Source organism: Dendrobates tinctorius, unplaced genomic scaffold (genome assembly GCF_039654945.1).
Source record: "Dendrobates tinctorius isolate UK_male_01 unplaced genomic scaffold, ASM3965494v1 ptg000011l, whole genome shotgun sequence".
NCBI lineage: Eukaryota > Metazoa > Chordata > Amphibia > Anura > Dendrobatidae > Dendrobates > Dendrobates tinctorius.
The window spans coordinates 81,251,312-81,395,490 of NW_027361679.1; the positions used below are offsets into that span (position 1 = coordinate 81,251,312).

Consider the following 144,179-nt stretch of genomic DNA (forward strand, 5'->3'; position numbering starts at 1 on the left):
GGATCACTTGAAGTTATGCCCTGACCAGTTGAAAGAAAAAGAGGGAGGATCGGATAACATCCCACCTACAGAGGAAGAAAAGACAGTCAGTACCGTGCTGGGAGAGTTCCCTGCGAATTGGACTAGAGTTAATGATGCAATTGTGGTGCCGGTGTTGTTATTTCCCCAAGTAGAAGCACAGGAGAATAGGACTCAAGAAGACCTTGAAGATCGATAAAATCAGGCAACGGAGGCCACACCAGCAGTGGAGCCAGAGAACCCTCGCCCTGCCAGTGGTGAACCTGTTATGGCCATGGTGAGTCCAAGAGTTACTAGACAATCTAGAATTCCTGTGCCATGTGAAACACCCAGTAGTGTATCCAGTACATAACCCACTGCACCAGTCTTACGCAGATCTACCCGCACCACACAAGGCATACTACCAGTTAGATATCGTATATAAAGTAATGTTATTGTTGAAATTGTGTAAATATGTAACTGTTTTTCAAGTTTTGTACCTACAGGTGACCTGTAAGAGTTCTCTTTGGTTTGTTTTATGGACACTGAACCACAGGACTTGTGTGTGGTCAAAAACTTTTACCATTGGCCCAGGGATGGACCATGGACATTGATGCTGGACTTATCATCATAGGACCATTTTTGAGCTCTTGGTTTTTGTACATTTTTCTCTTTTTCAAATCTTGTACAATTATTGTTGTTTAAATGTTTATATGTTGTTTTTCATGTTTTTGTTCAGCCCAGGAGTGCTGACTTTCACTAGGGGGATATGTGGCGCCCCCAGGGGTATGGTCGCCACACTGGCTTTGCCTTCTTCCAGGGGAGGGTAATGCCAGGCTTGGAAGCAGTGATGGGTCTCTCCAGCAGTTAACCTAATGCATGCAACACAGTTCCACTCCGGGCCAGCAGGGGGAACTCTGAACCAGGATTCTGGAGAGGGGTGTCCTCTGTGGGCCAGGAGGAAGAAGGGTCAGATAGTCTGCGGAGGGTGAAGTGTGCAGACGGGAGGTGACACATCCCCCTGACACCGGCCCGGTACCGAGTACCCCACAGCCCTGGGAGGGCGACCCAATAGATATCATACTATGTGTGGGGGGGATGTTCTGTGTTGACATCATACTGTGTGTGGATGGGGAATGTACTGTAGGGGATATCATACTTTGTGTAGGGAATGTGGTGGAATTATACTGTGTGTGGGAGGAATGTACTGTGGATGGGGCACTGTACTATCAGGGATATCATACTATGTGTGGGAAGATGTACAGTGGGGACATCATACTGTGTGGGGCGAATGTACTGTGGGGACATTATACTGTGTGTAGGGGGATGTACTGTAGGGGATATCATACAGTGGTTGGAGGGAATGTACTCTGAGGACATTATTCTGTGTGTAAGGGAATGTACTGTGGGGGTATTATAGTGTGTGAGAGAATTATACTTTGTGTGGGAGGAATGTACTGTGGGAGGGGGTAATGTACTATGATAGATATCATACTATGTGTGGGGGGATGTTCTGTGTTGACATCATACTATGTGTGGATGGGGAATGTACTGTAGGGGATATCATACTTTGTGTAGGGAATGTGGTGGAATTATACTGTGTGTGGGAGGAATGTACTGTGGATGGGGCACTGTACTATCAGGGATATCATACTATGTGTGGGAAGATGTACTGTGGGGACATCATACTGTGTGGGGGGAATGTACTATTGGGGCACCCTGCTGTGTGTAAGGGGGTGTACTGTATGGGATATTATACTGTGTGTGGGAAATGTACTGTGGGGACATCATACTGTGTGTAGCGGGAGGTACTGTAGAGGATATCATACTGTGAGTAGGGGGAATAATGACCGAATAATATCACATACAAGGAACGAATACCACCACACCATGACCAGACCACATATTACTACCATAGTGACCGAATAATATCACATACAAGGAACAAATAGCGCCACTCCATGACCAGACCACATATTACCACCACAAAGTGACCAAATAATAGCACATACAAGGAACAAATACCACCGCACCATGCCCAGACCACATATTACCACCACATGGTGACTGAATACTACAATACTGATCATTAATAAAAAAAACAATACTATCACCATAAGTGCCATTATACACAGGAGATCTGTACTTAGTATGCAGTGTCTGTGTACAGGTAACACAATGATCACTGGTAACATTATACACAGGACCTCTGTATATATAGTATACAGTGCATAGTGTCAGTGTATAGATAACATATTAACTCACCAGTGACATCTCTAGGTGAAGTCCTTCATCCTTGCTTTTCATCTTTCATCCAGCACAGATCGCCATCACGTCTTCCTGCCAGGGCTCGTCTCTGCAGGAAATAACACAATTATCTGGAGCTCCGCTTGCAGAACACATTACTTGTTTTTTCCCAACTTCTACATTACATCACATGAAGTAAAAAAGGTGACATAGTGTTGCTCTGCACAGTAACAGGACCGCCCCCCCATTTAAAACAGTATACTCAAAAAATAAATACATCACTGCAGTAATAATATCCCTTAATTAGCCCCTATGGTAATAATATCCGCCATCCTGACCCCCGTGTGTCTCATTCCTGGCTTCAGCCATATGTTCTCCCATCCCACCCTCATGAGTATTCATTCTGCCCCATATGATCTCCCCATTCTGCCCCATATGATCTCCCTATCCTGCCCCATAATCCTGTGTGATCTGTCTCCAATCATGCCCGTATCTCCATTCTGCCCCGTGTCTCACATTCTCCCCCTCCTGTTTCTAACTGTCACACTCTGCCCCCATGTCCTGCATTCAGCCCCCCGCGTCCAGCATTCTGCCCCAGCGTCCAGCATTCTGCCCCTGTCTCCCAGTCTGCCCCAGCATCCAGCATTCCGCCCCAGTCTCCAGCAATCTGCCCCAGTGTTCAGCATTCTGCCCCAGTGTTCAGCATTCTGCCCCAGCATTCAGCATTCTGCCCCATGTCCAGCATTCTGCCCCAGCATTCAGCAATCTGCCCCATGTCCAGAAATCTGCCCCAGCTTCCAGCATTCTGCCCCAGTCTCCAGCATTCTGCCCCAGCGTCCAGCATTCTGCCCCATGTCCAGCATTCTGCCCCAGTCTCCAGCATTCTGCCCCAGCGTTCAGCATTCTGCCCCATGTCCAGCAATCTGCCCCAGCATTCAGCAATCTGCCCCATGTCCAGCATTCTGCCCCATGTCCAGCATTCTGTCCCAGCATTCAGCATTCTGCCCCAGTCTCCAGCATTTTGCCCCAGCATTCAGCATTCTGCCCCATGTTCAGCATTCTGCCCCAGTCTCCAGCATTCTGCCCCAGTGTTCAGAATTCTGCCCCATGTCCAGCAATCTGCCCCAGCATTCAGCAATCTGCCCCATGTCCAGAAAACTGCCCCAGCGGTCAGCAATCTGCCCCATGTTCAGCATTCTGCCCCAGTCTCCAGCATTCTGCCCCAGCGTTCAGAATTCTGCCCCATGTCCAGCAATCTGCCCCAGCGTTCAGCAATCTGCCCCATGTCCAGAAAACTGCCTCAGCATTCAGCAATCTGCCCCATGTCCAGCATTCAGCATTCTGCCCGTCTCCAGCATTCTGCCCCAGTCTCCAGCATTCTGCCCCATGTCCAGCATCCTGCCCCAGTCTCCAGCATTCTGCCCTAGTCTCCAGCATTCTGCCCCAGTCTCCAGCAATCTGCCCCAGCGTTCAGCAATCTGCCCCATGTCCAGCATTCTGCTCCAGTGTTCATCATTCTGCCCCATGTCCAGCACTCTGCCCTAGTGTTCATTATTCTGCCCCATGTCCAGCATTCTGCCCCAGTGTTCATCATTCTGCCCCATGTCCAGCACTCTGCCACAGTGTTCATCATTCTGCCCCATGTCCAGCATTCTGCCCCAGTGTTCATCATTCTGCCCCATGTCCAGCATTCTGCCCCAGTGTTCATCATTCTGCCCCATGTCCAGCATTCTGCCCCAGAGTTCAGCATTCTGCGCCATGTCCAGCACTCTGCCACAGTGTTCATCATTCTGCCCCATGTCCAGCATTCTGCCCCAGTGTTCATCATTCTGCCACATGTCCAGCACTCTGCCACAGTGTTCATCATTCTGCCCCATGTCCAGCACTCTGCCCCAGAGTTCAGCATTCTGCCCCATGTCCAGCATTCTGCTCCAGTGTTCATCATTCTGCCCCATGTCCAGTAATCTGCCCCAGTGTTCATCATTCTGCCCCTGCGTTCAGCATTCTGCCCCCATGTCTCAGTCTCCCCCAGGCCCCCCGGATCGCTGCTCTCAAAAATTAAAAAAAAAAAAAGCCACTGAGCCACTCCTAGTATACTACGCATATAAGCCCCGCGTTGGGGCTGCTATATACGTGGTATACTAGGACTTTTTTGGGTAAGAATCTCCCCATCTTTCTTTGCACTTTAGCACTTTTTGTTTTTGGTTTTGAGGAGTGGCTCAGACTCTTGTGAGCTGATTATAGACATTAATTTTTTCCACTCCCCTGCTTTTTAGTCTGCTCATTTTGAGTAATTGCATATATTAAGACACTCTAGGAGTCTATATGTGATATATTGGGGTAACGATTGACCTGGTCCTCTAAACTGATACTATGTACCACTTATTGTATCACTGTTCATGTCCTTTGCAATATTGAGTTAACTATTGTCCATTAAATATTTTAATGAGTATTTTTTATAGTTTTTATGTAATGATAATAAAAATATATTTTTCTAGCATTTTGTAAGCAGCCTTGTGTACTCTTTTCTCTGTGGTTTGGTATACTGATTTTGAGTATTGCTGTTGCCTTGTGTAGGGCTGAGGAGAACCAGAAGTGAACCCGCAGAACCGCGACGACGAACCTCCTCGGGGCGAGCTGGCCAAGTGGGCCACCCCCTATACAGGGAGCGTCTGGGGCAAGCCCAGGGGAGACTATCGCCGTGGAAGCTGATACCCGGGGACAGATAGCAGGAGAAAGACAACCGGAGACCACAGGGGCAGCGGCAGGTCCAGCAGGAGAAGGCTTGAGGACAGGAACGGACAAGACTGGTAGCAGCAGGTACTGCAGGAGAAGGCTTGAGGACAGGAACGTATGAGGCTGGCATTAGGAAGAAACACAGGGAGGTTACAAGGAGGTAAAGAAACCTCAGAATAAATATGTATAGGGACCAAAAAAATTATTATGAGAACCAAGAGAGCACAAAATAGAAAAAGACCCCTAAAAATAAACCTTTAATTAAATAATCATAAAAAATAATAGAAAACCTAAATGCTGGGTGATAATGGGTTTAGATTAGTGACTAGATAAAAGACACACAAAAAAGATTATTATCAAAGGAAGGGGGGAACCTCTCCCTAATGAACCCTAATGTGTCCCTTCCTGGCCGCGGAGGTTGGCACCCTAGTTGTTGACGATGGGGCGCCCCCCGCTCAACGTCGGTAGCCCTAAAAGCCCTGTATCACCCTAGCAAAACAAAAAAAGGGATACACAGAAGAACACACACAAACAAATATACCCGAAAAAAACCCTAATGGGTAGACATGTCCTTATGGAAGGAAAGTGCTGAAGTGCTGTAAACTTATCTCGTAGTCAAAAAAGGCTCAGAAAAATAGAATAATGCAGCTATAGATAGCTTATCTCGTAGTTAAAAATACATATACTGCAGAAAAAACTATAGTCCATGCAGTTCATAAATCTTATCTCGTAATAAAAAATAGGTTACAAGGAGGTACAGAAGCACAGGACAGAGTGCAAGGCTGGGAGGACGCAGGGAAGCGTGGCCCTGAATCAGAGGGGTTAAACACAAATGATAGTCAGGCACCGGGTAGGAGGCGAGGCTACCTGATATAGGGCAGCTGGCAGGACTTTCGGGTCAGGGTCTGCCAGGGGGTGGAGCGGCTGCAGCACAAGCAGGGAATATGTGTGGCAGGGTCACTGGTGCGCAGTGCGCAGGCGCACCCGACGAGCACCGAAGGCCGGCCGCAGGAGCGGAAGTGAAGGAGCTGGGTGATGCGCGCCCACCTTGGGAGCGTGCCGGGAGAGGTGAGTGCGCCGGGATTCGGGAGGAGGAGCAGTGGGAGCAGACGGCGCGGCAGCGGGAGCGGACGGCGGGGCAGCAGGCGGCGTGACAGTACCCCCCTCCTTATGCCTCCTCTTCTTGAGACTGGCAAGGAACCTAGCTAGAATTCGAGGGGCCTGGATGTTCTGCCAGGGTTCCCAAGATCTTTCTTCGGGACCAAAACCCTTCCAATCAATTAAGAAGAGGGTCTTTCCTCTAGACTTTTTCATGGCAAGAATGTCTTTAACTTCAAAGACATCCCGGGCAGAAATTGGCTGAGGGGAGCGACCCACAGACGTGCGGAACTGGTTGAGTATGACAGGTTTCAGGAGGGAAATGTGAAAAGAATTGGGAATTCGTAGCGAGGCGGGGAGTTTTAACCTATAGGCAACATCGTTGATGCGAGCTAAGACCTCAAAAGGACCGATATACCGAGGACCTAGCTTATACGAGGGAACTTTAAGACGAACAAACTTGGAGGACAGCCACACTTTATCCCCCGGATGGTACAATGGGGAATCCAGGCGCCTTTTGTCAGCGTCTTTCTTTATCCTGTCTCGTGCTCGTACAAACGCGGATTTGGTCTCCTGCCAGACCCTGGAGAACTCCTCAGTCAGAAGGTCGGCCGCCGACACACCCGAGACAGGGGGTACTGGCAGAGGTAAACTAGTATGTTGCCCATAGACGATGAAAAAAGGTGACTTAGATGAGGACTCGCTGGTGTGGTTGTTGTAGGCAAATTTGGCCCACGGGAGCAGGTGGGACCAGGCGTTTTGGTGAACGTTGGAGAAATGACGGAGATAGGTTACCAAAATTTGTTTCGTGCGATCAGCCTGACCGTTAGTTTGGGGATGGTAGGCAGAGGAGAAGTCCAAAGTCACGTCCATCAGTTTGCACAGAGCCCGCCAAAACCGTGAAATAAACTGGACTCCTCTATCCGAAACGATATGCTGAGGAATGCCGTGAATCCGGAAAACATAGGTAATGAAAATTCTTGCCAATTCGGGAGCAGAGGGTACTCCAGGCAGGGAAATGCAATGGGCCATCTTGGAAAATTGATCAATGACCACGAGGATGACTGTGTGACCCGAAGACCGAGGCAAATCGGTAATAAAGTCCATAGCAATGTGATGCCAGGGGGCTGAAGGAACTGGAAGCGGGTGAAGAAGGCCAGCGGGTAGGTGTCGGGGAACTTTATTTTTGGCACAAGATGGACAAGAGGCGACAAAACTTCGGACATCTTGAGCAAGAGAGGGCCACCAATAGTAACGAGAGATGAAGGAGAGGGTTTTCTTGAGACCGACATGACCTGCTAGTTTGGAGGCATGGCCCCAATGTAAGACTCGCTTCCTATTGTTCTCTCGAACAAACGTCTTACCCGGGGGCAAGGAAGTCAGGTTTACAGGAGCAACCACAATGACCTTGTTAGGATCCACGATGTGTGAAGGCTCCTCCTCATGGTCAGTGACCAAAAAGGATCTGGATAGAGCATCCGCTTTGAGGTTCTTATCGCCGGGACGGAAATGGAGTTCGAAATCGAAACTGGCAAAGAACAGTGACCACCTGGCTTGTCGAGGATTAAGTCTTTGTGCTATCCGGATGTACGCCAGGTTCTTGTGGTCTGTGTAGATCCTGACGGGATGCACCGCTCCCTCCAGGAGGTACTGCCATTCCTCCAAAGCCAACTTGATAGCGAGCAGCTCTCTGTCACCAATGGCATAGTTCCTCTCCGAGGTGGAGAATGTCTTCGAGAAGAAGCCGCAGGTGACCAGTCGTCCAGAGGGAGACCTCTGAGAAAGTACCGCACCGGCTACGGTGGCAGAGGCGTCTACCTCCAGAATGAAGGGTTTATTGATCTCGGGGCGATGGAGTACGGGAGCCGCAGCAAAGGCTTGTCTCAAGGAGCGGAATGCGCTTTCGGCCTCAGGTGACCAGAGGTGAGGATTGGCCCCCTTACAGATCAGAGCAGAGATAGGACCGGTCAGGGTGGAAAATTGTGGGATAAACTGCCGGTAGTAATTAGCGAACCCCAGGAATCGTTGGATAGCTTTCACTCCCTGGGGGAGTGGCAAGTTGAGTATGGCGGACAGCTTTCCCGGGTCCATACGTAGACCAGTGTCAGAAATGATGTAGCCCAAAAACGGTAGAGAAGACTGTTCAAAGGCGCATTTCTCGAGTTTGGCAGAGAGACGATGTTCTCTCAGGTGCAACAACACTTTACGGACATCTTTTCTGTGGGTAGACAGGTCCGGGAAAAACACCAGAATATCGTCCAGATACACCACCACACAAGAATAGAGATCTCGGAATACATCATTGACAAATTCCTGGAACACGGCGGGTGCGTTGCACAAGCTGAAGGGCATGACCAGATATTCATAGTGGCCATCGCGGGTGTTGAAAGCAGTCTTCCACTCATCTCCGGGGCGAATGCGGATTAGATTGTAGGCTCCACGCAGATCCAATTTGGTAAAGATTCGCGCCCCTCGGAGACGGTCGAATAACTCCGGGATGAGAGGAAGCGGATATTTGTTTTTAATTGTAATATCGTTGAGGCCTTGATAGTCAATGCAGGGACGAAGGGACCCATCCTTCTTCTTGACGAAAAAGAAACCCGCACCTGCGGGTGAGGAAGACTTGCGGATAAAGCCTTAGGCCAAGTTTTCTTGAATACATACGGTCATGGCTTGGGTTTCGGATGGCGACAGCGGATAAATCCGGCCTCGGGGTGGAGTGGAGCCAGGAACGAGATCGATTGGGCAATCATATGGGCGGTGCGGAGGCAGACACTCTGCTTCTTTCTTGCTGAAGACATCCGCATAGGCCCAATAGGCCAAAGGTAAATCTGGAGACACCGACGTTGGTCGGGGAGAGTTTCTTGGCTGGACGGAAAGCAAACACTTACTCTGACAGGACTGTCCCCACCGCAGGATGTCACCAGACCGCCAGTCTAAAGTCGGTTCGTGTGTTCTTAACCAAGGAAGACCCAACAGGATGGTGTGTGATAACGAAGGCAGCACATAGAAGGCTATCCTCTCCCGATGCAAGACTCCAATCTGAAGTTCCAACTCTTCGGTGACCTGAGTAATGGACACCCGCAGGGGTTGGCTGTCGACCGACGCAATCTGCCGAGGAGTCTCCAGGGACCTGACAGGAGTACGAAGCCTCCTGACTTCCTCAAGCTGAATGAAGTTTCCAGCCGCACCAGAATCTATGTACGCCCACTCAGAGGATCGCTTGGGACCCAGGTGCAAAAGAACAGAAAGGGTCAAGGGTAGAGAGGAGTCATGGGTACCTAGGGAGGCCTCTCTTACCTGTCCTAGGCGGAGGCGTTTCCCGGACGCTCAGGGCAGGAACGCAAGAAGTGTGATGCACTCCCACAATAGAGGCAAAGACCCTGAGTGAGCCTCTCTTTTCGGCGTTGCTCCACCGGCTTGAGACGGTCTACTTGCATGGGCTCAGGTGCGGAAGGTGCCGAAGCCAGGGCAGGGCGCGGGCGAGGTGGGCTGCGGGTAGCTGGTGTGAAGCGAGGAAATCTTCGATCCCTGGCGGCTTCTCGAGAATGCTCCTGGAAGCGCAAGTCGATGCGGGTAGGGAAATTAGATCTGTGGCGCCCCCAGGAGTATGGCCGCCACAGTGGCTTTGCCTTCCTCCAGGGGAGGGTAATGCCAGGCTTGGAGGCAATGATGGGTCTCTCTTGCAGTCAATCTATGCATGCAACACAGTTCCACTCCAGGCCAGCAGGGGGAACTCTGAACCAGGATTAAGGGGAGGAGTGCTCTCTGAGGGCCAAGAAGAAGGGGTGTTAGTTAGTCTGCGGAGGGTGAAGTGTGCAGACGTGTGGAAGGAGCGCTGAGATAGAGCTAAGAGGAAGAGCTCATCTCTGGAGAGAGCGCATGAACTGGAGCCTGGTCTCCATGGTTGTACGGATACTAACGGTCCTGCAACAGACACCAGAGGAGTAGGAGGCTGTAAATGCCCTACTCCCATCTAAGACTTGAGGGCACAATAGCAGCTTGGATAGTGAGCCAGGACTCAGGAGAGAGGAGTCCCTGAGAGAGGCAACAGCTGTCTGCCGTGCAAGTGAGGTTCTTGAGAACATCTGACAGGAGGAACTTCAGTGTAACTCGGTACTGGAGATCCCGCAACTAAGCGCTAGTAAGGAGACTGCACAGCCCATCTGCTGAGAGAGAATCCCTGAATTGCTTCCAGGCTAGCCTGCTCCAATACCATCTGTAATCAGGACCCTGGACTGCAGTTACCAAGTAAAGGTACAGAAATTGCACCCCGCTGTGTCTTGTCTGCTTCCTACCTTTCCGGCACCGCTACATCCCCGTGCCGACCACATCTACACTGCCCTGGGACTATAGCTTCACCTGTGGGGAGCTTTTACATCTTTGCTGCACCATACCATCAGTCCCAGCGGATCTGCATGCAGCGTCGGCTTAACACCTCCCTTGCCGAGCACCACAGGTGGCGTCACGAACTATTCATCTAACTACATTCCACCATTCACATCTTCCTATTACTTGGGCGCCCAGGGCCACGGTCCAGGTCACCGCTGCTGTGACACATCCCACTGATACCAGCCCGGTACCGACTACCCCACAGCCCTTGGAGGGCGACCCAATTTGGCGTCACTAACAGGATTACGGAGCCCGGTATCCCCGGGTCCTGTATGCCATAGACTGTGTTTGTGTAAAAGACTGTGTGTGAAATTGGCGCTAATTGCCGCCATTGCCGCGCTGCTTGGCGCGCGCGGGAAGAAAAAGGGGCAGGCCTTCGTGGGCGGAGCCTGCCGCTGATCGCGAAGAAGTGAAGTGCCGCGCGGGAAGAGGGGACAGCGCGCGAGAAGAGGAGGAGCTGAGGCCTACAGCCCGGAGCATCGGGCCTGCGAAGCGGTCGCCGGTGAGCTCACACAACCCCCGGCTCTGGCTAACATTAACTAGGGGGGAGGAAGAGAATGTCCGCGCTACAAAGCAATGCAGCGCCGCAAGGAGGAGCTCCCGCCGCAGCGGTCCCCATAATGCCGCTGTCTATGCCCTACATACCGGGAGCGGCCTGGCTACCGCTGTACTCGGGTGAGTCACATACCCTGAGTGAATTTAAAGAGAGACTGTGCAGTTTGTTTAAAGTCTACCCTCTGTCTGAGAGCCAGAAAGTGAACATCCTGATTGGACAGCTAACGGGTGCAGCGCAGAGAGAAGTGAAAGCCTGGCAGGACACTGATAAAGAGACTGCTGCAAAGATCCTGGCCAAGCTGAGAAGCACCTTTGACACCAGCACTGCAGCTGAAATCAAGATGAGGTTCTTTGGCTGTAAACAGAAGGCGCAGGACAGGATAAGGGACTATGCTCTCAACCTGCAGGAGGTGCTGTGAGCAGTTAAGCAAGTTGATCCTGACAGTGTGAAGGAGGAAGATAAACTGTTAAAGGAGCAGTTCATTGAAGGACTCTTGTCCAGTACCCACAGAGGACAGTTGCGTATCATAACCCTACAAAACCATGATCTGGACTTGGCTGATTTTAAGGACAGGGCTATTCGGGTACTGCAGGAATCAACTGACAGCCGTCCAGCGCCCCCTAGGTGCCCAGCGATCACTTACCACCAGGATGCAACATCTTTCCCTTCCATCCCTGTGGAGGCTGATGCACAGAATCTGGATAAACATCCAACTGAGGAGCTGCGTCTTCAGGTCCAGGAGTTGACCAAAGGGATGGCTGCACTTACCAAAACCGTGCAGTCCCTGCAGGTGTCCTCCAAGGAAAAGATCCAGCTTGCTTCCAGTCCAGAGGATGTCCCGTGGCTCCGGAGGAGGAGAACCCCGCCACTTCGAGGGAGGAACAATGATCGCTATGACCAGGACGGACGTCCCATCTGTCGTCGCTGCTACAAGGCCGGTCATCTTGCAAGATTTTGTCCTTTAAACGAGCAACCCCTGGGGCAGAGGGCCAACCCCCAAGAGTAGGACCACAAGGCTTAAAGAACTGGAGTGCCAAGTATGTGGGAGGGAGACCGATCCTTCCTGTGGTGATTGACGGCATCCCCATGAACGCTTTGCTGGACACTGGCTCCCAGGTGACCACTATGCCGTACATACTTTACAAGAGGTATTGGGCTGATTCAGAACTTACCCGTGGCCCAACTGATGAACAGACAGTTGTTGCCAGTAATGGTCAGTCTTTGCCGCAAATAGGATGTAAAGAAATTACTGTTAAAGTGGGTCGGGTAGAGCTAACATCTCAAGGTCTGATAGTTGTTGATATTGATCGACATGAATGTAATCCCATGATGACTCTTGGTACAAATGTAATTGAAAACTGTCTGTCCGAGGTTATTGTCTTGTTGCAACAGGTGGCTGAGACTGCTGGTTCCAGTGAACAATGAGTCCTGCAGAAGGAGATCAGAGCCCTGATGCAAAGACAACAGGTAGAACTCTCTGGCGGAGAAATTGGTAGTGTCAGAGTGAGTGATCCTTTCCCCATTGCAATACCCCCCAGATGTGAAATGTTGGTTTGGTGTCGGGCAGCTATAGGTCTTAAAGGGAGAGATTATCAGGCATTGGTAGAACCAGTATACTCCGATAGCAGGCCCACTGTCCTGACATCCAGAGGGGTGGTTGATGTACGAAAGGGGAGAGTGCCTGTACGCCTTTTGAATTGTGGGGAAGAGGAGGCCACGATACCTTGGTATGCCACAGTTGCTAAGCTGCTCACTGTCAATAACAACTGTTTGCAGGCACCAGAGCCCTTGGTCTCATCCGATCAGGTGGAGGACAATGGCTCTGTGAAGCAGATGGAGGAGTGGTGCCAGCAACTGCAGGTGGGAACTGACTCTACGCCCTCCTACCAGAAAAATGGGATTTACAGAGTGACACAAGAGTATGAGCGGGTATTCAGCAAACACCCACTGGATTTTGGGCAGGCAAAAGGGATTCAACATCATATCCCCACTGGGAACCATCCACCTATAAAGGAGAGGTACAGACCTATACCCCCAACACAATACCAATGTGCTAAGAGTATGTTGAGGGAGATGAAGGAAGCAGGGGTTATCAGAGACAGTTGTAGCCCCTGGGCAGCTCCTATTGTTTTTGTAAAGAAAAAGGGTGGTACCATGAGAATGTGTGTTGATTACAGGAAAATTAACAGCATTACACATAAAGATGCCTACCCACTACCTAGAATTGAGGAATACTTAGCTGCTAACTACTTTTCCACCTTAGATCTCACTAGTGGGTATTGGCAGGTTCCTGTGGCAGAGGCAGACAAGGAGAAAACAGCATTCACCACTCCAATGGGTCTCTGTGAGTTCAATTATATGCCATTCGGGCTCTGCACCGCCCCAGGAACATTTCAACGGCTGATGGAGTGCCGCCTGGGACACATGAACTTTGAGATGTTCCTGTTGTACCTGGATGATGTCATTGTTTTCTCAAAAACCTATGAAGATCATCTGGAACACCTGGCTGAACTTTTTGAAGCTTTGTCCAATTTTGGCTTGAAGGTGAAGCCCTCCAAGTGCCATATCCTGAAGCCCAAGGTGCAGTACCTCGGTCACGAAGTCAGTGCAGAAGGCGTGGCACCAGATCCTGATAAGGTCACAGTCATCCGGGACTGGCCGAAGCCCATCAGCCTTCATGAAGTACGCTAATTCCTTGGACTGGTAGGCTACTACTGAAGATTCATCAAAGGCGTTACTGAAATAGCCACCCCTATGCAAAATCTTCTGGTGGGGCAGTCCAAGAAGACCAAACAGAAAAATTCCACCTTTGAATGGACTGAAGAGTTGGAAAGGTCCTTCACCAGATTGAAGATGGCGCTCACAGGAGAAGAAGTTCTGGCCTACCCAGATTATGACAAACCCTTTGTGCTGTACAATGATGCCAGCAACGTGGGACTAGGAGCAGTCCTGTCGCGGGTACAGAATGGGAAAGAAATAGTGATCTCCTATACCAGCAGGAAGCTGTGCCCCACTGAAAGGAACCCTGACAACTACAGTTCTTTCAAGCTGGAGTTCCTTGCCATAGTCTGGGCTGTCACCGAAAGGTTCAAACATTACCTAGCCTTCGCCAATTTCACTATCTTCACGGACAACAACCTGTTGACGCACTTGGACACTGCAAAACTAGGTGCACTGGAACAGCGATGGATGGCCCGGCTATCTAACTATGAGTTTACCATCAAGTACCGGACAGGGCACAAGAATGCCAATGCTGATGCGCTGTCCAGAATGCCTAACCTACCAGATGCAGGAGAAGACCCTGAGGCTCTTGAAGAAATAGAGCTACCTCACTTCCACCGGCCAATTGCGGCCCAGCGTGCTCAAGGAGTGAGAAACAGACTGTCTGGCTTGAAGGAGGTCACCCTGAATCCATTGCCCCATCATGACTGGGCAGAAACGCAAGATAGTGACCCTGCAGTCCGCCTGGTGAAGGAGCTACTGTCCCAAGCTGACTCACGCCCAGAGTCGGATGCTCCTGAAGAAACTCAGCAGTTGTGGAAGGAAAGAGGTCGGCTGTTCATTTATGAAGGAAAGCTGTGTCGGAGGAGTATCAATGCCCGCACTCAAGAGCTGGTTTGGCAGGTGATAGTCCCAAAGAGAGAGGCATCAATGGTCCTGGAAGCATACCACAATGGAGCTGGACACTTCGGATGGAAGAAGTTGGAAGCCTTGCTCCGGGAGAGGTTCTACTGGGCTGGTATGAGGAAAGCCATTGAGAGGTGGTGCCTGGAGTGTGGACAATGTAACCTGCGCAGAAAGGATTGAAACAGCCAGAGAGCTCCTCTACAGCTAATCATCACCAAACAGCCCATTGACTTGGTAGCCCTGGACCATGTGAAGCTGGTTCCAAGCCGGTCAGGCTACCTCTATGCCCTTACCATTGTGGACCACTATTCAAGATTCCTGGTGGTTGTGCCCGTCAAAGATCTAACGGCCAGGACAGCGGCCAGAGCCTTCCAACAGCACTTCTGTAGGCCACATGGGTATCCTGAAAGAGTACTCACAGAGCAAGGTCCAGCTTTCGAGGCAGAAGTGTTCCATGAGTTCTGCACCTTGTATGGTTGTAAGAAGATCCGGACAACACCTTATCACCCACAGACCAACAGCATGTGCGAAAAGATGAACCAGGTAGTGATATTTACTGAAGACATTGCCCTTGGAGGAGAGGAATCTGTGGCCAGAGAAGTTGCCAGATCTGGTGGACCTCTAGAACCATATTCCAGTGAATTCCACCAACTGTACCCCAGCCTACTTAATGAGAGCAAGACCTGGTAAACTACCTATTGATTTGGACATGGGAGTCCTTACGCCCGAAATAACGTCACCAGATGCTGACTGGGATACAGAAAGACAACAACAGTACAGAAGAGTTCAAGAATGCGTGGAAAGGAGTCTAGCCCAGGCAAGACAAAAGCAGGAAAAGCTTTACAATCAAAATGCACCTGCCGTTCCTTTGTCGCCGGGAGAACATGTCTTAAAAAGGAAGAGAAGATTGCACAAATTGGATGATCAATGGGAAGCTGAACCTTATACCATTCTGACCTACAACTTTGATACCAAAGTATGCCTTATTAGCAAAGATGGAGGAGAAACCTCAGCAGCAATATCAAGAGATCACCTGAAACTATGTCCTGACCTGCTGAAGGAAAGAGTGGAAGAACCAGATAACATCCAACTCATAGAGGAATCAGAGAAGGTCAGCACAATACTGGGGGAATTCCCTGCGAATTGGCCCAAAGTAAATGATGCTATAGTGGTGCCAGTGTTGACATTTCCCCAATTGGTAGCACAGGAAGACGTGACTCAAGGAAATCAGGAGAATCAGGCAGCAGATGCCACACCAGCAGTGGAGCCAGGGAACCCTCGCCCTGCCAGTGGTGAACCTGTTATGCCCCTGGTGAGTCTAAGAGTTCACAGTCAATCTGGGATCCCTGTGCCATGCAGAACCCCCAGTAGTGTATCCAGTACATTACCCACTACACCAGTATTACGCAGGTCTACCCGCATTACACAAGAGATACCACCCATCAGATATCGTCTATAGATAAATGTAAATGTTGCAATTATATGTGTATATATGTAACTGTTTTTCAAGTTTTGTGCCTACAGGTAACCTGTAAGAGTTTCCTTTGAATTTGCCAGTTTTGTTTATGGACATTGTACCACAGGACTTGTGTGGTCACCAATCTGTATATATTTCACCATTTGCCCAGGAATGGACCATGGACATTGATGCTGGACTTATCATCATAGGACCATTTTTGAAGCACTTGGTTTTTGTAACTTTTTCATTTTTTTAACTCTTGTACACTTATTATTTTTTAACTGTTTATATTTTTCATGTTTTTGTTCAGCCCTGGAGTGCTGGCTTGCACTAGGGGGGAATGTGGCACCCCCAGGAGTATGGCCGCCACAGTGGCTTTGCCTTCCTCAAGGGGAGGGTAATGCCAGGCTTGGAGGAAATGATGGGTCTCTCTCGCAGTCAATCTATGCATGCAACACAGTTCCACTCCAGGCCAGCAGGGGGAACTCTGAACCGGGATTAAGGGAAGGAGTGCTCTCTGAGGGCCAAGAGGAAGGGGTGAGTTAGTTAGTCTGCGGAGGGTAAAGTGCCCAGACGTGTGGAAGGAGCACTGAGATAGAGCTGAGAGGAAGAGCTCATCTCTGGAGAGAGCGCATGAACTGGAGCCTGGTCTCCACGGTTGTACAGATACTAACGGTCCTGCAACAGACACCAGAGGAGTAGGAGGCTGTAAATGCCCTACTCCCATCTAAGACTTGAGGGCACAAGAGCAGCTTGGATAGTGAGCCAGGACTCAGGAGAGAGGAGTCCCCGAGAGAGGCTACAGCTGTCTGCCGTGCAAGTGAGGTTCTTGAGAACATCTGACAGGAGGAACTTCAGTGTAACTCGGTACTGGAGATCCCGCAACTAAGCGCTAGTAAGGAGACTGCACAGCCCATCTGCTGAGAGAGAATCCCTGAATTGCTTCCAGGCTAGCCTGCTCTAATACAATCTGTAATCAGGACCCTGGACTGCAGTTACCAAGTAAAGGTACAGAAATTGCACCCCGCTGTGTCTTGTCTGCTTCCTACCCTTCCGGCACCGCTACATCCCCGTGCCGACCACATCTACACTGCCCTGGGACTATAGCTTCACCTGTGGGGAGCTTTACATCTTTGCTGCACCATACCATCAGTCCCAGCGGATTTGCATGCAGCATCAGCTTAACACCTCCCTTGCCGAGCACCACAGGTGGCGTCACGAACTATTCATCTAACTACATACCACCATTCACATCTTCCTTTTACTTGGGCACCCAGGGCCACGGTCCGGGTCACCGCTGCTGTGACACATCCCACTGATACCGGCCCGGTACCGAGTACCCCACAGCCCTGGGAGGGTGACCCAGATCCTCCAATGAAGTTGGAGTATCCCGTCCCGCCAGTTCGTCCTTAATTCGGCCCGAGAGTCCCCGCCAAAAAGCTCCTACCAAGGCCTCATTGTTCCATCCTAGCTCGGAGGCCAGGGTACGGAAGTGAATGGCGTACTGGCCTACGAAGAGCGCTCCCTGATGCAGGTTAAAAAGTGATTCGGTGGCAGAGGCTAGGCGGCCCAACTCGTCAAACACTTTACGGAAAGAGTCAAGAAAGATGGAGAGTTGGGAGACCAAGGGGTCATCACGCTCCCAGAGAGGTCTCACCTTCCAAATGAGAAACGACAAAGGCCACCTTGGTTCGGTCGGTGGGGTACTGTTGCGGCAACAGCTCAAAATGGAGCTGGCATTGATTTAAAAAACCCCTGCATGACTTGGGATCGCCACTATAATGCGGGGGGTTTGCCAAACAGGGCGGCGGGTGAGGGACCACAGCCTGGGCCAAGGTCGAGGCTGTGGATTGCAGAGCAAGAAGACGGTTATCTATGGATGCCATGTAGTTCAGTATATGGGCCTGAGTGTTACGCTGCTGAGCTAGCTCCTGTTGGAGGCTGCCCAGCTGGGAGGCAGTCCCAGGATCAGAGGCCAGTAGGGTCGACAAGCGGGACTCCATGGACTTGAGGAAGGACATTATCCTTGCGTGATTCTCCCGTAGGAATAGGAGCTCCTTTTGGGTTGGGGTTGGGGTACTAGCGGGGTCCATGGCCTGACTATACTGTAGGGCTGAGGGGAACCGGAAGTGAACCCGCAGAACCGCGACAATGAACCTCCTCGGGGCGAGCTGGCCAAGTGGGCCACCCCCTATACAGGGAGCGTCTGGGGCAAGCCCAGGGGAGACTATCGCCACAGAAGCTGATACCCAGGGACAGATAGCAGGAGAAAGACAACCGAAGACCACAGGGGCAGCGGCAGGTCTAGCAGGAGAAGGCTTGAGGACAGGAACGGACAAGACTGGTAGCGGCAGGTACTGCAGGAGAAGGCTTGAGGACAGGAACGGACGAGGCTGGCACTAGGAAGGAACACAGGGAGGTTACAAGGAGGGGACATTATACTTTGTGTAGGGGGATGTGCTGTAGGGGAGATCATACTTTTGAGTAGCGAGAATGTTCTGTGCAGACATCATACTGTGTGTAGGGGAGATGTGCTGTAGGGGATATTATACTGTGTGTAGGCAGATGTGCTGTAGGGGAGATCATACTGTGTGTAGGGGGATGTGCTGTAAGGGAGATCATACTGCGTGTAGGGGGATGTGCTGTAGGGGAGATCATACTGTGAGTAGGGAGAATGTTCTGTGCAGACATCATACTGTGAGTAGGGGAGATGTGCTGTAGGGGATATTATACTGTGTGTAGGGGAGATGTGCTGTAGGGGATATTATACTGTGTGTAGGGGAGATGTGCTGTAGGGGATATTATACTGTGTGTAGGGGAGATGTGCTGTAGGGGATATTATACTGTGTGTAGGGGAGATGTGCTGTAGGGGATTTTATACTGTGTGTAGGGGGATGTGCTGTAGGGGAGATCATACTGTGAGTAGGGGAGATGTGCTGTAGGGGATATTATACTGTGTGTAGGGGAGATGTGCTGTAGGGGATATTATACTGTGTGTAGGGGAGATGTGCTGTAGGGGATATTATACTGTGTGTAGGGGAGATGTGCTGTAGGGGATATTATACTGTGTGTAGGGGAGATGTGCTGTAGGGGATATTATACTGTGTGTAGGGGAGATGTGCTGTAGGGGATATTATACTGTGTGTAGGGGAGATGTGCTGTAGGGGATATTATACTGTGTGTAGGGGAGATGTGCTGTAGGGGATATTATACTGTGTGTAGGGGAGATGTGCTGTAGGGGATATTATACTGTGTGTAGGGGGATGTGCTGTAGGGGATATTATACTGTGTGTAGGGGAGATGTGCTGTAGGAGATATTATACTGTGTGTAGGGGAGATGTGCTGTAGGGGATATTATACTGTGTGTAGGGGAGATGTGCTGTAGGGGATATTATACTGTGAGTAGGGGAGATGTGCTGTAGGGGATATTATACTGTGTGTAGGGGGATGTGCTGTAGGGGATATTATACTGTGTGTAGGGGAGATGTGCTGTAGGGGATATTATACTGTGTGTAGGGGAGATGTGCTGTAGGGGATATTATACTGTGTGTAGGGGGATGTGCTGTAGGGGATATTATACTGTGTGTAGGGGAGATGTGCTGTAGGGGATATTATACTGTGTGTAGGGGAGATGTGCTGTAGGGGATATTATACTGTGTGTAGGGGAGATGTGCTGTAGGGGATATTATACTGTGTGTAGGGGAGATGTGCTGTAGGGGATATTATACTGTGTGTAGGGAGAATGTACTGTGAGGATATCATAATCTGAGTAGGGTGAAGTACTGTAGAGGAGACTGTGAATAGGGAGAATGTACTGTGAGGACATCATACTGTGTGGGGTGATGCAGTGGATTCACACTATTTGTGGGGTACTTTGTGAGGACCTTGACAGTAGTACCGTACTGTGTGAGAACACTAATGGGCTTCACTAGGAGCAGTTTTTCTGTGTGGGCACATATATAGGTGTGGGTGAGGTTAGGGAAGTGGTTTAGCACAAAATAGAAAGTCCACTGTGCACTCCACAGCATGTGTCCCTCATTCCCGTCTTTCAGAGATGTGCCATATGTATCTGTTGTGTGAGACCATGGCAATACACTGGATTAATAATTAGTGCTGGGGTCCTGGGTTCAAATCCCACCAAGGATAACATCTGCAAGAACTTTTGTACGTTCTCCCTGTGTTTGGGTGGGTTTCCTCCCTTACTCCATTGACTTACAGATAGGGGGAAAATGGGGGCCGGTGATGATCATGTATAAGGCTGCACATTGTGATGGTGGCGGTGCTGTGTAAGGAAATAAACCACGTGCCTACTAAACAAGGGCTGCATCTCTGTAACCCTGCAGCAGGTGGGGGGAGGCTGATATAACACTGTCACCATAGCAGGGGAGCAATCAGGGAACAAATCCACAAGTGAGTACCGGCTCTGACCACTAGGGCGCACTACAGCTATCCCTGTGTGGGCTCACTCCTTCTTGCAGACTAAAACCATAGAGTCAGATTGTGTCGTCGTTTCCCGTGAAATTGACCCGGAAGCGGAAGTGCTTCTGTTTCCTCCGCTTTGCCACTGTGTTGTTGGCGGCTGTGCTGGTTCTAGTGTTAAGAGACTGAGCGCTGTGTGGGGAGTTTTTTCGGTGGTGCGGTCCCCGCTGAGCTACCATTATGTACGACGCGGAAGAGGGTAAGAGGCTGCAAGGGGCCAAGTGTATGCGCCATCATGGCTGACGTGTGTGTTAATAGTGACTGCTCTCCATTGTAGATATGCAGTATGATGAGGAGGATGATGAGATCACTCCAGATCTGTGGCAGGAGGCTTGTTGGATTGTCATCAGGTAAGCCAGGCGGCCAGCCCTCCACTGAGGGTGATGTGTACAGGTCCCAGGAGATCGCATTCACAAGCTGTGCTAGTTCCAAGCTCCCTGCTTGCTTCCAGTAAATGGCGGCCTGTACATTTAGACCAGAGGTTCCAAATCATCCACTGACACCCCAGAAGCAAAGGTTGGGGGTCTTGGACAAGCCCTGCAGAATATGCTTTTAATGACCAGATGACCACGGTTTTTGCTCACTGACCACAAGCGGAGATCTTGCAAATGGCGACAGATTGGTGTTAATATCTTTGTGTATTTTTCACTTTGGTGAAGCCTTCATGACTAACTAAAGAAAGGCAAGGGTGGCATTTTGCTAGAAGATACCACTAGTGCTCATTCAGTGAGGGTTATATGGTTAGGATGATATGGCAGCGGTGGCAGGAAAGTATTGTTACCCAGCTGATGGATTTGTTTGACTTTTTTCAAATAACCGCATTGCACAGCAGTACAATCTCCACTGATGGAAAGCTGGTCATACATTCTAGCAGTGGTGTAACTAGAGTCTCTTGGCCCCCCACCTCTATGTTGGTCAGATGTAAGGGCATTTGTACCGTTCTACATCCTATAGACATACATGTAATAATTTATCCCGCCCTGGGCCAGTTTCCGGTATGACGTCTGCCATCCTGGGCCTTCTCCAAGACGGCGCCTCCCGCACATGTGCAATAGCAGCTGTTGGCAATCTCCGAGACCTGCTACTGCACAGGTGCCCTGGGCGCCATTTTCAAAATGACTTTTTTCTCCCTCGCTCAAGTAAATCTGCAAAAGGGATTAAGTGCACATTAACCATTCGATTATGCTGCAGCACAGGTACCACGGCCGGCACCTGCCTGCAGAAGTGTTTTTTTTTTTTTTCTTCTCCAGTATGTGATGGTATTCATTATGCAAACTGGCAGATCAGTGAGAGATCAGTGACCCGTCAGCAATATGAATAGCTAATCGGAGCACACATACACCAGCCCCATCTTAAGGTACTGTCACACTTAGCGATGCACCAGCGATATGACGCGGTCAGGATCGCTAGTACATCGCTAAGTGGTCGCTAGTGAACAGGCAGATCTCACCAGCGACAACGCAGGGGTCGGGGGTCGCTACTTACCTGTCAGACGAGGCGATCCTGACGTCCACGCGTCGCTCGTCGGCGCCACAGGAAGCCCAGCAGGAAGCTGACGACGAGAAACGGTCCAGGACGTTCTCGCGCGATCAGCAATAACCAGCGGGGGAGCGGTCGGAGGTAAGTATCAGACACAGCGATGTCTCTAGCAATATCGCTATAACATCACAAAAACCAGTGACGTTATAGCGATATTGCTAGCAATATCGCTTAGTGTGACAGGCCCTTTAGAGCACGAGGATATCATTAACTAAAAGCTAAAAATAAAGATTAGGAAACAGCCACAAGATGGATTTCATCAACCAAGGTATCATTGTAATCAGTATTACAGCGCCAACCTGACAGTGTCTGTAGGTTACTGTGCACAATCCTGCTGACAGGTTCCCTTTAGCTTGAACCTGTCAGCAGATGAAAAGTAATCAGTATTTGCTTTTAGTTTATTAGCAAGAACTGGTCTCTTTAGATCTGGTGACAGGTCATCTTTAAGTCCGTTCCTGCAAGAAAGGTATGGAAGTAGAGACAAGACAACCCTGTATGTGTTATGCTAACTCATCTTGGTATTTTCTGTCATTCTTGCTTCTCCTCAGCTCCTATTTTGATGAGAAGGGTTTGGTACGTCAACAACTTGATTCATTTGATGAGTTCATTCAGATGTCCGTGCAGAGGATTGTGGAGGATGCCCCACCGATAGATCTACAAGCTGAAGCTCAGCACACCACAGGAGAAGTAGAAGAACCGGTAGGTCTCAGTCATGTGAAGCAGATGATAAATATATGACTGGTATAATAGATTCAGTTCTTAACTCCAGCCCTGTGCAATAGCAAATAGCAGGCTTTAGTATATGTGTAGATTGTAATGTAGGGCAGTTCTTTTATTTTTTGTTCTTTGGAAGGCACGATTATTTACTTAGTTTGTTTTTGGTTTGTGTTTTTTTTAAATTACTTAAAGGGAATCTGTCTTAAGGTTTTTGCTACCCCATCTGAGAGCAACAAGATGTAGGGACTGAGATCCTGATTTCAGCAATGTATCTCTTATTGGGCTGCTTGTTGTAGTTTTGATAAAAATCACTGTTTCATCTGTTGTACACCAACCACCTCTGAATGCTGAGCTCTGTATAATCCCACCTACACCACTGATTGGTAGATTTTTGTATACACTGTGCATAGGTAGAAAGCTGACAATCTGTGACATTCCATTTATCCCCTTCCTGCTGCTCCACTACCAATTTCTGCACTTTTTTTGTTTTTCCTCCCCCTCTAAGAGTCATAACTTTTTTTTTTTTTTTTTAACTTTCCATCAACATAGCCGTAAAAAAAAAATCCAAGTACAGTGAAAAGTGTACGGGGTAAAACGTGATCCTTTTTTTTTTTTTTTTTTTTTTTTGTGTAGAGAGGGCAGTAAGGGTGTTACTAGTTCTTACGACGTTAATTGTGTGGTAAAAATTACCTGGAAACTTGATTCTCGAGATGAGTATGATTATAGTGATGCTAAACTTAAAATTTGTGGGGGGGTTTAATGTAAATGAAAAATAAAAAAACTAATTTTCATAAAGAAATTGTCCTTGCTTTAAGAATTGTAATATTTTTGTCTTGCCTTAGATGGGCTTGTTTGAAGACTTATTTTTGCAGACTTTTTTTGTATTTGTACCATTTTGGGGTACATATAATGTTTTTATCGCCTTTTTTTTTCTCCTGCTATGTTTTTACCATATAGGTTAAATAACTTTATAATTTGACAGACCTGATGACTTTCACCAGCGCAGCAAAACCAATTCGTCAATGTACACACGTTCAGTAATTTACCTCAGTATTTGTAAGCCAAGACCAGGAATGGGTGATAAATACAGAAGTGGTGACGTGTCTCTATTAGATATAAGCAAACCTTTCAAGGTTCGATTCTGCCCGGCAAATATCCCGATGTTCGCTGAACATGCCCGTACCCCATTGAATTCAATGGGAACAAAAATGAAAGCTGCCAAAACAGCTCAAATTATGGGCAGACACCAGGAAAAGTGGCATCAATTAATCCACATTACAATTCATACAATTATTTATTATTATAGCACCATTTGTTCCATGGTGCTTTACATGTAAAAAGGGGTATACATAGCAAACAACAAGTAAAATAATCTTGAACAAATCAGTCACCTACCGGTACAGGAGGAGAGAGGACCCTGCCTGTAAGCGCTCACAATCTACAAGGGATGGGTGAAGATACAGTAGGTGAGGGTAGAGCTGGTCGTGCAGCGGTATGGTGGGCAGTTTGTACTCTTGTCGGAAGAGGTGGGTCTTCAGTTTCCTCTTGAAGGTTTCCATGGTAGGCGAGAGTCTATGTTGGGGAAGAGAGTTCGAGAGTAGGGGGGATACACAGGACAAATCTTGTATGTGATTTTGGGAAGAGGAGATAAGAGGGGAGTAGAGAAGGAGATCTTGTGAGGATCGGCAGTTGCATGCAGGAAAGTACCAGGAGACTAGGTCACAGATGTATGGAGGAGACGGGTTTTGAATAGCGATGTATGTCAAATTTGGGGTTTTGAGCTGGAGTGTATGGGCAATGGGGAGCCAATGCAGGGATTGACGGAGGGGAAAAGCCAGGGAATAGTGGGGTGACAGGTGGATTAGTCGGCCAGAGCAGAGTTTAAGATAGATTGGAGGGGTGGTGCAGATTAGAAGGGAGGCCACAGAGCAGGAGGTTGCAGTAGTCGAGGCGGGAGATGAGGGCATGCCCTAGCGGTTTTGCAGATTCATGGATGAGGAATGTGCAGATACAAGAGTTATTTTGTAGTTTGAGTCGGCAGGAAGTGGAAAGGGTTTCGATTACCGGTTTGAATGAGAGATCAGAGTCAAGTTTGCGGGACTGGAGAGAGTGGGCAGCCATTGAATTTGATGGATGGATCAGTTGGAGGGGGTTGAATGAGATGGTGGACAGATGATGAATTTGGTTTTATCCATGTTACGTTTTAGAAATCTAGCAGAGAAGAAAGATGAAATAGTGGTCCAGACAGATATAGTGGAATTCTGGTTAGTAAGGAGGTGATATCAGGTCCAGATAGGTAGATCTCACAGGTGGTGAGATGTGATTTGGAAAGTTGATCTTCCGTGATGGTGGAGAAGTTGGTTTTAGAGGAGGAGAGTTGAGTAGTTATGAGGAGGGGCTGTGGGGACTTTAGGCAAAAGCTTTGCCTTGTGCTGTCACTCTTCTGCTCGAAGAATGAGGCAGTCTTCATCTGAGATGATTAGAAGGGGAGCTGGGGGACGAGGACAGAATTGAAAATACCGAATAGCTGTTTAGGCTTGTGTGACAGGGACGATATGAGTGATGAGAAGTAGGTTTGTTTTTTTACTGCAGTGAGAAATTCCCCAGCATTTTGACAACTTCTGTTACTGGACTGACTATTTGACACCCTTCCTTTGGCAGCTGCACAGCGGAATGCCTTGTAGATGAGGGCCAGAAAGAGCATGTGGTCTAGTGGATGGCAAGCTCTGCATCAAGTGGCCTCTCTTCTTCCTCCACCGTAACCTCAAACACAACACTCCTCAGAAGTGGCACCCCAATTACACTTGTTTGCCCAGTGTTACAACTCTTCAAGCACCAACTGACTGTGGGGAACCACAGATGGGCGAGTCTGCAGAGTTGTTTGCACATTCTATTCCATGGGCATCAGAGAGGCCTGCTCCAAAGATTCACAGACTCAAGAGGAGGAAAGCAGCTGCACCAGTTGGCAACAAATTTGTCAGTTGGATCCGGGGCTTAACGAAGTAGGGTCCTAGCAGAATCGAGAGCCTCATCACCAGACATTAACCCCCCCAGGGGGGTGAAGGTGATCCTGATGAGACTCAGATACCTGAGATGCACACGGACGCTATAGTGCTGTCGGGGAAGGAAGAGGAGGAGGGTGACTCTTGGGGTGAGAAGGGGAAGATGAGAGGATGACGATGAGGTTGTAGATCCCACTTGGTGTAAACCCAGAGGCACACAGCTCTGTAGCTCATCAGAGTAGGAGATGGAGACGGAAGATGAGTAGAATTGCGCAAATTTGTTCGGATTCGGTTCCAAATACGATCGGGAGCGAATATTGTTTTTGCAATATTTGTCGAACACATCCGAACATCGTCAGTCAATGAGAGTAGAAATTACTGAATATGTTCAGAACCGATCATCAAACATACATTCGGCACGAATAGGGTACCCATATGGCACGAATATGGCAAATTCAGATTCAGCAACCGAATCCGGACAAATTCGCTCAACTCTAAAGACGAGTAGGTTACGTTGTGGCTTGCTGCACAGACACTGACTGATGCAACGACGACAAGCACTGCATCCTCACCCGCGATTCTAGCTTTGTCAAGCAGCGGTCGTTGGTCTGCAGTTCCCAGGGGCTGTAAGGGTTGGCTAGCCTGGCCCTTTTTTGACACTGCAAAAGATGACCCAACTGGCGTTATCTGCCAATTTTGTAAAAAAAAAAAAAACTGAGTAGAGGAAAAAAATCCATCAATTTGACTATTGCATGCATGAACCGGCACAAGCGTGATCAAAATCCATTAGTCTGGGAATCTCACTGCCCTAAAATACGGACAAGCGGGCCTCGCCAACCACTGTCTGCCCCATCAACCACATCTGCTGCTTCCTTTTACTCAGTCAACGTGGCAAGTGTTCTCGCACAGGTCTCTGTCCGCTGAACCTCGACTTGTTTACCCGCTACAGTCGTGGGGAGTGACAGCCCGCCTGCTGTTTTTGACCGGTCTCGGACACCGAGCACATCGCATCTTTCTCAATCCACCATAACATCGCTGCCTGCACTTACTCCACCCTTTGTCAGCACAGCAGTCAGCCTTTTGTTCGTGCAGTTGTGGTCCCGTAAAAGATTGTTTCCTCCTACACATGGCAAAGCTAAGAGCTTGAACTTCACCATCTCCAATCTACTACTAATAGTAGTCTTTATTTACATAGTTCAAATGTATTCCACAGTGCTTTACAAGTCAGCAATACATCTAAAGCAGTCACAAGTTACAAAGTTAATGATAGTCCAATAATTAAAGCAAAAATAATTATCCTACTTGTAAGAGCTCACAATTTACAATGAGGTAGGAGTGATATAAAGTACAGGTGCTTATTTACATTGATTGTTCAGCCATGTTGAGGAAATGGGGGGAGGGGTAGATAAAGGCTGCATGAGGTAGTCAGCAGCCAATACCACGAGAAGTGGTGAGTTCTCCTTCAATGGAAGTCTTCAAACAGAGGCTGGACAGACATCTGACTGGGATGATTTAGCAAATCCTGCTTTGAGCAGGGGGTTGGACCAGATGGCCCAGGAGGTCCCTTCCAACTCTACGATTCTATTTGTAGTGCTTTTGGGCACAGTGGAGTTTGATGGTGAATTATGTTCAGAGAAGTAGAGAATGGGCTTCATATGTTAAAAGGACTTTGATTAGGGAACGCGATAGGCCGCCCTTAACAGATGTGTTTTTAGTGAGCTCCTAAAACTGTCACTTGTGGTTAGTCCTAATTTCTTGGGGTAGAGAAGGGGAAGAGGTGAGTTTTCTAGGTAAGAGAACAGAGCCGGGCAAAGACTAGATTAAGGATGTTACCATCTTTCCATGTCTCAGAGGCTAAAAGTTGTGAGAGGCCAAGAGAAGTGGGTAGAGATAGAAGCTGGGATGCAGTTGGGGAGGTGGGGCTGTTTATGGGGATTTTGAAGTCTCCCAGGATAAGGGTTGGTAATTCTGAGGACATGAAGTGCGGCAGCTAGGCAGAAAAGTGGTCAAGGAAGTGGGTGGGTGGGTGAGCCTGGGGAAACGGTATATGACTGCTACTTTGAGGGAGAGGAGATGGAAGAGCCTGATGGTGTGGCCCTCAAAAGAAGAATGGCGTCAATAAGCCTGTATTAAAAAAATTGGTGGTAGCGAGTATTGTGGGGTTATCGTGGAGATAGCAGTATATACACATTCCATGCATTGTAATCCGGAAGTGTATATGCCGTATGCTCAGTGTTATTTTTCTGATAACTGATTATTGGGAACAGCCTGCGGCCTTCTCGGTTGATCGTCGCCCAATCGTGTAATTGGACGATAGGGGCCAGCTGAGAGGTGTTGGCTTCAAAGATCAGAGCGGGTGGTTCTGCATGACTCCCGGCCTGTGATCTGTGATAATTGGATGAAACCCTTGACAGATCTTTTGCCCAATCCAATCTGTTGACCACAGAAATGCAGCCTTTCCGCCTGGTGGATACATCGCAGTCCCCCAGTACCAGTGTTTAATCGCTATTGCTTCTTCTCTTAAGATGTGCCTGAGCTACACCAGCAAGTAGCAGACAACTTTACCTGTTCCTTGAAAAAAAATCTATATCTGACGGTGCATTTCAGCACTGGCACCTGGATGAGGAAGCATGGCCAGGGGCGTTAAATCTCTCTGGCTAGGAACTCGGTAACTCTGGTGGCTGTGGGGTCAGGTGGGAAGAGGCTGCTTCACAAGTCTTGGAATCCTCAAGGCTTGCAGGACGCTTGGGGATGGAGAATTAAACCACTACACATCTGATGATGGAGAGCTAAAATACTAGACACCAGGGGTTGAAGAACTAAAATACTAAACACCTAGGGTTGGAGAACTAAACCACTACACGCCAGCAGATGGCGAACTAAACCACTACACACTAAAGGATGGTGAACTAAAACACTAGACACCAAAGTGTCACTAGACAGCAAATCTTGGAATCCCCAATGCTTGAGGGACAAACCTCTGTATCTAACACGACCTCCTATAGGACCTCCGCTAACGAGACACTCTTTCCAACAGTGCAGAGAGAATCCCCCCACCTCTGTACTGCGCAGCCAGGGAATCAGGCAGTGTTTAAATTAATTTGCCTTGGAGAGCGCAGTCACACAGCTAAAGTGTTGTGAGCAGCTATCCAAGCTGAGTTTGAGCAATGGCTGTTTCCACTGAACCTGGAGTCAGGGAAGGAGGTCCGTGTGTGATAACAGTGCAAACATGGTGGCTGACCTACGCTGGACAACCTCACACCTGGTTTTACATCAATTTGTACTCCATTTTCCTAGCCTGGATGCACTGCTGCAGAAAGCATAGTCGCTGCGTGTTCATTTCTGGGGTCCACACCCCACGTGTCATTGACTTGCATCGCTGCAAAGGTCTTTTGGACTACCATTTAACAAGTTAATATGCGCTGTGACGACATGGTTAAATTCCACTCTGCACATATTGCAGCATCTGTGGCTACAGCGACGACCCTTGGTAAAGTATGATGTTTTGCATACTCTGGCTCAACACAGTACCAACGTGTAGCAAATCACGCTTTCAGAGTGGACAGATATGAAGGACCTCTGCACCCTTCTGCACAGTTTCGAAATGGCTACTAAGATGGTTATCGCTGACATTGCGGTCATCAGCATCACTATTTTGGTCATCTATATGCTGGAACAAACTTTGAATAGTTTGCGGGAGGAGGTGGTGGTCCCAGAGAAAGAGGAGGATGCGGAAGTGATAACAATATCTAAAAGCTCTGGACTGTCGTTGTACAGGCGGGTGCCATGAGAGGGTGGATTACAGCGATTGAGGGGGGCTCATGGTACCCGAGAAATTGTTAGTAAAGGTGCAGGAGCCGAGGAACGAATAGAGGAGGAAGAGTTGATGGGCTCACAACAGTAAGGAGATGAAGAGGATAACGATCCCCTCTTTGTTGTCCGTGGTTGGCGGGAGGGGATGGAGGAAGCAAGCGTCAGTGTTACCGCGCCACCAACACATCATGTACTTGGACTTCATGGAAGCACTCAACACATGAGCACCTTCTTGCTGCACATGATTGTTGGCCATATTGTTAGGAACAGAAATAGTGCTGACTAATGGATTGCCACTCTGTTGCATCCATGATGCAAGAGTAAATTTTGCCAGATGCTTCACCCCCTCAAAAGGGCCTCGTGTATGCTAGAATATCGAAACACAAAGACAGCAGTGAGGCACACTGTGTGCATCCCAGTTCTAGACGTCCAGCCCCGGGAACGTCAAGGCTGAATCGCAAAAACATTAGCAGCAGTGTAAATGGCAGAGGCCGCATGGTTAGCACTGCAGCCTTGCAGCACTGGGATCCTGGGTTCAAACCCCACTACGGACAACACCTGCAAGGAGTTTGTATGTTCTCCCCGTGTTTGCGTGGGTTTCCTCTGGGTACTCCGGTTTCCTTCCACACTCTCTAAAGACATACATGTAATTCACTACCACATCAGTGTAGTATATAGAGTAAATGATGGTCTCATATAGGCTTCACAGTAACACCAGGATGCCAGCCATGTGGGTTTCATCATGACACTGGCTGCCATGGCAGTTTATCAGCAACATGCAATCATAGTCCTGGAGTCCAGTGGACAGCTGAAAACTTGTGCTTCTTCAATGCTGCTGTTATCAGTGGCATTTATTAAAGGTGCTAAACAGAAGTGACCTGGTTCTAGTAGCTTCTGTGAGAGGTAGATGCAGGCGGTATAACACAACTCCTGAGACCGCTACTTACATAGTAAGTATATCATTTAGAGGGAAGGGGTCACTACATGCAAACTGTACTAAAGATAAGGTACTGTACTAAGGTAGTATATGTAAGCCTGGTGATTTGTGTTTGAGTTGCTCTTCAGGACATTTTTCCGTGTCTGCTATTCTGTGATGTAATATAAAATAAGCTGGCTCTTACTTGCATATGTATCTTCTACTTAATTTACATCTTGACTTTTGTAATGATTTTACAGCCACGATTCCTACTAAAGTTTGAGCAAATCTACCTGTCTAAACCTACACACTGGGAAAGAGATGGTGCTCCTTCACCCATGATGCCAAATGAAGCAAGACTTAGAAATCTAACGTAAGAATGTTATCATATGATGGAAGTAGAAGATTGAAGTCTCTCCCACACTTATACTCTTCCTATAGAAGTGATCATATTGTGTGTCTGAGAGCACTTACGTTGTGAGCCTCTTATGGGCATGGTGCTGATCTCTGTACATCACTGTAGGCAATACACAATAATTACCGCATGTTTCTGAATATATGTTGGCTGCGTCTTTTCTGCAGTCGGGAAGCTCACAGCAGTGGCGGACCTCCAACTGCTTTTTTAAATCAGGCAGAGCCTTCATAAAGCGCTGTACCCCGATCACTGCAAGCTATGCTGCCTCATAGTTCCCTCTCTCTGCCGACACTGATCTATGTGATCCTTGCTGATTAGAGAGACTAGACCAGTATGCTAGCAAGTTAAGGAAAGCTTCTGCCCACGCAAGGATCAATATAATTAATCTTTGGTACATGAGCTTAAAACAAAAGTCACATATTAAGCCAACAATAGCAGGAGGCTGTCTCTAAGACAGAAGTCAGTCTCCTGCATTTCCAAGGGTTTAATTCTGTCTGTGCACTATATAGGATACACATATATGTCCTTGTTTGGCCAGATTTATGACAGACCAGAAATGGAAGATACCAAGCAAATAGTTGACTCCACAATAAATGTACTTGTGCTCTTTATGACCAAAACTACTAAAGTGAACTGTTTTGGGACTTCATGTCACTTTTGCAGGCGGTATACAGTTCCCTTTAGTTTTAGGTTCAACCTCCAAATGTACTGTATCACTAGACCACAAGTATGCATCCAACTTCTGTTACCACTGTAGAATAAAACATTACACACCTATTTTACCCTAGACACTCAGAAACAAGGTATAACGCTACGCCACCAACGTTACTGACTTTAATTCATCCACATCTATACATCCTCTGAACTTTTCATTAATGACATTTTTTTTCCTCTTTTCTGCTGTTTATAACATATAAAACATAGATTTAGATACCTGCTGCTTTTATTTATTTTTTTTGTTTTGATTTTCAATTTTATTTTCTTGTTTCTTTTCCCATATTGGTCTTGATTTAAAGGATATGATATTAATTCCATGGTTTGTAAAAGGTTTTGGAAATAAAATCTTTTCAAACTGGTTATTTTCCAAAATGTATCAGTTTTCTATTGCAGATGTATGCATCTAGCCATTTACTTGCCTTTTATTACTAACAATCTATTTTGTCCTTTACTGGGCTTCGGCCATGCTCGAGCATGTTCTGATGTTTTCTGTTGTTAATGGGTTATGTTCGGAGGCCAGGGTGCGGCACAACCATTTGTAAGTACTGCTCATAACCTTGTGCAGAGGGCAAATCCCACCGTCATATAAAGAAGAAAGACAGCAATGTTACATGCAGCTGTCTGCCTGTACTATGGCTAAGAACGGATCGTGAATGCTTTTTCCGTGCCCAAGTGACTGCTTGCTATTACTGTACTTGCCCCATCAGAGAGCCTTGGCCTATATAGCTGTCTGGCTGCACAGTACAAGCCAGCTCAGTCATGGAAGAAGCCCTCACTATCTGTTCTCAGCCAAAGTGCAGGCAGACAGCTGTATATAACATGGCCAATTTGTCTACATAGTGTTATGAGCGCTACTCAGAGGGTTATGTTTGCTCCATGGACCCCACGTACATAAGCCATTTACTACAGAAAATGTGCACGTGCTAGGCAAGCCTGCTACTGAACAAACTGTATTGTTAGCACCAAGAAGACAAGTGATCAGACTATATAGGTAAGTCTGTAATAAAAAAAAAAAAAGATGTTTTTTCGAAAATTAACGGGATTTGGAAAGTTCTCTTTTTCCAAAATCTTTTATAGACTGTTATCAAGTTAAAGTGACCAAAATCTAGGTGTAACTTTGGAATTAGTCCTTAGACATGTAGTTTCTATGTGCATCAAAATTGTTTCTTCTTTAAACTGTTTTTAAGGTATTCAGCCCCACTTTATGTGGATATTACAAAAACCGTTGTGAAAGAAGGGGACGACCAAATCCAAACGCAACATCAGAAGACCTTTATTGGAAAGATCCCAATCATGTTGCGCTCCACTTATTGTCTTTTAAATGGCCTCACTGATCGTGATCTTTGTGAGTTAAATGAGTGCCCACTGGATCCCGGAGGTTACTTTATTATCAATGGATCTGAAAAGGTATTTTTGCTTTTAATCATGTCTCTACCACAGTGGTCATTCTTATTGTACAATCAGTGAGAGTGTGACAATTGGAGGAGGTACTCAGTTTAAATTAAAAAATCCAGTGAAAGGTCCTGTTTAAATTGAAAGTACCATTTCTGATGTTTCACCATACCCTGCATCCCCCATTGCTATACAGGCAGTTATCTATCTTTAACCCCCTCACGCTGCATGACTGATGTATACGTGGTGGAGTGTGTCAGGAACTTTGGGGCGAGCTCAGAAGCAGATGCTGGCTACATTATATAGATGGCATCTGCCTCTGCAGTGATCAGCCTCCCCGCCGAAAGTTTACCCTCTAACATTACCAGGGACTCTTTGATCGCTATCTGCTGTTGAGGGGTGTAAATGTTATACATAGTTTTGTAAATGTAATCAGGGTACTAGATTTCTAGAGGATGCAAAGTTAGGATCTCTGTAAGTGGGTTGAGTCTCATTAATTTTCTTTATAGTGGATACGTTTTTTAAAAGGCCTAAAAAAGTGGGCATTGTACTGCAGTGTTATGGCCAATGAGGCAAGACGTCAGTTAACTGGTGGGACCTTACTGATAGTCTGACAAAAAAGAATTTCTGTTGGCTAAATTTAATTGCTGGACGTAGAGGTTGGATTGGTTAATCACTAGATGGACCAGCTCAACACTGAAAAATAAATAGAAAATATCAAATTTGGACGACCCAGTTGTCTGCACCTGGAGTTAGGGGAAAACCAATGAGAGCTGATGTTAGGTTGAACCTTAAGGATATGTTGAAGAAAGGGAGGAAAGGTAGAAAGAATCCCCCTAGTTCTCCCTCAGACTCCTCTTTGGCCTTATCTCAGACCGAACAGCCATCCTCCTCAGACTCCCCATACAGTGACACGGGGGATAAGCCATGTTTTCCCGTAGAAGACACGGATGCTAAAGGCCATTAGAACAACAATGGGCCTACAGGAAGAGAAAGCGGCTAAATCCCTAGAGGACGTCATGTTTGGGCGGCTTCAAGAGGAAAAAACGGACCTTTACAGTGAATGAAAAGATCCAAGCGCTTATTGAGAGAGAATGGAGGAAACCTGAGAGATCAGGGGCTCTTCCCTCCGCCTCCAAGAGACGATACCCCTTTGAGCACAAAGATGCGGAAATATGGGACAAAGTCCCAAAGATTGACAGAGCGGTGTCCAGGTCTTCCAAAAAGTCGGCCCTACCTCTAGAAGACTCAGGGGTTCTTAGGGACCCGCTAGACAAAAAAGCTTATTCCTATTTGAGGCATGCATGGGAAGCAACAGCGGCAGGATTAAAGCCGGCAATATCAGGCACCTGCACGGCGCGCTCCCTGATGATTTGGCTGCAGCAGTTAGAAGAGAGGCTAGCGTCAAAGGTCCCAAGAGAAAAGATATTGGCAGATGTGTATCTCCTGCAGCTTTTCTGGCAGACACCTCAGCGGACTCTGAGGTTGACAGCTAGGGCGGCAGGCTTATCAAATGCCGCCAGATGCGCGTTGTGGCTTAAAGGCTGTCCAGGTGACCTGCAATCTAAAGCTAAGCTGTGCTCTCTCCCCTGTGATGGTCGGTTTTTATTCAGGAAAAACTTAGATGACATAATGGAAAAGGCGAGCGATGGGAAGAAAGGGTTCCCGACAGACCAGAGAAGACAGCCCTTTCGGAGTGGAAGATTAAATAGGGGTCATCCTACGGCCAATAGGAGAAGATGGGAAGATAAAAGGAAAAAGGAGTCAGGATTTATGTTTGGTGGAGGCACCTCCACTGCAAAGAAATTTCCACAATGACGCCAGCATCCCGGTAGGGGGGAGATTGGCACTCTTTTCCAAGGCCTGGGGGAAGATCTCTTCCAATACCTGGATCGTAAGAGAAGGCCTGAGAATCCCCTTTGTTCGCCAGCCAAAAGCCGTGTTTGTCGTTACCCCTATCAGGAAGGCGATCGAAGAACAGTTGGCCTTGGAATCAGAGATCCTGAGCCTGATAGACAAGCAGGTCCTTTCCGAAGTCCCAAACACACAGGAAGGAAGGGGGCTCTATTCTCCCCTTTTTCTGATAAAAAAACCAGATCAATCATAAACCTCAGAGGTCTCAATCGGTGGCTAAAGAATCAAACCTTCAAGATGGAATCGGAGCTACAGTCATAAAGCTGCTACATCAAAATTGTTTTATGGCCGTAGTCGATTTAACCCCTTCACGACCAATGATGCCACATAGGCGTCATGAAAACTGGTGCCAATCTGGCCAGTGACGCCTATGTGGCGTCATGACTTTAAAGCCCCCCTGCGGGTCGGGTGACCTAGGTCACTGAAAGGTCACCCGACCCGCAGATACAGGGGGCTTTGTTCTTCACCATAGGGGGCGTGGCTTTGCCCCCACGTGACTACGATCGCTCTGAGTGGCTGTTTCACTTTTAACAGCCAATTAGAGCGATAGTAATATTTCATCAATGAAAATTGATGAAATATTACAATCCAGCCATGTCAGACGCTGCTGTAGCTGGTGACAGCGATCCGACCCCCCCTGCCCCCCCCCCCCCCCCCGCCATTGAATGACAGCGGCGATGTGCTGCCGCTGCCATAACCCCCCCCCCCGGCTTCCGATCGCCCCCCCCCCTCCCACCCCCCGGTACTCACCGAGTGCCATTATGGCTCCCGGTCTCCTGCCGTCCCGGACCATGGGCGCCGCCATATTGGAAAATGACGGGCGCATACGCAGTGCGCCCGCCGGCTGCAGTTTCCATTCATTCATTTTGATCACTGTGATAAACGCTCACAGTGATCAAAATAGAATGTAAAGTAAATAAACCCCCCGTTTATCACCCTCTTAGGCAGGATCAACTAATAAAATAAATTATTTTTATTTTTCCGTTAGGGTTAGGGTTGGAAAGAGGGTTAGGCTTGTGGTTAGGGTTGGGATTAGGGGTGTGTTGGGGTTAGGGTTGGGATTAGGGTTAGGGATGTGTTGGGGATAGGGCTGTGGTTAGGGGTGTGTTGGGGTTAGGGTTGAAGTTAGAATTGTGGGGTTTCCACTGTTTAGGCTAATCAGGGGGGTCTCCAAACGCGACATGGTGCAACCACTGATTCCAGCCAATTTTGCGTTCAAAAAGTTAAACGGTGCTCCCTCCCTTCCAAGCCCCGAAGTGTGCCCAAACAGTGGTTTACCCCAACATATGGGGGTATCGGCGTACTCAGGAAAAATTGCACAACAACTTTGGGGTTCTAATTTCTCCTGGTACCTTTGGGAAAATAAAAAAATTGGGGGCTAAAAAAATATTTTTGTGGAAAAATTTTTATTTTTTTATTTTCACGTCTCTGCGTTATAAACTTCTGTGAAGCACTTGGGGGTTCAAAGTGCTCACCAGGCATCTAGATAAGTTCCTTGGGAGGTCTAGTTTCCAAAATGGGGTCACTTGTGGGGGGTTTCTATTGTTTAGGCACATCAGGGGCTCTGCAAACGTAACGACGACCGCAGACCATTCCATCAAAGTCTGCATTTCAAAACCTCACTACTTCCATTCCGAACCCTTACGTGTGCCCAAACAATGGTTCCCCCCCCATATATGGGGCACCAGCATACTCAGGACAAACTGTACAACAACTTTTGGGGTCCAATTTATCCTGCTACCCCTGTGAAAATAAAAAATTGCTGGCTGAAAATCACTTTTTTGAGGAAAAAAAATATTTTTTATTTTCACGGCTCTGCGTTATAAACTTCTGTGACGCGCTTGGAGGTTCAAGGTGCTCACCACACATCTAGATAAGTTCCTTGGGGGGTCTAGTTTCCAAAATGGGGTCACTTGTTGGGGGGGGTTCCACAGTTTAGGTACATCAGGGGCTCTGCAAATGTTACATGATGCCCGCAGACCATTCCATCAAAGTCAGCATTTCATAATGTCACTACTTCCCTTCCGAGCCCCGAAGTGTACCCAAACAGTGGTCCCCACCCACATATGTGGTACCAGCGTGCTCAGGACAAACTGGACAACAACTTTTGGGGTCTAATTTATTCTGGTACCCTTGTGAAAATAAAAAATTGCGCACTAAAAAATAATTTTTTGAGGAAAAAAAAAATTATTTTTTTATTTTCATGGCTCTGCGTTATAAACTTTTGTGAAGTACTTGGGGGTTCAAAGTGCTCACTATGCATCTAGATAAGTTCCTTAGGGGGTCTAGTTTCCAAAATGGGGTCATTTGTGGGGGAGCTCCAATGTTTAGGCACACAGGGGCTCTCCAAAAACGACATGGTGTCCGCTAACGATTAGAAGTAATTTGCATTTCAGAAAGTCAAATGGTGCTCCTTCCTTTCTGAGCCCTGCCGTGTGTCCAAACAGTGGTCCCCCCCCCCCCCACATATGGGGTACCAGCGTACTCAGGAGAAACTGGAGAACAACTTTTGTGGTCCAATTTCTCCTGTTAGCCTTGTGAAAATTAAAAATAGTGTGCTAAAAATCATTTGAGGAAAAAAAAAAATATTTTTTATTTTCACTGCTCTTATAAACTTTTGTGAAGCACTTGGGGGTTCAAAGTGCTCACTATACATCTAGATAAGTTCCTTAGGGGGTCTAGTTTCCAAAATGGGGTCACTTGTGGGGGAGCTCCAATGTTTAGGTACACAGGGGCTCTCCAAACGCGTCCGATAACGATTGGAGCTAATTTTCCATGCAAAAAGTCAAAAGGTGCTCCTTCGCTTCCGGACCCTGCCGTGGGCTCAAACAGTGGTCTATGATCACATATGAGGTATTGGTGTGCTCAGGAGAAATTGCTCAACAAATTTTAAGATCCATTTTATCCTGTTGCCCATGTGAAAATGAAAAAACAGGCTAAAAGGAAATTTTAGTGAAAAAAAAAAAAAGTACTTTTTTTTTTTTTTCTTTTTTTTTTTTTTACAGATCAATTTGTGAAGTACCTGGGGGTTCAAAGTGATCACTATGCATCTAGATAAGTTCCTTGGGGGGTCTAGTTTCCAAAATGGGGTCACTTGTGGAGGAGCTCCAATGTTTATGCACACAGGGGCTCTCCAAACGTGTCATGGCAACCGCTAAATATTCCAGCATATTTTCCATTCAAAAAGTCAAATGGTGCTCCTTCCCTTCTGAGCCCTGCCGTGCGCCCAAAGAGTGGTTTATGACCACATATGAGGTATCGATGTACTCAGGAGAAATTGCCCAACAAATTTTAGGATCCATTTTATCCTGTTGCCCATGTGAAAATGAAAAAATTGATGCTAAAAGAAAATTTTTGTTGGAAAAATTAAAATGTCCATTTTTTCTTTCCACGTTGCTTTAGTTCCTGTAAAGTAGACATGTGGGAAACGTTATTTAGTAACTATTTTGTGTCACATAACTCCTCTGGTTTAACAGCATAAAAATTCAAAATTTGAAAATTGCGAAATTTTCTAAATTTTCGCCAAATTTCTGATTTTTTCACAAATAAACGCAAAAATTATCGACCTAAATTTACCACTAACATGAAGCCCAATATGTCACGAAAAAACAATCTCAGAATCGCTAGGATCCGTTGAAGCGTTCCTGAGTTATTACCTCATAAAGGGACACTGGTCAGAATTGCAAAAAATGGTCTGGTCATTAAAGTCAAAATAGGCTTGGTCATGAAGGGGTTAAAGGATGCGTATTATCACATCTCTATCCATCCAGATTACCAAAAATACTTGAGGGTGGCTCTCTATATCCAGGGCATACTCAGGCATTTCCAATTCAGAGCTCTTCCATTTGGCATATCTAGCCCCGAGGGTTTTTACCAAGGTCATAGCGGAGGTAACAGCCTTCCTCCGAATTCAGAATACGGTCATAATACCCTACTTGGACGATTTCCTTATAGTGGGCAGCTCAGAGGACCACTGTACGGCACAGTTGAGCCGGGTGACCGACACCTTACAGGAATTAGGGTGGATAATTTCAAAAAATCAAAACTACAGCCCTTAAGGAAACAGACCTTCCTGGGATTTATCCTGGATTCAGAACAGCAAGCGTGTCTGCTTCCGGATATCAAAATAGAGAAGGTACAGAACATGGCTTTGGCGGGCCGAGACCAACCTCCTATGACATTGAGAAACGAGATGTCTCTGCTAGGTACCCTGACGGCCTGTATTCCAGCGGTCAGGTGGGCTCAATTTCACACCCGACAGCTCCAGGGAGAGATATTGTCAGCACACTGTCGCGTTTAGAAGGAAGACTGGAGCTTTCCTTAGAGACCAGAGACTTTCTCAACTGGTGGTTGGACAGTACAAACTTGGCTTCGGTAATGCCTTGGGACAGACAGACGACCGGCGTAATACTGACAGACGCAAGCTCCCTGGGGTGCGGGGCACACCTAAGGGGTCATGTGGCCCAGGGTTCCTGGAGGCCTCAAGAAATGGGGGCATGTTCCAACCTGAGAGAACTGTGGGCAGTGAACAAAGCCTTAATCCACTTCATTCCCCTACTCGGGGGTCGCAATGTCCGCATTATGTCGGACAACAAAGTAACTGTGGCGTACATCAACCACCAAGGGGGGACAAGATCTCACTCCCTAATGATGGCAGCGGGCGACATTCTTGGCAAAGCGGAGCAACACCTACACTCCTTAACAGCCTTGTACATAAAGGGGGCAGAAAACATAGAGGCCGATTTCCTGAGCCGCAATACTCTGAGGCGAGGAGAATGGGCTCTAAATCGGTCCGTTTTTCAAAAACTAACACAGCTTTGGGGGAAACCGGTGATAGACCTCTTTGTCAACAAAAACAACAGGCAAGTAGAGAGGTTTTGCTCACTAAACCTGAGGGAAGAACCATGGGCTGTGGACTCATTGCAGATTCCGTGGGACTTCAGGCTAGCCTATGCGTTCCCCCCCCCAGTGGCCCTGATCCCAACAGTTGTCAAGAAGATCAGGAACGATCACGCCAGGGTGATTCTAATAGCTCCATTTTGGCCAAAAAGGCCCTGGTTTGCGCTGCTACCAATGATGTCCCTCTCCGATCCATGGGTTCTGCCAGAAATCCCGGACCTACTAGCTCAGGGTCCAATATTCCATGCTCAAGTAAAAGGATTCCATCTGACAGCGTGGAATTTGAAAGGTAGGAAACCGGTGACAACCAATATCTACGGCAGAACATGGAATAAATTCCTGCAGTTCCTAGGTAAGCCGTTAGAACAAGAACCCCCGATTAGTGCCATCTTGGAGTTTTTACAATCAGGCCAGATTTATCAAATCCTGCCATAGGCCTATTCCAGTACCCAGAATAGCCCCGTGGGATTTAAACCTGGTACTAGAGGCCCTTACAAAAGAACCGTACGAGAGTTTATATCAGCTACCCATAAAATATCTGACCTAAAAACGATCATTTTAGTGGCCCTTACATCGGCCCGTAGAGTAAGCGACTTGCAGGCTCTCTCGGTAAATCCACCCTATACACAAGTTTTTCAGGACAGGGTGATATTAAGAACAGACCCCGCTTATCCGCCTAAGGTAGCATCAGATTTCCATCGAGGTCAGGAGATCATCCTCCTGCAATAATCCAAAGAATTCAGGGGAGGAAAAATTCCATAGATTGGACGTTAAGAGAGCCCTGCTAGAATACATATCTCACTAGCCAGTGGAGGAGGTCCCAGTCCCTATTTGTAGCCTTCCAGGGTGCCAGGAAGGGCTATGGAGTATCAAAAGGGACTATTGCCAGATGGATTAGGGAGGCCATTAGTGTAGCCTACTCAGCTAGTGGTGTTCCAATTCCTGACTGCATCAAGGCTCATTCCACCAGAGCCGTGGCGACCTCCTGGGCTGAAAAGGTAGAGGGTATCGATTGAACAAATTTGTAAGGCCGCTACCTGGGCCTCACCATCAACCTTCTTTAAGCACTATAGATTAAATCTGTCCTCCTCTGCTGACTTAACCTTTGGTAGAAGGGTGCTGCAAGCGGTGGTCCCTCCCTAAGGTGTTTCGTAGTCTCCAAAAATCTCTCAGGTGTGCTGTCATGGGTGAAGGGAAAACCACCATGGTTACTTACTGGTAGCTGTTTTTTCTGGAACCCGTGACAGCACCCGTACATTCCTCCCCCCCCCCCCTTTTCACCTTATGGGTGTGCACGATTAGTAGCGTGCATTTGTGTGATGTGGTGTTGGATTAACATGTAACTAACTGGGAAGTCCTCTCAATGCTCTGTAACCAATTGAAGCGAGGGAGAGGTGCCGCCCCTTATATTTCAGTAGGTTCCTGTCCTGGCGGGGCGGATCTGTCTCTCAGGTGTGCTGTCATGGGTTCCGGAAAAACCGGCTACCGGTAAGTAACCATGGTGGTTTTTCTCACCTTCCGGCGCCCCGCATAGCGTTCTCGATCCTCGCGATGCTCCCGGCAAATCCCGTTCCCAGTGATTCCTCGCGGCAATGACCTTTGATGACGTAGCGGTGTCGCGAGACCACGACTTCATCAAAGGTCATTGTCGCAAGGCATTGCTGGGGATGGGAGTAGGCAGGAGAATCGCTGAGGCCTGGGGACACTGCGAGGGATGCCGGAAGGTGAGAATAACATCATTTTCTTTATCGCCTTATTGGGGGACACAGAATACCATGGGTGTATGCTGCTGCTGCTGCTAGGAGGCTGACACTATGCAAAACAAGAAAATTAGCTCCTCCCCGGCAGTATACACCCACCGACAGGCACTAGGCACCTCAGTTTGTGCTTAGTGTCTGTAGGAGGCGGACCGGGATCTTCCCAGATCCGCAATTAACCTTTTCTTTCCTTAGGTGTTCTAGTGTGAACTTTATAATTCTCTTGTCTTTTGGTTTGCAGATTCAAGTCGGGAAACAGGGTGAAAGTTCACTCTGCTTTCCCATATCAGGCGGCTGAGCGAGCAGTGTGGTGATCCCACATCGCAACTCTCAGTGCGCTGGTAGGACTTTGTCCCATATCACCTCCGGGTGCTATGGGATGCGGACAGGTGGTTGGTCCTTGCCAAAATCCCCCTCCTCACCCCTCTCTCGGGACAGGGCTGAGAGGAAGACGGCGATCGCAAGATTCCCCTCACCATCAAGAGGTTAATGCCGTCTTCTACAGAAAGCGGGTACAGAGGACAGCGGCCACTAACCTTGTGAGAGGTCCCTGTGGTCATCCTCTTCAGGGACTTCAGGTAGGTGCCTGAACGATCCCTCCAGCCCGCAGCATCCCCAAGAGGCACATTGGTGGGTAACTGGACATCACCAGGCTATTTGAATTTCCTGCCCCTCTCCCTGCCTGACGGGCGCCGCTCTCACCAGCCGCGCGCCTCTCCACTCATATTAAAGGGCTGAATACAGGGTTTTTCTCTCCCTGTTTTCATAGCTGGCCATGGTTTTCCACAGCTTTCCTGCGCGCCAGTACCTCCATTACAGGGACGTTATCTTCTCCTTCCTGGGCGTTTTAATCACGGGGCTGCGGTGCTGACTTTCACTTTCACTTTCAGTTCTGCTCCCGCTCTCAGGGCGCCTCCTCCTCCTTCTGAGCGCGCTTTCCTCGCGCCTTTTTTAGCCCATCACAGGGCTCCTCGTCCCCTTCCTTCATGTCAGCTCCAATTGCGGCTCAGCCGCTAAGCTCCGCCCACTGCTCACCTCATCAGGCATTTCCTGTTTCTTCGGTCCTGCCTTTCTGCGCTGCTTGGGGGACACTTCAGCGTTTCTGCTGCTCGCCGGAACTAGGTAGGCTCTGCTCTATGCAGAGATATTAGCCCTCCTCCGCAGTTCTTTCCCCAATTTCCGCGGACATTCAGCGCAGTTTTCCTTATGCCCAACCCTGCAGGGGAGCTCTGTTTCAGGCCCACCGCTACTCATTACGCCTGTGCGCGCTGTAAAAGGAAGTGGGCTTCGGGTCAGCCATCTCCTTTCTGCCCGTCCTGCAGTCCTTCAGCTATGTCGGCCTCTCGGGAGCATACAGATCCCCGTGATGGGGGCACTTCTCCTCTCCCAGAATGGGCCGTAGCTATGTCTCAGTCGGTATCCGATCTGACCAAAGTCTCTCAGTCCCTGGTCCAGGTCCTAGAACGTTTGCCTCAGCTATCTTCAGCCACCGCTGCTCCGACCGCCTCTCAGGGTGAGTCGTCCGCTCCTGACCGCGACCTTCAGAGGGACAGGCCGAATAGCATGTCCAGGAAGCGTCTCCTATCGGGCTCGTCTTCCAGTTCGCTAGGCCCGTCTGCTTCACCCAGGTGTCCGTCTCCTTCAGTGGACGACCTTAGGTCAGACGACGATCCACAATCAGGATCTAGTTCAGAAGCAGATGACATTTCTAAAACACGAAGTATGGTCGATAGTCTTCTTTCAGCTATTTTCCAAACCCTGGAGATTAAGCAGGACAAGCCCCTTCCTCAGGAATGTTCTGTTCCATTTAAACGTTCAAAACCTCCATCTAAAACTTTTCCAAACCACCACGAGTTTGATACTACTCTAGCCAAACATTGGGAGCACCCTGAGCAACGCTTTTCGGGCCGCAGGTATTTGGATGTTTTGTACCCATTTGAGGCTGATTTGCTTTCTAAGTGGACCAAAGCCCCTGAAGTGGACCCTCCCGTTTCTCGCATAGCCTCTAAGACAGTTCTGTCCCTTCCAGATGGTGCATCGCTTAAGGATCCGACGGACAGGCAGTTAGAATCTTTGGCGAAGTCTATCTTTGAGGCCTCCGGTGCCTCCCTCTGCCCTATTTTCGCCTCCTCCTGGGTAGCTAAAGTCATTTCGGCTTGGGCAAAAATTCTTCGCAGGGGCATCTTAGCGGCAGCTCCCCAGGACGAGCTGGCAGATCTAGCAGATCAAATTAATCACGCGGGTAAATACCTTTTAGCCGCCTCCTTAGATGCGGCCGGTTGTGTAGCTAGGGCTAACAGCAATATAGTAGCTATACGCCGAGTTCTTTGGTTAAAGTCATGGAATGCGGATACCACCTCGAAAAAGTCGCTCACCAATCTGCCCTTCCATGGTTCTAGGCTCTTTGGGGCCAAGCTGGATCAAATAATTTCCGATGCCACTGGGGGTAAAAGTACTTCTCTCCCCCAGTCTCGACCAAGACACATTTTTAATAGAAAGGGTTTTCGGCCCTTTAGGCCTTTTCGTCCGTTCTCGTCCACAGAGAGATCTGTCCAGCAAGAGCGTCCTTCCGCTTCTAGGGAGCGAGAGCAGAAGAAACCTTCTTACAAGCCCGCTCCCCGCTGGAGATCTAGAGGACAATACTCCAGGTCCTCAGGTGCCCGTTCCGGTAGGTTTGCCTCCAAGTGACGGGGCACCCCCACCTGGAAGTTTTTCCAGGGTGGAAGGCAGACTTTCCTTTTTCATGGACGCTTGGCTGTCGACGACGCTTGGGTCAGGGAAATCATCGCATCCGGTTACAAGATCGAATTTTCTTCCCCGCCAGACAGGCGTTTTTTCCTGTCTCGTCCTCCAAGACAACGGTCCCACATTCCAGGATTCTTTCAGGCCGTCTCCTCCCTTCTTTCCGCCGGAGTGATTGTTCCCGTTCCCTCAGACGAACGGTTTTCAGGGTTCTACTCAAATCTCTTCGTAATCCCGAAGAAAGACGGTTCCCTGCGGCCAATCCTGGACCTCAAATTGCTCAATCGCCAGGTGAAGATTCTTCACTTCAAAATGGAGTCTCTTCGATCGGTGATAGCCTCAATGGAACCCGGAGAATTCCTCTGCTCTGTGGACATACGGGATGCCTATCTTCACATCCCTGTTTGCTTGCAACATCAGAAATATCTCAGGTTTGCGATTCAGGACGATCATTACCAGTTCACGGCTCTCCCTTTCGGCCTAGTCTCCGCTCCCCGTGTTTTCACGAAAGTGATGGCGACGGTCATGGCCATCCTTCGATCCAGAGGGATTCTCATCATTCATTATCTGGACGATCTCTTAATCAAGGGCTCGTCCCGTCAAGACTGTCTCCTAAGTCTTCAGATAACCCTGGATACTCTCGACCGTCTCGGATGGTTAGTCAACAAAGAAAAGTCCGTCCTCAGCCCCACTCAGCGTCTGACCTTTTTAGGCATGGAGTTCGACACGAACCTGGCCCGGGTGTTTCTTCCGAGGGAAAAATTTGCGGCTCTGTTCAAAGGGATTCAAGCCCTCAAACGGCCAACGCCCATTCCCCTTCGATTCTGCATGAAAATTCTGGGGAAGATGGTAGCTTCCTTGGAAGCAGTGCCCTTTGCACAGTTTCACCTTCGTCCTCTTCAGCTGTCCCTCCTTTCAGCCTGGGACAAGACGACGAGGTCCTTAGACCGGCCAATTCTTCTCCCCCTCAAAGTGATGCAATCCCTCACTTGGTGGACGATGTCTACATCAGTCCTCCAAGGGAGGTCCTTCCTCCCGCTTCGGTGGCAAGTCATCACCACCGACGCCAGCCTCCTGGGTTGGGGAGCAGTTTTTCATCAGAGGACGGCTCAAGGACACTGGAACCCTCAGGAAGCTCTTCTTCCTATCAATCTGCTCGAGATCAGAGCAATCTTTCTGGCCCTTCTTCGCTGGCAACCCCTTCTCGTCGGCAAGCCGATCCGCATTCAGTCGGACAACGCCACGGCTGTGGCGTACATAAACCATCAGGGCGGCACGCGCAGCCACCAAGTCATGTCAGAAGTGGCCAGGATTCTGCGCTGGGCGGAACGTTTCGTCCCAGCAATCTCCGCCGTGCACATTCCAGGGGTGGAAAACTGGGCAGCCGACTTTCTGAGTCGTCAAGGCCTAGCGTCAGGCGAATGGTCTCTCCATCCCTCAGTCTTCGATCAGATATGCAAGCGCTGGGGTTCTCCGGACGTCGACCTCATGGCATCTCGGATGAACCACAAAGTTCTGCGCTTCGTAGCCAGGTCCAGGGACCCTCTAGCCGTCGCTTGCGATGCCCTAGTAATTCCGTGGTCCCAGTTCCAACTCCCTTATCTTTTTCCACCTCTTGCCTTGATCCCAAGAGTGGTCAAGAAGATAAAATCGGAAGGCGTTGCAGTAATTATTGTGGCTCCAGACTGGCCGAGACGGCCTTGGTATGCGGAACTGGTGAACATGCTCGCGGACGTTCCCTGGAGACTTCCAGTCCGTCCGGATCTTCTCTCGCAAGGCCCCCTTTACCACGAGAATTCTCGGTCTCTGAATTTAACGGCATGGCCGTTGAGGCCGCAATCCTAAGAGAATCAGGTTTTTCCAGCCAGGTGATTCAGACGATGATCAAAGCCAGGAAGCCAGCCTCTTCCCGCATTTACCACAGGTGTTGGAAGGCTTTTTTCCGTTGGTGCGACGATAAAAAAGTTTTTCCAATGGCTTTTTCCATTCCGTCCATACTGGGTTTTCTCCAGTCTGGCTTAGATTCGGGTCTGTCTCTCAGTACCCTGAAGGGCCAGGTTTCTGCCTTGTCTATCCTCTTTCAAAGAGAGCTCGCTTCCTTACCGCAGGTTAAGACGTTCCTCCAAGGAGTCGCTCATGTGGCTCCTCCTCATCATTCACCGATAGAACCGTGGGATCTCAATCTCGTTCTTGGCGCTCTCCAAAAGGCGCCGTTTGAGCCCATCCAGGACATTCCTTTGTCACTTTTGTCATGGAAGGTGACCTTTTTGATCGCCATTACATCCATCAGAAGAGTTTCTGAGTTAGCGGCCTTGTCATGCCGTTCTCCTTATCTGGTGCTCCATCAGGATAAAGTCGTCCTCAGGCCCGTTCCTTCCTTCCTGCCAAAGGTGGTTTCCTCCTTTCACATCAACGAGGATATCGTTCTTCCATCATTTTGTCCGGCTCCTTCTCACCCTCTTGAGAGGTCACTCCACAAGTTGGATGTTGTTAGAGCCTTGTGTGTCTACCTCGCTAGGACCGCTTCACTTCGTCAATCCGATTCATTGATGGTCATCTCTGAAGGTCACAGGAAAGGGCTACCGGCATCCAAATCCACGATCGCTCGCTGGATTCGTTCTACCATTCAGGAAGCATACCGACTTCAGGAAAAACGTCCCCCTCCGGGAGTGAGAGCTCGCTCCACCCGGGCTGTGGCAGCTTCGTGGGCCGTTCGACACCAGGCTTCGGCTCTGCAATTTTGCAGGGCCGCGACCTGGTCGTCCTTGCACACATTTGCGAGGTTCTACAGGGTTCATACCCAGGCCTCGTCTGATTCAGTTGTTGGTAGGAAGGTTCTGCAGGCGGCGGTGGCGCACCAGCCGACCTAAGCCTTTCCTGTTCTTTCGTTCCTTATTGCTGTTCCCGCCCTTGGGACTGCTTTGGAACGTCCCATGGTATTCTGTGTCCCCCAATAAGGCGATAAAGAAAGAGGGATTTTTGGTTCTTACCGTAAAATCTCTTTCTTGGAGCCTTCATTGGGGGACACAGCACCCTCCCTGTTTTAAATTGTACCGTGTTGGGTCTTTGAGTCCCCTGTTGGGTTGGTACATATGTTTAGAGAGTTTCCGTTGCTTCTCCTACTGCTTTCTCACCACCTGAGGTGCCTAGTGCCTGTCGGTGGGTGTATACTGCCGGGGAAGAGCTAATTTTCTTGTTTTGCATAGTGTCAGCCTCCTAGCAGCAGCAGCATACACCCATGGTATTCTGTGTCCCCCAATGAAGGCTCCAAGAAAGAGATTTTACGGTAAGAACCAAAAATCCCTCTTTTTATTTTAATACTTTTTTTTCCCAGGGATATGGTACCGAGGGCCTGGAGGAGAGTCTCCTCTCCTCCAGACCCTGGGTACAATCCGCACATTTTCCGCTTACTTTCCGCATGGTGGCTATAGCCACATGCGGAGAGTAAGCGGAACAATGCTTTCCTGTGTGTGCGGAATTCCTGCGATTTCGCAAAAAGAATGGGCATGCTGCGTATTTTTCCACGATGCGATTTTGCTGTGGAAAAATATGCAGCATTAGCACAGCCTGTGCGGAATGCCATTGAATACAATGGCTTGCTTATTTTATGTGTTTCTGCAGTGTATCCGCGGGAATTCCGGACGTGTTTACATAGCCGAACACTTGTTAAATTCCCACGGTGAGTTTTTGACGCTTTATATTTTTTCTGAACAAAATACATACACTCACTGGCCACTTTATTAGGTACACCATGCTAGTAACGGGTTGGACCCCCTTTTGCCTTCAGAACTGCCTCAATTCTTCGTGGCAGAGATTCAACAAGGTGCTGGAAGCATTCCTCAGAGATTTTGGACCATATTGACATGATGGCATCACACAGTTGGCGCAGATTTGTCGGCTGCACATCCCTGATGCGAATCTCCCGTTCCACCACATCCCAAAGATGCTCTATTGGATTGAGATCTGGTGACTGAGGAGGCCATTTGAGTACAGTGAACTCATTGTCATGTTCAAGAAACCAATCTGAGATGATTCGAGCTTTATGACATGGCGCATTATCCTGCTGAAAGTAGCCATCAGATGCCTGTTCTTAGCTGAGAGGAGTGGTACCCAGTGTGGTCTTCTGCTGCTGTAGCCCATCTGCCTCAAAGTTCGACGCACTGTGCGTTCAGAGATGCTCTTCTGCCTACCTTGGTTGTAACGGGTGGCAATTTGAGTCACTGTTGCCTTTCTATCAGCTCGAACCAGTATGCCCATTCTCCTCTGACCTCTGGCATCAACAAGGCATTTCCGGCCACAGAACTGCCGCTCACTGGATTTTTTTTCTTTTTCGGACCATTCTCTGTAAACCCTAGAGATGGTTGTGCGTGAAAATCCCAGTAGATCAGCAGTTTCTGAAATACTCAGACCAGCCCTTCTGGCACCAACAATCATGCCACGTTCAAAGGCACTCAAATCACCTTTCTTCCCCATACTGATGCTCGGTTTGAACTGCAGGAGATTGTCTTGACCATGTCTACATGCCTAAATGCACTGAGTTGCCGCCATGTGATTGGCTGATTAGAAATTAAGTCTTAACACACAGTTGGACAGGTGTACCTAATAAAGTGGCCAGTGAGTGTAGAACCATATCTAAGGCTGGTTTCACACTTGCGTTTTTTTGCGCACACATGCGCATGCGTTTTTTTTTTTCCTATACTTAACATGGGTGCGCTTAGTCATGCGTTTGTACGCATTTGTATGCGCATGCCTTTTTTCTCGTTCGCCTTATTGGGGGACACAGAGACCATGGGTGTATGCTGCTGCCACTAGGAGGCTGACACTATGCACAAAAAAGGTTAGCTCCTCCTCCGCAGGGTACACCCCACCGACCGGCAGGGAATTCCTCAGTTTAGCTTAGTGTCAGTAGGAGGTGGACACGGGTCTTTCATTAGACCCATATCTACCTCGTCGTGCGTCGTTCCTTTACAGGTTCTACGGAGGGATACAGAGTGAAAAGTCACATCTGTACTCCCACATGGAGTCTGCGAGTACGGCGTGTACTGCCACCCCGTATCCTTGCAGTTCTCCGCGGCAGGACCAGCCAGACGGACGCCGACACCAAGACGTGCCAGCGACTCCAGGGGTCCTTGTCGCCAGTCTCCCTCCCACTCGCCTACCAGAGCCTGTCGGTTGGATGAGACGCAGGAGTTCTTCAGTCCCAGGTAACGGATCGGGGATGGGTGAGTATGGATTTTTTATTTTTATTTACCTGGCTGCCCATTCCCGACGGACAGGGGGTGCGCCTCTTCAATGGCACAGGGAGCGGGCGCTGCGGTCGCTCGCAGTCGCCCTACGCCCATAGGCACACCATGCTCCATATTGCTGGCCCCCGCGTTCCCCCCTTCCCTCCCCCCTTTCTGGGGACAGGGAGTACAGGGCCTCTTCCTCTCCTTCTTCCCTTGGACGCGGCTTCCGGCGGCGGCGGCGTCCTTTTTTCCGACCTCCGCGCCGACCCCCTGCTGACAGGCAGCCGCCGCAACTAATTTAGGCCCCGGCTTTAGTTCGGGCCTACCGCAGCGTCGCGGCCACGCCCCCCGCCCCTTTCTTCTAAGCGGGCTTCTCTCCCGCTCTTCCCAGGCCCTCCCACCGCCTGTCCTTCACCTGCCCAGCCTGCTATTGGCCAGAGGGCAGAGAGTTTTAACCCTGTGGTGTGCTCCGCCCTCCCTCCTCTCCTGGACGCGCGCTCTTTCTCAGGCAGGCGCCATTTTCCCAGCCTGTCAGCCGGACACCAGCTCGTCACCGGATATCACCATCTGCCAGCTGGTTTTTCGCTCAGGTGGTCTGTCGGCCGGATTTCGCTCTGACCCGCATCCACTGACAGGTCGCAGAGCATCGCTTCTGGGGACACCGGACCGTGAGTAGCTCTGCACTGCAGACTGACCCTCCTCCGCCCTCTGTCCCCCAACCTTCCGGCACTACCTCAGCTTTTCACTATGTCTAACTTCAGCCTGACGCCGTCCAGGGGCCATCTACTGCCCCAGGTGAGGGTGAACCCCCCCACGCCTGGCTGGGCCTCCTCTCTATCTCAATCAGTGGCAGACCTCACCAAGGTGTCTCAGTCCCTGGTGACCGTTCTGGATACGTTGCCCCTGGACTCTTCGGCAGGGCCAAGCAGGTCCCAAGTTATTCCATCTGAGTCAGCCAGCGTTAGTCGCAAAAGACCCAGCCGGAATCCTCTCCTCGCCCCATCTCACCGCATAGCCCTTCTCAGCAGCCTCCCACTCGGGCCTCCTCTCCCGAGTCAGGTGAAGCGCTTTCGGACAGGTCATCTGAGGGGATTTTAGAGCTGGGTTCAGACCAGGATGCAAACATGAAGTTCACAGTGCAGAACCTCATTGCAGCGATCCATCATACCTTCGATATTGCTGACTCCCCTGCGAAATCCTCAGATCAGGAGGTTTCGTTCAGACGGGCAGAAACTCCCTCCAGGGTATTTCCTTTCCATTCCGAGTTTGGAAAGATTTTTACCAGGGAAAGAGAGGATCCGACCAGACGCTTTCAAAGAGGAAAGCGTCTCGGCGTACTCTATCCATTCGCTAAGGAGCTCACGGACAACTGGTCTGCTTCTCCCTCGGTGGATCCGCCCGTGTCCAGGCTTTCCAATAATACGGTTCTCCCTCTTTCAGGTGTGGCGTCCCTAAAGGATTCTAATGACAGGATTATAGAATCCCTGGCGAAGTCTGCCTTCGAAGCGGCTTCAGCGGCGGTATGTCCAAGCTTGGCTTCTTCCTGGGCAGCAAAGGCCATAGCCACGTGGGCAGACTACCTTCGTCAGGGCATCTTGGATAAAGCGCAACCGGAGCGTTTGGCTGATCTCGCCAATCAGATCTTCCATGTGGGGGTCTATCTTCTTTCCGCTTCCTTGGATGCCGCATCCTGCGCAGTTCAGGCGTCAAGCAACGTAGTTGCAATTCGACGTACAATTTGGCTAAAGGCCTGGCAAGCGGACTTGTCTTCTAAAAAGTCCCTCACTAACCTGCCTTTTCAGGGGGTGCGCCTCTTTGGGTCCCAATCGGACCAGAATATTAAGGACGCCTCCGGAGGCACGAGTTCACTCCTCCCTCAGTCCAAGCCTCGCAGTCCTCCACTAAGGCGTCAGTTTCGACCCTTTCGGGCTTTCCGCCGTTTCAATACGGCAGTCAACTCCAGCCAACAGAGACCGCAGGCTCGCCAGGATAGAAAGTTTCCTTCAGACCCACTCCTTCCTGGTGATCCCACTCTTCCCAGGGCAGACCGTCCAGATCTAGATCTGGACGGTCTACTTCAGCATGACTATCGTCGGGCACTCGAGGGGTCCTTCCAATTGGGAGATCGGCTTCCTTCAGGGACGTTTGGCTGGCCTCCGTAGAGGAAGCTTGGGTCAGGGAGGTCGTATCCTCAGGATACAAGATAGAGTTCGTCTCTCTTCCACGGGATCGTTTCTTCGAATCCCAGCCTCCAAAAGATCCAGCCTTGATCTCGGGGTTCTCTACGGCTATCGCCTCTCTCCTCAGTTCCGGGGTGATTGTGCCCTTTCCCGAATCGGAGCGCTTCACAAGGTTCTATTCGAACCTGTTTGTAGTGCCGAAAAAAAAAAAAACGGCGCAGCTCGACCCATCTTGGTTCTCAAGCCGCTCAACAAGAGGGTCCGCCTTCGCCACTTCCGCATGGAGTCGCTTCGCTCAGTCATCGCTTCCATGGAGGAGCAGGAATTCATGTGCTCAATAGACATCCAAGATGCCTATTTACATGTTCCAATTTTCTCCGGACATCAGAAGTTACTGCGTCTCGCGATTCGGCAGCACCACTACCAGTTCGTCGCACTGCCCTTCGGTCTTGCCACCGCTCCCAGAGTCTTCACTAAGATCATGGCTGCGTTGTTGGCTTCATTGAAGGTCAGAGGTCTCGTTCTTTTCCCGTACCTCGACGATATTCTGATCAAAGCTCCCTCATTTCAACAGGCTCACCAAAGTTTGTCAATCGTCCTGGACACTCTTTCCAATTTCGGGTGGATCATCAACAGGAAAAAGTCCTCTCTGATTCCTACCCAACCTCTGGTCTTTCTTGGCGGCCTACGGTTCGACACTCGTCGGTCAAGGGTCTTTCTCCCAAAAGAGAAGATTCTCTCCCTGCAGCAGGAAGTACGATCGCTGCAGATCACACGACTCCCGTCCCTCCGTAAAGCCATGAGGGTCCTGGGAAAGATGGCGGCGGCGATAGAGGCAGTTCCCTTTGTCCAATTTCACACCAGACCTCTCCTGCAGGCCATTCTGTCGAGGTGGAACAGATCGCCTCTGTCCCTGGATTGCCCTGTTCATCTTTCATACCGGATCAAGCGGTCCCTCAACTGGTGGTTGACGTCGCCTCTCATTCAATCGTGTCGTTCCTTTCTTCACATTCACTGGCAGATAGTAACAGCAGATGCCAGTCTCCTCGGCTGGGGGGCAGTGTTCCGCAACCACACGGTTCAGGGCCGATGGTCGGATCGGGATTCAGCTCTGCCGATCAACGTCCTAGAGATTCGAGCGATCCATCTGGCTCTCGTTCACTGGGAGAAACTCCTCAAGGGACTGCCTGTCCGGATTCATACAGACAATGCCACAGCGGTGGCGTATGTCAACCGCCAAGGGGGGACACAGAGTGTCTCAGCTCTGGCGGAGGTGTCCAAGATTCTTCTTTGGGCGGAGATCTCCGTTCCGACAATCTCCGCGGTACACATTCCCGGCGTAGACAACTGGGCCGCCGATTTTCTCAGCCGGGAGGGCCTCGCGACGGGGGAGTGGTCCCTACATCCGGAGGTGTTTCTTCTGCTCTTCCGTCGGTGGGGCACCCCGGACGTAGACCTCCTGGCGTCTCGCCTCAACAGGAAAGTCCCACAGTCTGTTTCCAGGTCTCGAGACACTCTGGCAGTGGGCGCCGACACTCTGGCCATTCCTTGGTCGCAGTTCGAACTCCCCTACCTGTTCCCTCCCCTGCCTCTTCTGCCCAAGCTGTTGAAGAAGATCAAGGCAGAAGGAATTCCAGTCATTCTCCTTGCCCCGAATTGGCCCAGAAGGTCTTGGTTCGCGGACATTGTCAACCTTCTCGCGGACGCCCCCTGGAAGCTTCCAGACAGGACAGATCTGCTGTCTCAAGGTCCGATTTGGCACCCCAATTCTCGGCCGCTCATTTTAACGGCGTTGCTGTTGAGACCGAGGTTTTGAAACAAGCAGGATTTTCCAACCAAGTAATTCAGGCCATGATCCGAGCCAGAAAGCCATCTTCTTCCAAGATCTACTACCGTACTTGGAAGGCCTATTTCACTTGGTGTGAGTCCTATGGCTTCGCGCCCATGTCTTTTTCGCTCCCTTCAATCCTAGCGTTTCTTCAGGCAGGACTGGATGCGGGGCTTGCCCTCAGTTCCTTGAAAGGTCAGGTTTCGGCACTGTCCATTTTGTTTCAAAAGACGTTGGCTTCCTGTCCTCAGGTCAAGACCTTTCTTCAGGGCGTGGCTCACACGGTTCCCCCGTACCGGGCGCCCGTGGATCCATGGGACCTTAATCTGGTTCTAGGGGTTCTGCAAGGTACTCCCTTTGAACCTATCAGAGATATTTCCCTTTCTCTCCTTTCTTGGAAGGTAGCCTTTCTGGTGGCCATCACTTCCGTCCGGCGCGTGTCGGAATTGGCAGCTCTTTCTTGCCAATCTCCCTTCCTGGTGCTTCACCATGATAAGGTGGTTCTACAGCCTCCGCCCTCTTTCCATCCGAAGGTGGTGTCTTCGTTTCACCTCAAGGAGGAGATCGTTCTGCCGTCCTTCTGTCCGAGTCCCGCTCATTCCCGAGAGCGGTCCTTCAACAAGCTGGATCTGGTTAGGGCGATAAGGGTCTATCTGTCTAGGACGACTCCTTTCCGAAAGACAGTCGCTTTTCATTATTCCAGACGGGGCGCGGAAAGGTCTCCCGGCGTCAAAGGCCACTGTTGCTCGCTGGATCAAATCGGCAATTTTGGAAGCCTACCGAGTTAAGCGTCGCGGAGCCCCTCCGGGATCAGGGCCCACTCTACTCGGGCAGTGGGTGCCTCCTGGGCGGTACGCCACAGAGCTTCTGTGCTGCAGCTTTGCAAAGCTGCATCCTGCTCATCGGTTCACACGTTTGTGAAATGCTGCAGAGTCCACACCTACGCTTCGGCGGACGCCAGCCTAGGTAGAAGGATTCTGCAGGCGGCGATGGTGAGTCCGCTGGCCTGATGGAAGTTTGTTTCCCACCCCAGGGACTGCTTTGCGACGTCCCATGGTCTCTGTGTCCCCCAATAAGGCGAACGAGAAAACAGGATTTTTAAGTTGCTTACCGTAAAATCTGTTTCTCGGAGCCTTCATTGGGGGACACAGCACCCTCCCAAGTTCTACAACTCCTGTCCTTATGTTTGTTGGTTATTTACAGTTGAGTTGTCTGTTCTGTTTTTCAATCTATTCTGTTGCTTCTCCTACTGCTTTCTCACTAACTGAGGAATTCCCTGCCGGTCGGTGGGGTGCACACTGCGGAGGAGGAGCTAACCTTTTTTGTGCATAGTGTCAGCCTCCTAGTGGCAGCAGCATACACCCATGGTCTCTGTGTCCCCCAATGAAGGCTCCGAGAAACAGATTTTACGGTAAGCAACTTAAAAATCCTGTTTTTGTAGTGTGCGCCCGGGCGCACAAAATGCATGCTGTTGCATTTTTTGTGCGTCCGACCTGTCTCAAAAAAGCGCACGCAGTGCGTACGAAATTCGCCCAAAACCCTTTAAAGTCTATGGGAGCGCTGACGTGCGCATGGTCATGCGCACGTCAGCGGAAAAAAAAGCATGCGTTATTTTGCAAAAACATGCGCAAGAAAACGCATTAAAAACGCATGATGAGTGTGAAAGTAGCCTAAGATGGAAAATCTGCAGGTAAAATAACGCACATGCGTTTTTAGTGTGTTTTTCACTGCGGTGACATACCAAAGAAGCATGTAATCTGCTCTTGACTGTATCGATAAAGTTTTGTCAAAATCAAATACAAGGAATTATCAAAAACAGAGCAGCTTTATGTAAAACATGACATACATCAAAAACGTGAAGAAAAACTCCAGTAAAGAAAAAAAGTCCTTTGAAAGCATTGTTACTTTGCAGCATTTTTCCTCACCTGCCTAAAACTAACACACTGAGAATTTACTGAGATGTCACTATATAGAGCTCTGAGTTAGATGGTCTGTACAGAATAAACAGTCGTATCTCTTAGTGACACTGGAATCATCTGATCTTTTGCGGGGTACCTGGGGGGAGTCTTCGCAGAGGTAGCTGATCTCTGTTAACTGTTGCCAGCAGTAGTTGGCAGGAGCAGAGTACACATGCAGTATGTTGCGCAAAGGTTTCGCATTGGTACGTATATGTATGTCAAGGGTCAGGATGGAAACTCAATTTTGACAACAAAATTATGTGCATCAAAACTAAATATAAAAAAGGCAAAACTGTTTGAACGACTGATATGTTGGGCTGAATGCTGAAGTTTCTGGGGCTCAAGTTTGAATTTGTCATCCATTATACGTTCAGATCCTGGTTGCTTGGCAGTTTTTCTGTTGGAACAATGGATTCCTTTTTTTCATTGTTCTTACTCTCCTCATTCTTTCTAGGTCTTAATAGCCCAAGAAAAAATGGCAACAAACACAGTATATGTGTTTGCGAAGAAAGATTCAAAGTATGCATACACTGCAGAATGCAGGTCTTGCCTGGAAAACTCATCAAGGCCAACAAGTTCAATATGGGTCAGCATGCTGGCAAGAGGAGGCCAGGTATGGAAGAGTTTTATTCGTCTCAGACCTAATATAGGTTTTTTTGCAAATACATTGTAGTTGCTTCTCATGTGGGCTTTATTGCAAGAGTGGGGTGTATGTTTTGTTGTCCTGTCCTGAAGAAACATAGTGGCAGAAAATAGGTCAGCATTCCACATCAGCTGTAGAGGGCAACTTAGTCCTCTTAATACGCCATGCTAAATACTACGTTTTTCCAAGCAAAGACTATTGCATAATTAATGAGCAGTCATCACATGATCCCCACCCAGCAATGTTTTTTCGTTTGTTTCAGTTGATATTAGTTTGCCTGTAAATTCGTTTTCTATTAATTAAAGCTGAATAAATTTTTCTGTGACTGTTTTTTCATCAGGGTGCAAAAAAAAGTGCCATTGGCCAACGTATTGTTGCAACATTGCCTTACATTAAACAAGAGGTGCCCATCATCATTGTGTTTCGAGCTTTGGGGTTTGTGTCTGATAGAGACATTCTGGAACATATAATATATGATTTTGAAGATCCCGAAATGATGGAAATGGTAAGTGAGATGTATATCTTATGATTTCTGTACAAGAGTAGGAGCTTCTGCTCTTTTTTTATTCCCCGATCTCAGGTCATTTCATGCCAATATCAGTCTAATTATGCTGAAAGCTGCAATACTTATGTGGCTGAAAATCTATAGCTCTGAATTTTGGGTGTACTCCTGCCATTATGCAAGAAATTGCTGAGAAATATTACACGCATGAGGCTGGATAAATTGTTGCAGTTCTTGAATTAATGCTATTATTGGGTCCAGCAGGATGGAAGTCCTTCCTTAATATTTCCAATATCTTTGCGATTCACTTATTACTTTGACTAAAAAAAAAAAAAAAATCTTGAGGGCTTTGCTCATTAGATACTTGGTGGCTAAGACTCTTCTCACATCAGTGATTGTCTCGAATTATGCTTAGCAGAACACGTGCATTAAACAGTGACAGAGTTGCAGCCTTTATGGTAAAATAGCTGCTAGGAAACCACTGCTAAGGACAGGCAACAAGCAAAAGAGACTTGTTTGGGCTAAAGAACACAAGGAATGGACATTAGACCAGTGGAAATCTGTGCTTTGGTCTGATGAGTCCAAATTTGAGATCTTTGGTTCCAACCACTGTGTCTTTGTGCGATGTAGAAAAGGTGAACGGATGGACTCTGCATGCCTGGTTCCCACCGTGAAGCATGGAGGAGGAGGTGTGATGGTGTGGGGGTGCTTTGCTGGTGACACTGTTGGGGATTTATTCAAAATTGAAGGCATACTGAACCAGCATGGCTACCACAGCATCTTGCAGCGGCATGCTATTCCATCCGGTTTGTGTTTAGTTGGACCATCATTTATTGTTCAACAGGACAATGACCCCAAACACACCTCCAGGCTGTGTAAGGGCTATTTGACCAAGAAGGAGAGTAATGGGGTGCTACGCCAGATGACCTGGCCTCCAGTCACCAGACCTGAACCAAATCGAGATGTTTTGGGGTGAGCTGGACCGCAGAGTGAAGGCAAAAGGGCCAACAAGTGCTAAGCATCTCTGGGAACTCCTTCAAGACTGTTGGAAGACCATTTCCGGTGACTACCTCTTGAAGCTCATCAAGAGAATGCCAAAAGTGTGTAAAGCAGTAATCAAAGCAAAAGGTGGCTACTTTGAAGAAACTAGGACATATTTTCAGTTGTTTCACACTTTTTTGTTAATTATATAATTCCACATGTGTTAATTCATAGTTTTGATGCCTTCAGAGTGAATCTACAATTTTCATAGTCATGAAAATAAAGAAAACGCTTTGAATGAGAAGGTGTGTCCAAACTTTTGGTCTGTACTGTATGTATTGAGCTGCATTCTGCCAATGGTCTCAATAGTGACCCTAGGCAGAAAAACGGCTGTGGGGTCACCCAGGGACAGTGGCCTGTAAGCTCCTGCTCAGAGCAGGAGCTGACACACCACCTCCCTGCTTTCGATGCACTGTTCTAATGTCCTGCAATGCAAAAGCATTGCAGAGGTGTTGGATCAGCAATTAGTCAGTGGAAAGTTGATGTCCCATACTGCGACAGGGTAAAAGAAAAAAGTTTTAAAAAATTGTAAAAATATATATAAAAAAAATATTAATCGAATTATTTATGCAAAAACAAAAATAAAGTATGGTACTTGTATTTGGTATTGCCGCATCCTGAACGACCCAACCTATAATCTGTCCCACTAATTACCCTTTTAGTGAACACTGTAAAAAAAAAAAAGAAAAAAGCAACAATGCTTTATCTCCTCTTACTGCCAAACAAAAAGTAGAATAAAATGCAGTCAAACAGACGAATTTAAATTAAAATGGTAACACTGAAAACATATTGTCCCGCAAAAAACAAGCTGCCAAACAGCTGTGTCGGGAGAGAAATAAAGTTATAGCTCTCAGAATAAAGCAATGTATTTTATTGTGTAAAAACGCCAAAACATAAAAAAAAATAAATGGGATTGCTGCAATTATACTGACCCAAAGAATAGAGCAGCCTTATCAATTTTACTAGGATGAATGGCATTAAGAAAAAAAAAAATCCTGAATTGCTGATTGTTGTTCATTCTGCCTCCCAAAATTCGGAATAGAAAGCGATTAAAAAGTGGCATTTGCTTCAAAATAGTACCAATAACTCTTCCTGCAAAAAAAAAAAAAGCCGTCACATGCCGAAATGTGGAAAAATTATAGATTTTTGCATTAACGCTTTTTAGTGTGTGGCAGCAGCCAGGCAGAAAAAAATATATATATATCTGGTATCCCTGTAATCGCATCAACCTGAAGAATAAAGTCATCTAATCACTTATTTGCACGAGGAACGGCGTAAAAAATAAGTAAAACAAATTCACCTGCTGTTGATTTGTTCATTCTGCCTCCCAAAGATCGCAGTAAAGCCCTGCTCATTTTTATCTTGGGCTGAGCGCTTGCATCGGGATTTCCATGTAAATCTCTGAAATACGTGATTCAGACGGAATCCCCGGTGGACGATTCCTTATAATAGGCACTGTGAATGCCGTCTATCCTATGAGCCGGCATTGTCCGACTTTTTAGGCATGCATAAAAGCACGGTCAAACACATTTTTGTGCATTTCTGAAAAGGACAAAGCTGAGCAGAGGCCAGACCGAGTCCAGAGTAACTGCTGCCTCATAATAGTGAATAGATCCCTCAGGAGTTTCAATTGAATCATGTCACTTGGAGATTTAGATGGAAACCCCTATATAAATGCTCAGCGCAGGATGACTGTGATCCAAAATGTTATGCAAAATGTTCCCAATAAAAGCTTCAACTCGATCCACAAAAAAAAAAAAGCAAGTCTCCACTCAGGTCCATCATCTGTTAACAGAAATATAGGGGGCTTCCATGTTACTAGTAGTACAGAGGCTCTGAAAAAGTGAAACGGCTCCTCGCCCCCCCCCCCCCCCCAAAGATATTCAGGAAATTCTACGCTCCCAAGTCCAGAGCATTTTCCTTTCTGAGCCCCACTGTGCCTAAATCTTATTTAGCATCCACTTGTTTGACATTTCTGGGTCGATGAGAGCCCGCCTAATTTACTGGTGCATATCTTCAGAAGCATGAGCTGGGCACTACATCGTACTGGGCACTACACTGTTGCTTGTTTCTAGAAAACATCCATGGAGTCAAAATCGTCACTACACCTGTAGATCAATTCCCAAAGGGGTATAATTTCCAAAATGGGGTCACTTGAGTGACTTTGCTCTTTTAGCATTTAGGGGTTCTATATGGAGTTTGCAAACTGTTATTGGAAAATCTGTGCTCCAGAAGGCAAATAGTGCTTCATCTCTCTAAAGTCTCTCCGTGTAGCTAAGCAGTACTGTACAGCCATATATGGGGTATTTCTACATGCTGTAGAAATTATGGGGCAAATTTTGGGGCCATTTTTACCCATTTCCCATCTTGAAATTGTAAAATCTGTGGCTAAAACAAATGTTTTGTGGTAAAAATGTAATTTTACTTCACTTCCCAATAGTATGAAATTCTGTGGTGTCAATATGGTCCCAGCATGAAGTCATTGAGAGGTGTAGTTTGTAAAATGGGGTCACTTATGGGGGTTCTGCTGTTCTGACACCTTAGGGGCTCTGTCAGTGTAACATGGCACCCTCAAACATGTGCAGCAAAATCTGCACTGCAGTATGGCGTTACTACTTTTCCTGTTGCAGTGTTATTACAACATAAAGTGACACTGGTCAGAATTGTAAAATTTGGCCTGGTCGTGAAGGGGTTAACTCTGAGTAACACAATAGACTACTTGGACAGGCCACTCCCTGGCGGCAAGCCGCCGAGCACTATTCTTGTCGGCTAGTCTACTGTGGTAGCTTTAAAAGTATGGTAAATGTGCGTCTATTTGGACATCACTGGGTATATTTGCGAATGCCCAAACTTGTTTTTGAACTTGGGATAAATTTCTATTTTGCCACAATGGAAGATGCTTCAATAATGTGTCAGACAAAGACTAAGGGCCCCGTTACATTTAGCGATGCACCAGCGATCCCGACAACGATACGACCCGGTCAGGATCGCTGGTGCATCGCTAAATGATCGCTAGTAAGCTGCCAAACAGGCATATTTCACTAGCGATGTAGCAGAGGTCGGCGGTCGTTCCTTACCTGTCAGACGCGGTGATGAAGACGTCCTCCCGCCCGCGTCCACTCGTCGGCGCCAGCAAGAAGCCGCCGCCAAGAAACCGTTCAGGATGTTCTCGCGCGATCAACGGTAGCCGGGGGGGGGGGTGGTTGGAGGCAAGTGTCACATACAGCGATATCGCTAGCAATATCGCTGCTGCGTCACAAAATCGGTGATGCTTTAGCGATATTGCTATGTGTGAAGCCCCCTTTACATGATTCTTATTCAATCTACAGTTGTACTGTGGGCTACAACACATCTTGTTTTTGTGGGTTTTGTTTGGCAATTTTAGGACCCATTGTCTTGTTTTCAACAGGTCAAGCCTTCCCTTGATGAAGCCTTTGTCATCCAAGAACAGAATGTTGCTCTGAATTTCATTGGTTCTAGAGGCGCTAAGCCTGGTGTCACCAAGGAAAAAAGAATCAAATATGCCAAGGAAGTTCTTCAAAAAGAGATGCTTCCACATGTTGGTGTCAGTGATTTCTGTGAGACTAAAAAAGCCTACTTTTTAGGGTGAGGTTTGAGTGAAATTTTTCTTACATTATTTCATTAATGCTTTTCCCCCTTTAGTCTAGCATTGTTGTTTTAAGACTGTTTTGATTCGTGCGAAATTCTTCCAATTTGAATCTTTTTTTTTTTTTTTTTTTTTTTTTTTTTATAGAGTTTTTATATATTCGCCAGAGGTGTGTTTTTTTTTTTTTTTTTGTGTTTTTTTTTATGTTCACCATTGTTTCTTGCTCCCAGATGTTTGTGACCTGATGCAATAATTTTTTTGCTCAAATGTTATCCAGTCGCTCTTGAAAGGTTAAAAAAAAAAAACAGAAAATGTAAACCCCATGCTCCATATTGAAGAATTTGTGAACTTCATAGGGATTACCAGAATGGCAGTGATGGGGCTCTGTAGCAGACATCTGGCTGCCATGGGTAACCCATCAGGGGCCCGATGGGAGCTGTTGGATGCGAGCACCAGTGAGCATTCTATTTACACGCCATTGTCTGAGATTAGACTATAGAGCTTGAATGACAATAAGCGCAATTGGGTCTTATCTGGATAGAAATGAATAAAATATAAGTAGTGGTGTTCATCACCTGGTTGGGTTGTGTGATCACAACCGCTAAAAAGGCATTGGTTGCTGCAGACCCACAGCTATGAGAACATCAAGAACTGGCGTGATAATGGGTCAAATCTTTGCTGCCAGTGGATGAGTGATAAGGAGTTAGGAGTCCAGGAATGTGGTTTATTAGTCAGTGCGTTTTCGAAGTGTAAGGCTGCGTTCATACGTCGCTTTTTTTGCATTTTTGCAGTGTTTTTTAACGCGTGATTTTGCTGCGAAGATGCAAACAAACAGCATCCCATGCAGTCCTATGGGATTCTGCAATGCTGTGGATTTTCCTGTGGTGGAATCGCATCGCGCCAAAATACGCAGCATGCTCATTATTTTGCAGAATCGCGGCGATCTCGCACCCATAGGAATGCATTGTTCCACTTCCTGCATGTGGCTGGGCCCACCATGCAAAAAGTAAGCAGAACGTTTGCGGATGGTACCCACGGTCCGGAGGAGAGGAGACTATTCTCCGGGCTGTGGGTACCATATCCCTGTAAAAAATAGAATCAAAAATAAAAAATCGGGTTATATTCACCTTCTGGCATCCCGCACAGCCTTCCCGGGCCTCAGCGATGCTTCCGTTCCCAGTAATGCCTTGCGAGACCTTTGACATTGCGGTCTCTCGATAATGTAGCGGTCCCTATTCCTCGCGAGACCGGTACATTATTGCAAGACCGCGACGTCATCAAAGGTCTCGCAAGGCATTACTGGGAACGGAAGCATCGCTGAGGCCCGGGAAGGCTGCGCGGGACGCCGGAAGGTGAATATAACACCATTTTTTTATTTTTAACATATCTTTTACTATTGATGCTGCATAGGCAGCATCAATAGTAAAAAGTTGGTCACACTCGTCAAACACAATGTTTGACGAGTGTGACCAACCTGTCAATCAGTTCTCCAAGCGATGCTACAGATCGCTTGGAAAACGCTAGCATTCTGCAAGCTACAAACGCTTGCAAATAGCTAGTTTTTCTGCGGGAAAATTGCGGGAATATAAAATGCGATTTTCCAGCGGAATGGAATTCCGAAACTTTCGCGTTATCTTCCGCGAGAGTTCCGCTACGTGTGCACATAGCCTCACACTTCATCAGAACAAACCACTGTGGATTGTCTTATTGAAGAAGTATCACAATTTGAAAGGTGTTGACTAAATAATCGCATTGCTGAAGTCTTGACTTTCTCATCATTCATCCGTCGGCAGCCCAGCTTTAACCCATTTTCACACCTAACCTTAATTGAGATTGACAGCAATATTTAAATGGCTAACTGCAGCAATCGGTGTTCAGCTCTGCCTCTTGCCGTTAGATGCGATGCAATCGCGTTGTTCTAATGGTCTCCATGGAGACCCCTGGCACCAAAATGGCCTCGGGGTCCTGGAGTGAAGGTGGCTGGCGAGCGCCTGCTTAGGCCTGTTTCACACTTCCGTTTTTGTGTCCGCCAAACGGATCCGTTTCCGTTTTTTTGACGGAAACTGATGCAAACGGATCCGTTTTTAAAAAAACGGATCCGTTTTTTGACGGATCCACGGTAACCACTAATGGAAGTCTATGGGACAAAAAAAACGGATCCTGCAAAAAAATGGCGGATCCGTTTTTTTACGGAAACCAACGGATTTTGACGGATTTGAAAAAACGGAAGTGTGAAACAGGCCTTAGAGCAGGTGCTGGCATGCCTTCTTCTCTGCCTATTAAATCGTGATACTCTGCTGTGCAGTGTCAGATCAGCAATCTGATGTAAAGTAGTAATGTCCCATACTGGGACAACGTAATAAAATTAAAAAAATATTCTGTGTAAAAAAAAATATATATATACGGTGTATATGTGTGTGTGTATGTATGTGTGTGTGTATATTAGGGTGACCGGATCTCATATGGGGGGGAAAAATGTCAGAATCTTGTTTGTCTGGACCCCACAAAACGATTCCCCTTTCCAGATATTGAGAGAGCCAAAATTTGAGCTCGATCAAACGACGTTAACCCGTGCCGCTCGTCGCTCAAAGTTTGAAAAAATCCAAATTGAGGTATTTTAAGATTTAGGTATTTTGCATAGTCTGTTAGACTATAAAGAATGTGATAACAACATTGCAGAAATAGCCCTGACCAAATTTTCGAACCATTTGTGGTATTTGAATGCAGAGTTGGTGGGATTATCGTTTTTTGATCCCACCATTACAGACAATGAAAAGTTGTTAATGGCTAATAAATTGCTCAGTAGCACAGATGAACCATCAGAGCACGCTAACCTACATGAGTTGATAATTTTACATAGTTATCTAATCTATTCTAGAGCTTTTGTTAAAGTAGTTTTTGAAACGTCAGAATATAATGCTCGGCATTTGCTTACAACTTGCAGGACATATTGCTTTTGTTCTTCATCTTTTGTCAGAAGGTCGTTAAAGTCGGTTACTTCCTACCTCTTTTAATTTTTCTTTCCTAACTTTTGGATTTACAACCCTAGCGTGCTCTGATGGTTCATCTGTGCTAATGAGCAATTTATTAGCCATTAACAACTTTTCATTGTCTGTAATGGTGGGATCAAAAAACGATAATCCCACCAACTCTGCATTCAAATACCACAAATGGTTCGAAAATTTGGTCAGGGCTATTTCTGCAATGTTGTTGTCACATTCTTTATTTTTTGCGGTCACCCTAGTGTGTGTGTGTGTGTATATATATATATATATATATATATATATATATATATATATATATATATATATATACACATACACGCACACACACACACACTGGGGCAAAAAAGTATTTAGTCAGTCAGCAATAGTGCAAGTTCCACCACTTAAAAAGATGAGAGGCGTCTGTAATTTACATCATAGGTAGACCTCAACTATGGGAGACAAACTGAGAAAAAAAAATCCAGAAAATCACTGTCTGTTTTTTTTATTTTATTTGCATATTATGGTGGACAATAAGTATTTGGTCAGAAACAAAATTTCATCTCAATACTTTGTGATATATCCTTTGTTGGCAATGACAGAGGTCAAACGTTTTCTGTAAGTCTTCACAAGGTTGCCACACACTGTTGTTGGTATGTTGGCCCATTCCTCCATGCAGATCTCCTCTAGAGCAGTGATGTTTTTGGCTTTTCGCTTGGCAACACGGACTTTCAACTCCCTCCAAAGGTTTTCTATAGGGTTGAGATCTGGAGACTGGCTAGGCCACTCCAGGACCTTGAAATGCTTCTTACGAAGCCACTCCTTCGTTGCCCTGGCGGTGTGCTTTGGATCATTGTCATGTTGAAAGACCCAGCCACGTTTCATCATCAATGCCCTTGCTGATGGAAGGAGGTTTGCACTCAAAATCTCACGATACATGGCCCCATTCATTCTTTCATGTACCCGGATCAGTCGTCCTGGCCCCTTTGCAGAGAAACAGCCCCAAAGCATGATGTTTCCACCACCATGCTTTACAGTAGGTATGGTGTTTGATGGATGCAACTCAGTATTCTTTTTCCTCCAAACACGACAAGTTGTGTTTCTACCAAACAGTTCCAGTTTGGTTTCATCAGACCATAGGACATTCTCCCAAAACTCCTCTGGATCATCCAAATGCTCTCTAGCAAACTTCAGACGGGCCCGGACATGTACAGGCTTAAGCAGTGGGACACGTCTGGCACTGCAGGATCTGAGTCCATGGTGGCGTAGTGTGTTACTTATGGTAGGCCTTGTTACATTGGTCCCAGCTCTCTGCAGTTCATTCACTAGGTCCCCCCCGCGTGGTTCTGGGATTTTTGCTCACCGTTCTTGTGATCATTCTGACCCCACGGGGTGGGATTTTGCGTGGAGCACCAGATCGAGGGAGATTATCAGTGGTCTTGTATGTCTTCCATTTTCTAATTATTGCTCCCACAGTTGATTTCTTCACTCCAAGCTGGTTGGCTATTGCAGATTCAGTCTTCCCAGCCTGGTGCAGGGCTACAATTTTGTTTCTGGTGTCCTTTGACAGCTCTTTGGTCTTCACCATAGTGGAGTTTGGAGTCAGACTGTTTGAGGGTGTGCACAGGTGTCTTTTTATACTGATAACAAGTTTAAACAGGTGCCATTACTACAGGTAATGAGTGGAGGAAAGAGGAGACTCTTAAAGAAGAAGTTACAGGTCTGTGAGAGCCAGAAATCTTGATTGCTTGTTTCTGACCAAATACTTATTTTCCACCATAATATGCAAATAAAATGAAAAAAAAACAGACAATGTGATTTTCTGGATTTTTTTTTCTCAGTTTGTCTCCCATAGTTGAGGTCTACCTATGATGTAAATTACAGACGCCTCTCATCTTTTTAAGTGGTGGAACTTGCACTATTGCTGACTGACTAAATACTTTTTTGCCCCACTGTATATGTGTGTGTGTGTATGTATATATGTGTGTATATATGTATATGTGTGTGTGTGTGTGTGTGTATATATAAAATTTTTTTTTTTTTTTTTTTTTTTAATCCCCAAATAAAGAGAATTTTTTTTTTTATCAATAAATACATTTATTTATGTAAATAAAAAAAAAAAACAAAAGTACACATTTGGTATCGCGCGTCCATAACAACCCGCTGTATTGTCCCACTAGTTAACCCCTTCAGTGAACACCGTAAAAGAAAATAAAGCATTGTATTTTGCCTCGTTTTTTATCATACCGCCGAACAAAAGGTGCAATAAAACGCGATCAAAAAGATGGATGTAAATAAAAATGGTACCGCTGAAAACTTCATCTTGTTTCGCAAAAAACAAGCCCCCATAAAGCTCCATCAGCAGAAAAATAGTTATAGCTCAGAATAAAGCAATGCAAAATAATTAATTTTTCTATAAAATTTTTATTGTGTAAAAGTGCCATAACATAAAGAAAACATATAAATGAGGTATCGCTGTAATCTTTCTGACCCAAAGAATAAAGCTGCCATATCAATTTTACCACACGCATAACGGTATTTTAAAAAAAAAAAAAAAAATCAATTCCTGAATTGCTGTTTTTTTTGTTCATTCGGTCTCCCAAAAATCGGAATAGAAAGCAATAAAAAAATGTCATGTGCCCCAAAATGGTACCAGTAAAAACGTCAACTTGTCCCGCAAAAAATCAAGCCCTCACATAACTGTCGTGCGGAGTATGAAACAATTATAGCTCTCAAAATATGGTGGCGCAAAAACTATTTTTTGCAATAAAAAGCGTCTTTCAGTGTGTGACAGCAGCCAAACAAAGACCCGATAAAAATCTGGTATCGCTGTAATCGTACCGACCCGAAGAGTAGTCCCCTAATCACTTATACCGCATGAGGAACGGCATAAAAAATAAAACCAATTCTTCACCTGCTGTTGACTTTTTTCATTCTTCCTCCCAAAGATTGCCGTAAGGCTTGGCGCACATTTATCCTGCGCTCTACACTGAGCTGTTACATTGGGGTTTCCGTGTAAATCTCTGAAATACATGATTTCAGACAGAATCCCTGGCAGAAAATTCCCTATAGTGAGGCAGATGGTGGCACTGTGGATGCCATAGCACCTGTGAGCCATGGGTGTCTTTTAGGATTGCATAAAAGTGCAGTTGGCCACAGTTTTGTGCACTTCTGAAAAGGAAACCGCGGAACAGGAACAGAGGCCAGACGGAGCCAGAGTAACTCTGCTGCCTCACTATAGTGAATTTATCCATCGGGGTGTCAGATTTAGATGGAATCTCAGCGAAGAGCGCACAATAACTGTGATCACACACGTTATGAAAAATGTTCCCAATAAAAGCTTCCACTCAATCCACAAAAAAAAAGCAAGCCCTCACTCAGGTCTGTCATCTGTTAATGGAAATATAGGGGCCTCCACGTTACTGGTAGCACAAAGGCTCTGGAAAAGCGAAATGACACTGCACCCGCCAAAAGAAATTCAGCAAATTCTCTGCTCCCAAATCCAAATGCCCCCTCCCTCCTGAGCACCACAGTGTTCCTAATCCATATATAGTGTCCACATGTTTGACATTTCTGTAGTGATAAGAGCCTGCTTAATTTACAGATGCGTGTCTCCAGAAGTAAGAGTTGGGTATAATTTGCTGGTCACTACAATGGCAGTTGCGATTTTCACTCAACATCCACTGCTGCTAGTTTCTGCAAAAATCCCATGGAGTCGAAATCGTCACTACACCTGTAGATTCCCAAAGGGGTATAATTTCCAATGGGGTCACTTGAGGGGAGATTATGCTTTTCTAGCACTTGGGGGCTCTTTATATGGAATCCACAAACTAGTCTAGGAAAATCTTCTGGTCAACTATTAACCCTTCTAACCAAAAAAAAGTTTAAAAAATTGCACTGATGTAAAGTAGACATGTGAGAAATGTTATTTATTAAAGGGGTCGTCCAATACTGGGAACAACCCCTTCTTAAACTAAATGTTCGGCCCCGATAAAATAATAAAGCCTATACTCTCCTCCCGTGCCTGCTCTGTTCAGTGGTGTCGACACTCGTGGTCCGGGGCCTGGGAAGTGGTGGAATGACAAACTGACCATGTAGAGGAAGTCCAGGATGAACTGCATAGCCCTGGCTTCCTCTTCGTGTTCAGTTCGCACGAAGGCGGAGACAGCGACGCCAGCGCTGATTGGGCGCCTGCATCGTGTGTCACAACACCATATCACAGTCCCGGGGAGAGCGAGTTACAATACCACGGGAGCTGCACTAGCAGAAGAGGTGACTTTAGACTATCGGGGCTGAACATTTAGTTTAAGAAGGAGTTGTCCTAGTAGTGGACAACCCCCTTAACTATTTTTAGTGTGACATAATTCCTCTGATTTAAGGGCATAAAAATTTGCCATTTTCAAATTTTCTTGCCAAAATTTCCGATATATTTTTTTTTTTTTTTAAATCAAGTCATATCAAAGACGTTTTACCACTCTAATGAAGCACAATATGTCAAGTAAAAACCATCTCCGAATCAGTGCGATTTGTTGACTCGTTCCAGAGTCATTACCACTTAACCACTTCACCCCCAAGGGTGGTTTGCACGTTCATGACCGGGCCAATTTTTACAATTCTGACCACTGTACCTTTATGAGGTCATAACTCTGGAACGCTTCCATGGATCCCGGTGATTCTGACATTGTTTTCTCGTGACATATTGTACTTCATGTTAGTGGTAAAATTTCATTCAAATAACTTGCGTTTATTTGTGAGAAAAACGGAAATTTGGCGAAAATTTTGAAAATTTCGCAATTTTCCAACTTTGAATTTTTATGCCCTTAAATCACAGAGATACGGCACACAAAAAACTTGATATCTAACATTTCCCACATGTTTACTTTACATCAGCACAATTTTGGAACCAAAATTTTTTTTTGTTAGGAAGTTATAAGGGTTAAAAGTTGACCAGCGATTTCTCATTTTTACAACACCATTTTATTTTTAGGACCACATCACATTTGAAGCCACTTTGAGGGGTCTATATGATAGAAAATACCCAAAAGTGACACCATTCTAAAAACTGCACCCCTTAAAGTGCTCAAAACCACATTCAAGAAGTTTATTAACCCTTTAGGTGCGTCACAGGAATTTTTTTGAATATTTCAAAAAAAAATGAACATCTAACTTTTTTTCATAAAAAAAATACTTCAGATTCAATTTTTTTTATTTTACCAAGGGTAACAGGAGAAATTGGACTGCAAAAGTTATTGTGCAATTTGTCCTGAGTACGCAGATACCTGATATGTGGGGGGGAACCACTGTTTCTGTGCATGGCAGAGCTCAGAATGGAAGGAGCGCCGTTTGACTTTTTCAATGCAAAATTGGCTGGAATTCAGATTGGACGCCATGTCACGTTTGGAGAGTCCCTGATGTACCTAAACAGTGGAAACCCCCTACAAGTGACCCCATTTTGGAAACTAGACCCCCCAAGGAACTTATCTAGATATGTGGTGAGAACTTTGAACCCACAAGGGCTTTACAGAACTTTATAACGTACAGCGGTACAATTAAAAAATCATATTTTTTCCACAAAAATGATCTTTTCACCCTCAATTCTTATTTTTCCAAGGGTAACAGGACGGTAAAAGTTATTGTGCAATTTGTTCTGAGTACGCTGATACCCCACATGTGGGGGTAAACCACTATTTGGGCGCATGGCAGAGCTCGGAAGGGAAGCAGCGCCATTTGACGTTTTTGGCTGGAATTGAGATCGGACACCATGTCGCGTTTGGAAAACTCCTGATGTACCAAAACAGTGGAAACCCCCCACAAATGACACCATTTTGGAAACTAGACCCCCTAAGGAACTTATCTAGATGTGTGGTGAGCACTTTGACCCCCCCAGTGCTTCACAGAAGTTTATAATGCCCGGGTGTGAAAATAAATAATTTGTATTTTTTCCACAAACATGATCTTTTAGTCACCATTTTTTTATTTTCCCAAGGGTAACAGGAGAAATTGGACCCCAAAAGTTGTTTTCCAATTTGTCCTGAGTATGCTGATACCCCATATGTGGGAGAAAACTACTGTATGGGCACACGTCGGGGCTCGGAAGGGAAGTAGTGACGTTTTGGAATGCAGACTTTGATGGAATGGTCTGCGGGTGTCATGTTGCCTTTGGAGAGCCCCTAATGTACCTAAACAGTGGAAACCCCCCACAAATTACACCATTTTGTAAACTAGACCCCCCAAGGAACTTATCTAGATGTGTGGTGAGCACTTTGAACCCCCCAGTGCTTCACAGAAGTTTATAACGCCCGGGCGTGAAAATAAAAGACCCAGGCAAGATTCCCAGCTGGAATCCTCTCCTAGTCCCATCTCACCGCATAGCCCTTCTCACCAGCCTCCCTCTCGGGCCTCCTCTCCCGAGTCAGGGGAAGCGCTTTCGGACAGGTCATCTGAGGGGATTTTAGAGCTGGATTCAGACCAGGATGCAAGCATGAAGGTCACAGTGCAGGACCTCATTGCTGCGATCCATCATACCTTCGATATTGCTGACTCCCCTGCGAAATCCTCAGATCAGGAGGTTTCGTTCAGACGGGCAGAAACTCCTTCCAGGGTTTTTCCTTTCCATTCCGAGTTTGGGAAAATTTTTACCAAGGAAAGAGAGGATCCGACCAGACGCTTTCAAAGAGGAAAACGTCTCGGCATACTCTACCCATTTGCTAAGGAGCTCACGGACAACTGGTCGGCCTCTCCCTCGGTCGATCCGCCCGTGTCCAGGCTATCCAATAACACGGTTCTCCCGCTTTCAGGCGTGGCGTCCCTAAAGGATTCTAATGACAGGATTATAGAATCCCTGGCGAAGTCTGCCTTTGAAGCGGCTTCAGCGGCGGTGTGTCCAATCTTTGCTTCATCCTGGGCAGCAAAGGCCATAGCCACGTGGGCAGACTACCTTCGTCAGGGCATCTTAGATAAGGCGCAACCGGAGCATTTGGCCGATCTCGCCAATCAGATCTCCCATGCTGGGGACTATCTTCTCTCCGCTTCCTTGGATGCTGCATCCTGTGCAGTTCAGGCGTCAAGCAACGTTGTTGCAATTCGACGTACAATTTGGCTAAAGGCATGGCAAGCGGACTTGTCTTCTAGAAAGTCCCTCACTAACCTGCCTTTTCAGGGGGTGCGCCTCTTTGGGTCCCAATTGGACCAGATTATTAAGGACGCCACCGGAGGCACGAGTTCACTCCTCCCTCAGTCCAAGCCTCGCAGACCCCCTCTAAGGCGTCAGTTTCGACCCTTTCGGACTTTCCGCCGTTTCAATACGGCGGACAACTCCTCCAGCCAACAGAGAAAGAAAGTTTCCTTCAGACCCACTCCTTCCTGGCGACCCCACTCCTCCCAGGGCAGACTGTCCAGATCTAGATCTGGACGGTCTACTTCAGCATGACTATCATCGGGCACGCGAGGGGCCTTTCCAATTGGGAGGTCAACTTCTATCCTTCAGGGACGTTTGGCTGGCCGCCGTGGAGGACGCCTGGGTCAGGGAGGTCGTATCCTCAGGATACAAGATAGAGTTCGTCTCTCTCCCACGGGATCGTTTCTTCGAATCCCGGCCTCCAAAGGATCCAGCCTTGATCCCGGGGTTCTCTACGGCTATTGCCGCTCTCCTCAGTTCCGGGGTGATTGTGCCCGTTCCCGAATCGGAGCGCTTCACGGGGTTCTACTCGAACCTGTTTGTAGTGCCGAAAAAAGACGGCGCAGTTCGACCCATCTTGGATCTCAAGCTGCTCAACAAGAAAGTCCGCCTTCGCCACTTCCGCATGGAGTCGCTTCGCTCGGTCATCGCCTCCATGGAGGAGCAGGAATTCATGTGCTCAATAGACATCCAAGATGCCTATTTACATGTTCCAATTTTTTCCGGACATCAGAAGTTCCTGCGCTTTGCGATTCGACAGCACCACTACCAGTTTGTCGCACTGCCCTTCGGTCTTGCCACCGCTCCCAGAGTCTTCACGAAGATCATGGCTGCGTTGATGGCTTTGTTGAGAGTCAGAGGCCTCGTTCTTTTCCCGTACCTAGATGATATTCTGATCAAGGCTCCCTCATTCCAACAGGCTCACCAAAGTTTGTCAATCGTCCTGGACACTCTTTCCAATTTCGGGTGGATCGTCAACAGGAAAAAGTCCTGTCTGGTTCCTACCCAACGCCTGGTCTTTCTAGGTCTTCTGTTCGACACTCGTCGGTCAAGGGTCTTTCTCCCACAAGAAAAGATTCTCTCTCTGCAGCAGGAAGTACGATCGCTGCAGACCTCGCGATTCCCATCCCTCCGTACAGCCATGAGGGTCCTGGGAAAGATGGTGGCGGCGATAGAGGCAGTTCCCTTTGCCCAATTTCACGCCAGGCCTCTCCAGCAGGCCATTCTATCGAAGTGGAACAGGTCGCCTCGGTCCCTGGATCGCCCTGTCCATCTTTCTTACCGGATCAAGCGGTCTCTCAACTGGTGGTTGTCGTCACCTCTCATTCTATCGGGTCGATCCTTCCTTCCCATTCACTGGCAGATAGTAACCACAGATGCCAGTCTCCTCGGTTGGGGTGCTGTGTTCCGCAACCACACTGTTCAGGGTCGATGGTCGGATCGGGAATCAGCGCTGCCGATCAACGTTCTGGAGATTCGAGCGATCCATCTTGCTCTGGTCCACTGGGAAAGGCTCCTCAAGGGACTGCCGGTACGGATTCAGACAGACAACGCCACAGCGGTGGCATATGTCAACCGCCAAGGGGGAACACTGAGTGTCTCAGCCCTGGCGGAGGTGTCCAAGATTCTTCGTTGGGCGGAGATTTCCGTTCCGACAATTTCCGCGGTTCACATTCCCGGCGTAGACAACTGGGCCGCCGATTTTCTCAGCCGCGAGGGTCTCGCGGCGGGAGAATGGTCCCTACATCCGGAAGTGTTTCATCTGCTCTGCCTTCGGTGGAACCCCGGATGTAGACCTCATGGCGTCTCGCCTCAACAGGAAAGTCCCACAATTCGTGTCCAGGTCTCGGGACCCTCTGGCAGTGGGCGCCGACGCCCTGGCTGTTCCTTGGTCCCAGTTCGAACTTCCCTACCTGTTCCCTCCTCTGCCTCTTCTTCCCAAGCTGTTGAAGAAGATCAAGGCAGAAGGACTTCCGGTCATTCTCATCTCCCCGAATTGGCCCAGAAGGTCTTGGTTCGCGGACATTGTCAACCTTCTCGCGGACTCCCCCTGGAAGCTTCCAGACAGAACAGATCTGCTGTCTCAGGGTCCGATTTGCCACCCCAATTCTCGGCCGCTCAATTTAACGGCGTGGCTGTTGAGACCGAGGTTCTGAAACGAGCAGGATATTCCGACCACGTAATTCAGACCATGATCCGAGCCAGAAAGCCATCATCTTCCAAGATTTACTACCGTACTTGGAAGGCCTATTTCACTTGGTGTGAGACCAATGACGTCGCGCCCATGTCCTTTTCGCTCCCTTCAGTCCTAGCGTTTCTTCAGGCAGGATTGGATGCGGGGCTTGCCCTCAGTTCCCTGAAGGGTCAAGTTTCGGCGCTGTCCATTCTGTTTCAGAAAACGTTGGCTTCCTGTCCTCCAGGTTAAGACCTTTCTTCAGGGCGTGGCTCACACGGTCCCGCCGTACCGGGCGCCCGTGGATCCATGGGATCTTAATCTGGTTCTTGAGGTTCTGCAAGGTCCGCCCTTTGAACCCCTCAGGGATATTTCCCTTTCTTGGAAGGTAGCCTTTCTGGTGGCCATCACCTCCGTCCGGCGCGTGTCGGAATTGGCAGCTCTTTCGTGCCGCTCTCCCTTTCTGGTTCTCCACCAGGATAAGGTAGTTCTGCGGCCTCCGCCCTCGTTCCTTCCGAAGGTGGTGTCCTCGTTTCACCTCAACGAGGATATCGTGCTACCGTCCTTTTGTCCGAATCCAACTCATCCCCGAGAGCGGTCCTTGAACAAGCTGGACCTGGTTAGGGCGGTAAGAGTCTATCTGTCTAGGACAACTTCCTTGCGAAAGACAGAGTCTCTTTTCATTATCCCTGATGGAGCACGGAAAGGTCACCCGGCGTCAAAGGCCACCATTGCTCGCTGGATCAGATCGGCTATCCTGGAAGCCTACCGTGTTAAGCGTCGCGGAGCCCCTCCGGGTATCAGGGCCCACTCTACTCGGGCAGTGGGTGCCTCCTGGGCGGTGCGCCACAGAGCTTCCGCACTGCAGCTTTGCAAAGCTGCAACATGGTCATCGGTTCACACGTTTGTGAAATTCTACAGAGTCCACACCTACGCTTCGGCGGACGCCAGCCTAGGTAGACGGATTCTGCAGGCCGCGGTGGTGAGTCCGCTGGCCTGATGGAAGTTTGTTTCCCACCCCAGGGACTGCTTTGGGACGTCCCATGGTCTCTGTGTCCCCCAATAAGGCGAACGAGAAAACAGGATTTTTGGGTTGCTTACCGTAAAATCTGTTTCTCGGAGCCTTCATTGGGGGACACAGCACCCTCCCATGTTTTACAGCTCCTGTTCTTACTTTGGTTAAATGGTTACAGTTGAGTTGTTTATGTTGTCAACCTATTCTGTTACTTCTCCTACTGCTTTCTCACTAACTGAGGAATTCTGCCGGTCGGTGGGGTGTACACTGCGGAGGAGGAGCTAACCTTTTTTTGTGCATAGTGTCAGCCTCCTAGTGGCAGCAGCATACACCCCAAGGTCTCTGTGTCCCCCAATGAAGGCTCCGAGAAACAGATTTTACGGTAAGCAACCCAAAAATCCTGTTTTGGAATGCAGACTTTGATGGAATGGTCTGCGGGTGTCATGTTGCCTTTGGAGAGCCCCTAATGTACCTAAACTATTGAAACTCCCTACAAGTGACCCCATTTTGGACACTAGACCCCCCACGGAACTTATCTAGATGTGTGGTGAGCACTTTGAACCCCCAAGTGCTTCACAGAAGTTTATAACACTCGGACGTGAAAATAAAAAAATCATTTTTTTCCACAAAAATGATATTTTTGCCCCCAATTTTTTATTTTCCTAAGGGTAACAGGAGAAATTGGACCCCAAAATTTTTTTGCAATTTGTCCTGAGTAGGCTGATACCCTACATGTGGGGGTAAAACACTGTTTGGGCGCATGGCAGAGCTTGGAAGGGAAGGAGCACCATTTGACTTTTTCAACTCAGAATTGGCTGGAATTGAGATCAGACGCCATGATGCATTTGGAGAGCCCCTGATGTGCCCAAACAGTGGAAACCCCCAATTATAACTCCAACCCTAACCCCAACACACCCCTAAACCTAGCCCTAACCCTAGCCCTAACCCTAAGGCTGTGTGCACACGCTGCGGATTTTGCTGTGGTTCCGCAGCGGTTTTGGCTGCTGCGGACCCGCAGCAGTTTCTGCTGCGGTGTACAGTACCATGATTCCCTATGGGAATCAAAAACCGCAGTGCAGACGGTGCGGAATTTTCCGCGCGGATTATCTGCGGTTTTCAGTCCGCAGAAAGAATTGACATGTCAATTCTTTCTGCGGATTCTCCTGCGGTTTGCCATCTCCTCTATTGAGGAGATGAAAAACCGCAGAGCAATCCGCAGGTAAAACCGCAGGTCTTTTGACCTGCGGTTTCACCTGCGGATTTTACAAAATCTGCGCGGCTGAATCCGCACCTAATCCGCAGTGTGTGCACACAGCCTTACCCTAACGGGAAAATGGAGATAAATACTTTTTTTTTAATTTTATTATTTTTCCCTACCTAAGGGGGTGATATCGGGGGGTTTGATTTACTATTTATGGCGGTTTTTATATTTGGCAGCTGTCATACGCTAAAAGACGCTTTTTATTGTAAAATAGTTTTTGCATCACCACATTTTGAGAGCTATAATTTTTCCGTATTTTGACCCACTGAGTCATGTGAGGTCTTATTTTTTGCGGAACGAGTTGACGTTTTTATTGGTACCATTTTCGGGCACGTGACATTTTTTGATCGCTTTTTATTCCTATTTTTGGGACGCAGAATGAACAAAAACCAGCGTTTCATGAATTTCTTTTGGGGGGGTGCGTTTACACCGTTCCGCGTGCGGTAAAATTGATAAAGCGGTTTTATTCTTCGGGTCAGTACAGTTACAGCGATACCTCATTTAGGTCGTTTTTTTATGTTTTTGTCGGTTTTATGCAATGAAAACTATTTTATATAAAAAATAATAATTTTTGCATCGCTTTATTCTGCGAGCTATAACTTTATTTTTTCTTTGATGATGCTGTGTGGCAGCTCGTTTTTTGCGGGACAAGGTGACGTTTTCAGCGGTACCATGGATATTTATATGAGTCTTTTTGATCGCGCGTTATTACACTTTTTGTTTGGCGGTATGATAATAAATCATTATTTTTTGCTTCGTTTTTTATTTTTATTTTTTTAAGGGGTTCGCTAAAGAGGTTAACTAATGGGACAGTTTTATAGGGCGGGTCATTACGGACGCGGCGATACCTAATATGTGTACTTTTATTGTTTTGTTTTTTTTTATTATTTCCAAAAAATGGATTTATTGGGGGAATTTTTTTTTTTTTTTTCTAATTTATTTGGCGATTTTTTTTTTTTTTTTTTTTTTTAAATTATTTTAACACTTTTTTTATTTTTTACTTTATTAAATAGTCCCAGGTGGGACATCACTGTCCTGTGACAGATCGCTGATCTGTCACATCACAGATCACTGTGACAGATCAGCAATCTGTCACAGGCACTGCAGAAGGCTTCCTCATGCCTGCGCTTTGCAGGCACTGAGGAAGCCAGCTTCCTCAGGCCCCCGTCGCCATCTTGGATTCGGGGGCCTGGAGGAAAGGAGCCCCCCGCAGCAGCGCTGCACATTGTGCTGCCGTGGGGGGCTCAGGGAAGCACGGAGGGAGCCCCCTCCCTGCCGATGCTTCCCTTTAACCCCCGGTACACCGCGATCATGTTTGATCGCGGTGTGCAAGGGGTTAACGTGTCGGGGGTGGTCCGTGACCGCCCCTGACACATTGTGCCGGGTGTCAGCTGTGATAATCAGCTGACACCCGGCCGCGATCAGCGGCGCTCACCACGTGGGCGTCGCTGATCGCGGTAGACGTACTATCCCGTCCACGGTCATACGGGCCCGGGTACCGTGGACGGGATAGTACGTCGGATGTCAGGAAGGGGTTAAAGTGACACTGCTCAGAATTGTAAAACTTGGCCTAGTCGTGAAGGTGAAAACAGGCTCGAGGGTGAATGGGTAGTGTTTGGTTACTTTTTGTTATTATTTATTTATATAGCGTATAGTGCCATTGATTCCATGGTGCTGTACATGAGAAGGGGTTACATACAAATTACATATATCACTTACAGTAAACTAACAATGACAGACTGATACAGAGGGGAGAGGACCCTGCCCTTTCGGGCTTACATGCTACAGGAATTCCCTCCAAATATCACAGTCCCACCTCTCTTATGAGGCGACCAACGGGGGAATAAAGTATTTCTCCCACGCCTCATTGGGGGACACAGAGACAGTGGGTGTTATGCTGATGGCAACTAGGAGGACACTAAGTAAACCAGAAAAGTTAGCTCTTCCCCTGCAGTATACACCCTCTCGCTGGCTGAGATTTCTCCAGTTCTTGCTTAGTGCCTATAGGAGGCACTTGGGTCTGGTTTCAAACCCTACCGTTTTTATTTCATTTTTGAATTTTCTGTACATTTTTATTTTTTTAATTAACTGAGTGAAGAGGGCGTCGGTTCCTTTCTACAGCCCGCTCTCCCCTGAACCAACAACAGGCAAGCACGCGGAGTATACCTCCCTGTACACTTTCCTGCGATGAATGGGGCTGATTCCTCTGACGATGGTTCCCTTACGGTCGGTAGTCCACGGATACAAGGGCAAGCGCAACAGGACGAAGCACAGGAGTGCATGGAGAGGACTTGAGCAGCGCTTTTCGGATGCCCTGAATCAGCCCCAGAGTTCTCCATCCCCCTGCCACAGGGTGGATCGATTGAGCAATACCCCTTTAAGACCTCCTCCAGCTCTGCTACATCGCCCGGCGGATGAGACACCTGCAGCTGGAAGACCCCAGACAGCGCGACCTGCCTGAGCACAGGAGTGGAGGTATGGGGTCGGGTCCTTGTCCCCGAGAGAAGCGCTGACTTAGCGTCAGCAGCGGTACACTGGCGCCCGGTTGCGGTCCCCCACCGCCCCGGCGCTTACCGCGTGGAGGCCAGAAATTTAGTCCCCGGCTTTTCTGGCCTAGGCCTCGATTTTAATAGCGCTGCTTTCGCTAGAGCTGCCTACTCCCAGCCCTCGGTGTCTACCGCGGGTAGGCCAAAAATTTAGTCCCCGTCTTTTCCGGCCTACTAGCGCTAACGTCGCCGCCCCCTCCTCTTGGCGCCTCTCATTCCTTACGAGACGCGCAATTCTAATTTTGGGTGCCATGTCTTTTACCTCAGCTGCCGTTAACCCTTTCAGGAGCACTATGCCTGCTCTGGACAGCCAGATATCGGGTGACACCACAGGACCACCTCTCTCCTCCCGGGGGACACAGCACAGGACTGTGGGTAAGCTGCATATGCCCTCAGATTAAAGCTTAATCCCTTCCCGGCACATTCCCTGCAGACAGACTCTGCCGTTAACCCTTTCAGGAGCGCTATGTCTCAATCTAAGGAGGCTAAACGGGCTGCTAAGAAGCACACTGCGTTTTTTACCGTGTGTACCACTTGCAAGTGTGCCTTACCCAGTGCATAGACTAATCCGTTATGCACGGACTGCGCCCCGGACTGCGTTCCAACGCCCCTTGCCGCTGCTGCTGACGGGCCTCCTGCGTTTAGTACCCCTAAGTGGGTTGCGTCCCTGTCACGGTCAGTGGAGTCTCTGACCCAGGCTATATTTTCGCTCCGGAAGGACTCTTTAAGTCAGAAAGCATCCTTACTTCCCGAGGAGGGCTCTGGCGTCGGCCGGGAACCGTCCACCAGCAGGGGCCATACTCGTTCAAGGGATGGTCAGGTTTCTAGAAAGTGGACCCATAACGCGTCCCCTAGTCCTGTTCGCGCATCAGCATCGGCGACTCCTGTCTCTCGTTCTCCTGAGGTTCACAGCGAGCACGACTCTGAATTCGAATCTGACACGTCAGCCCCTCAGAATCCCCCAACTGATCAACAGTCGCTTGATTCTCTTATAGAATCAGTCAACAGGATTCTGAAGTTGGATGAGGAAAATATTCCTGCTCTAGCACACCCTATCTCATTTAAGAAAACCAAACGTGTGCGCAGGTTATTTATCAGCCATCCGGTGTTTAAGGAATTTGTCCAGAAACATAGGGATTGTCCGCATAAGCGGTTCACAGAGCAAAAGTCTACTCATGCTAAATACCCTTTTGATCCAGACCTAATGAAGGATTGGTTACCGTCCCTTCCGGTGGACCCTCCTGTATCGCGTCTTGCTTCTAAAACGCTCCTATCTGTTTCTGAGGGTTCCTTAGTCAGACACCCCTCCAATCATCAAATTGACTACCTTGCCCGTTGAGTATTTTGAAGCTTCAGGAGCAGCGCTTTTTCCATCTTTCGCGGCAATTTGGGTCACTAAGGCAATGGCTGCTTGGGCAGAAGTATTGATTACTTCCTCCCAGGGCACCAATCTTCCTCCGGAGGCACCCACTGTCGCCAGGCAGATAATTCACGCAGCAGACTTTGTAGTAGACGCTTCTGTTGATGCCGCCAATTGCGCGGCTCAAACTGCCACTAATGCGATCTCCATTAGAGCAGCCCTATGGCTCCGCGGTTGGCGGGCGGATGCCACATCTAAAAGATCGTTGACTTCTCTCCCCTTTCAAACAGGTTGTCTTTTTGGAGAGAAACTGGACCTGCTCATTTCTGATACTACCGGGGGAAAAAGTAAATTCCTTCCTCAACAAAAGGCTGTTCGACCGTTTCGCAACCAACAGCCAACGCGTTTTCGATCTTTTCGCAACAATTCCGGTTGGTGGTCCTCTGCCTTCTCTTCCGGATCAGGTCGGTCCCCGCGCGGAGACAGAGACTCCCAGGTCTCAAACAGACCTAACCGCTCTTGAAAACCCAGGCCTAGGGCTTCTGGATTTAGGGGAGCCAGATCTCATAGATCTACCCAATGACTTGTTGCGGTCGCCTACTTTCCTTCAGCCACACTTGGCTCGCGGTCGTCCCAAGACAAGTGGGTCAGGGAGCTGGTGTCCTCCGGATACAAGAATTTTCTTCTCCCCCTCCAACTCGGTTTTTCCTTTCCTCTCCCCCCAAGAAAAAGACAAGAGCCTTCCTTCGGGCTGTTCAGACTGTGCTAAGGGATGGAGTCATCATTCCGGTCCCTCATCACGAGAGGTTCAGGGGATTTTATTCAAACCTTTGTGTGGTTCCAAAAAAGGACGGGACAATGCAACCCATTCTGGATCTCAAACTGTTAAATTAGTTTGTCAGGGTATGGTGATTCCGAATGGAATCTCTCCGATCAGTTGTCGCTTCCATGGAAAAAGGAGAGTTCCTAGCATCCATCAATATCAAGGACGCTTACCTTCACATTCCGATCTGCCCGTCCCACCAGCAGTTCCTGCATTTTGCAATTCACTTGCAGTTCGTTGCCTTGCCCTTCGGACTCGCCACCGCCCCCAGGGTCTCTACCAAGGTCATGGCGGCTATCATGGCTATTCTCCACTCACGGGCAGTGGTGGTGTTGCCGTATCTGGACGACCTGCTCTTCAAGGATCCGTCCCTTCCAGCTTGCAAGGAATCCCTGGATATAACAGTAAATACACTTTCTCGCCTGGGGTGGAAGATAAGCTTCAAAAAGTCTTTCCCAAAACTGGCTCAGCAGACTTCCTTTTTAGGAATGATCTTGGACACTTCCCGTGGGTTGGTCATTCTCCCTCCAGAAAAGACCCAAGCCTTACAACAGGCAGCGCGGACTCTTTTCCGACCGGTTTCTCACTCCATTCGTTTCAGCATGAGAGTTCTCGGAAAGATGGTGGCAGCGATGGAAGCAGTTCCATTTGCACAGTTCCACCTCCGTCCCTTACAACATGCGTTGTTGTTAGCTTGGGACAAGAACCCGTTCTCCCTGGACTGTCGGATCCTTCTGTCCCTGCGGGTCAGGCAAGCCCTCAGGTGGTGGACACTGAGGTCCTCCCTGAATCAAGGGAGGTCTTTTCTCCCAGTAAGATGGTTGGTAGTAACCACCGACGCAAGTCTTCTTGGCTGGGGTGCGGTCTTTCATCACCACACGGCACAGGGTCGTTGGTCAACCCGAGAGTCACGTCTCCCCATCAACATTTTGGCGATACGAGCGATCAGATTAGCTCTGCGGTGTTTCCACCTTCTCGCAGGTCACCCCATCAGGATCCAATACGACAACGCCACGGCTGTACCGTATATCAACTGCCAGGGAAGTACCCGGAGCAGGATGGCCATGCACGAAGTGAGTCACATCCTCCATTGGGCCGAGACCAACCATGCGCCCATCTCGGCAATCCACATCCCGAGCGTAGAAAATTGGGCAGCATATTTTCTCAGTCGCCAAGGCACTGCCTCGGGAGAGTGGTCTCTTTATCCGGAAGTCTTTCAGCAGATTTGTCATCGTTGGGGGACTCCGGATGTGGATCTCATGGCCTCAAGACTAAGCAACAAGGTTCCTTGATTCATTGCCCGATCACGCGATCCATGCGCCATCAGAGCGAACACCCTAGTTCTGCCATGGCACCGGTTCCGGCTCCCGTACATCTTCCCCCCCCTCTTCCCTTGCTTCCAAAGGTCATCAAGAAGATCAGAGCGGAGGGAGTACCAGTGATCCTAGTCGCGCCAGATTGGCCGCGCCGAGCATAGTATGCAGAACTAATACAATTAGTCGCTGACATCCCCTGGCGACTTCCAGATAGCATGGATCTACTCTCACAGGGCCTGATTTACCATCAGAACTCCAGGGCCCTGTCTTTGACGGCGTGACTTTTGAATCCTGGATTTTAGCACAAGCTGGGTTCTCTCACGGCGTGATTTCCACCATGATTAGTGCTAGGAAGCCTGTGTCCACGCGCATCTATCACCGCACATGGACAACCTTCTTTTCGTGGTGTATGGATCATGGTCGCTCACCTCTGGTGTTTTCCATTCCGGCCATATTGCAATTCCTTCAATCTGGATTAAAATCAGGCCTCGCGCTTAGCTCGCTCAAGGGTCAAATTTCAGCCTTGTCAGTTCTTTTCCAATGCAAAATTGCCACCAAACTTCAGGTCAAGACGTTCATTCAGTAAGTTTCCCATGTGCCGCCTCCTTATAGAAGGCCATTGAATCATGGGACCTTAACCTGGTTCTTGGGGCCTTACAGGTGGCTCCTTTCGAACCGCTGCAGGATGTGTCACTGACCATCCTCTCTTGGAAGATGGTCTTTCTAGTGGCAATTACGTCAATCAGACGAGTTTCGGAATTGGCAGCCCTGTCCTGCTGTTCTCCGCTCCTGAATTTTCATCAGGACAAGGTAGTTCTCAGGACGTCCCCGTCCTTCCTGCCCAAGGTCATCTCCTCTTTCCATCTCAACAAGGAAATAGTTTTGACTTCCTTTTGTCCAGCGCCAGTCCATCACATTGAGAAGGTCCTCCATACCCTGGATGTGGTTAGGGCGCTGAGACGGTACATCTCGCGGACGGCTCCCTTCCACAAGTCAGATGCCATGTTCATACTTCCAGAGGGGCATAGGAAGGGTCTAGCCGCGTCAAAAGTAACGCTAGCCAGGTGGATTCGCTTGGCGATTCAGGAATCCTACCGTGTCAGGAACGCGCCTGTCCCAGTGGGGATTAAGGCGCACTCTACCCGGTCAGTGGGCGCCTCTTGAGCCATTCAGCACCAGACCTCGGCAGAACAGGTCTGGCAAGGCTGCGACTTGGTCCAGTCTGCATACTTTTATAAAACATTACCAAATTCATTCTCAGGCCTGTCCGCAAGGCTGCGACTTGGTCCACCCTGCATACCTTTGCAAACATTGCCTAATTCATTCTCAGGCCTCTGCGGATGCTGCTCTCGGCAGACGCAGCCTGCAATCGGCAGTAGCTCAGTGTTGACTCAATGGTACTTGGGGTATTAGCAGATTTATGCTCCCCACCCAGGGACTGCTTTAGGACGTCCCACTGTTTGTGTCCCCCCAATGAGGCGTAGGAGAAATAGGGATTTTTGTGTACTCACCGTAAAATCCTTTTCTCCAAGCCAATCATTGGGGGACACAGCACCCACCCTGTTTAGCCTATTGGCTCACTGTAGCATTCTTAGGTTTTGACATAGTTATGGTTATTGTCGACTGTTTATGCTCCTGCTTTTTTCATCGAACTGGAGAAATCTCAGCCAGCGAGAGGGTGTATACTGCAGGGGAGAAGCTAACTTTTTTTCTGGTTTACTTAGTGTCCTCCTAGTGGCCAGCAGCATAACACCCACTGTCTCTGTGTCCCCCAATGATTGGCTCGGAGAAAAGGATTTTACGATGAGTACATAAAAATCCCTATTTCCTCCCATCGGAAGCCTATCAAAATCCCCCAGTATCATTGAAGTGTATTCCTGCTATACCGCCAGTCACTCCAGAATCTTATTGCGTTACATTGACTATGATTACTGATACATTCAAAGCGCTGGATCTTACATCTAACTGCAACAAATCTACCGTCAGGGTCTTTAAAGGAATCAATATGCGTAAATGGAATACTTTTATGTACAAATAGACTAACCCACTTGCAAGGTATATCCCATCCGAGACCTCTATGCTATTGATAGTGCCATTTTTTAGATGGCTCTCCTGTAACCCAATTATTGCAGGGTTGAAATTTTTTTTTTTTTTTCATAGTCCAGGAATGCAACTCTTTTGGAGTTGTTACTCAACGAATAAATATTCCAAAAAAACAAAATCAGTCCTACTACCCATCTCTAAGAATGACCCTGAAAGAAGATTATTATTGTGAGTTAACGTTATTCCCGGCTCTTAAAAGTATAACAATTTTTATGCAGAAGAACCTCCTCTTTCCCCCATTAATGTTGTAAACCTGGGATGGGGCTGAAGCAAAACCACTGGGTGTACGCACCTGCAGGCAATAGTATGGAAAGGCCTGCTGTAGATGCAAACTGGGAGTGAGAAGGGACTTTCAGTGTATGTTAGGGCTATCACATGCCCTTCTGGCCCCTCCTGCCAGATTTGTTACTTATGATTGTCCAGCCATCTGAGTGCAGGTCATCCAGGTCATTCTACTTGGCCTTGTCTAGAGCCCCAACCAGTCTAATATTATTGCATCTCTAACGATTTACTAGGTCTTCAGCTTTAGCAATCAGTGCTGCGCCTGCTTGTGTATGTGACTCAGAATATCTCTGCAGACTGAAGGGGAAGAGATTCTTCCAACTCAATATCTCTGCTTTCCACTGCTGCTCTTTCTGCCCCTTTCTGCACATCACAGCTTGTTATAGAAAGATTCTTCTATATTGCTGACTTGTCCCATCAACGTATTGAGAGTAAGGTTAGATTTATTGATTTGCATTAAACTGCCTTATAAGGACATCTTTCAGGAAGGCAAGTCCCCCCTCGGAGATTTCTTCAAGGATACAACTCTTCCTTTTAATGGCTGCAGTGGATCCATTATGCCTTTTGAGGGCTTACCACTAGCTCAGGTGGTTCAATCTCATAGATAATTTCATAAACTGGGACTCTTCACCACGTGTTTCCCTCATCCCCTGTGTAGCAGACACTGACCTCTTAGCGGGGTACTTGAAGAAGGAGCCGTGTAGGCAAACTGCTCCAGCTGTACAGCCACATCTACAATCTCATGTCTGCCCGCTGGCTGTGTGGGCGCCATCTTGAATTTGGTCCAGCACCGCATCTTACTCTCTCCCCGGGTTATTGGAGTGTGTCGTGAATCTGCCACAGCCCAGAGAATAGCTCCCCGTCGTCCTGGTTTGTTTAAGGAAGTGGGCAAATCTATCACTGGTCCGTTCCACTGCCTCTGAATGGGCCATTCAGTATGAGTGCTGCAGGAGCTCAGGGAAGTCACATCTCGCTGCATGCACTGCTCGGCCACGTCCCTCCTGCTTAACATGGTTGCATTAAATGTGGGTAATCCTAGTCGTAGCTGTAATACTGTGTATAAAGATTTTATTATTGAGCATGAAAACATTTCAATAACACTATTGATTTAGTAAAGGTCAGATTCTGGGAAGTGTTTAAAGAGTGATATTTTAGTCCATTATTACTGAACTTATGGCCCCCAAACACATGAAAGTAATGTTGGCTGTATCCACCAATATTGATGGGTTCTGCCGATGGTCTAATGTGTATTAGGCCTGATGGACAGGAAACACGTAAATCGCGCATGTCCAATTTTATACTGCTGATTGCATTATTCTCCGAGTTAAGCTGCCAGTCTGCGGGTCTTTCAGTGGCTTTCTTGTAGAGAACCCAGGAGAGCTCGGCTGAATAAGCGCTCCCGTGTATGGAAGAGTTGGCCAAAATGCCTGTTGGCCCAACCATTGTTTGGCAGACAGCCCAGTAGTGGAGCCTTCAGAGGAAGAAAGTATAATACAATAATTACTCTGTCGCCTAATTGGGGGACACAGAACCGAGGGTGTTATGCTGCTGTCCACTAGGAGGCAACACTATGCATAATCTGAAAAAGATTAACTTTGGCTCCTCCTCTGCAGTATACACCCCTGGACGGCGTCAGCCTTCTCCAGTTTTTGCTTAGTGTCACAAGGAGGCACACCTTTTTTTCTTCCGTTTTTTTCCTTTTTTCGTCCGGAAATACAGATGAAGAAAAGTGGGTCTCCAGCGAGACTCCCGGCATGGCTCCCTCCTCGGTCCCCTATTAGGGGTACCCGGTTGAGGTCGAGGTGGCTATTCCCCATGTCGCTCCCTCCCCAGTCCCTCGGGTCCTGGTTCGAGGTCGAGACCCCCCCTCCTTCCCCAACCCCTTTAAGGGGTCTGGGTTGAGGTTGAGGCGAGGATGAAGACCCCCTGACGGTGACAGACGCACCCTCCCTAATCCCCCGCAGGGGGCATTAGGTTGAGACGCCTCAGGTAGGGTCGGAGATCAGGCATTCCCCCAGGCCGGCTGAGGGATCCTGTTGGGGCCGGGGGAGGGTGCGGACTGGATGGCACAGCAGAGACGGGGCTTTTCTGCGTCCCTGTCTCTGCAACAGCAGCGGCTACATAGCGCTTCAGGGGCCCCCCATACAGAAACCGCTACCCCCACCGCTATCCAGTCGACCATTCTGGGGGGGTCTGGTACAAATCCGCCTTTTCCCCGCCCCTCGGATGACCAAAATGACACGCTGGAGTGTCATAGAAGGGGTGGATTGAGGCAGAAAGGGCGCGTTTTTACACAGCCCAGCGCGCCCTTTTCAGCTCTCCGCCCCCTCCTCCCTCTCCTCAGAGTCCCGGTGGCCATTTTTTCTGGATGAGATCCAGGAGAGGAGCATCACAGCGGTCTCCGGGGGGCACAGAACTGGGATCTGTCGGCGCTGGACCTAGGGGCACACCGGTGGGGTAAGCTCACAGCTGGGTTCTCATTACTCAGCTGTGAATCTATACTTCCTATAAGGCTCTCTGTGGGTTCCCTCTGCGTAGCCACCCCTGTACGATCCCTTATAGCCAGCCTCTGTGCACTATGCCGGGCTCAAGGAAGAGAACCAGGCAGGAATGTTTCTATGCATTCTGCACAGCCTGCAAAGCCACGCTCCCTAGTGGCAGCACGTATCCGCACTGCCGGGACTGCATCCAGAACTCTGGGTCAGAACCCCAGGGAGTCCCTACTGACGCTTCAGTGTCACAGGCCACGCCGGAATGGGCAACTCAGATGTCTCAGTCTATGTCACAGTCCATAGACAACCTAACTGCCACATTGCTGCAAGCTCTGCAGAGTCGGGCCCCGGCTATGGACGGTACACAGCAAACAGACAGCTTGTCTCAGGAACATGCTGCTTCCGACTCTCACAGACGTAAGCGGACCCACAGGTCTCGATCACCTGAGTCGCACTATAGCACAAGGTCGTCCCCCTCCAGGGAGAGACAGCGTAATTCCAGGTCTCCTGAGCAGTCCCCTGCCACAGAAAGACAGTGCAATTTACCACAGGGATCCCCCACCACAGAAGACCCCCGCCCCAGGTCGCCCTCCAGGGATCACCTTGGCGAGGCACAGGATTCGGAGGGCATCTGTGACTCCGACTCAGATAACGAAACGGTCAGGTCCGTGGTACCTTCTCCCCCTAGCAATACAGCGCTAGTTGAGGACATAATTTCTGCCATTCATCGGGTGCTAAAAATTCCAGAGTCGGCCCCGGAAGTCCCAGAACATAGGATTTGCATCGAAAATGTTCAGAAACCACCTAAGGTCTTCCCTAATCACCATGAGTTTGAGAAAATACTTACCAAACAGTTTGCGCAGCCTGAGAAAAAATTTGCTAATCGCAAATATTTGGAAGCGAAGTACCCCTTCCCACAGAAAGACACCAAACAATGGACAGATCCACCTGAAGTGGACCCTCCGGTTTCTAGGCTAGCAGCGCAGACTTTACTCTCTGCCGGATAGCTCAACCCTCAGGGACGCAGCAGACCGGCAAGTAGAACGCATGGCTCGTTCTATTTTCGAAGCGGCAGGCGCCTCTCTGGGCCCTGCGTTTGCTTCAGTTTGGGCAGCCAAGGCCATCCTGGCATGGGCCAAAAAACTACAGGAGGGTCTTCAGGCTTCAAATCCTGAGCTCTCGGACCAAGCGGTCCAGATAGCAGTGGTAGCAGACTACATGATTCATGCAGCCCTGGATTCCGCCAGAGAATGGAAAGCGGATGCGGCCTCAAAGAAGTCCCTCACGCGACTTCCGTATTTTACTGGAAGACTTTTCGGCGAAAAGTTGGACACCATGATAGCCAATGCCACTGGGGGTAAGAGTACCTCTCTCCCTCAACTAAAACCGAAACGCACGTTTAAACGAAGAAACCAGACACGATTCCGATCCTTTCGGAATTCCTCGGGCTGGTCCGTTTCGCGCCCAGTGCAAAACCGTAACCGTTCTCCACGCAGAGGCAACCCACGGACGCAGCAGCGACCGGACAGGGCTTGGCAGTCGAAAGCAGGCCAAGCGAAACCCAAGGGAGGAAAACCTCAGAACTTCGCTTCATCATGACTCGCGACCTACGGAAGACACCCCACCAGTAGGCGGCCGACTTTTACTCTTTCAGCAAGTCTGGCTGCCTATTACAGAAGACAGGTGGGTCAGGGAAATAGTGTCTTCCGGATACAAGATAGAGTTCACTTCCGTTCCACCGAACCGGTTCTTCCTTTCTATTCCTCCAATACCACCAGAAAAGGCTCGTGCTTTCCACCAAGCGGTTTCCTCTCTCCTTCAATCAGGAGTTGTGGTGCCGGTTCCCGCGAACGAGAGATTCCGAGGATTCTACTCAAATTTGTTCATAGCCCCCCAAGAAAGGAGGCGGCGTCCGACCCATACTGGACCTAAAACAGCTCAACAATTACGTACGGGTCCGTCATTTCCGCATGGAATCCCTCCGGTCCATCATTGCATCCATGGACCAGGGAGAATACCTCGCCTCCATAGACATACAGGATGCGTATCTCCACATACCAATTGCTCCCGCCCACCAAAGGTTTCTCAGGTTCGCGGTCAACCAAAACCACTACCAGTTTGTCGCCCTTCCATTCGGACTCGCCACGGCTCCAAGAACGTTCACCAAAGTCATGGCGGCCACCATGGACGTCCTGCACTCAAGAGGCATCCTAGTCGTCCCGTACCTGGACGACCTCCTCATCAAGTCTCCCACTTTCAAAGACTGCGAGGTCAGTGTCTCAATCACACTAGACACACTGAGTCGCCTGGGATGGCTAGTCAACCTACAGAAATCGTCGACTATCCCAACTCCGACTCTAACATTCCTGGGAATGGTATTCGACACTGCCAGGGGCCTGGTGCTCCTTCCCAAGGACAAGACACTGGTCATCCGTCTGGGAGTTCGCACACTCCTTCGCAGTCCTCCTCGATCTCTCTGGTTTGCCATGAGAGTCCTCGGCAGGATGGCAGCAGCAATAGAGGCAGTGCCATTTGCCCAGTTTCACCTCAGGGTCCTTCAACTAGCCATACTCAGATCTTGGGACAGGAACCCCTTCTCCCTCGACAGGGAGTTCAGGTTGACGTCATCAACCAGGAGGTCCCTGCATTGGTGGCTCAAACCAACCTCGCTTACACGAGGGAAGCCCTTTCTCTCAGGACAATGGAAGATCCTGACTACCGATGCAAGCCTGACAGGCTGGGGGGCGGTGCACCTACATCACAGGGCACAGGGCAAGTGGTCACCGAGGGAAGTGACATTACCCATCAATGTTCTGGAAATCAGGGCCATCCTCTTGGCACTGAGAGCCTTTCATCACTTGCTTGCAGCCTCGCACATACGGATACAGTCGGACAATGCCACGGCTGTGGCATACGTGAACCACCAAGGCGGGACCCGCAGCGCCCAGGTGATGAGAGAAGTGGCTCATATCCTCCTCTGGGCGGAAGACACGAGGTCGGTACTTTCTGCAGTACACATTCCGGGTGTAGAAAACTGGGAAGCCGACTTCCTCAGCAGGCAAGGAATGGACTCAGGGGAGTGGTCTCTCCATCCCGAGATTTTTTACCAGATCTGTCAACGCTGGGGAACCCCGGAGGTGGACCTAATGGCATCCCATCTCAATACCAAGGTCCCCAATTTCATGGCCAGGACACACGACCCGCGGTCACTCGGAGCGGATGCCCTGGTCCAGGACTGGTCCCATTTCCGACTCCTGTACATTTTTCCACCCCTCCCCCTAATCGCCAGGGTCGTGAGGAAGATCAAGCAAGAGGGAGTTCCGACCATCCTCATCGCGCCAGACTGGCCCAGACGTACATGGTACGCCGACATCGTCCAACTTACAGCAGACGCCCCCTGGCGTCTACCCGACCGTCACGACCTTCTGTCTCAAGGTCCGTTCTTCCACCAGAATTCAGGGGCTCTCAATTTGACGGCATGGCCCTTGAAACCTGGATTCTAACCCAGGCAGGTTTTTCACCGGCAGTCATTGCAACTATGATCAGGGCAAGGAAGCCTGCCTCCGCCAAGCTCTATTATTGTACCTGGAGAGCTTTCTTTCCTTGGTGCGAATCTCATGGACAAGTCCCACTCCCTTATTCCCTCCCGAAGGTACTAGGTTTTCTTCAATCGGGCCTAGATGCCAAGCTATCCTTAAGTTCACTTAAGAGTCAGGTGTCGGCGCTTTCAGTCCTTTTTCAAAAGCGCATTGCTATTAAACCGCAAGTCAGGCCTTTCATCCAGGGAGTTTCCCGATTGGTTCCTCCCTACAAACGTCCGCTGGATACGTGGGACCTCAATCTGGTCCTGACAGCATTGCAAGCTCCACCCTTCGAACCTCTTAGAGGAGTTCCACTCTCCATTCTGTCTCAGAAAGTGGTTTTTCTAGTGGCGATCACCTCGATACGCAGAGTGTCGGAATTGTCAGCACTTTCCTGCAGACGGCCTTTCCTAGCCTTTCACCAGGACAAGGTGGTTCTCCGCACGGTACCATCCTTCCTTCCAAAGGTTGTGTCCAACTTTCACCTCAATGAGGAGATTTCACTGCCATCCCTTTGCCCGGTTCCGGTTCATAGAGTGGAGAAGGCTCTGCATATGCTTGACCTCGTCAGAGCATTGCGGATTTACGTGTCCAGGACTGCACCTTTCCGGAAGTCTGATTCCCTCTTCATTCTTCCAGAAGGTAGTCGCAAGGGACTGCCGGCTTCCGAGGCTACCCTTGCCAGGTGGATCAAGTCCACCATACATGAGGCCTACAGACTTAACAGTTCCCCTCTTCCGGCCGGTATCACGGCACACTCTACACAGGCAGTAGGGGCCTCCTGGGCCATTCGGCATCAGGCTTCGGCACAACAAGTGTGTAAGGCGGCCACTTGGACTAGCCTACACACGTTTACGAAACACTACAGTGTTCATACCCAGTCCTCAGCGGATGCGAGCCTGGGTAGACTGGTTCTGCAGGCGGCAGTACCCCAAGTCTAGGTAACTGTCAACACAATATTCGTCCACTGCTTCCCACCCAGGGACTGCTTTGGGACGTCCCACGGTTCTGTGTCCCCCAATTAGGCGACAGAGTAAAGGAGATTTTTGTGTACTCACCGTAAAATCTCTTTCTCTTAGCCTTTAATTGGGGGACACAGCTCCCACCCTGTTGCCCTTACGGGCCGTTGTTTACTGTTGAGTTCTCATATTGTTCTTTGAGCTCGTACATAGTAGCCTTCTTACAGGCATGGTGATGTTATTTGGTTACGTTCCTCCTTATGCTTTGGCACAAAACTGGAGAAGGCTGATGCCGTCCAGGGGTGTATACTGCAGAGGAGGAGCCAAAGTTAATCTTTTTCAGATTATGCATAGTGTCGCCTCCTAGTGGACAGCAGCATAACACCCACGGTTCTGTGTCCCCCAATTAAAGGCTAAGAGAAAGAGATTTTACGGTGAGTACACAAAAATATCCTTTTTGCACCTTTTCACTTTTGTTTTTTGTTGGGGCCACTCCTGGATTTGGATTACATATACTGATGGGAAAAAAAAATACCAACCAACATACTGCCTGAATATGTGAATCCTTTGTATCCTGTCAGAGTAGATCGCATGAGCCACTGGACTCAGTGTTTTGGCTGCAGCGGTCATTTGAACTGTCAACATAACATCACCAATGCAGTCAAAACATACACACTGTAGCAGCAGGCGATCAAGAGTACTATCTTGCTTTATTTTACATTGCTGAAATCAATTTGGGTGCACTTCTCTAAAAGTGGAAAACCCCTTCAACAACTTTCTCTTTATGTAGGTTGGTGTCTGTAACGGAAGTTTTTTTTAGGTGAAAATAAAAGTTTGCATCTATGTAAGGCTGATCCCACTTGTGTTGTATTTTCTTTCTTTTTGCTTTTTATTTTGTTAGTCTAATTTGATCTTTCTTTGCGTCTTAGATACATGGTACACCGGCTGCTCCTAGCTGCTCTTGGAAGGAGAGAGTTGGATGACAGAGATCATTACGGAAACAAAAGGCTGGATCTTGCAGGCCCGCTGCTTGCATTTCTCTTCAGGGGGTAATTTAGTAGTTTTTTGTTTGTTTGTTTTTTTTTGGGGGGGGGGTTGCATGTGCTCACCGCATTTTCGATAATATCACTCTTTTCTCTTGTAGAATGTTCAAGAACTTGTTGAAAGAAGTAAGGATTTATGCACAGAAATTCATCGACCGAGGAAAAGATTTTAACTTGGAGCTGGCAATTAAGACTCGTATAATTTCAGATGGTTTAAAATACTCTCTAGCTACTGGTAATTGGGGTGACCAAAAGAAAGCTCATCAGGCTAGAGCTGGTGTGTCTCAGGTAAGTCAGCATTTATAATGCATTTATATAAAATATACTTGATACTCTTGTGATGTTTTTTAGTTTTACTAAGGTTGTAACTACCGTATTTACTCGTATATAAGCCGAGGCACTAATTTTGCCACGAATAACTGGGAAAACTTATTGACTCGCGTATAAGCCAGGTATGCATTGTCCCTTCATCCCTATCCTGGTCTGCATGGCTCCTTATGCCCATCCTGGTCCTGCGTGGCTCCTTATGCCCATCCTGGTCCTGCATGGCTCCTTATGCCCATCCTGGTCTGCGTGGCTCCTTATGCCCATCCTGGTCTGTGTGGCTCCTTATGCCCATCCTTGTATGCATGGCCCCCATGAGAAAAGCATAAAAAACATCCTATTTACCTTTCCTGCATGCCCTCGCAGCATCTTGTTCCGGTGCCAGCAGCTCCTGCAGCCGGGCGATCATGTGTCCTTAAGGGAATGAATATTCATTACCTTAATGAGTGGGCCCCCGTGGTAGCCTTGCCACTGCGGGAAGCCTGAGGCTGTAACTGTGCGCGCTATAGGAGAAATGAACATCCATTGCCAGTGCAGTGAATATTCATTTCTCTTTAGCAGCGGGCACAGATACAGCCGCAGCTGCCGGCTCCTACCTCTGTGACCCGCTGCTCCGCCGCTCCCCCTCCCCTACCGTCTTCTGTCACAATGACTCGTGTATAAGCCGAGGGGGAAGTTTTAAGCACAAAAAATGTACTAAAAAACTCTGCTTATACACCTACACTTTTGCAATTTATGTAACGGAGTTAAAATGAAGAAGCACAGCCTAAGAATGTGCTTGCTTCTTATATTGAGTACATCATAGGAATATCTCAGCGTACTTCTCAGCAGTGCCACCCTGAAATATGATGAAGGGAGAGATGATCCAGCGGGAATAGAGACTTTCTTATAAAATGTAAACTAATGAGGTGTGTTCAGGTATCATGTGATATTCCAGCAGATAGCTGTCAGCAGTAAATTAAAATAAGTGCAAAAGACAGAAAAAGAGCATGACCATGAAACCAAATGAAATATGATTGTGCAAAATGTGGTCTTAATGCAACTAGGCTGTCTTTTTGGTTATTGAATTAACGCTTATTTTTTTTGTTTTATACTCAAATTATGCTTTAATTTTAAAGGTGTTGAATCGGCTGACTTTTGCATCAACTCTTTCTCATTTGCGGAGATTGAATTCACCTATTGGTAGAGATGGTAAACTTGCCAAACCCAGGCAATTGCACAACACACTGTGGGGTATGGTGTGTCCTGCTGAGACCCCTGAGGTAAGTTAAGGAAGTTGTCTGCTTTCAGAAATCTAGTAAACTTTTAACATAGGCAGTGGTGACTATATTAACACCTTAACGTCCAATGACGGGCATAGCCCGTCATTGGATGCCTCCCCCGCTTTGAGGAGGGCTCGGACGGTGAGCCTGCATCAAAGCCGGGACATGTCAGCTGTTTTGAACAGCTGACATGTGCCCGCAATAGGCGCAGGTGGAATCGCGATCCACCTGCGCTTATTAACTAGTTAAACGCCGCTGTCAAACGCTGACGGTGGCATTTAACCGGGGCGTGCATCGCTGACCAACCCAACCCCCCGTCACGTGATCGGGGGGTCCTCCTCGAGACCTCTATGGTTCTTAATGAGACATTGCATTGCTGTATTTTTGCCAAATATAGGCGATCTGCTCATTGCCTGTATGTAGCAGAGCCAATCAAGTATGTGATGCTTCTATCCTCCCATGGAGGCTATTGAAGCATGCCAAAATTTAAAAAAAAAAAAATAGTTTTAAGAAATATGAAAAAAATAGTTTAAATCACCCCCTTTCGCCCCATTCAAAAGAAAACAATTTAAAAAAAATCACACATACACATATTTGGTATCGCCGCGTTCAGAATCACCCGATCTATCAATAAAAAACGTTATAGCGACAAAAATCAAATCGCCAGAGTTTTTTTGGTCACTGTGACATTGCACTAAAATGCAGTAACGGGCGATCAAAGGAACGTATCTGCACAAATGTGGTATCATTAAAAATGTCAGCTCGGTGCGCAAAAAATAAGCCCTCGCCCAACCCAAGATCATGAAAAGTGGAGACGCTACGGGTCTCGGAAGATGGCGCAATTTCTTTTTGTTATAATAAAAAAAAAACATAGGACTTTTTTTTACCACTTACATAAAAAAAGAACCTAGATGTGTTTGTTGTCTATGAACTCGTAATCACCTGGAGAATCATAATGGCCGGTCTGTTATGGATGAGTCACCAAAGGAGGAAAAAACAAAAATAATAGCTAAGTCCAGAAAACCAGAGAAGTTGGAAGCTATCGGATTGCAGACCCCTGAACCTATCCACAACAACTAGCAGTAGCCGTGGGGGGTTCCTACGGTGCCCTAGACCCCTTGATCACAGCCGGAGAACTAAATTAGCCTAAAGACAGAAAGGGGAAATCTAAACTGCCCCAAAGCAGACCCCAAAGCAATAGGCAGCCCCCAACATATAATGACTGAAGCAAGATGAAAAACACTAACACAGATAGATAGGTTGAGCAAATGATGGGGCCCAAGCTAACTAAATAGGACAGGATAGAAAAGCTGCTGTCTGCAATCCGCAAAAACCCTATCCAAAAATGAACCAACAGACTGATAGGAAAAACAGGCCCTGAAGTCGCTAGGCTTCAAAAAGACTATATCAGCACTCAGGTATATTCTGAAGACAGAGCCAGAGATCAACAGATCAGAGACAAAAATGGAATTCAGCTCACCCCCGGCCGGGAATGGTTGAACTCCAAAAAAAAACAAGGCAAACAAAACCAGAACTAAAGTGTACAAAAGGCAGAGCAAAACTTAGCTTTGAGAAGCAGAAATCAGACTGGTCTCCAAGAATCCAGCAGGAAATCACCAGCAAGGCAGCAGGGCGTCGGCTGCCTTATATCCAGTCATCAGTTCCTGTGACCCAGTCATCATCTACCTGCTCAGCTGTTTGGTGATCAGCCTCACTACCTTCCTTCGCCAGAAGAGGGAGTTCATCAGACCTCACTGGTGAAGGGAAAAATGAACTCACAACATCGGTCACTTTTAGCATTTAATGAACCTAGCAAAAAAAGTAGCAAAAAACAAGTGTGGGATTGCACTTTTTTGTTGCAATTTCACCGCACTTGGAATTTTTTTCCTGTTTTGTACTACATGACCTCACATGGCCATTTAGATGGAAAAATACAAAAGTTATGGCTCTGAAAGGAAGGGGAGGGAACAATGAAAATGCAAAACCAAAAATACCCCTGGTCGTTAAGGGGTTAAAGCAAAAACAGGATTTTTGGTTGCTTACCGTAAAATCTGTTTCTCTGAGCCTTCATTGGGGGACACAGGAAACCATGGGTGTATGCTGCTGCCACTAGGAGGCTGACACTATGCAGAAAAAAAGTTAGCTCCTCCGCAGTGTACACCCTACCGACAGGAAGTAGGATGTTCAGTTAGTGAGAAAGCAGTAGGAGAAGTAATCTGTAGACAAGATAAAAACACAGAAAACACAAATCCACACTGTAACAATATTATACAGTAACGGAGCTGTTCAACTTGGGATAGTGCTGTGTCTCCCAGTGAAGGCTCAGAGAAACAGATTTTACGGTAAGCAACTAAAAATCCTGTTTTCTCTATCGCTTCATTGGGGGACACAGGAAACCATGGGACGTCCCAAAGCAGTCCCCAAGGGGAGGGAACAGCAAACAACTCCAATCAGGACGAGGAAGTCACCTGCAAGGTCACCTGCGAGGTCTTTTACCCCGACCGGCACTTGCTGAAGCTAGACATGGGCTCTGAAGAAAACCTCATGGACCTGTGGAGGACAAATCATCGCACTGCAGAGGTGCCAGACAAAGGCCCAAAGAGTACCGCCAGGAGGGGACACACTACCCGGGCAGAGTGCATCATACTCAAAAGAACACAGTCCTTTATGAGCCGGCAACCCTACTAATGCCGACCAGATTCCTCGAGCAGACGCTGACCTGGAGGCCAGAGGACCTGTACACTTCAACCCGGAGCTTGATAAGTACCGTTGCGGTGGCAAGGTAGCCTGATGCGAGAGCGTCACGAAGTAAAAGTTCAAGGCGGACGAAAGAAGGGGAATTCAGAATGATGGAGAGTGGACCCTTGATCCACAGGAAGTGCACCACAGCTGCTACAGGCTCCGTGAGACCCCAAGGGTGGTTGAGAGTCTGAAAGGACAGGCTACCAACTGGAAGGAAAAGTAACCCGTCCGCTGCAAACGCAGATATCCTGAAGAATCAGGACCTGGATAAGAGCTTCATGGAACAAGGGAAAATCATGTGATTCACAGGAGGCAAATGGTGAACAAAGACTATTTCTTCCTGAGAAAAACAAGTATGGACTCAAACCTAGATCCCCAAAGTCACGCTGAGGGAAAAAAGCGCTGAAGAATGACGAGGTTTAGCCTGAGGAAGGAGAGCACTTGTCCTTTCGGTGACCTCATCAATGATTTGACCTATTGGAGCCACATGGAAAGAACGGAAAGTTGGTGAGAGACTTCTTTGGGGATAATTTCGCTCATGAAACCGAAAGCCAAATGGAACCTTAGATAGGAACGATAGGCGAAAACCCATGTCTCCATGTAAGAGAAATTTTTGGACAGTGAGGACGGTCAAATCTTCTGACTGGTGTCCAGAAAGAATGCTCTGATGAGCAAGCTAGGCCACGCGGCTATAGAATTTTGCCAACTACTGTATGAATTTGCCGTTGGCATCCCTGAGGGATGTACATCTCGGAGAGGAAGGACCATAGTGGTGGAAAACTTGGAACCGGAGGGTTCGCAGCCGCAGAAGTAGTCCAATTTTGCGAAGCACTCGGGAGAAAAGAGCTATACCGAGGCGCCCCCTTGTTTGGAAACGGCTGAAGTCCGTTCTGTGAGAAAATGACAGGACCTGAGAGCAGGCCACTGGGAACCTGCTAAAGAGTCTAACACTGGAAACGTACTGAATGGCACCTGCGAATAACCTGGATCTCATCGTCGCGATGTAGGCTCAGGATGACTATGAAGAAACAACAGATTGTTCGACTAGGCAGGTAGAACGAAGGCTACTGAATTACTTTGAGATCAAAGGGAAGATAAATCCATCATTCAGGGATGAGGGTGGATATGGAAAAAAAGTCCAGCCGGGCTTAGAAAAGAGATTAATCGAGCAAGGAAAGTCCATGCAAAACATGGACTATGTCAACTGTAAGGAAAGTTGGCTCTAGGTAGATAAAATAGACCCCAGAGGACAACTAGGCTGATGAAAGGCAGGTCAATCCGTATGACGATGTAAACTACCAAATTCCTTCCTGGACCCTCTGGAGCAGGGAGGGGATTGCAGTGAGTAGAGCCGCTTACCTAAGTCTAAGACAACACGCCCGAGGATAACAGGGAAAAAATACAATTCTAGCTGAAGGAAGAAACGCGTTATCACCAGACTCATCCTTGGATCCCAGACTGGAGCAGCTTTCTACCCTAGTAGATGCTTGCGCAGAGTCAGATTCCACTCTTGTCTGAGGTGGGATACATTTTCAAGTCACTGGACAGAAGTTACCTGTTTGAGCTGCTGGAGGCTTTACCCGGTGTCTGTAAGAAAGAATAAGTAAGTTCCGACAATAAGGAGCTTAGGCATTGTGGTAGCTCGAAGGCCCTTAGGACAGACTAGAACTTATAAACTACTATTGGCCAAACATTAAAGATAGACATAACACCTGCAGTAAACATAGCCTGCGGACAGTACTGTAAACTGATCAGAAGGTGTGGCAAGAACTCCTGTGGGGCAACTCGCACATAGGGTCCAGAGCATGCCGCAGTAAAACCGTGACCATCCGTACCTGACACGAGAGTGTCTGACCTACCTGAGGGTGGAGAATCACATTATGTTGCTGCCGAGATACGTCTGTGGTACAGCGATCTGCTCCGTTTGGACATGATAGTGCTTACGTTTAACTGTTAAACCACAGATGTTATTAACAATGAAATATGCATCTGAAAGGTGTGTTTGACTCACCTGGACGCGGCCAGTAACCGCAGCTGCATCCCTTCAGGAGCAATAAATGCCGGCACCTCACCACGAGTGGTGATTAGACGGGAGCTTAGGCAAAAGCTGCAAAAGACCCAGATGAACGCGAAAGAGGACGCTCCTGACTCGCCTGAAATGGGACAGTAGAGCCGGACCGTGTAGTAGATGGACCTTGGGTACGTTTGAGTCACCAGAAAGACGGCATGTATTGACTAAACATGTCTGGTAGAGGTCTATCCAAGTGCTCGATGAGAGATATATAATACTGCTGCAATAGAGCGCGAGAAACCTGAAGGCGAGAGCGTCTAACTCGCCTGAATACGGTACAGAACACCAGTACCAGTGAAGCAGTCAACCCCAGGCACGTCTCCACAGTAATACGGCTGTTTGAACTACTGTACCTGGAAGGTGGTGCTTCTGAAGCCTGTATAGCGGATATAGCACAGCTGCCATCAGCTCTAAGTATCCTGTGAACAAATCAGCGTGGAGAGAACCCAGAGAAGGGAATAGGAGGCAGCCATTTCTGTGTTGCGGTGCAGTCTAGGTCTGGATACCTGATGACATTAGGTAGACTAACGGCTTCTGTGTTGTGGTCAAGGACTGGGTACCTGACGGCATTAGGCAGAATAACTGCTTCTGTGTAGTGGTCTAGGTCTGAATACCTGATGGCATTAGGCAGAATAACGGCTTCTGTGTTGCGGTCAAGGACTGGGTACCTGACGGCATTAGGCCAAATAACAGCTTCTATGTAGCGGTCTAGGTCTGAATACCTGATGGCATTAGGCAGAATAACGGCTTCTGTGTTGCGGTCTAGGTCTGGAAACCTGACGACATTAGGTAGAATAACTGCTTCACGTGTAGTAAGCCGTACTACGAAGACTGTAGTAAAGTAGATTCTGACCAGTCAATTCTTCTGACGGTAGAACATTAGGCCTGGGATCAGAAAGAGACAAACTGCACTCTGTTGTGTGTTATGGTTCCAACCTCTGGACCAGCGAGTTGTGGTCATCTTCTTTTTCCACTGAACCACAGTAGACTATTGCCAGGTAGCACGAACTTCTATCCAGCTGGAAGGCCGGCCCAAACACTGCAGACGTGAAGAGATAGAAGCCGCACATTGTTCTGCTTAGAGCAGTATGAAGCCAGCATCCGGAGGGGGCTGCAGAAAAAAAAGGAAGGGCAAGTGCCTGTGATCAGTAGATATGGGAGCAGATGGTATGCCAGGGCTCCAGCACCTTTATGTGTGAAGCAATGGTTGAGTGTTGCTCTGCTGAAATCAAGGCACATATCTGCAATGGTCGAAAACACAACAGCCGTGTGACAAAATCAGATCTCCGATGAAAAAAATGTGCAAGTAAAACCCCCTACCAGGCCAACGCCATGCGGCAAATGCAGAAGACAGCAGCGTGGCTCTCCAAGCCTCTGTGTGCTATGACAGACATACTGATGCACTAGAGACCGTGCGGCAGAAGATTGCAATTACGCCAGGAAAATGCACGATTCTAGAGTACTTTTACGTCAGTGACTGACTCTACATAAAGTTAGGTTAGGGGACAGAAGGATATATGAGGGGAGTCTGTCTGCAGAGCAGAAATACAGGCATGAAGATGCATGTTCTGAAGCCTACCTCTTAATCCAGTTTCCTCCCTGAACAGAACCAACAGTGACAGCGGGAGATGTTCGGTTTCCTTCAGAAAAAAACGCCGTCTTCCGGGAACAAACACCAGAAAATGGTGACCTCAGCGAGGTGCGCGCTGAATATGCGCCACTGAAGGGGGAGAGAAGAGGGCACTACCCGAAAAGGCCGACTGCAGGAGACTACTGGGGGCGTGTCTAACCGCCGGAGTGACGGTCGGCCAGGAGGAGGCGGAGTTAACCACCGGAGACAGAGGAAAAGACCGGCCCCGAGGTGAGGGAGGCGGAGTCTCCAGACGGCGGCAGGAGAGGGAAGGGGGCGGGGCTAAAGTGCCGGAACTAGGCCATGCTGAAGCCGGGGACTAAATTTGGAAGCCGCGGCCGCCGAGCAGGTGATGGTAGCGCGGAGGCCCTGAAATCACACACCAGGTAACCCTGCGCCCCTAAGAAAGTATCAATAACTACTAGCCACGCAGACCTGAACTACAACCAGTGTCCGCCAGAGCAGAGGGAGCAGCGCGGAGGCTTTAGAAGCCCGTCAGAAAAGTAGCCTGGTGCCCTAATCTTCATGTGAACTAGGGGATATGATCCAAAGGGGGTCCCCAGAGATTAAGTAAATAAAGAAAAATGTTCTTTCCTCTTCCTAAGTCGTCTTTTTCCTCCGGGAATCTGGGGGGGAGAGAGAAAAACAGAAGTACGTCTCCATCCAGGGATGTCGGACGTCTGAAACGACTGCGTTGTTGGACGTCCGCGTCTCTAAACACCGACAGGCTCTGGTGGGCGAGGGACGGGGGGCCAGGACCGGATCCGGATCACCTAACACGCTTTTCTGTTAGGGGCTGTGGGTACTGCCGACTAGACGTATGAGGATACGGGGTGGCAGTACACGCCGTACTCAGTCTCTTTGTGGGAGTACAGTTGTAACTGTTCACACTGTATCCCTCCGGGTACCTGAAAAGGAACAACGCACATTGACGTAGATAAGGGTCTAATGAAAGACCCGTGTCCACCTCCTACTGACACTAAGCTAAACTGAACATCCTACTTCCTGTCGGTAGGGTGTATACTGCAGAGGAGGAGCTAACTTTTTTTTTCTGCATAGTGTCAGCCTCCTAGTGGCAGCAGCATACACCCATGGTTTCCTGTGTCCCCCAATGAAGCGATACAGAAATGAGTATTACTTGGCCTAAGCTCTTAACATTATGCACAATTTCTTTAGTATTTAAAGGGTTGATTTCATTTTTGAGGTGTTCCCTGTTTGTTTTTTTTTGTTTTCTTAAGTCCCTCAAGAGACTTGATATTAAGGGGGCGGTGCGTGTATAGGTATATATTTACATATTTACATGCCTGGCTTCACTAAAGCGCAAAAATGGTAGCCATGGGTGCCTTCAGTATTCCAACTGACTTGCTAATCCCTTCTGCCATGAGAACCCATTGAATCCCTATGATCACGTTGTGAGGGGGGGTGATGGGAGCAGGTGCACACACCAGCGTTGGCACAATTTTAATGCCACTCTTCGTAATTGACAGCTACCTTTAAATGATTAAACTGCAGTGAACAGGTCAAGCTCCGGCCGCTGTTGCAGGAAGATTTCTGCTGTGTATCACAGCTGACATCTGCTTTCTTTCAAATAGGCTCAGCACCTGAGCCCACTCCATACTCGGGGACCCGACTTGTGACATAACAGTGCATCGCATGTTGGGAAGGGGTTAATAATATTTGCATGTGTGAGTGTAATAATGGTTCTACTTGTGATTTGACAGGGCCACGCTGTAGGACTTGTGAAGAATTTGGCTCTGATGGCCTACATTTCTGTTGGATCCCAACCTTCTCCAATTTTGGAGTTTTTGGAAGAATGGAGTATGGAAAATCTTGAAGAAATCTCCCCAGCAGCAATTGCAGAGTAAGTTACTTTAAAATTACTCATACTTCCAACCGTTGCTTGTGCTTACTATTCTGTATGTATGCTGTAACGTGCTGCATATAACACAAAACCTCATTACCCAATAGGTCCCTAATATAAATTGATCTTTTAATTACTACATAATACTCAGTGAATCCTACATTCTAAAGGTTTGTTCTGAGACTTGATGTTTCAGAGTTCATTCTTAGAATTATACTGCAAGTATTAAATCATTATTGCAATAATGTGTTTTGGGTTTTTTTTTATCAAATGTAGCGCCACGAAAATATTTGTGAATGGATGCTGGGTTGGTATACACAAGGATCCAGAACAGCTGATGAATACTCTTCGAAAGCTGCGTCGTCAAATGGACATCATTGTCTCTGAGGTATGTAAATATTTTGTGATATTAACATATGGTATTTCCATTATTGCCCTTCAGCTGTAAAGTTATGTTGCATATCTCGTCACACCTACAAAAAAGATGTGACAGCCAGTGATGAGCGAGTGTGCTCGGATAACTTGTTATCCGATCATGCTCGGGTGGTATTGCAGAATCTCAGGTGTTCTCGGTTAATATGATCAAGTCCTCGCTGCTACATGATCCCCGCATGCGTTGCTGCTTGTTAAGCAATTCCTGTATGTGTTGTGGCTGTCTTACAGCTGCAAAGCATGCAGCCGCGGGGACTACTACATAATATCCGAGCACGCCCAACCATACTTAACATCCGAGCATGCTCGCTCATCTCTAGTGACCGTGTCTAAAAGATCACCGAGTCTGTAGAAATATATATGTACCTCTGGCATATATTTTTATATTTGGCATTGCTCGCTCTACGGACAATGGAGAATCTGGAACTATGTATTAGACAAGCAGAAATTCAGCCTCATACAATATTTCTATGTTAAATGTCACACTGTGTTTGAGATCTAGTTTATAATGGGTGCACTTCTGGACAAAGTGTAATTAAGTGATTCTGCTGGACAATCCCCTTCTAATGTGCTTACGGAGGTAAGGAAAACGTAAAAGGTATTGATACTTGCCTGCTGGATAGACAGCGCTGATCCATTCCCAAGAGACCAGCAGAGGCTCGACAGTGACTTTGGGGGATCAGAAATAGTGAGGCGAGTACCTGTTTTTTTAAATTTTCATAGTCTCCTGAGGACCATTAATAAGGATTTTTCCTGTAGTGGACAACCCTTTTAATATCATTGTCAATTTTTTGTAAGTTGAAAAGGGAGCAGATTGTGTATGATGGATGTAACATTACCATCTTCAGGTATCTATGATCAGAGACATAAGGGAGCGGGAGATAAGGATCTACACGGATGCTGGTAGGATCTGTAGGCCATTGCTGATTGTGGAAAAGCAGAAGCTGCTGTTGAAAAGGAGACATATAGATCAGCTAAAGGAGAGGGAATACAATAATTACAGGTAAGAATGATATAACATTTGGCATTTTTCTTTATTCTTTTACATTAAAAAAATAACGTGTATCGTATTATTTCAGTAGCTGCACATAAAGGTGTTGGTCATCCCTTTAGACTTTTTCCAGAAGCTCTACAGCTTGTCAAATCCAAGTGATGTGTAATATGCACAATTAGGATTAAGCTTATACTTGCCAAATCCAGCGGGCGACACACAACTGTGCAAATTACATACTTGCGGTCAAATGCCAAATATAGTTTCAGCCGCTTCTTAGTGATTGAGTTTTCTATTGAGAGCATTGGCTGAGACTCAAGCCGGCACCCGACTGCAGCTAATCAAATTGCAAACTTGAGGTCATGTAAGCGGAGCAGAATTCTAACAGTGTATATTACACACAACTAAGGCTAGTTTCACACTGGCGTTTCCTGGAGCTGCGGAGGGATGCGCACGGCCACCGTGAAGCTCCGCCCGCGGCCGTACCTCCTCCGGTCAGCTCCCCCTATGGGCGCATGACACTGCATACACCAAAATGCGTTTGGCGCAGGTCGGCACACCGTCAAAAGGACGCATGCGCCGGCAAACGCATACCTGCGCACGGCCTGCGTACCCAATGCTAAAGATAGGGTGTGCAGATTGCATGCAGCATCATGCGCCCATAGGCGGAGCTGACCGGAGGAGGTGCGGCCGTGCGCATCCCTCCGCAGCTCCAGGAAACGCTAGTGTGAAACTAGCCTAAGATTTGGCAGGCTACAGGGCTTGCTGCAACGTCTGCAGGGTTTCTGCAGGGGTGGACAACCCCTTTTTAAACATTTTATTTTTTTCTCTTGTGTAGTTGGCAGGACCTTGTAGCAAGTGGTGTCGTGGAATACATCGACACTCTTGAAGAGGAGACTGTTATGCTTGCCATGACGCCAGATGACTTACAAGAAAAGGGTGTCGCGTATTGTTCAACTTACACACACTGTGAAATTCACCCTTCCATGATCCTGGGAGTTTGTGCATCCATTATCCCCTTCCCTGATCATAACCAGGTACGAGCCTGTTTTAAAGTAATTTGTTTTTGTGTTTTGTTTAGTAAGGTTCTGACAGTATCAGGCGCCACTACACCCCTCACCAGGCAGGTGACCTCCAAAGCCATGCATTTAGATAGAAATGAACCATAGGACTTTTGAGTATTTCCGTTTCTGCTGAGGATCCCTTTGTTGCCGACAGACTTCTGTGGTCTCATACATTTATTTATTTTACTCAATTCCACAGCCCTTTGCAGATATCCTCACTGTCCCCATTGGTGCTAACTATCTAAATTTCCTACCTGCATGTCTTTATAGCATAGGTGGAAACCCATGTAAATATGGAGAGAACATACAAACTCCTTAGAGTAATTTGCATCCAGGACCGCAGGGCTATGTCGCTAACCACTGAGCCACCATGCTGCCTAAAATAGTTTATGTTCATTTCCAAAACACACAGAATGACTGTGTAGCCTTCAGTTTACATTTTTTATTTGGGAAGAAGATGAAAGTTTTATTGGAGGAAGCTTACTAATTAATTGGTTCTGTATTTCTATTGCAGTCGCCTAGGAACACTTATCAATCTGCTATGGGTAAACAAGCCATGGGAGTCTACATCACAAATTTCCATGTTAGAATGGATACATTAGCTCATGTACTGTATTATCCTCAAAAACCACTAGTAACTACACGATCAATGGAGTACTTGCGATTCAGAGAATTACCTGCTGGTAAGTTATTAGATTCTATTTTAAATGTTTTGTTTTTTTTAATCACTTATTGAATACTAGCTCAGGACTTGTGATCTTTGAGAGAGAGGTGTTAATCACCCTTGCAAGTCCACCACTGCCTAACATCATGACTCAGTGGTTTCTGTCGCAGACTGACCTGATGATGCCTGCAATCAGGTGACTGACTAGGAAGCCCTGTTTACTTATGATTAAAGGTACTGTCACACTTAGCGATGCACCAGCGATCCTCAGGATCGTTGGTACATCGCTAAGTGGTCGCTAGTGAGCTGCCACACAGGCAGATCTCACCAGCGACATCGCTGGGGACGGGGGTCGCTACTTACCTGTCACACTAGGCGATCCTGCGTCCTCCCGCCCGGCTCCACGCTCGTCTCTCCACACGAAGCTGACGACGAGAAGCGGTCCTGAACGTTCTCGCACGATCTGCGATAACCAGCGGGGGACCGGGTCGTAGGTAAGAATCAGACACAAGTTATAGGGATATTGCTAGCGATGTCGCTTAGTGTGACAGGCCCTTTAATGTTGAAGTCTATGGAAAACGGATCTGTTAATTAGCCCTCCATTTTTCTTTCGTTTGTAACTGATCCGTCTTTTGTTTACAAAACGGATCCATTATTGGATCCTGTAAGCAAAAAGTGGATCCTTTACAAATGAAAGAAAAATGGAGGGCTAATTAACAGATCCGTTTTCCATAGACTTCAATGTTCAAAAAAAACAGCAGAGATTGTTTATTTAAAAACAGACTTTTTTGCCAACGGCTTTCTCCTGGATCCGTTCAAATTCATCACTACTAGACGTGAACGTAGCCTAAGAAATATGTTCCTTTACACAAGATGATGAATTACCTGTCTACTGTGAGGTTAAAATGTTTTGTTCTGTGATCTTTTTGCTCACATCCCCCTTTCTTCTTTGCTTTGTCAGCGTAGTGCACCAATGATATAATTATGGAGTATTTTATGTTTTTACCTCCAGGCATTAATTCTATTGTGGCTATTGCCTCATACACTGGATACAACCAGGAAGATTCTGTCATTATGAACCGCTCTGCTGTGGACAGAGGCTTTTTCAGGTATGGTCTTTAGAAGTATGTAACTGTTAGATATTGTGTAACCTTTTAGCTGGGTGTGAACAGAAAGATGGCTTCTAAAAGCCCTGTTCAGCAAGCGGTTTTCAACAGAATTTTGGCAATAAACTGCTAGAAATGTTGAAGAATCTTTCCACAAATGAAAGTTGCACAAGCAGTTTACAATTTTTGGCTTTTTTTTTTTTTTTATTTTATGTCAACTATTTAAAAACCGTGAACAGGGCATGGCCAAGCATGCTCAACAAATTTAGTTATAATTTACGCCACGTGGCAAAAATTGTTAAAAAATAAAAGCTGGCATATATTTCTGGTGGTGATTCACAGTGGTAAAATGCTGTTCTAATTTCATTAGCGGTGCATACTAGTGATGAGCGAACGTGCTCGGATATTGTGTTATCTGAGCATGCTCAGGCGTTATCAGAGTATCTTGGGTGTGCTCGAATATTATGTTCGAATCCCCGCAGTTGCATGTTTTGTGACTGTTAGCCCAACACATGTAGGGATTGCCTAACAAATGGGCAATTCCTTCATGTGTTGCAGCTGTCTAGCAGCCACGGTGACTCAAACATAATATTTGAGCATGCTCTCATTACACGTTATCTGAGCACGTTTGCTCTTAACTAGTGTATACATCTTTAAGGTGTTGTCCAGTACTTTTATATTGATGGCCTATTCTTAGGATGGGTCATCGATGTCAGATCAATGGGTGTGCGACACCTGAAACCGCGGCTGATCAGCTTTTCCTGGTACTGATGGCAGTGGTATGTGATCAGTTGCAGAGTTGAACAACACAGCTCCATCAACTGTATAGTGGCCGCATTGGGGTACTGCAATACAAGTCTGTGGCCTCTATACAGTTGATGGAACTGTCCTGTTCAGCTCTGCAACTGATCCCATCCGGCCAGCACTGGGAACAACTTTTCCAACAGGAATGCCAGATTGCTACCCCCATAAACCTGATATTGATGACCTATTCTAAAGGTAGGCTATCAATATAAAAGTACTGGACAACCCTTTTAATAAATTTGACACATTATGCTCCAGCACTTCCTTCATTAAGACTGGAGTGCAAAATACCAGCACCAAGACCTAAGAATCTATATCAGTGTCTCATGGATTTCACATATTGTGTGCTCGTAGAAACGGTCAGGGTAGAAATAAAGCATCCGGCTCTCAGCCAGCTTTATGTTATTGCTGAGATGTTTACCTGCTTTCCTTTGGTGTGCTGGCAAGTCGCTATAGGGGTTGCAGAGATAACAGTTGCGGCTGTACTCTTGTGAGCTAAGGCCCCCCCGTTGCCACATACAATAACATCAGATTTTGCATTGCACACCAGGAGCTAAGGTCTACCTCAGGTAAACGCAGGTGGCGTTGTTGGTAGCTTCCAAACCAGGTCCAGAAGAACCTAAAGTTTCCTGGTAAAATTTGTTTAAAAACCCTGATCTACATGGGAAAAAAAAGTTCCACCTGTACTGTTCAGTAACATGGACTGTACCTGTTTATAGAAAAGATTCTTAATTCATGAAGTATTTATATGCCATTTACTTCTTATTTATTTTTTTTGCAGGTCTGTTTTTTATCGCTCTTACAAAGAACAGGAGTCTAAAAAAGGATTTGATCAAGAAGAAGTTTTTGAGAAACCTACCCGTGAGACATGCCAGGGTAAAAAAAGATTAAATTGAGCTAACTTTCACCTCTGGATTTACTAAACTTTTTTTTGGAACAACTTTTATCATAAAGGAGAATTTCATAAAATGTATGAGTCAGTGGGAGTAGAAATACAAATATGTTCTGAACCGACCATCAAACCCAAATTCGGAATGAACCAGGGTACCAATATAGCACGAATATGGCCAACTCAGATTTGGAGACCGATTCCGAACATATTCGCTCAACTCTACTGGCCACCTCACACCAGAAGCGTGAGACCAAATTTACATTTCTTTAAACTGCATGTATGGAAAAAAAAACATTAAAATGTGCCTGGTCAGGAAAGAGGGCAAATGGCCTGATTTTGAACTGGTTAAAAGGATTGCACAGGATGGTTGCTTTTTTTCAATGAACAGCGTCACTGCTGTCTGAGGATTCTGTGTAGTATAGCAACTCAGTCCCGTTCTCGTCACCAAATATAACTTATTGGTTGCTGTTTTTGTAATCATGGGCAACCTGGCTACATTTTGAAATATCAGGCTTTAAAATTAACCCAGTTTGTCATTCTGATGTGGTTGCCTATAGGTATGAGACACGCCATCTACGACAAGTTGGATGAGGATGGTCTGATTGCACCTGGTGTCAGAGTCTCCGGGGATGACGTAATCATTGGTAAAACGGTGACTCTGCCAGAAAATGAAGATGAGCTAGACAGTACCAATCGGCGTTACACAAAGAGAGATTGTAGCACTTTCTTACGTACAAGTGAAACCGGCATCGTGGATCAAGTCATGGTTACTCTTAATCAGGAAGGATACAAGTTTTGCAAAATCAGGGTAATAATACTATGAACATCTCTCGCTTTTATTGAGCATGGTGTATAATGTTGCAGAGAGAACTTGAGGCCATTTGTAAAGACAATGCTTTATTGGCAGCGATATGAAGAAACCTGGCTAGTATTAGATCAGTGCTGTAATAAACCTGCAAACCAGTTGGATTTTTGTTTCATCTACAGACACTATACATTTTGAAATGCGTGGAGTTGGTTATAACCATGTTTTTCCTACGGCCTAGGTACGGTCAGTTCGAATTCCTCAAATTGGAGACAAGTTTGCCAGTCGGCATGGGCAGAAAGGAACCTGTGGGATTCAATACAGGCAAGAGGTATTTGTGGTTTTCCTACATAAAAAGTACATCGAATTGTACAATAATAATATATCGTTCCAGTGTTAGATTTGTGTTGTCCTGAAAATTGTAGCATGGCTGCTTCAATGCTGATTTTCTTGACAGTAGTACAGACATCACATCCACGTCCACATTAGCTACTTTGTCTGAGGCCTTGCTAGAACAGCGCTCAGCCAGAAAGTGTTGTCATAAAAGCTATTTTGTCTAAAATTGACAGATTTTGACTTTTTGCCCTGTTTTAAATGCCATTTTATTTAACTTGTCTATAATAAGGGGTTAGTGTATTCAGGAGCACACAGCTCTCCAGCCTCCTGGCTTCATTGTTGCTTCATCTTATTGCAGCTGCTCCACTGATTCTAAAACAGGTTTTCCTTTTATTCTGTGATTCTTTATTCCAAAGTTATGACCCCAGAAATAGTGGTGCAAATTTTCCTTTCAACCAACTGGGCGTGTCCCACAGAACTTCTGTATAAGTGTTTGCTTTTTCCTCTTATGCTGGCCGATCAAAACACAGCCACCCCCACAGAAGTATATACCCAGTTGATTGAAGGGAAAATTTCAGCCATTAACACCTTCACGACATATGATATGTATTTACATCATATATCATGTCCAAGACTTTGACATGATCTCAGAGCATTGATGGCTCGTGGCCAGCGTTCGTAGGAGATCGTCATTTCTGCTATACATAGCAGTGCTGCAGTATAGCACAAGTGACTAGAGGATCGCAGCTTCAGGTCTCCTAAGGGGACTATTAAATAAAGTAAAAAAAAAAAAAAAGTTCAAATCACCCCCCGTTGCCCCATTGAAAATAAAACTGTATAATGAGAAAAAAAAACACCAGCAATTAGTGTTTCGGTCACCGCAACATTGAAACAAGAGGCGATCAGAACATCTACCCCAAAATGGTACCCTAGTCCCAGATCCTGAAAAATGAAAACATTACAAATTTACCCAAAAAATGTTGACCATTTAAAAAATAAAACAACTATACATGTTTGGTATCTGTGTACTTGTACTGATTTGGGGAATCGTATTGCCAGGTCAGTTTTACCACGCTGTGAATATGGTAAATAATAACAAAAAAAAGTTCACGTTTTCCTGTGCGCTATATGGTAAAAACAATGGTGCTGTTCAAAAGTCCAACTCTCCCTGCAAAAAAAACAAGCCCATACGGCTATATTAATGGAAATATAAAACAGTAATGGCTCTTTAGAAGAAAAGGGGCAAAAAAACAAAAATTATAATACAAAAAATGGCCTGTGGGTGAAGGGGTTAATAATTTGAGCATAACGTTGGAATGGAGGGCACAGAAGAAAGCAAAAACCTGTTCCAGAATCGGTGGATCAGCGCCATGTGGAGAAAGTACTCAGTTTAAATTAAAAGATCCAATGAAAGGTCTTCTTATACGGCTGATGGGTGTGGTCCATGCTTGTGATTTTGCAGGACTGATAACAGCAACTCTAGGTCAGGTTGGTGAACAACCCTGTCAAACTCCTCTATAGAAAATAATGGGCTGGATAAAAGTGACTGAGATCTCCGTAGAGAACTGTGATATCCCAGTTTTAAATGTAGCTACTATGCATTTTTGAACACTCTCTGGTGATAAGTCGCCTTGGCGCAAGCTATAAACTATTTAAGACAAACTCTCTTCTAGCAGGAGAACAATAGCAGATAGAAAAAGCAAGTCCATCATAATCTTTGTTATTTTCATGCTATCAAACTGTATTAATTTTATAACATGAGAATAAGTCTTTGCGACATATGACTGCCTTCATGTATGTATTGTTTAATCTTAGGACATGCCCTTTACATGTGAAGGCATTACACCAGATATCATAATCAATCCTCATGCCATCCCTTCTCGTATGACTATTGGTCACTTGATTGAATGTCTGCAGGGGAAGGTAAGAAGAAATTGTATTATTGTCAGATGTAGCATTATACTTGGTGATCTTTAGGGTTGTTTTTATACTACATTAAACTTTATAGGTATCGGCAAACAAGGGAGAAATTGGTGATGCAACGCCGTTTAATGATGCAGTCAACGTGCAAAAGATTTCAAATTTGTTATCAGACTATGGATATCATCTTAGAGGAAATGAGGTAAACCATTTTATATTGTTAAACTCAGATACCAGGGCTTGTCTGATGTTCTCCTCTGATCGAATAGAATGTTAAATTAATTAAAAAAAAAAAAAAAAAAAAAAAAATTATAGAAATTTTATAGGAGCTTTGAATTTACCTGTTATGATTGGATCCTGCATTATCAGCATCATTATCAGTCACTGTAATCCTGCCTGGGATGATGAAGAAACTGCTGTAAACTCTAACTAAAAGGACAGGAAGTAGGAGTCTAAAATACTCCCAGTGGCCAGAGTGAAAATGTACTGGCTTACTAAATTACAAATTTACAATTTTTTGTGATGTAAAAAAATTGCTAAAAAAAAAGTGTTTCAAAAAATCTTTGTTTGTGGCTGCAGTTTATTAATACCATACTGCTCTTTACTCTCCCTCCCCTTGTCCAGCTCTGAGACTCTGGCACTGCTTCCATTGTCTGGTGTTGGCTATGGCGGTGATAAAATCGTCGACAGTATGGCAGCCAAACGGTTCTGCCTGTGTAAATGGAACGTCCGTGCAACAGCCAATACCAGACACCAGTAGGAGCGCCAGAGCCTCAGTGCTGGACCTGGGGACGGTGAGTTAAGGGTGGTGTGTTATTTTATAACAAATTGCAGCCATGTGTGTAGGTATTCTGATGGGGGCAACCCCCTTTTACACAAAAACCTGATTTAAAAATAAGATTATTTTGTGATTACATTAACCCTTTATATTGTTTTACTTTTGTACATACAGGTTCTCTATAATGGATTCACGGGACGTAAAATCACATCACAGATTTTCATTGGACCTACTTATTATCAGAGATTGAAGCATATGGTCGATGATAAAATTCATTCTCGGGCAAGAGGACCAATTCAGATTCTGAACAGACAGCCTATGGAAGGTAGATCACGGTAAGTGTTTGGCTTTACACGGCACACAGTACATGTTGTCTGGCGATTTTTTTAATCTGTGTTAAGTACTGGACAGGTATACAGACACAGTAATCATTAGATGCGCTCACTTGTGTTCCAGTATGTATTGAGTCATGCTCCGGACTGTCTTACATTACGAACATGTCTGTAATGTTTAATGGTTGCCTTCTTTCACCTCCTCAATGGTTGTATAGCTGAAAACGTTATACTGACTATTAAAATGTCCCTTAATAGCGATGGAGGTCTTCGATTTGGAGAAATGGAGCGTGACTGTCAGATTGCACATGGTGCTGCCCAGTTTCTTCGGGAGAGATTATTTGAAGCGTCTGACCCCTACCAAGTACACGTCTGCAATCTCTGTGGTTTGATGGCAATCGCAAATACCAGGACTCACACATATGAATGCAGAGGATGCAGAAACAAAACACAAGTAAGTAATGTTTCGCTTCCATAGACTATAATCTGTAATTTGTCACTCCCACAATTTTACCATGTGTTTAGGCTGCGAATGCCAAAGGATAATTCCACGTATGGAAATTATAAAAAAAAATTCTGGTTTGTCTGCCACTTGAACACTGTAGCAAGATTTGTCATACAATTGAGCATTGGAAGACTTACACCTTCTTGACACCATAAAATCCGTTTTATAGTGTTTTGGTTAATTTCATTTAATCCGTCAGCATCTCCATTTGTAAGTTTTAACATTTAATGCCATTAACCACTGGCTTCCTAGATATTTTCATAAATGCATTGTTAATGTTGTGTTGAAGAGTAGATGTATTAACTCTTCTTTAATAAAATGTCTCACACAGTGCAATGTATTGCTCTTAATATTTTTATTCTTTTCTCCTCAACAGATATCCTTGGTACGGATGCCTTACGCCTGTAAACTTCTTTTCCAAGAGTTGATGTCAATGAGCATTGCTCCACGGATGATGACAACATAATATATATATATATTTATGAACCTTGCATTTAAAGGGAATCTGTTACCAGGTTTTTGCTATGTAATTGAGAGCGGCACATTATAGGACAAGAGACCCTAATTTCAGGGTTGTCACTTTCTGGACTGCTTGGTGTAATTTTGATGGGATCCCGGTTTTCCCTGCTGTAGATGTAGCAGTGGTTAGAGTGCTGAGCTGTGAATAACCCCGTCCACACACATGATTTTGGCAGTTTCCTGTGTAGATTATCAGTAAACTGATAATCTGTGAAAGGTGTGGGATTACACAGATTAGCCTGACTGCTGTGCATGTGAGACCTAAGGGCCCGTTACACTAAGCGATATCGCTAGCAATATCGCTGTAACATCACTGGTTTTGTGGCGCAGAAGCGATAATGCTAGCGATATCGCTATGTGTGATACTTACCTCCAACCGGCTCCCCCGCTGATTATCGCTGATCGCGCGAGAACGTCCTGGGCTGTTTCTCGTCGTCTGCTTCCTGCTGTGGCGACGAGCGACGCGTGGACGCGGACGGGAGGACGTCAGGATCGCCGCTTCTGACAGGTAAGTAGCGGCCCCCGACTGCTGCTATGTCGCTGGTGAGATCTGCCTGTGTGGCAGCTCACTAGCAACCATTTAGCGATGCACCAGTGATCCTGACTGCGTCATATCGCTGGTCGGGATCGCTGGTGCATCGCTAAGTGTAACGGTACCCCTAGTCAGGCCGTGATAAGCTTCTGCTGATAAAACACTGATTGTATTGAAACTGCAACACATTAGTGAGACATCACTGTCAATCAGGCCCTCTTGCCCTGTTATGCTGCGTCAGAATAAATCAGAAAATCCTGCTGACAAATTCCCTTTTAATTGTAAAAAAATAAAGGCAGTTTTAATTGTCCACTCCATATCGGAGTTACCGCTAGCTGTCGTTTATGTTGAAGCCATGTACTTTCATAATACTGGACAAGTCTTTACACCTGCTAAGCAAAATTTGTATTTAGTTTCCTAGTTCTTAATTTTTAGCATTTGTGTTTGAGGAAGTTTTATTACATATGATTATTACATATGACAGTCTTCCTCTCAAGAGTAAACAGTATGGTTAGGTTTGTCTTTCTGTTAAATAAATAACTTTTTGAAGAAGTGTCTAAATTTATTTTATTGGTTTCATTATCTGTGATGGTTTAAACAAATATAGATTTAACAGTATACTGTACTTTAAGAATATTCTTATTAAGGTGTATTACCAGCTATTTACAAAACAATTGACTTGCACAAAATAACAGCAAGCCCTCATACTGCTTTGTTGGTATATTACTTATCTATTGTTTCCTGAACTCCTTCATGCTAATTTGACCGTTTAGCTCAACTTTGATGTGGTCATAAATCAGCATAGAGTAGTTCAAAATAAGTTAAGGGTTAAGTTGCATTTATACTAAAAGATTATTATGGTTGAGCGTTCTTAAAAACCCTCATTTCACGATAATTTTTGAATGTAAACAATCTGCTCAGTGCGTATAGGCTGCCGTGATTCTCCACAATGTGAATTTTTTTGGCAATCTGTTTAACCCTTTTCCGACTAATGATGGACATGGCACGTCATGAGTAGGTGTCAGTTTCCGCACCCATTACATGCTATGTCCATAACGACTTAAAACTGTCACTGCGTGTAAACACACAGTGACTGTTCTGTGCTGACAGCTGTCAGTGATAGCTAAGGCTAGTTTCACACTAGCGTTCTGTGGCGCAGCGCATGGACGCAGTTTAGCCCCGCCCCCCGCCGCGCTCCCTCCGGTCAGCTCCTTCTAGGATCGCATGACGCTGCATGCGATCAGCGTACAGTATATTTAGCGTTGGGTACGCTGACCGTGCGCTGGTCTGATTTTTATGGCGCTGCGCACAAAAAACGCACTGGGTTGCATTTTTGTGTGCTGGGCGCAGCGCCAGCAAAATCAGACCAGCTCACGGTCAGCGTACTCAACGCTAAATACACAGTACGCTGATCGCGCGGCCAGGGGCGGAGCTAAGCGGCGGCCCTGCGCTGCGCCCGAGAACGCTAGTGTGAAACTAGCCTAAGAGGTGCAGGGACCCATGTCATCAGTCCCCACAAGCAGGGTTCTATGATCGGTCCGTCAATCTGATGGACTGATCACAACATGATCACGCAGGAAGTACTGAAATATCAGCGCCTCCCGCACGATCACAGCAGGAACTTGGCGGTGCTAGTGGCCGAGCCCCTGCACTAACAGCCAGGGATGTTGCCAGCACCACCCGTGACTGTTTAAACTTTAAATGCTGTGATAGAGTGATCGCAACATTTGAGAGAGGGAGTTCCCTCCGCCTTCAGATGGGAGCCCCCGTGATGTAATCGTTGGGGTCCGATCATTGTCATGGTGACCCATCGGTCTCAATGCTACTGAAAGCTTTTTAGGCCATGCTCAAAGCATGGTCTAAGAAACATGTATAGGTATACTGCATTGTGTAATGCATTATACCTGAGATAAAAGGGAAAATCCCATAGAGGGACTAAGTAAAAAAAAAAAAAAAAGAGAGAGAGGGATCCGCCCCGCCAGGACAGGAACCTACTGAGACATAAGGGGCGGCACCTCTCCCCCGCTTCAGTTGGGTTCCTGTCCTGGAAGGAATCCCACTGTCGGCGATACCTGTCATGGGCGAAGAAAAGAAGATGGACCCAGCCCCGTCCCGGCGCAGGAAGAACAGGTGTCTCACCTGCAACGTCTGCCGTCGGGTGCTGGATGCGCAGTCCCTGGGCCCTCCGGGGTTCCGGGTTCATGCGGGCGTCGGTGGGATCCCCGGGGTCTGCGGGAAGCCCCCACTGCGCTGCCCTCCCCTCACGCACGCCGCATCTCGATCCCCATAGCAGGAGAGAGACGCTGGCTTCTTCCGGCCGCTGACGTCAGCGGCGCGTTGCATGCTGGGTGCGCCGGCTGACGTCAGAGAAGGGCGATGGTATAATGGCGCCGGGTGTGACGCCGGCTTTCTGAAGCGGTCGGCCGGCGGTCGCAGGGGGAGGGGAAAGACACGCTCACCTGAGCGGAGGCGCATTATTTAAAAAGAAGGCGGCAGCAAACGGCGGTGCAACATGGAGTCAGAGCAGGAACGTTCAGCGTCCCTGCCTCCCTCTTAGCCCTCTGGCAGAAAGCATGGAAGCCATTCCAGCAGCAGTCGCCCCAGCCGCAGGTTGGGGGACTCCTCAAGATCCAAAGAGCGCAGGTCACGTGCCCCGACGCAGCCTCCAAGTCCGGTACCCTTGATTTCGGGTGGTGAGTGATCTTCGTGAATGTTAGCATTATGTTAATAGGGGCTTCTGTTGTATGCTTCACCCTGTAGGAAAGGCCCAGAAAAGCGGGAAGCAAGAAGAACAATAGGGATTGTGCTATATGTAAATCTCCCCTAGCAAGAGATTGGCAAAAAGATCTCTGTGCTGCGTGCATTCAGCGGACTATGGCGGAGGAAGCGCCTAGTTTCGCAGCCAATCTGACATCTGCCCTAAGGTCAGAAATGGAAGGCTCAATTAAGTCCCTATTGAAAAAAGGGAAAAAAAACCAGGAAGGATCCCCCTAGTTCCCCCTCGGATTCCGCGTCAATGTCATCTCAGGCGGAAAAATCATCCTCCTCAGACAGCGACATGGGGGGTAAACCATGTTTCCCTGTAGAAGACACAGACGCCCTCCTAAAGGCCATTAGAGCTACAATGGGCCTACAGGAAGAAAAGGCGGCTAAAACCCTAGAGGACGTCATGTTTGGGGGGCTTCAGGGGAGGAAAAAACGAACCTTTCCAGTAAACGAGAAAATCCAGGCACTTATTGAGAGAGTGGAAAAAGCTCGAAAAATCGGGGGCCCTTCCATCCACTTCTAAGAGACGATATCCCTTTGATCATAAGGATGCGGAGATATGAGACAAAATCCCCAAAATAGATGCAGCAGTGTCCAGGTCCTCCAAAAGGTCGGCCCTGCCCCTGGAAGACGCAGGGGTTCTTAGAGACCCGCTAGACAAGAAGGCGGACTCATATTTGAGGCACGCATGGGAAGCGACAGCAGGAGGACTAAAACCGGCGATAGCGGGCACTTGCACGGCACGCTCCCTCATGATCTGGCTGCAGCAGTTCGAAGAAAAGCTGGCTTCAAGGGTCCCAAGAGAGAAAATCTTATCGGAGATGTATCTCTTGCACGGGCCAGCAGCTTTTTTTGGCCGATACCTCGGCGGACTCTATGCGGATGACAGCCAGGGCAGCGTCACTATCAAATGCTGCTAGACGCGCGTTATGGCTTAAGGGCTGTCCGGGTGACCTTCAGTCCAAGGCCAAATTATGCTCTCTCCCCTGCGATGGTCGATTCTTGTTCGGCAAGAACTTGGACGATATACTGGAGAAAGCAGGCGATAAGAAAAAAGGCTTCCCCAGATTTCCTATGGATCAGAGGAGACATCCCTTTTGGAGGGGGAGATTCAATAGGGGGCGTCCTCCCGCTGACAGACGAAGATGGGAGGATAAAAGAAAAAAAAAATCGGGGTTTATGTTTGGTGGAGGCACCTCCACCTCAAAGAAGTCGCCACAGTGACGCCAGTATTCCAGTGAGGGGGAGATTGGCACTCTTTTTCCAAGCTTGGGAGAAGATCTCCAACGCCTGGATCCTAACCATCCTAACAGAAGGCCTGAAAATTCCCTTACTCTGTCGCCTCATTGGGGGACACATAACCATGGGTGTTATGCTGCTGTCCACTAGGAGGTGACACTATGCATAATCTGAAAAAGATTAACTTTGGCTCCTCCTCTGCAGTATACACCCCTGGACGGCGTCAGCCTAATCCATTCTGGGGGGGTTTGGTACAAATCCGCCCCCTCCGGACTACCGCGCCGCTCTGGAGCCCTCCTGGGCATCAGGCCTCTAATTTAGACCGCGGCTTTGGCCTAGCCGAAGCCGCCGCCTTTTCCCCGCCCCCCGGATGACTAAAATGACACACTGGAGTGTCATAGAAGGGGCGGATTGAGGCAGAAAGGGCGCGTTTTTACACAGCCCAGCGCGCCCTTTTCAGCTCTCCACCCCCTCCTCCCTGTCCTCAGAGTCCCGGTGGCCAATTTTTTTGGATGAGATCCAGGAGAGGAGCATCACAGAAGTCTCCGGGGGGCACAGAACTGGGATCTGTCGGCGCTGGACCTAGGGGCACACCGGTGGGGTAAGCTCACAGCTGGGTTCTCATTACTCAGCTGTGAATCTATACTTCCTATAAGGCTCTCTGTGGGTTCCCTCTGCGTAGCCACCCCTGTACGATCCCTTATAGCCAGCCTCTGTGCACTATGCCGGGCTCAAGGAAGAGAACCAGGCAGGAATGTTTCTATGCATTCTGCACAGCCTGCAAAGCCACGCTCCCTAGTGGCAGCACGTATCCGCACTGCCAGGACTGCATCCAGAACTCTGGGTCAGAACCCCAGGGAGTCCCTACTGACGCTTCAGTGTCACAGGCCACGCCGGAATGGGCAACTCAGATGTCACAGTCTATGACACAGTCCATAGACAACCTAACTGCCACATTGCTGCAAGCTCTGCAGAGTCGGGCTCCGGCTATGGACGTTACACAGCAAACGGACAGCTTGTCTCAGGAACATGCTTCCGACTCTCACAGACGTAAGCGGACCCACAGGTCTCAATCACCTGAGTCATCCTATAGCACAAGGTCGTCCCCCTCCAGGGAGAGACAGCGTCATTCCAGGTCTCCTAGGCAGTCTCTTGTCACACAGTGCAATTTACCACAGAGATCCCCCACCACAGAAGACCCCCGCCCCAGGTCGCCCTCCAGGGATCACCTTAGCGAGGCACAGGATTCGGAGGGCATCTGTGACTCCGACTCAGATAACGAAACGGAGAGGTCCGTGGTACCTTCTCCCCCTAGCAATACAGTGCTAGTTGAGGACATAATCTCTGCCATCCATCGGGTGTTAAAAATTCCAGAGTCGGTCCCGGAACATAGGATTTGCTTCGAAAGTGTTCAGAAACCACCTAACGTCTTCCCTAATCATGATGAGTTTGAGAAAATACTTACCAAACAGTTTGCGCAGCCTGAGAAAAAATTTGCTAATCGCAAATATTTGGAAGCGAAGTACCCCTTCCCACAGACAGACACCAAACAATGGACAGATCCACCTGAAGTGGACCCCCCTGGTTTCGAGGCTAGCAGCGCAGACCTTACTCTCTCTGCCAGATAGCTCAACTCTCAGGGACGCAGCAGACCGGCAAGTAGAACGCATGGCTCGTTCTATTTTCGAAGCGGCAGGCGCCTCTCTGGGCCCTGCGTTTGCTTCAGTTTGGGCGGCCAAGGCCATCCTGGCTTGGGCCAAAAAACTACAGGAGGGTCTTCAAGCGTCAAATCCTGAGCTCTCGGACCAAGCGGTCCAGATAGCAGTGGTAGCAGACTACATGATTCATGCAGCCCTGGATTCCGCAAGAGGTGTAGCGGGAATAGCATCAAACGCCATCACGATCCGACGCATCCTCTGGCTGCGAGAATGGAAAGCGGATGCGGCCTCAAAGAAGTCCCTCACGCGACTTCCGTATCTTACTGGAAGACTTTTCGGCGAAAAGTTGGACACAATGATAGCCAATGCCACTGGGGGTAAGAGTACCTCTCTCCCTCAACTAAAACCGAAACGCAAGTTTAAACGAAGAAACCAGACACGATTCCGATCCTTTCGGAATTCCTCGGGCTGGTCCGTTTCGCGCCCAGCGCAAAACCGTAACCGCTCTCCACGCAGGGACAACCCACGGACGCAGCAGCGACCGGACAGGTCTTGGCAGTCAAAAGCAGGCCAAGGGAGGAAAACCTCAGAACTTCGCTTCATCATGAACTCCGGAAGACACCCCACCAGTAGGCGGCCGACTTTTACTCTTTCAGCAAGTCTGGCTGCCTATTACAGAAGACAAGTAGGTCAGGGAAATAGTGTCTTCCGGATACAAGATAGAGTTCACTTCCGCTCCACCGAACCGGTTCTTCCTCTTTATTCCTCCAACACTACCAGACAAGGCTCGTGCTTTCCACCAAGCGGTCTCCTCTCTCCTTCAAGCAGGAGTTGTGGTGCCGGTTCCCACGAACGAGAGATTCTGAGGGTTCTACTCAAATCTGTTCGTAGTCCCCAAGAAAGGAGGCAGCGTCCGACCCATACTGGACCTAAAACAGCTCAACAATTACGTACGGGTCTGTCATTTCCGCATGGTGTCCCTCCGGTCCATCATTGCATCCATGGAGCAGGGAGAATACCTTGCCTCCATAGACATACAGGATGCGTATCTGCACATACCAATTGCCCCCGCCCACCAAAGGTTTCTCAGGTTCGCAATCAACCAAAACCACTACCAGTTTGTCGCCCTTCCGTTCGGACTCGCCACGGCTCCAAGAACGTTCACCAAAGTCATGGCGGCCACCATGGACGCTCTGCACTCGAGGCATTCTAGTCATCCCGTACCTGGACGACCTCCTCATCAAGTCTCCCACTTTCAAAGACTGCGAGGTCAGTGTCTCAATCACAATAGACACACTGAGTCGCCTGGGATGGCTAGTCAACCTACAGAAATCGTCGACTATCCCAAGTCAGACTCTAACATTCCTGGGAATGTTATTTGACACCTCCAGGGGCCTGGTGCTCCTTCCCAAGGACAAGACACTGGCCATCCGTCTGGGAGTTCGTACACTCCTTCGCAGTCCTCCTCGATCTCTCCGGTTTGCCATGAGAGTCCTCGGCCGGATGGCAGCAGCAATAGAGGCAGTGCCATTTGCCCAGTTTCACCTCAGGGTCCTTCAACTAGCCATACTCAGATCTTGGGACAGGAATCCCTTCTCCCTCGACAGGGAGTTCAGGTTGACGTCGTCAACCAGGAGGTCCCTGCATTGGTGGCTCAAACCAACCTCGCTTACACGAGGGAAGCCCTTTCTCTCAGGACAATGGAAGATCCTGACTACTGATGCAAGCCTGACAGGCTGGGGGGCGGTGCACCTACATCACAGGGCACAAGGCAAGTGGTCACCAAGGGAAGTGACATTGCCCATCAATGTTCTGGAAATCAGGGCCATCCTCTTGGCACTGAGAGCCTTTCATCACTTGCTTGCAGCCTCGCACATACGGATACAGTCGGACAATGCCACGGCTGTGGCATACGTGAACCACCAAGGCGGGACCCGCAGCGCCCAGGTGATGAGAGAAGTGGCGCATATCCTCCGCTGGGCAGAAGACACGAGGTCGGTACTTTCTGCGGTCCACATTCCGGGTGTAGAAAACTGGGAAGCCGACTTCCTCAGCAGTCATGGAATGGACTCGGGGGAGTGGTCTCTCCATCCCGAGATTTTTTACCAGATATGTCAACGTTGGGGAACCCTGGAGGTGGACCTAATGGCATCCCATCTCAATACCAAGGTCCCCAATTTCATGGCCAGGACACACGACCCGCGGTCACTCGGAGCGGATGCCCTGGTCCAGGACTGGTCCCAGTTCCGACTCCTGTACATTTTTCCACCCCTCCCCCTAATCGCCAGGGTCGTGAGGAAGATCAAGCAAGAGGGAGTTCCAACCATCCTCATCGCGCCAGACTGGCCCAGACGTACATGGTAGGCCGACATCGTTCAACTTACAGCAGACGTCCCCTGGCGTCTACCCGACCGTCACGACCTTCTGTCTCAAGGTCCGTTCTTCCACCAGAATTCAGGGGCTCTCAATTTGACGGCATGGCCCTTGAAACCTGGATTCTAACCCAGGCAGGTTTTTCACCGGCAGTTATTGCAACTATGATCAGGGCAAGGAAGCCTGCCTCCGCCAAGCTCTATTATCGTACCTGGAGAGCTTTCTTTTCTTGGTGCGAATCTCATGGACAAGTCCCACTCCCTTATTCCCTCCCAAAGGTACTAGGTTTTCTTCAATCGGGCCTAGATGCCAAGCTATCCTTAAGCTCGCTTAAGAGTCAGGTGTCGGCGCTTTCAGTCCTTTTTCAAAAGCGCATTGCTATTAAACCGCAAGTCAGGACTTTCATCCAGGGAGTTTCCCGATTGGTTCCTCCCTACAAACGTCCGCTGGATACGTGGGACCTCAATCTGGTCCTGACAGCATTGCAAGCTCCACCCTTCGAACCTCTTAGAGGAGTTCCACTTTCCATTCTGTCTCAGAAAGTGGTTTTTCTAGTGGCGATCACCTCGTTACGCAAAGTGTCGGAATTTTCAGCACTTTCCTGCAGACGGCCTTTCCTAGCCTTTCACCAGAACAAGGTGGTTCGCACGGTACCATCCTTCCTTCCGAAGGTTGTGTCCAACTTTCACCTCAATGAGGAGATTTCACTGCCATCCCTTTGCCCGGTTCCGGTTCATAGAGTGGAGAAGGCTCTGCATACGCTTGACCTCGTCAGAGCATTGCGGATTTACGTGTCCAGGACTGCACCTTTCCGGAAGTCTGATTCCCTCTTCATTCTTCCGGAAGGTAGTCGCAAGGGGCTGCCGGCTTCCAAGGCTACCCTTGCCAGGTGGATCAAGTCCACCATACATGAGGCCTACCGACTTAACAGTTCCCCTCTTCCGGCCGGTATCACAGCACACTCTACAAGGGCAGTAGGGGCCTCCTGGGCCATTTGGCATCAGGCTTCGGCACAACAAGTGTGTAAGGCGGCCACTTGGACCAGCCTACACACGTTTACGAAACACTACAGTGTTCATACCCAGTCCTCAGCGGATGCGAGCCTGGGTAGACTGGTTCTGCAGGCGGCAGTGCCCCAAATTTAGGGATCTGCTAGCACAATATTCGTCCATTGCTTCCCACCCAGGGACTGCTTTGGGACGTCCCATGGTTCTGTGTCCCCCAATGAGGCGACAGAGTAAAGGAGATTTTTGTGTACTCACCGTAAAATCTCTCTTAGCCTCTAATTGGGGGACACAGCTCCCACCCTGTTGCCCTTATGGGCCGTTGTTTTACGGTTGAGTTCTCATATTGTTCTTTGAGCTCGTACATAGTAGCCTTCTTACAGGCATGGTTATGTTATTTGGTTACGTTCCTCCTAATGCTTTGGCACAAAACTGGAGAAGGCTGACGCCGTCCAGGGGTGTATACTGCAGAGGAGGAGCCAAAGTTAATCTTTTTCAGATTATGCATAGTGTCGCCTCCTAGTGGACAGCAGCATAACACCCATGGTTCTGTGTCCCCCAATTAGAGGCTAAGAGAAAGAGATTTTACGGTGAGTACACAAAAATCTCCTTTTATTCGTCAGTCAAAACCCGTGGTCGTCATCACACCCATCAGGAAGGTGACCGAAGAGCAGGTGGCCTTAGAAACAGAGATCCTGAGCCTGATAGACAAGCGGGTACTCTCCGAGGTACCACGCATACAGGAAGGAAAGGGGTTCTATTCACCCCTTTTTCTGATAAAAAAAACCCGATCAAACATTCAGGACAATCATAAATCTCAAACGGCTCAATCTATGGATTAGGAACTCGACCTTCAAGATGGAATCAGTAACTACGGCGGTGAAGCTGCTACACCAAGATTGCTTCATGGCCGTAGTCGATTTAAAGGATGCGTATTATCACATCCCTATCCACCCAGATTACCAGAAATACTTGAGGGTAGCACTTTATATTCAAGGCACACTAAGGCACTTTCAGTTCAGGGTTCTTCCGTTTGGCATATCTATAGCCCCGAGAGTTTTCACCAAGGTCATAGCGGAAGTGACAGCCTTTCTCCGGATTCACGACACGGTCATAATACCATACCTAGATGATTTTCTCATAGTAGGCAGCTCAGAGGACGACTGTACAGCGCAGTTGACCCTGGTGATCAACACCTTGCAGGAATTAGGGTGGATAGTGAATTTCAAAAAATCAAAATTGCAACCCCTAAAAAAACAGACCTTCCTAGGATTTATACTAGACTCAGAAAGGCAAGAGTGTCTGCTCTTCTTAATGTCATACGTGGTTGGTTTTGGCCCGTCAAGGCCAGATTTTGCACCTTTTCTATTTTGGACTCTGGGAGCAATGTCCCTGCTAGGTACCCTAACATCCTGTATTCCGGCGGTCAGGTGGGCTCAGTTTCACACCCGGCAACTCCAGTGGGAGATACTAACAGCACAAAGATCACTAAGAGGGTGTTTAGAAGGAAAGCTGGAGCTTTCCTTAAAAACCAGAGACTCAATTGGTGGCTGGATGAGACAAATCTGACCTTGGGAATACCGTGGGACAGACAGACGTCAGATATAATCTTAACAGATGCAAGCTCCTTGGGGTGGGGGGCACACCTAAGGGGCATCATAGGTCAAGGTTCCTTGACGCGTCAAGAAAAGGAAGCATCCTCCAACCTGAGAGAACTATGGGCAGTGAGCAAGGCCCTAAGTCACTTTATTCCGCTACTCCAGGGTCGAAATGTACGCATCATGTCAGACAACAAGGTAGCGGTGGCATACATCAACCACCAAGGAGGGACAAGATCACACTACTTAATGGAAGCGGCGAGAGACATTCTGAGCAGAGCAGAGGAACACCTACACTCCTTGACAGCCTTACATATAAAAGTGGCAGAAAACATAGAGGCAGACTTCTTGAGTCACAATACCCTGAAGCAGGGGGAATGGGCGCTAAACTGGTCCATTTTTCAAAAAATAACTCCGCTTTGGGGGAAACCGGTGATAGACCTCTTTGCCAACAAACACAACAGGCAAACAGAAAGGTTCTGCTCTCTAAACCCTAGCGAAAAACCATGGGCAGTGGACTCGTTGCACATCCAGTGGAACTTCAGGCTAGCTTATGCGTTCCCCCCCCAGTGGCTCTGATCCCAACAGTTGTCAGAAAAATCACAAACGATCAAGCCAGGGTGATTCTGATAGCTCCATTTTGGCCAAAAAGGCCCTGGTTTGCTCTGCTACGAAGGATGTCCCTCCGATCCATGGGTTCTGCCAGAAATCCCGGACCTGCTAGCTCAAGGTCCAATATTCCACGCTCAGGTCAAAGGATTTCATCTGACGGCGTGGAATTTGAAAGGTCACTTTTAACGGATAGTGGGTTCTCCCCCGGGTTGGTGGCCACCCTGCTAAAGAGTAGGAAACCAGTGACGACTAACATCTAAGTCAGAACATGGAATAAGTTCCTGCAGTTCTTAGGTAGGCCGTTAGGAAAAGAACCCCCGATTAATGCCATCCTGGAGTTCTTACAATCGGGGTTGCAGATGGGGTTAGCAGTGAACACACTTAAAGTTCAGGTTTCTGCACTAGGGGCGCTCTACAACTGCAAATTGGCATCACATAGGTGGGTAGCCAGATTTATTAAATCCTGCGATAGAGCTAGGCCTATCCCAATACCCAGAATAGCCCCCTGGGATTTAAACCTAGTGCTAGAAGCCCTTACAAAAGATCCGTATGAGCCATTACATCAGCTACCCCTAAAGTTTCTGACCCTAAAAACAATCCTGTTAGTGGCCCTCACGTCAGCCCGCAGGATAAGCGATTTACAGGCTCTCTCAGTAAATCCACCTTATACGCAAGTCTTTGAGGATAGGGTAGTGTTAAGAACAGACCCCGCTTATCTGCCCAAAGTAGCATCAGATTTCCATCGGGGCCAGGAAATTGTCCTTCCATCTTTCTGCGAGAACACAAAAAATCTGGGGGAGGAAAAATTCCATAATCTGGATGTTAAGAGAGCTCTCGTAGAATACATATCTATTTCTAGCCAGTGGAGGAGGTCCCAGTCCCTATTCGTAGCTTTTCAGGGTGCCAGGAAAGGCTATGGGGTTTCAAAAGGGACTATTGCTAGATGGATTAGGGAGGCCATTAGTGTAGCCTACACAGCTAGTGGTATCCCGATTCCTGACGGCATCAAGGCTCATTCCACCAGAGCCGTGGTGACCTCCAGGGCCAAAAAAGCAGAGGTATCGATTGAACAGATTTGTAAGGCCGCTACCTGGGCCTCACCTTCAACCTTCTTTAAGCACTATAGGTTGAATCTATCCTCCTCTGCTGACTTAACCTAACTAACCGGGAAGTCCTCTCAGTGCTCTGTAACCCAACTGAAGCGGGGGAGAGGTGCTGCCCCTTATGTCTCAGTAGGTTCCTGTCCTGGCGGGGCGGATCCCTCTCTCAGGTGGTGCTGTCATGGGTTCCGGAAAAAACGGCTACCGGTAAGTAACCATGGTGGTTTTCTGTAACAAAAAAAGTACACCTATTTGGTATCGCCACACCCGGAATGACCCGATCTATAAAAGTGTCACACTAGACAACCCCTTCCTTGAACGCCGTAAAGAAAAAAAATACGCGTGGCAAACCATGATTTCTGATCATACCGCTGGAAAAGAGTGGAATAAAACACTATCAAAAAGACGATTGTAGGGGGCATGGCCTGGAGTGAGATGTAAGCAGACATGTGTGGGTACAGCTCCTGCAGAATATCTAGTCAGATCTTACCTTGTGACACCCAGTGGCATTTCTCAGTCCCCCTGCTGTGAGGCTTAGTGTGCAGTGATATCCCTGGATCACCCGGACTCTATCGGCAGCGCTGATGACCGACAGAAAAAGCTCCAGGAAAAACGCAGAGGACCCGGACAAAAAGGCCCAAGATGGTGCCCATGCCACCAGAGAGCTGGAGAGGGAGGAGGAGTTGGCACAGGGAGAGTCTGAGGATGGACATTGTAAGCAAGCTGCAGCAATTTGCCAGGAACACTGGGGAGCCTCGGAGCCAGGCAGGAGATGGTGACACGCACTCTCTGCAGAGGTATGAGAATGAGCAAGAACGGGGGGAGGAGGATGATGAAAGTGAAAATGAGAGACGGAGTGGCTCACAGGAGGGAAAGACAGGACGTGGTAAGAAGACTGCAGGACTGCTGCGGGGGAAGACGGGAGCTGATACTGCCAGGGGATAAAGGATGTTTCTCTTTCCCCCATGACGGCACCACGAAGAGAGGGGGATCTGCCCCACGGGGACAGGAAACCTACAGATAAAAAGGTGGTATCTCTCTCCTGCATCAGTTGGTTTCCTGTCCCCAAAGGGAACCTACAGACTTACCAGTCGTCGCGATGCCGGGGCAGACCAGGCTGGAGGATGACAGCGGGAGCCCCCTGTCCCAGCTGGGGCGGTTACCCGAGGCGCCACCGCTGGGGTCAGCGTGCCTCCAGGGTGTGAGGGGGGAGAACCGGCAGAAGACGCTCCAGAAGACTGCCTCTCCCAAAGATAGCGTCCCCCCTCAGAAGGCGATATAGTGGCCCGGGCAGGTACCGGAGGCGCGCGGGGCAGCATAGAAGGTTGCGCCGGCCTCGGCGCAAAGCATTGCTGGGAGCCGGGGACGGCGGCAGTGCGCTTGCGCGAGGCGGAGCGCCGGACCGTCACGGGGGGCGGCGCAAGGCATTACTGGGAGGCCTGGGAGTGCATGGGGCGGAGCGCCGCCGGGTCACGTGGGGATAGCGCTAGGCATCTCTGGGAGCCGGCGCTGAGCGCCCAGAGCAGGAAAAAAAAAAAATCGCCGGCCGCTCGTTTAAAGGGTGTAGGAAGCAACACTCTGAGCTGTTCCTTAGAAGATGAGTTCGACACAGAAAGAGCAGCAGCTGCTGGAAATGACCTCTGACGCAGGACCCCAGCAGCAATCACCGCAAGGAGGATCCCACGGGGAACCACTCACAGCGACGCAGTAGCAGCAGCCGCTCGGAGTCCCAATGCAGCAAGGAGTCCGGTGGGACAGGGGTCCCAAAAGACAAGCCTCTTGCAGGAGCCCCTTCAGACTCGGTATCCTTCGGACCGGTGCGTGAGTGATCTACGTGAATATACAGGACGTCCTAATAGTCCCATACTTGGACGATTTCCTAGTAAAAGGCAACTCCCCGTCAAACTCCAGGGACCAGTTGAGCAGGACTATGAATTTTCTGACTGACCTAGGTTGGCTGTTAAACCTACCAAAATCCCGGACGGTCCCGAGCCAAGTACAAGAGTATTTGGGCATAACCATAGATTCCCTCAGGCAGGAGTGTTGACTCCCAGAAGGGAAAATGCTACACATAAAGCAAATGGCAACAGGGGCAATAACTCACACAGTAACAACACTGAGGAACGCCATGTCCCTGCTCGGGTCAATGACTGCCTGTATGCAAGCCATGCAGTGGGCTCAAGCCCATACAAGGGATCTACAGTGGGAAACACTAGCGGCAGAAATTTCCCTTTGGAGATTTAGAAGGGCGGTTAGACATGTCACCCGAAACAGCTCATTCACTACAGTGGTGGATGGAATCATCCAACCTATCCAGGGGGGGTCCCTTGGGTAATACCGGTATGTCGAGTCCTTACTACAGACGCAAGCCCCGGGGGGGGGGGGGGGGAGGGCTCACTTTGACAATCAGGTAACTCAAGGGGTCTGGACAGAGAACGAAGAGGCAGCCTCCTCGAACATGAATGAGCTGCTAGCGGTAAAGCTCGCCCTCCTGTATTTTGTGGAATCCCTCAGATCCCACCACGTAAGGGTGTTTTCAGACAACTGCACGGTAGTGGCTTACTTAAACCATCAGGGGTGCACAAGATCCCACGCCCTAATGACAGTGACAAGATCAATCCTCCAGTTTGCAGAGGGAAATCTAGGCTCACTGACAGCACTCCACATAAAAGGAACAGGCAACGTCACAGCGGATTTTCTAAGTTGCACACAGCTGAGACAGGGCGAGTGGGAGTTTTCAACCAGATCACGAAACTATGGGGGAAACCTGATATAGACCTATTCGCCAACAGGGCGAATCGGAAAGAGAAAACCTTCTGTTCCATAGACCCCTACGGGAATCCAGTAGCCCGGATGCTCTCATGATCCCCTGGCACTTTGCTCTTGCTTATGCGTTTCCACCAATAGCCCTAATTCCATCACTTCTGAGGAAGATTCGGGAGGACAAAGCAAATATTAATAGCCCCCATCTGGCCGAGAAGGACGTGGTTCTCTTGGTTGAGGAGAATGTCCATCTCCGACCCTTGGGTCCACCCGGATATTCCGAACCTACTCTCTCAGGGCCCGGTATTGCACCCTCAGGTGGAGAACCTACATATGACGGCCTGGAATTTGAAAGGGCTCTATTAAGCAACAGGGGCTTCTCCCAAAATTTAGTATCCACTCTACTACGAAGAAGAAAACCGATAACCACTAAACGGTACAGGAGGGTCTGGAGGAAGTTCCTTTCAGTATCAAAGGCCAGTCCAAAGGGGAAGGTACCCATACCAATGATCTTGGAGTTCCTGCAAAATGGTTTAGAGCAAGGTCTAGCTACCAGCACATTAAAGGTTCAAGTGGCGGCCCTTAGGGCCCTATACAACTGTGACTTGGCAGGGAATCGTTGAGTGTCCAGATTCATTAAGGCAGCCGGTAGATCCAGGCCTGTGTCTTCCCTAAACATTCCTCCCTGGGATCTAAACTTGGTGCTCTCAGCCCTGACCAAGCCTTCCTTTGAGCCTTTGCAAGAAGCACCGTTAAAATTAATATCTCTCAAGACCTCCCTCTTGATAGCCCCCACATCGGCCCGTAGAATTCGTGACATCCAGGACCTGTCAGCCTTCCCTCCATTTACACAGATCCTGGATGACAGGGTGGTACTTAGGCTGGGTCTGTCCTATCTGCCGAAGGTTGCGTCTCGATGCCACAGAATTCAAGAAATCTCTCCCCTCCTTTTGACCCAATCCCAAAAACAAGGGAGAAGAGACCCTACACACTATAGATGTCAGGAGATGCCTAATTGAATACTTAGCGGCCACCAGGGAGTGTAGGAAGGATAGGTCGGTTTTTGTCTGCTTCCAGGGGCCAAAGAAAGGGCGTAAGGCATCAAAGAGCACGCTGGCGAGGTGGATAAAAAACGCCATCACCTTATGATACTCGTCATAGGGTGCGGACATTCCAGGCAGAATAACAGCCCATTCCACAAGAGCGGTGTCAACTTCCTGGGCAGAGAGAGCAGGCGTCTCCATTGAACAGATATCTAGAGCCGCCACTTGGTCCTCTCCTTCAACTTTCTTTAACCACTATCGGCTGGACCGTTAATGGTAATTAACTACGCTTTTTTTCGCGCCATTATACCCTGTGACGCCTCCATTCTCAGTATGGCGACGCAGCTGGGCGATAGCCAGGCCGACCTGTCCAAATTGCAGCACACTTTGCATGTGGTGAAAGAAAGGGTAGGAGTTGAGAAAAGGGTCAGTTCTGCGGAGGACTATATAATAAGAGCCGAGAAGGAGTATAAGCAAATGGCAGTGGCTCTAACCGCTGTACAAGCTAAAGCAGATGATCTAGAAAACAGATCCCAACATAACAACCTGAGGTTGATCGGTGTACCAGAAAAAGTTGAGGGTAACACCCCTACGGAGTTGTTTGAGAAGTGGATACTGGATAAATTGGGTGCCGATAAATTGTCCAGATTCTATGCCATCGAAGGAGCCCATAGGGTCCCCACATGTCCCCTCCCACCTTGACGTCCACCGCTGACGGTAATAGCTAAAATACTCCACTATCAGGACAGATACTATTTTGAAGCTTGCTAGGGATCACCCTGATTTTGTAATCAACGGCTCTGCTGTCTCAATCTTTCCAGATTATTCAATTGAAGTGCAGAAACAGAGAGCTAAGTTTATTAGCATCAAGAAGAGGTTGCGAGAGATTGATGTGGTGTATTCCATGTTATAGCCGGCTAAGTTGCAGATCGTGGCTGCGGATAAAGTCCATTTTTTCATCTGAGGCCAAAGATGCACTCAGGTGGCTGGACTGCAACGAGAAACAACTGCGGATGGAGACGGCAAAGGATTCTGCGGACTGAGGGTCTCATGGCCTGTGCGTATATTCTGTCATCTGGTATTCCCGGTGGTTTTATAGGGATCTCTGGGGAGAGTTAATGGTTTAATTTTTGTTCACAAGGTCAAGACATCATAGACCCCTGCGTTCAAGGATCTGACGTGGGACTGGATATGGAGACATTAAGGATGGCTATGGATAATATACGTCAATTTTTTCATCACAGGAAAAGATGTTTTGATTTTTCTGTTTTGCTGTTCTTTGGTGGTTAATTTTGGGGTGGAGGGGGATTATGGGAAATGTTTACATCACAATTCCTATTCAGCTGTATACATGCGGATACACATTTTGTATTATATGCAAATTTGAATTTTATTGTGTAGGGATTCAATTCGCTTAGGTGCGATGGGAGACAACCAGGAGGCACTTTCCTTTTAAAAATTCACAGGGTTTATTGCTTCATAACCCATAAAGCAGCACATAAAACACACGGAATAGCCTTTAGCTCAGGCGAAAGCAAGCATAAGTGTCCATGATTTCAGGCTCAGTCCTGGAGCCTCAGCAAAACACAGGAGGCTTATCCCTCCTCACAGCCAATATCCACAGGCCTCACCGGGTCAGCAGTCTCAGCACGTGGTCTTCAGGAAGGTAGCACACCTTCCTCCACATAGGCCTGCCGGGACCTTCCACATGGCCCAATCAGATCCATGCACTCTCTCCCATGTGACCTACTCTGGTTACCTTATATGGTCTGTAGCCACGGCCACCGGGTCACATGGCTATGACCTCCTCACAGGTCCATCAAGCATTCATACACATATACTTTATTATGACTCTCTTAAACACACCCCTGGGTGGATTTGTAGATAGCTCTCGCTGACACAGTGAAACAACAGCTCAGCAGTGCCTCTGCTGATCAGCACATAAGCAAGCCTTCATCTCAAGGCCACCTACCTTGACATACATAACGATCCTTCAGCTTCCTATACCCATTACCACAATGGATATGACTGTAGGCCCGTCCTGGGACACCCACACAGCGCCCCCTAGCGGACATAGTGGTCGCTGCACCACATACCTCCCCCTCTGTTCAAACTTGTGGGGTTGAACACATGACATCACCCAGGGATCTCGAGACCGGGCACCCATGTCACCTGGCCCTACAAGTCGAGAGGATCATCTCCGTCTGTTTCGGTAGTCATACTGCATCATATTTATGTTAGGCCTCCCCCGCCCCCAGCGGTCAGTATCTAGGCCTTGGGCTTTGGCCTTCCCGTCAACGTCCATCAGCGTGACCAGACACTCTTTTGTCTCCACCTGTCTGCAGTGCACTTCGTCACCCGACCTTTCTCTCACTGGCCGGCTCTCCCGGTTCACACGGTCATGAGTCCCACGTCCAGTTGGGCTAACTGGCTGGTCTGAGTCTGACCCTCTGTCGCTACGTCCACCATCGGGTCTCGTGCCTATGCTGCTAAGATTAGAACTGCCACTTGCGGACTCTCGACGTTCTTGTCTTCGACTACCTGTCCTTTCATTATTTGGAGCATCCCTTCGGGTCCTTACACCTTGGGTTGGAGGTGGATGCCACCTGACATTCTGTATTTGCTTATTCATTTGCAGTCGGTCCTGTCTTAGCTGCTCTATCTCCCTCAGGTACGCCACCCAATATTCCAGGAGCAGGCGGAGGTTCCCATTGCTTTCCACCGAACCAACCACAATGACAGGAACCATGTCATCTTCAACAGCGACTTGGATTTCACCAGCAGGTGGGATCCTCACTCTCTTCACACCGGATCCATGCACCATCTCCTGCATCACCTTTCCAAGTCTGCCAACGACTTTCCCCACCAGATTTCTGGGTAACGGAATTATGTCTTCCACAAAGCCCAGCCGACTTTGAGCCTCCCTTGCAAGCTCCAGACGTCGAGCGGCTTTCCTATTATGCACCACGAGCATCTGTTTCGTGCGGAGACATTGTAGGTGCATCTCCTTCAGGACAGCAACCCTTCTCTCTGTGTCTTCCGTTTCTGCCAGTATCACCAACTGGTCTGTCTCTGGTGCCCAGCTCACACTATAGGCCTTTACTGCCTTTTTAAAGGTGTCATGCACACCCTTGCTGGCACATGCTTCTCGCACGTCTTCGGGTACCTCCATCACGCACTTGAAGGTCTTGGACTTGCTCTCATCCTGGACAGATGGCTCTGGGTTTACCACCGACACTTCCCTCAAGATATTTGCCACGACCTGGTGACTGTCTTGTGCAGCTCTTGGCTCACCATCTTCCTGAGATTTACAGCCTTCAGGACCCTTTTCCAAGATGGGCTTTGGCAGTTCTGCCTTGGTATCACTTGGGCTCAGCCGCTGTACATCTTCGTCCCAGCTCTTCTCCCGCAGAAGACCTTTTACTACTCTTCTGAGTTCTTGGAGAACTTTATCCCTCTCCTCTGCCAGGTAGCGACGCTCATCCTCTCTCCGGAGAATCTCGTGTTGATGCTTCTCTTGGGCCTCTCTGAGCACCTCCTTATCGTTCACTATAGCTTTGTTCATAGTTTGACACGCTGACAGGTGACTTCTGAGCTCAGAGACTTCCTTCTCCAGCTCATCCACTCTGTGCTCAGCTGCTTGCCTTAGGACTCTTTCCCGTTCGAGATGTCCTTCCACTGTTTCCTTTATCAGCTGTATCTCACGATCCTGTTCTCTTTTGGCCAGCACGTGTCTCACCACTACCTCTTTAATTATGTCGTTAAAGGGTACCACTGGGTCAGTCCCATCTCCCAGCCCACCATCCGTCATGTCACGAGAAGTCAGGTCCGTAAGTTGGGCAGATGTACTTCTTCCGGTCAGTTCTACCTCTGACCTGTCCATGTCAGGAGGCGTCACGGTCTCAGTGTCCGCTGGCCCCACAGTCGAAACGTCTTCATCGTCCGAGCATACGTCAAACACGACAAAGTCTCAACCCCTCTCAAAGGTATGCACTAAGTTTGGTGGCATACTACCACCTTGACACTTCCCCTTTGTCATCTCAATCATAACTCTGACCACCGTATAATTCACAATGACCCCATGGTCGCAGCGAACCCTGACATTTTTCTCGGTCAGAGATAAAACGAGGAGTTCCTGTCAGAGTCACCTGACTCTTTGAGTCCAGTCTACCAGGGACTCCTTCCCGGTGCAGCATTACAGTACACACCTGTGGCCCATCGATATCAAGAAAATACATGCCGCACTCCTCAAAACTCATACACACGCTGCGGTTCCCCAGACATACCCACTGAGGCAACCAGTGCTGCCATTTCCTGAACCACCCCAATTTGGGTCGCTGCCCCCTTTTGGGACTCCACCCCCTTTTGGGCTACCACCCCGATTTGGGTCACCGCCCCCTTTTGGGCTACCACCCCGATTTGGGTCACCGCCCCCTTTTGGGACTCCACCCCCTTTTGGGACTCCACCCCGATTTGGGTCACCGCCCCCTTTTGGAATTTCCCTGTGACCATTCTGCAGAACTTCTTATGCCACAGTTCACACAGTATAGTTTGTCTTTTTGGGTTGGTACTGGCCCTTTAAGCACGACACCACACCAGTTCCTTCTGGCGCTGCCACAGCTTCTGCAGTCACAAATCACCAGCACCACCGGTTGCTGTTCACACACACAGCGGCTGGTGTCCTCTTCGTAACCCCGCCAAGTTACCGGAAGCCGCTTGTCCCCTTCGTGACCCCACTGAGCCACAGCAAGCTGCCTTGCAAAAAACCTTTGTGACCCCTCTGAGCCACAGCAATCACCTTCAGGTTTTGCAGAGGAAAACACACAGGGCGCACCGGGTGCTATTCAGGGAGCCGACCCTCCTTCCAGGGTTTCCCACCACACCGGCCTCACCAGGTCTAGGGGCTTGGCAGGTGCTCTTCAGGACATCCGTCTCCGCCTGAGACTGCCCAACACTCACGCCTCACCAGGGCCAAGGTCATACCACGTGCTCCAGGGAGATGATTCTTCTCCTAGAACCTCTGAACACTGACCCTCCAGGACCTTGCTCACTGAACCCTCTAGGTACACAGTCTTTATCACTGACCCCGGTCAGTACAAGACAGACTCCTGTCTGTTACCTGCTGGTGTCAGCCACACAGGTTCCTGGACACCTCTTCTCAGAGGTATCCCACAAATATCAATACAGTCACTTTCTCTGACCTCGGTCAGTATTACTCACGATTTTCCAGACCGTCTGCTCTCCTGGCTCAGAGCCGCCAGTACGGCAACATGTGCTTCTTGGAACCGCTGCCCGCATTCTCCACCAATTGTAGGGATTCAACTCGCTTAGGCTACTTTCACACATCAGGTTTTCGGCGTCAGGCGCGATCCGGCGTCGTGCCGGAGCGCCGGATCCGGCAAATATTTCGTAAAACCGGATGTGACGGATCCGTTTTTCTGCCGGATCCGTCTTGTTCTTGACAGACAAAACCGGATCCGTCTCATCCGGTTAATCCGGTTTTTGTTCCGTTTTTTGACGGATTACGCCGGATCCGGTTTTTAAAATTGACCCTTGTGGCCTTCCGAACGGGATTGGCTACTGAAAAACTATATATAGCGTGTTCCTACAGCCCTTCTTTGACAGGTTGTAGAGGAGAAAGAGCAGGTTGGAGAGAAGAGCAAGTTACTGGCGAAGAGGGATGTTGTGATTGGAAATATTTTGAAGAATTTGGCGCATTTTACAGCGGAGGCAAATCGTTTGAGGGTGATTGTTCTGGAGAAGGAGAGAGCAAGACAGCAGCGCATCAGGCATCGTAGACGACGTTTGTGGATCCACCCCATCACAGCCAAGAGAATGACGCGTGGGGCCTATTCTACACTCTGCATGGACCTTAGACGAAACCCGGATAAATTTTTTGGATATGTTCGGATGAAAATGGAGAATTTTGATTACTTGGTGGAGCGCATTGCACACCTCATAAGAAAAGCAGACACCTATTGCCGCTTCTCTGTTTCACCCGCAGAGCGTCTGATGGTGACTTTAAGGTAAGCCACATTTATTGGATATGCTCGCATCAGAGCACACTTTCACTGCAATCTTGTTGGTGGTAGTTTGTATCTCCAAGTGTTATAGCGGAGTTTTGGTATGTAATGCTGTGATTTTAAACTAACTGATTGTTTTTCCCCACAGATTTCTTGCAACTGGAGAGTCCCTTTCGTCACTGCATTTCCAGTACAGACTCGGGATTTCCACCATATCTGGAATAGTGAAGTACACATGCCGTGCACTGTGGGACTCCTTAGCTGAAGAGTTTTTACCAGAGCCCACAACAGAGAGGTGGATTGAAATTTCAGAAAAGTTTCAACAGATATGTCAGTTTCCGAACTGCTTGGGCGCTGTGGACGGGAAACATATCCGCATTGTAAAGCCAGCCGGATCGGGATCGGAATATTTCAATTACAAGAAATATTTTTCCATTGTCCTCATGGCCATCGCTGACGCGGAATACAAATTTATTGCTGTTGATATTGGGGTCTATGGCCGCTCCAATGACTCTCAAGTTTTCAAACTGTCTGCCATGGGGCGTAAACTGTATGGAAACACCTTCCAGTTCCCACCCCCTAGACCGCTGCCGCAAACATCTGGTCCACCTATGCCATTTGTCTGTGTAGGGGATGAAGCCTTCCAGCTGTCAGAACACCTTTTGAAACCGTACTCTAGCAGAGGATTGACAAGAACAAAACGCATTTTTAATTACCGCCTCACAAGAGCAAGAAGAATGGTTGAATGTACCTTTGGTATTCTGACAGCCAAATGGCGGGTCCTATTGACTGCAATCAACCTCAAGACAGAAACTGTGGACGAGGTGATCAAAGCTTGCGTGGTACTCCACAATTTTGTTATCTGCAAGGAACCCATTTCCATTGAGGACACCTCTGAAGAAACCACCTTGCAAGATTACCATGACATTACCACTAGAAGTTCTGTGACGGTTTCAGTAATGAGGGACAATTTTGCACTATACTTTGTCACCTCAAGGCAGAGTACACTGGCAGGATGACAGAGTGTGAAAGATTTGTGCCCTTAACCAAACTTGTGTACCTTCTGTACCAACAGTATATACCTTTGCCAACCAAAGTTGGCTATCTTGTCATGGTCTTACTATTTTTACCTTTAGGCCACAGGTGTGTACCTGGTTGTGTTTTATGCAAAGTATTTCACCTTGTAACAAAAGTTGTGTACATTGTTAGGAAATCACCAACAATAAACACAACTTTTTAGGTGAAATACTTTGCTTCAAACACAACCAGGAACACAACTGTGGCAAAAAGGTAAAATGTACCCACCGTTATATACCTGGTTTTGAATACGTTTTTACCTTTGAAATACCCTGTATTTAACCTTTTTTTTTTTTTTAAACATAGTTCGCCGCAGAAAGAAATGACAGACAACCATTGTGAAACGATAATTTAACTTTTATTTAAAATATTTTTTTTTTGTAAAATGTTTTTAATGTGCAAAAAACTTTTTTAATAAAGGTTTTAAAAACAATAGGCATTTTTATTAAAAAACACATTACAAATCTGTGTAGTGTGGGGTGGAAATACTGCTGGAGGGGCTGCGGGACACTTCGACACTGGGAGTGTGGAGAGAGGACTGGGATCGTGGTGGGGATGGAACAGTTAGAGGTGAAGGTGTGGAAAAAGCTACAGAATGGGTGGACATGTGGGAGGCAGAAGAGGTGGTGGGCGGTGGAGTGGAGGGTTGGGCAGGGACTGTAGGAGCAGATGATGTTGATAGCAAGTTGTATGGGGAAGGAGTTTGGTACGGGGCAGGTTGCTGGAAGTGGGGAGATGTCTGGTACTGGGGAGGTTGCTGGTACTGGGGAGGTTGCTGGTACTGGGGAGGTGGAGGATGGAAAGTGGCTGGAGGGGGTGCAGGTGGAGGAACTACTGTGGTGGGAGGAGGAGGTTGGGAGGTAACGTGCTGGAGAGCACCGTGGCATGAATGCATTACATGCATCTGCTGGGTAGGAGAGAGCGTTTCCATGCGCTCCACAACAGACCTGAAAAAGGTGTGGTTTCGCAAAGATCTTGCTTCTGAATGCATGGTTTGCAGAAGTGTCTTCACCTCCAGAATGCTGGAGTTGATCTGCTGAAAGCCTGCGGAGATTTGCTCTGACAAGACTTTTAGACAGTTCTGGAAAGATGCATTCAGATGCAAGAACTCTGGCGCATAAGTCTTTTCCTGACTCCTCTGCCGCTGCCGCCCAGTACCCGCAGGTGTACTAGAGGTGGCAGGGGCAGAAGGATGGGGTAAAGGGAAAGCGATCTCCTCACCAGCAGCTTCATGTAATGTAGGCGGCCACGATGCTCCTGTGCTGGTGGATGGGACAGATGGGTCGAATGTGTGGGAAGGCTGGGAAGGTGCAGATGTACCGGGGCGGTCGAAGTGTCCCTCGGTGCCGGTCTCCTCAGGGATCGCCTCAGAAGGGTCCAGTCGTGCAGGCTCCCGAGTGCTGCTCACCGTGCTGTGGAATGAAGAGAAAAAAAAACAATTAAAATAGTGACATGGTATGGCCCTGGCTGAAAAAAAAAAAGTTACATAGAAACATTTTTTTTCACATGTGCTGTGTAATATTTACCTTCTGGTGACCATTGTTTCCTGGAGGAACGACAGGGCTTGTGCGTACTTGTACTTGCTCCTGCGTCCTCCAGATCCACTCGGGGCCCGCATCTCTTTATTGAAGTCCTTCTTGAAACGATCCCTCACAGACCGCCACCGCTTCACAATTCTGTCCCCTGAAACGAGAAAGGAGTGGTTAGTATACAACATCAGTGTTTCCCAAACTCCAGTCCTCATGGTCCCCAGGGGTCATGTTTTCAGGATTTCCATAGTAAATGGAAATCCTGAACACATGATCCGTGGGGACCACGAGGACTGGAGTTCGGGAAACACTGGTTTACATCAAGCAACCGGTACTGTATATACTTACGCTCTTTAATCTGGGCCCGAGCATCGAGGTCCTCCCAGCGGTCCACAAGGAGCGAACAGATTTCCTCCCAGAGTCGTCGGGTAACGATCAGGTCAGCATGGTGGCGGTCAGCCATATTCCATAGCGGCTCCCTTTCTCTGACGAGATCAATGAGGTGGTCCACATCAATCCCTCCATCCTCACCGTCAGAGTCGGGAGCACGCTGTGAAGGCTGTTAAAGAAAAAGACAAAAATAACAATTAGCCTCCACAAAAGAAATGAAATTAAAAGTGCAAAAAAACAAAGCAAAAATATTTATACTTACACGCTGGTGACCGCCGCGTTGCTGTCGCCGACGACCCTGGGAGGCACTGCGAGGACCTCTTGGCCGAGCACCAGATTGGGAAGACAAGAGAAGAAAACAAAAAATGCTATGTCTTTGGATGTAGGCATTTGTTTGCTGTGTGTGGTCTGCAGAACATTGTTTTCTATGTGTTGTGTGTAGTGTGATGTTGTGTTTCTGCGTTTGATGCAAAAAACTTACCAATTGTGAGCCCACTCCAGGTGTCTGTCCACCCCTTCCTTCTTCTGGGAGCTCCTCTTCATCTTGTGATTCCTGTTTTGAAATAAAAGGCAATGAATAGACATATATTACAGAGATGATGGATTTTAGAAATAAAAACTTACCGTCAAACGCTGACGATGCGAGGGAGGGCTCCCAGAAGAAGATGTGCTGTCTTCCTGCTGGCCAGACTCCATGGCTGTGGGTGGTGTTACTGCTGCTGCCAGTGCTGCCACTGTTGCTGCTGCTGCATCTCTTGGGCGGCTGTTGAATAAAGAGAAACAAAGGGCCAATGAATATCTTGATATTCCATGGCCCTAGTTTGGAGGAATGGGGGATTTGATAATTACCATCTCTCATCTGCTGCTGGACTCCCCTCCTGTTGTTCAGCATGCTGCTCCATTTGGGGTGTTGGTGGTGCTGATGGTGCTGCTGCAGTGGTCTCCTGCCTTCTCCTGCGCCTGATTGCTGTCTTGGGTGGCATGTTGGGTGTGGCTGAGGGTCCCACTGTCATGCTTTTATATATGTGTCTTGTGGGCAGAGCTACTGAGCATGCTCAGACCAAAAAAAACAGATCCGGTCGCCGGATCCGGCGCATTGCAGCGCTCATAGGCTTTCATTGTGTGAAAAAGCCGGACGCGCCGGATCCGGCGTGTCCGGCTTTTTCGCCGGAGACAAAAAACGTTACAGTAGCCGTTTTTTCCAGACGCCGGATTGCGACACATTGCCAGATCCGGCGAAAACCGGATGAAACGCATGGCCATCCGGCGCGATCCGGCGCAAATGCAAGTAAATGGGGGGGGAACCGGATCCGGCATTGCATTTCGCCGGATCCGGTTTTTGTCAAAAGCGCCGGATCGCGCCTGACGGCGAAAACCTGATGTGTGAAAGAGGCCTTAGGTGCGATGGGAGACAACCAGGAGACACTTTCCTTTTAAAAGTTCACAGGGTTTATTGCTTCATAACCCATAAAGCAGCACATAACACAAGGAATAGCCTTTAGCTCAGGCGAAAGCAAGCATAAGTGTCCATGATTTCAGGCTCAGTCCTGGAGCCTCAGAAAAAACCCAGGAGGCTTATCCCTCCTCACATACAGCCAATATCCACAGGCCTCACCGGGTCAGCAGCCTCAGCACGTGGTCTTCAGGAAGGTAGCACACCTTCCTCCACATAGGCCTGCCGGGACCTTCCACATGGCCCAATCAGATCCATGCACTCTCTCCCATGTGACCTACTCTGGTTACCTTATATGGTCCGTAGCCACACCCACCAGGTAACATGGCTATGACCTCATCACAGGTCCTTCAAGCATTCATACACATATACTTTATTATGACACTCTTAAACACACCCCTGGGTGGATTTGTAGATAGCTCTCGCTGACACAGTGTAACAACAGCTCAGCAGTGCCTCTGCTGATCAGCACATAAGCAAGCCTTTATCTCAAGGCCACCTACCTTGACATACATAACGATCCTTCAGCATCCTATACCCATTACCACAATGGATATGACTAGGCCCATCCTGGGACACCCACACAGCGCCCCCTAGCGGACATAGTGGTCACTGCACCACAATTGGTACGTGATATCAAAATTTTAAGCTAGTATGTTAGAGGCCTGGCAGCAGATGTTAAAAAACTGGCAGTTTTTCAATTCCTGCGCGAAGCAAAGCCAGCTGTGGTCTTTTTACAGGAGACCCATTTGGTCCCTGAAAGGTCTCATATACTGAATGGCCGCTGGATACATGAAAGCTACAATGCTACGTATTCTGCATATTCAGGGGGAGTCAGTATTTTGATATGTAGGGGTATTTGATATGTCTGCCTGTTTAACAGCTGTGCCCACCTGTGCTTGCCAAGCCTACCATCCCTGGCTGTTTCTACCTCCAGTTCCTCGGGAGTCAGCTGCCATCTACCTGAGGTCAGTCCTGGAGTAGCACCTAGTTTCCCTTTCATTTCTCCCCAGATCATGGTATTGTCAGCCGCCATGCATCCGAGGTTGGACTTGGTGAGGCACCTAGTCATGCCCCTCCAGCCTCTCCTTGTACCACAGCACAGTGGTTCCTAGAACCAGTCCATTTCAGTTTGCACAGGCCATGGAATCCGCTGGCTCTCAGGAGTCTTCTATCTCAGACCTGTACCAGGAGGCTTCACGTCAAACACCAACAGTACAAGATCCTATCCTAACTATGGACACTGAACACCCACGTGGACATGGTGCACCCGCATCCACCCAAGCAGTAACAACCTCTAATGTCTCTCAATAGTCTGCAAGTTTTGGTCTCTGGCTGTCTACCCCCCCACTCTATGTTGGGGTTCGCTAACCAGTGTACTCTACACTTTGAACTCTTGGGACATCAATTAGATTCAGATAGGGTCAAAGTGGCATTCATTATGTCTCACCTCACCGGCGAATCTTTGCCTTGGCTCAATCCCCTATGGGAGAGGAGGGATCCTCTGGTGTCTAACCTGCAATCATTTCTAAAGGCCTTCTGGACTATTGTGGTAGTTCGGTGCATGTCATCCGATTTAGTCCAGAGGGACTGGGAAACTCCACGATGCTGGCACAGGAGGTGAGTTTATGCTTTATTATTTTATCGGAGCCGAACATTTAGTTTAAGAAGGGGATGTCCTAGTAGTGGATAATCCCTATAAGATGCTGGTTCCTTTCACTGGGTGCAACTGGGAGTGGGACCTCCCACACCTGTTCTTTGGTTACACAGAAGTGCCACAAGCTTCTACGGTCCGCCTTCGAGCTCCTGTACGGCAGATGAGCCCAGGGACCCCTTGGTCAGGTAAGGGAATTCTTGGAAGGTGAACTGAACACCCCTTAAGTGTTCATCATTGAGTATATAATGCAGTCCGTGACAAAATGCAGTCAAGGAAGCGGCTGGTGCATGAATATATGGTGTAGACCCAGGTCAGCCAGAAGCTGTGGTATGACCGAAACGACCAGGGGTGGCTGTACGAAGGTGTGAGTCCTAATGACCCAGAACAAAATTCAGGGGTCTGGGAAGGTTAATACCTTGTGTATCAGCTCCTCAATTCCATAAATTTCTTGGTCACCACAACAGGAAGAGGCATAAGGTCTTCCATGTAAATATGATGAAGGCTCATCATGATAGGGAAAGCCTGTGCCCTTCCAGTGAGTAGTATTCCCGACGAAGGCAAGAATGAATGATTTTTAAAGATACAGCATTCTTATTGGTTGATACTCTTTATACTTTTATTTTCAAATATAAAATTCAAAGAATATTTCATCCAAATTAAACACAAGTTTTACAGGAATAACTGTAACTCAGGAATAACTGTGACTCTTTCAATATATAACATTTTGGCTAATCCTGTGCCTTGTTCACATACAGTCACAAAGACAAGTGAAAATATTAAATCTTCAAGAGAAACACCAAAGGCTGCCAGTATTTTAGGCATTCAAGCAAGATCTGCTCACAAGGTATGTCAGCTCAATGTAGTTTGTTGGAAGGCGAGAGTGAAGTCGTGGATTTGCTAGAACCAGTCTGGGACGAAGAGTCTACATCAATCCGCAGGACCAGAGATCCCAGCTGCGGGAGAAGTTTCGGGCCTACCTGACTATCTTCACTAGTGTGCCGGGGAAGGTGCAGCTAGCTATCCAGGTGAACACACCTCCCAATCCACCAACCTCCATACCGTGTCTCCCTAGGACAAAAAGGACTTCAAAAGGGAGATAGATGATCCAAAAGTCAAAAATTGTGTGGGCCTTGTTGTAGTCCTAGTCCTGAAAAAGGACCGGACAACAAGGTTTGCGTGGACTACAGCAGGCTAAATGCCATAACAGCTCCTGATGCGTAACCAATGCCATAAAACAGTTAAAAAATGAGGCTCATTAGCAACGCGCATCACACCAACAATGATGGGAAAGTTTTTATGGGGAATTTTACAAAAACGGGGCGTAACTGATATTTTCATCGAGTCCAGATGGATCCACCGTTCCAAGTGTCCATATACATCTGGACTCCAACTGGGACAATCTCTTGGAAACACAACCGCCACGTATACCTGCCTCAAGCATATTAATACCCCTAACCCTAAGGAGACTCCCATCGCAGCTATCATATCATCTAAAGTGGCGGGGGATTGTTTTTAAAGATGATACATCGGCGGTTGCTGCTGCCTCTATACCAAGAACGTGTTCTCTGACATGTATCTTGAGTTGCCTAGTTGTCATGCCAACATAGGTCTTATGGCATTGGCACATTGCATAATATATTACATTCTTACTCACGCATGTAATGCATTTCTTAATTTTAAATTCGCGGGAGCCATCTTGACTAAGAAATGAGTCAGCCCGATCAATGTTGGCACAGGCAACACAGCGGCCACATGAAGAGGATCCCATTCGCACCATCGCCTGATCCAAAAAGGAATGGGCTGGAACA

The 144,179-nt window shown here is 48.0% G+C and overlaps 1 protein-coding gene across 1 annotated transcript; it reads left to right on the forward strand.

The window, feature by feature from the left end:
- Positions 1–20,544: 20,544 nt before the first annotated feature.
- POLR2B (RNA polymerase II subunit B) lies at positions 20,545–114,638 on the forward strand. Its single transcript, XM_073543699.1, has 25 exons — positions 20,545–20,790; positions 20,869–20,941; positions 22,679–22,829; positions 30,839–30,951; positions 32,898–33,117; positions 56,063–56,221; positions 56,592–56,756; positions 61,204–61,400; positions 92,403–92,522; positions 92,618–92,804; positions 93,959–94,102; positions 102,267–102,406; positions 102,683–102,794; positions 103,687–103,841; positions 104,668–104,866; positions 105,408–105,576; positions 106,570–106,666; positions 108,249–108,343; positions 108,917–109,167; positions 109,406–109,495; positions 111,316–111,423; positions 111,509–111,622; positions 112,373–112,533; positions 112,789–112,984; positions 113,412–114,638. Exons 1-25 carry the CDS (start codon positions 20,772–20,774, stop codon positions 113,499–113,501), a joined length of 3,525 nt encoding a protein of 1,174 aa, XP_073399800.1. The 5' UTR covers positions 20,545–20,771; the 3' UTR covers positions 113,502–114,638.
- Positions 114,639–144,179: the final 29,541 nt, after the last annotated feature.

Coding starts and splice junctions, on each gene's coding strand:
- POLR2B (XM_073543699.1), top strand. Junction 92,523..92,617: donor CTTGCATTTCTCTTCAGGGG/GTAATTTAGTAG, acceptor TTTCTCTTGTAG/AATGTTCAAGAACTTGTTGA. Junction 108,344..108,916: donor TACCCGTGAGACATGCCAGG/GTAAAAAAAGAT, acceptor GGTTGCCTATAG/GTATGAGACACGCCATCTAC.